General features: G+C 36.9%; 9 protein-coding genes and 2 pseudogenes across 11 annotated transcripts; 4 read left to right on the forward strand and 7 right to left on the reverse strand.

Annotated features, from left to right (window-relative positions):
- The first annotated feature begins 6006 nt into the window (after nucleotides 1–6006).
- Nucleotides 6007–10903, forward strand: LOC142504381 (uncharacterized). The gene is made up of 4 exons (XM_075617257.1): nucleotides 6007–6150; nucleotides 9059–9151; nucleotides 9200–10199; nucleotides 10737–10903. Exons 1-4 carry the CDS (start codon nucleotides 6007–6009, stop codon nucleotides 10901–10903), a joined length of 1404 nt encoding a protein of 467 aa, XP_075473372.1.
- Nucleotides 10904–21485: 10582 nt separating this feature from the next.
- LOC142556516 (uncharacterized) lies at nucleotides 21486–22582 on the forward strand. Its single transcript, XM_075667972.1, has one exon. It carries the CDS (start codon nucleotides 21629–21631, stop codon nucleotides 22526–22528), a length of 900 nt encoding a protein of 299 aa, XP_075524087.1. The 5' UTR covers nucleotides 21486–21628; the 3' UTR covers nucleotides 22529–22582.
- Nucleotides 22583–35635: 13053 nt separating this feature from the next.
- LOC142555155 (peptidyl-prolyl cis-trans isomerase CYP71-like) lies at nucleotides 35636–41613 on the reverse strand (annotated as a pseudogene).
- Nucleotides 41614–54127: 12514 nt separating this feature from the next.
- Nucleotides 54128–55474, forward strand: LOC142504383 (uncharacterized). Its single transcript, XM_075617258.1, has one exon. It carries the CDS (start codon nucleotides 54128–54130, stop codon nucleotides 55472–55474), a length of 1347 nt encoding a protein of 448 aa, XP_075473373.1.
- A 7913-nt stretch (nucleotides 55475–63387) lies between these two features.
- LOC142556518 (large ribosomal subunit protein P2-like) lies at nucleotides 63388–65647 on the reverse strand. Its single transcript, XM_075667974.1, has 4 exons — nucleotides 65517–65647; nucleotides 65326–65415; nucleotides 63654–63889; nucleotides 63388–63535 (listed from the first exon to the last, which is right to left on the reverse strand). The coding sequence occupies exons 2-4, from the start codon at nucleotides 65411–65413 to the stop codon at nucleotides 63509–63511; spliced, it is 351 nt and encodes a 116-aa protein (XP_075524089.1). The 5' UTR covers nucleotides 65414–65415; nucleotides 65517–65647; the 3' UTR covers nucleotides 63388–63508.
- Nucleotides 65648–69102: 3455 nt separating this feature from the next.
- Nucleotides 69103–75839, reverse strand: LOC142555156 (protein HIRA-like). 3 transcript variants are annotated; one of them, XM_075665863.1, is made up of 10 exons: nucleotides 75179–75839; nucleotides 74309–74584; nucleotides 73831–74082; nucleotides 73346–73743; nucleotides 72236–73211; nucleotides 71668–71878; nucleotides 71298–71523; nucleotides 70892–71014; nucleotides 70086–70203; nucleotides 69103–69882 (listed from the first exon to the last, which is right to left on the reverse strand). In XM_075665863.1, exons 1-10 carry the CDS (start codon nucleotides 75284–75286, stop codon nucleotides 69490–69492), a joined length of 3081 nt encoding a protein of 1026 aa, XP_075521978.1. In that variant the 5' UTR covers nucleotides 75287–75839; the 3' UTR covers nucleotides 69103–69489. The 3 variants fall into 3 exon arrangements, with proteins under 3 accessions (XP_075521978.1, XP_075521979.1, XP_075521980.1); XM_075665864.1 differs by having other exon boundaries at nucleotides 75161–75295; XM_075665865.1 differs by lacking the exon at nucleotides 75179–75839 and having other exon boundaries at nucleotides 73831–74085; nucleotides 74309–74524.
- A 4002-nt stretch (nucleotides 75840–79841) lies between these two features.
- Nucleotides 79842–81554, reverse strand: LOC142504384 (uncharacterized). Its single transcript, XM_075617259.1, has 3 exons — nucleotides 80936–81554; nucleotides 80775–80830; nucleotides 79842–79892 (listed from the first exon to the last, which is right to left on the reverse strand). Exons 1-3 carry the CDS (start codon nucleotides 81552–81554, stop codon nucleotides 79842–79844), a joined length of 726 nt encoding a protein of 241 aa, XP_075473374.1.
- A 2317-nt stretch (nucleotides 81555–83871) lies between these two features.
- LOC142504385 (uncharacterized) lies at nucleotides 83872–85462 on the reverse strand. Its single transcript, XM_075617260.1, has 2 exons — nucleotides 85124–85462; nucleotides 83872–85038 (listed from the first exon to the last, which is right to left on the reverse strand). The coding sequence occupies exons 1-2, from the start codon at nucleotides 85460–85462 to the stop codon at nucleotides 83872–83874; spliced, it is 1506 nt and encodes a 501-aa protein (XP_075473375.1).
- An 11018-nt stretch (nucleotides 85463–96480) lies between these two features.
- On the forward strand, nucleotides 96481–100531 carry LOC142555157 (beta-1,6-galactosyltransferase GALT29A-like). The gene is made up of 2 exons (XM_075665866.1): nucleotides 96481–98579; nucleotides 100142–100531. Exon 1 carries the CDS (start codon nucleotides 96846–96848, stop codon nucleotides 98022–98024), a length of 1179 nt encoding a protein of 392 aa, XP_075521981.1. The 5' UTR covers nucleotides 96481–96845; the 3' UTR covers nucleotides 98025–98579; nucleotides 100142–100531.
- LOC142504386 (protein ADP-ribosyltransferase PARP3-like) lies at nucleotides 98586–100901 on the reverse strand (annotated as a pseudogene).
- A 16646-nt stretch (nucleotides 100902–117547) lies between these two features.
- LOC142556520 (zinc finger protein WIP3-like) lies at nucleotides 117548–119772 on the reverse strand. The gene is made up of 2 exons (XM_075667977.1): nucleotides 119121–119772; nucleotides 117548–118274 (listed from the first exon to the last, which is right to left on the reverse strand). The coding sequence occupies exons 1-2, from the start codon at nucleotides 119568–119570 to the stop codon at nucleotides 117831–117833; spliced, it is 894 nt and encodes a 297-aa protein (XP_075524092.1). The 5' UTR covers nucleotides 119571–119772; the 3' UTR covers nucleotides 117548–117830.
- Between the last annotated feature and the right edge of the window lie 11329 nt (nucleotides 119773–131101).

A 131101-nucleotide genomic window follows, 5' to 3' on the forward strand; every position in this document is an offset into this window, starting at 1 on the left:
AAGGCCTCTTCAAAGCTTTGCCTTGCGCATTCTCTAAGTAATAGGCTCCAGAGCTCAGCCTCTCGATCACTTTGAAGGGACCCTCCCACTTTGGGTCTAGTTTTCCTCTCTGCTCTTCTTGCACCTTCCTCAGAACCAAGTCACCCCCTGAAAGTTTCTCTGCACGACTCTTCGATTATAAGACTGTGCAATGCGGTTCTTATAAGCTTCCAATTGAATGCTGGCAGCCTCCCTTTTTCCTTCCAAAAGATCAAGGTCAGTAGCGCGTCTCGCACCATTGTCCTCGTCATAAAACATCACCCTTGCCGATTCCAACCCGATCTCAGCCGGGAGCACTGCTTCATTACCGTAGACCAAACTGAAAGGAGTTTCTTTGGTTCCCTTTCTCGGAGTGGTTCGGTATGCCCATAAGACACTTGGTAGCTCATCCACCCAATTGCCTTTGGCTTTGCCCAGTCGAACTTTCAGACCCTGTACCAGCGTCCGATTAGTCACCTCCGCCTGGCCATTACTCTGCGGGTAATCTACAGAGGTAAAGAATTGTTGGATCTTCATCTCTTTACACCAAGCTTCGATTTTGGCCCCTTGGAACTCTCTCCCATTATCGGATATCAGCCTCCTAGGTACCCCGTACCTGCATACTATACTCTTCCAAAAGAATTTCAGGACGTCGTTCTCAGTGATTCTGGCCAAAGGCTCTGCTTCCATCCACTTTGAAAAATAATCAACTGCTACCAGTAGGAATTTCTTTTGAGCTGGAGCTATAGGAAACGGTCCCACAATATCCATTCCCCACTGGTCAAAAGGACATGCGGCCGTGACAGCTTTCATCATCGCGGCCGGCCGGTGATTCAGACGCGCATGACGTTGACAACTATCACAAGACATCACTAACTCTTGAGCATCATGCAGCACTGAGGGCCAAGAATAACCGGCGGGCAGCACCTTCCTCGCCAATGCATATGCCCCCAAGTGATTTCCACAACATCCCTCATGAACTTCTCGGAGCACATAATCAGCCTCTTGGTAACTCAAACACCGAAGAAGCGGCCCTGCAAAAGATGTTCTAAACAACACTTCCCCAATCATTACATAACGCGAGCATTTCATCTTCAACTTACGAGCTTCGCGAGGGTTATGAGGAAGCTTTCCCTCTTTCAAATAATCGGTTATAGCGATTCTCCAATCCCTTTCTTCTTGCTCAACTACAGGCGAACTCATGTGAGGTGTGAGTTCGACCTGAAAGACCACATCTCTAGTCTTCCAACTCCCCATTGTCTCAGCCATTTTGGCTAGAGTGTCTGCCTTCTCATTTTCTTTCCTGAGAATCTGTTCAAATGTAATCTCCGTGAATTTCTCTCTGACTCTGTCTACTTCTTGAGCATATTCAATAAGTTTCTCATCTTTCACTTCATACATTCCCTTCATCTGCTGTGCTACCAACTGTGAGTCAGAAAAAACAAGTACCCGGGTAGCTCCCACGTTTCTGGCTGCTCGTAGTCCTGCCAACACAGCCTCATATTCTGCTTCATTGTTAGATGCTCGAAAATCCAATCTAACTGCCAACTTCACCTCCTCACCAGCCGGCGAAATCAATACTACCCCCACCCCACTTCCATCCTTAGAAGATGAACCATCAACATATACTTTCCAAGGATCTTCATTTTCAAGATGCACGGTCTCAGCCAGAAAATTGGCTAAGGCTTGTGCTTTAATAGACGTTCTCGACTCATACTAGATGTCATACTCCCCTAGCTCGGTAGTCCACTTGATCAAACGGCCAGACATATCCGAATGAGTTAGGATTCTGCCCAATGGACTGTTGGTGAGCACCACAATCGGATGAGATAGGAAGTAGGGCCTCAAGCGTCTTGCTGTCATCACCAGAGCCAAAGCTAATTTTTCCAACCCGGAATATCGGATCTCTGCCCCTTTGAGTGCATGCGAAACATAGTACACCGACTGTTGAACTGATCCATCTAGCTTGAAAAGGACCGAACTCACGGCCCCTTCGGTGGCAGATAAATATACCTATAAAGGCTCACCCATTGCCGGTTTGGCCAGGACAGGAAGCTCGGCAAGGTACATTCTGCGAAAGCCTTTTCGCAATCCGGACCCCACTCAAATTTTTTCGCCTTTCGTAAGGTCCGGAAGAAGGGTAAGCTCCTGTGGGCGGACCTCGAGATAAAACGTGCCAGCGCGGCAATCCTCCCTGTTAACTGCTGAACATCTTTGGGCCCCTGGGGAGAGACCATATCTAGGATAGCTTGAACTTTCTCGGGGTTAGCCTCAATCCCCCTCTCTGTTACCATATAACCCAGAAACTTCCCACTCCTCACCCCGAAGATACACTTTTGAGGATTTAACTTCAGACCGTAGGATCTGAGGGTAGCAAAGGTTTCCAACAAATCCGGTATGAGCTGGGCTGAATCCTTAGACTTCACCATGATGTCATCCACATACACCTCGACATTCCTCCCCACCTGTTTAGAAAAGACTTTTCCATCAATCACTGATACGTGGCTCCGACGTTTTTGAGTCCGAAGGGCATGACCACATAACAGAAAGTTCCTTCAGAGGTGATGAAACTCACTTTATCTTGGTCCTCCACAGCGAAGGGGATTTGATGGTACCCCTGATAAGCGTCCAGCATGCACAAATATTGGTGTCCGGCCGTGGAGTCCACCAACTGATCTATCCGAGGCAGAGGATAACAATCTTTAGGACATGCCTTGTTGAGATCTCTGAAGTCCACACACATCCTCCATTTCCCCGAACTCTTCGGAACAAGAACGACATTCGAGAGCCAAGTAGGAAACTGTACCTCCCGAATGTGCTCAGCACTGAGCAACTCTCCCACCTCCTTGTTTATAACCATATCTTTCTCGGGCCCGAAGTGTCTTTTCTTCTGCTTCACGGGACGAGAATTTGGTAAGATATTTAATCGGTGTTCTTCTACATCTGGACTCGTCCTTGTGAGCTCTTGGGCTGACCAAGCGAACCCGCTGAGATTAGCCTGTAAACAAGTAATGAGTTTTTCCCTGACCTCTGGGTCAAGATCAGAAGCTATTCTGAGCATTTTCTTATCGGGCCCCAATGTCACGATCTCCGGTTTTTCATCCATCACCTCCTGAACCTCTCTCCTTACCACGGGCAACCCGCTTCGCCCTCTTCTAATCATATTGACCTCCACACGCGCCCTCTTCCCCTCTCCTTTCACTATTCCTTCATAACATCGTCTCGCAACTTTCTGGTCTCCGCACAAGACTCCAACCTCCTTCCCCACAGGAAACTTCAACTTCTGATGATAGGTGGACGCTACAGCTCTGAAATCCTTTAGGGCTGGTTGCCCCAGAATTCCATTGTAAGCGGATGGGGTGTCCACCACAGTAAAGGTTGTCATCTTTGTTACCCATCGAGGCTCATGTCCCAAGGATAGAGGAAGGACAATCTGACCGAGCGGAGGGATGGCATGTCCTGCGAATCCATACAGAGGAGTGGAGATTGGCTCAAACTCAAATCCTTCCACCTTCATCTTATCCAAAGTGCTCTTGAACATGATATTAACAGAGCTCCCATTATCAATAAAGATTCGTGCCACATCGTAATTGGCAAGGGTGGCCGTCACCACCAAGGCATCGTTATGAGGAGCCACAATGTCTCGGAGGTAATCTGGTCCAAAACTGATGACAGGATCCTGGGGTAAGCCTGCACTCCTGGATATTTCAAAATTCTCCAATCTCCTCCCATGCGCCTTCTGCGCCCGCCCGGAATCCCCATCAGTAGCACCCCCCGAGATCATATGAATCATTCCCCTCGTCGGGTGGTTATCTTCATTCGCTCCTCTCCTGGGTTCCACGGGCTCCCGAGGGGCATCCTGACCTCGACCTTCTCTCCTTGGCTCCTCGATCCTTTGATTTATCCACGGAGGGCCTCGACCCCGCCTAGAGGATGGGCGAGATCTCAGTTCAATCCCGGACGAGGACCCTTCTTGTCTACCCCTCGACGGAGGCCGAGCACTGCTTTCAACCCTCTGTGACTTCTCCCCCCTCTCCCCTGACTCCCTCACCTCCATCACCTTATCCCGACTCCTATTCAGAGGAACATGTGATGAAAATTGTCCTCTACTTTTAGTTCTGTCCTCCTCTCTCTCCCCCGCACCCCTCTTCCTTCCCCCTCTCTCTGGTCCCTCCGCTCTACTTCCTCCCGGCCGATTCTCCATCCTTCTGTACCGTTGGGCATCTTCCAAGTTTACATATTTCTCAGCTCGATCCAACAGATCATCATAGCTCGACGGAGGCTTTTTGACCAGCGACTTGAAAAACTCCCCTCCCCTCAGTCCTTGTGTAAAGGCACTTATCATGATGTCGGGGGTAGCCGCCGGTATCTCCAGCGCTGCACTGTTGAAGCGCTGGACAAATTCTCGCAAAGTTTCAGCCTCCTGCTGCTTCATCACAAACAGGCTTAGATAATTTTTCTGGTGCCTCTTGCTGCTGGCGAATCGGCGCAAGAAAGCTGTAGCAAAATCCTCGAAAGACTGTATGGAGTTGGGCTGCAGGGTATTAAACCATTGCTGGGCTGACCTCACCAACGTGCCCAGAAACACCCTGCACCTGACTCCATCTGAGTATTGATGCAACAACGCCGCATTTTCAAATCTCCCCAAGTGTTCCTCGGGGTCCATATGTCCGTCGTACTCTCCAACGTTTGACTGTCGGAAATTCGGAGGAAGCCCTTCCTCCAATATGGCTAGTGAAAAAGGGCTTCCTCTCTTGGGTACCCACGCCCTACTCCCTACCTGCTCCCTCAACCTCCGTATCTCCTTCCACATCTCCCCCATCTCACTAATCTCTCCACTTTGTATGGGTTGCGTCTCCTCCACCCTACTCTGGTGGACTTCAACATTTTCCTCATGCTCCTGACGAGGGGCCTGTTCCCCAGCACCCATGGACTCTTGGTTTCTCCTCATGGCCTCATCCACTGTACGGGTGATGAATTGGCCCAACTGTTCCAGGGTCAAGTTTCCCACGTTCTCATTAGGACGGGTTTGCTCAACCCTTGTCTCGTGACGGGGCTGCTCAGCTCTTGTCTCTTGACGAGGTTGTTCATGTCTCGTCTCCAGACGCGGTTGTTCCTGTCTTGTCTCAACATGAGACTGTTCGGGTCTCCTCTGAGGACGCGATGATGCTGAGGTAGCTCTTCTACTTCCTCTCCTGCCTACCATCTCTACGTCTCAACTCAAGTGTTTTCCACAGACGGCGCCAAGTGATACTCACGGGAAATTTAGGGTCCGATCCACGCAAGCGTCATTAATCCAGACACGGGCTTCAAAATTACCCTGGGCCTGAAATCACAAATAAGACCGTTAGGAGGGGGCCAGGAGGGTGTCCTAGCGTAGCCCCTCCGACGCTCAAGTCAGAGACTGAGGATATATGGGGGGAACAGCTAAGGGCGCTGCTGAAAACAATATAGTGATTAGCTTAACTGAACAATCAAACCTGGTATTTATAGGAGTATACTTGGACCCTTGATAGGCTTGTCTTCCATTTGGGCTAGGGATGAGCCAAGAGTAGTGGGCCCATCCATGTCTTCCATATGGGCTAGGCCCATCCATGGGTTATCAAATACCATATTTCCTGGAACTTAAAAAACTTTTGTAACTTAAAAAATCCATAAGTTGTACGAAACAATCACCAAATTATTTGTTAATTAGGACTTTAATATAAATTTTTTGAAGAATTCAAACTTAAATAAATGCAATTTAAAAGGAATTTAAATGCTCGATTGTTTTCAAATGATTAATTAAAGAATAAATAAATCAACTTAATAGTTACTATACGATGAAATCACTTAGTCTAGCAGTATTGATGGATCAGTAACACTCTAAGTCTAATTGATTTATGTCTCATCAATAAGGCTCGTTGAATCGGCTTTTCCTAGAAATATGTGTTATAAGACAAATTAATAAGGTCTAAAATGCTTATGAAATAAGAAAACTTAGCATCTATGAGTGGTTTGGTGAAGATGTCAGCTTCCTGTTGTTTAGTGGAGACATATTCCAATCGAATTAATGTTCTTCTTCAACAGATGATCTCAGATAAAATGATGAAGAATGTCGATATGCTTGATCCGATAGTTCAAGACTGGATTGTAAATGATTGTGATTGCACTAGTATTGTCACGGAAGATTGGTTATTTTGTTGCATTAATGTCGTAATATTTAAGTTGTTGAATCCATAACAGTTTAGCACACCAGCTTCCAACAGCTAGATACTAAACTTCGGCAGTTGAGGTGGCAATAGATGTCTTTTTTGCTGAATCAAGAAATCAACCGGTCTCCAAGGAATTGACATGTTCCACTCGCACTCGTCCTATCCAATTTGCATCCTCCATAATTTGCATATGAATAACCAACTAAATTGAAAAATGAGACCTTTGGATACCAGAGTCCTACACTCTGAGTACCCTTTAAATATTTCAAAATCCTTTTAGCAGCTAGATAATGTGATTTTTTAGGATTAGATTGAAAACGGGCACAAATACATATTTTAAACATAATATCAGGCCAGCTAGAAGTTAGGTATTAAAGTGGTACTATCAAACCTCGATAAATTGTTACTTCGACTGATATTCTTTTTTTTCTTTATCTAGCTTAACTGATGAATTCATTATGGTTTCAGCAACATAGCAAGTCTTCATTCCAAACCTTTTCAGCAACTCTTTATTATTTTTGACTTGATTAATAAAGATTCCAGATCTAGATGTTTAACTTGTAATCCTAAAAAGAATGTCAGCCCGCCCATAATTTTCATTTCAAACTTATTATGTATCATCTTGAAAAACTTCTCATATAATTTCGTGTTAGTTGATTCAAAAATGATATCATCAACGAAAATCTGGACAAACAATATATGATTATTCTTAACAGATGTAAATAGTGTCTTATCCACAGTGTAATGCATGAAGTAAATATCACAATTTGTTGATTTAGTAATGAGATATTACTAAATAATTAATGATTTTTAAAAGAATGAAATATGACATATTTTGGTCATATAAAGCCCAAATGAGTTGAAATTTGGATATAACGTAGAAAACTCAAAGATATAGAAGTTTCATGTTTTGAGTTTTGAAAAATTTGATCTTTTGACTGGTCCAAAGGGATATACTGGTGTTAAAATGTTAAATATTATATAATATAATATAATATATAATATTATAATATAATATAATATTAAAAAAACTAAAAAAAAGATAAATTTGAAAATTGTGAACGGTGAATTCATGAATCAATTGACTGTAAGTTTATGGAGAGGTGAGAGAGAAATATGAAATAAGGTTTTCAGATTTTTTTTTCGATTTTGCGACTTATTGGTTTATCCAATCGACGAACCGAATTCAGTTTTGGGATCGTTGACACAAGGTCTTTGATTTGAGGTATAAATTGTATAGTTTTAGTGATGTTTGAAATTCGTCGATTTCTGGAATAAATCTGATAAATTTTTAAATCATACTGAAATTGAAGATTGTTGAATAGTGTATGATTTTAACGAAGTAGAGAAGATTATAGTGGTGTTATTTTTAATTATTCTCAATTTATTATAATTAGAGATTTTTAATCGTTGAATTGAGATTGGAGAGTTGTTTGTCAGTTGCTATTAATTCTGATTATATATTCGGAGTCTACGAAGTATAGGTTACACGTTGATATAAAGTTTTCGTAATTTGACGGATGTTGTAAAATAGCATATTATTTGAAGTTAATTAATTATGGTGTATTTGATGTTAGTATTGTGAACTAAATACACCAGAATATTAAATTGTTGAACAATACGAATTTATAATCGAGTTTTATATTTTGTTGAATTAAATGTTGTTGGGCTATTTGATGTTGTATATTGAGACTGTTATGATTGTGTTGATACGGTGACAATGATCTGATATTGTTGTTGAATTATTTAGATACATCACAAGCCTCAGGATCAAAGAAATAGCCAGATTTTATATATACTCGATTATCAGGTACGTGTTGACGTACGAGCATATATTGTTATTGTTTAGTATTGATGAATACTATTGCGTTGAACGATGATAAATCACTGGAATTTGGTGATTTGATATTATATTTGTTGTTGTTTATTATTGTTGATGTTGTTGGCTGTCGTTGTTGGGAGACGTCACGTTGATGTTGTTCGTTCAACGATATTGTTGTCGCCGGAGTTGGGGTGCGACGTATCGTTCATGTTATTCGTTCGACGATATTGTTTCCGCCGGTGTTGGGGTGCGATGTATCATTGATGTTGTTGTTCGTTCGACGATATTGCTGTCGCCGGAGTTGGGGTACGACGTATTGTCGATGTTATTGTTGCAGTGTGATGTTGTTGAGGTTGTTGATGGCTGATTTTCCAGAAACGGCAAAGGGAGTATTTTTGTTATCATTTCAGTTATATCTTATGTTTTTGTTAATATAACTGTTATGTATTGCGATGATGATTGTTGTGTATGCTCACCCTTTGGGGGCTGTTTCTGTTGGACATGTTACAGGACTATACCGTGAGACATGATAGTGGTGAAAGACTATGTGTGTCTAGTCAAACAGTCCTGTAAATAATAGTAGATAGAGACAGTATAACTTATTGTTTTATTTGAGTTGTATGTGTGTATTTATTATACTGTTTCTGTTATACTGACGTAGATAGTGTGGTGATTGCACTATTTTGTCGTATATGCATTATATTATTACGTCGTCGAAAAGAAAATTTTTATGCATATGACGTCACATGTTGTATGATTACCTGGCGAGGTTTGGGGCGCCACATTTGGTGGTATCAGAGCATATGTTAGATGTATGGAATGGTTAGGAGTTGGGTTTGTGATGAGGGAGTTGGATGACGATATTATCTGCATGTGTCTGTGCATTTGACTTGTTATTGATGATTTCTCGATATGATTGATTGATCTTTAGTTGCGTGTGCTTTCATGCGAAAGGTGTGATGATGATTACTAGATTGTAATTGTTAAAGGTTATGATTAATAATTTGATTTGCATTGATGGCAGCTAGAGAAAAGGTACACTCACACGAGGAAAACGGAAGAGGTTGACAGTGGGTTTGGGCAGATGAATCCATTGCCACCTCCTCATATGGGACAGGCACCTGTAGATCAGCCTTTATTGCCTGGTGAGTTGACTTTGGCATAGTTTAGCAGTTATCTTCCACCGAGATTTGATAGTTCTGAGACTGGTGAGCGAGCAGAGGAGTGGATTGAGAGGATAGAGCAGATATTTGTGACCGCTCTGTGTGCTAGGTCTGCTTGGTTACGATTGGCTACATTTCAGCTTTCGAGGAATGTGCTATTGTGGTGGCAGACGAGTGAGGCCGGATTGAGAGCACAGGTCCGTACTGTTGATTGGGATGTGTTCCGATCTCGTTTTCTTGATAAGTATTTTTCTATAGCAGCCAGACAGAAGAAAGAGAGAGAATTCGAGGATTTGAGACAGGGCAGTATGTCTGTTGCTGAGTATGAGTCTCGGTATTTTGCATTATTGAAATATGTGCCGCATGTTGCTACAAATGTTCATGCTAAGATGAGGCATTTCTTGAGAGGGTTGAAGTTAGAGTTATTTGATCGTGTGCAGTCAAACAACCCGGTATCATTTGAGGATGCAGTGACGAGGGCTGAGATGGCTGAGTTAGTTATGCAGGAGTATGGGGCTCAGGGACGATTATCAGAGCCGACTAGGGAGTCATTGCGACCGCAGGGACAGTCTTTTAAATATCAGAAGGGTTCATCTTCTTCTTCAACATCATCTGGGAAGCGTCGATTTGATTCACGACGTGTTGAGAGTCGTGGGGGCAGTTCTCAGTCTGTTCAGGGGCAGAGAGGAGAGTCCAGAGCAGTGAGATGTTTTCGTTGTGGGGGACCTCATCTGATCAGACAGCGTACACAGACCGAGATCACCTGTTTTGAGTGTGGCAGTGTGGGCCATATAGCCAGACAGTGTCCTAGTCGTGAGGGACAGCGAGAGCCCAGTAGTGATAGAGGTAGATCCTCAGGGAGAGGAGGACGACAACCTCAGCAGTTTACACCGCGACCTCCTGGAGGACAGCCACGTATACAGGGAGCTGGTCCGCCTCAGACACAGGTGTATGCTTTAACACGAGAGCAGGCAGAGGAGACACGAGAGGAGATGATAGCGGGTAAGTGTTATTTGTGTTCTTATCCTGCTTATATTCTTATTGATACTGGTGTCTCACATACATTTATATCGAAGAGGTTTGTGGTTGAGCATCATATGCGCTCGTCTCCATTGTGTATGCATCTTTCTGTTTCGACACCCTCTGGAGTTGATATATCAGTTGTATCTATGATATCAGAAGGTATTATTTCTTATGAGGGCTACGAGCTGAGATCTGATGTGATTATTTTGGAGATGACTGATTTTGATTGTATAGTTGGAATTAATGTGCTAAGGAGATATTGTGCGACTGTTGATTGTTATCAGCGGGTAGTATATTTTTATACAGATGAGAAAGAGCGTTGGACATCTTATGGGAAGGGTTCTCGTCCCCGTGTTCAATTGGTATCTGCTATACGGATGTCTCGGTTATTGGAGCATGGACATGAGGGTTATCTTATTTATGATGTAGATGTGACAGAAAAAAAGAAGGAGGTGGGAATAGAGGAGATACCCGTAGTTGCTGAGTTTGCCGATGTATTTTCTGATGATATTCCAGGCTTCCCACCAGTTCGTGAGGTGGAGTTTGGGATTGAGTTGATGTCAGGTACTTCCCCTATTTCTCGTACTCCTTACAGAATGGCACCAGCAGAGTTGAGAGAGTTGAAAGCCCAGTTGCAGGACTTGCTGGACAAGGAATACATTTGTCCTAGTGTATCGCCTTGAGGTGCACCAGTCTTATTTGTGAGAAAGAAAGATGGAACGATGTGGCTTTGTATTGACTATCGACAGTTGAATAAGGTAACAATTAAGAATAAATGTCCCCTCCCTCGTATTGATGATTTTTTTGATCAATTGCAGGGAACCTCAGTATATTCGAAGATTGATTTGAGGTCAGGATATCATCAGATACGAGTTAGAGAGGAGCATATTCAGAAGACAGCATTCAGGACCAGATATAGGAATTATGAGTTTTTATTTATGCCGTTTGGGTTGACGAATGCTCCATCTGTGTTTATGAGTTTGATGAATAGAGTATTTCAGCCTTATCTCGATCAGTTTGTTATTGTGTTTATCGATGATATATTTATATATTCCAGGAGTGAGGCTGAGCATGCAGGGCACTTGTGTTCAGTATTACAGGTACTGTGAGATAGACAGTTGTATGTCAAACTCAGTAAATGCGAGTTTTGGTTGGATCGAGTGGTCTTCTTGGGTCATGTTATATCGAGAGATGGGATTTCTGTTGATCTAACGAAGGTCGAAGCCGTGTTACAGTGGTCTGCACCTATATCTGTACCAGAGATCCGTAGTTTCTTGTGTTTAGCAGGTTATTATCGTCGATTTATCGAGGGATTTTCAAAGATTGCTAGACCTTTGACACAGTTGACCCAGAAAGGTGTGCGATTTCAGTGGTCTGAAGCATGTGAGAGGAGTTTTTAGAAGTTGAAGCACCGACTGAAGACTGCACCAGTGTTATCAATTCCTACAGAAAACGAGAGGTTTGTTGTTTATATTGATGCATCATTACATGGTTTGGGATGTGTTTTGATGCAGGATCGACATGTTGTGGCCTATGCCTCGAGACAGCTGAAACCACACGAAACAAGGTACCATGTGCATGACTTGGAGTTGGCAGCCATTATCTTTGCCTTGAAGATATGGCGACACTATTTATATGGTACCTCGTTTACGATTTATACTGATCATAAGAGCTTGAGATTTCTGTTTACACAGACAGAGTTGAATATGAGACAGAGACGATGAATAGATTTGCTGAAGGATTATGATTGTGAGATTGAATATCATCCTGGTCAAGCCAAACTTACAACTGATGCATTGAGTCGTAAAGTGAGTTGTACTGCAGAGGATGTGAGTCGTTTATCAGCTATGATGATGTCTTGTTGTTTCTTGGGATATGATTTTGATATCTCGACGACTCCTATCCAGGTATCTACCTTATTAGCTGAACCTGATATATATGGTTGTATTCGTGATGCATAGATGACAGATGAGAGAGTTCAGCGATGGAAGGAATTAGTTTCTCAGAAACAAGATACTCGTTTTAGAGTGGCTGATGATGGCAGTTTGAGGATGAATGATATATGGGTAGTTCCTGATATATCTGAGATGCGCCAGGGCTTGTTGCGGCGTGCACATTGTAGTCGGTATTCTATCCACCCTGGTGGCAAGAAGATGTATAAGGATCTACCTTCTCAGTTCTGGTGGAAGGGAATGAAACGTGATGTGATTGATTTTGTACGTCAATGTCTCAATTGTCAACAAATCAAAGCTGCGAGAAGAAGGCCATGAGGTGAATTGAGGAGTTTAGAAGTACCGAATTGGAAATGGGAGCACATATCGATGGATTTTGTGACTCATTTTCCAAGAAGCACTGGAACTATTGATGCTATTTGGGTGATTGTTGATCGATTGACGAAAGTTGCACATTTTATACCTTATAGCATGAGTAGTACGTACTTGACAATGGCACAGTTGTATATACGAGAGATCGTATGGTTGCATGGGATTTCAGTGTCTATTATATCTAATAGAGATCCTCGATTTACTTCTCATTTTTGGGAAGGATTGCAGACTGCGATGGGGACAGAGTTGAGATTGAGTACAGCTTATCATCCTCAGACAGATGGTCAGACTGAGCGTACTATTCAGACGCTGGAGGATATGTTGCGTGTTTATGTTATGGATTTTAAATCTGTTTGGCAGTCATCTATTCCATCGGTGGAGTTTGCGTATAACAATAGTTATCAGAGTAGTATTCAGATGGCTCCATTTGAGGTATTGTATGGGAGACGTTGTAAATCTCCGTTACACTGGGAAGATGTTGATCGAGCTGCAGTTACCGGTCCTGATATGATTCATGAGATGGAACAGAAAGTAAAGTTGATACATCAGCGATTGAAATAAACTCAAGATAGACAGGTTGCCTATGCCAATAAAAGACGAAGACCCTTAGAGTTTCAGCAGGGCGATCGAGTATTTTTGAAAGTTTCTCCTTTTCGTGGCACAATGCGATTTGGTATGAAAGAAAAGTTGGCACCGAGATATGTTGGCCCGTATGAGATATTGCAGCGGATAGGCACTTTGGCTTATCGATTGGCTCTACCTCCATCTTTTTCTGGTATTCATGATGTGTTTCATGTATAGATGTTGCGGAAGTATGAGCCAGACCCTTCACATGTGTTGGATATTTCTGAGGTTCAGTTAGATCCTGATGTGTCTTATGTTGAGAGACCAGTTTGTATTTTGGATCGATCTGAACGGAAGCTTCGTAGTAAGCTTATACCAATGGTGAAGGTTCAGTGGGAGCATAGAGGTGTCGAAGAGGCCACTTGGGAGACAGAGTGGCATATGAGGGAGCTCTACCCCTACTTATTCTGATGGTATGACGTATCTTTATTTATGCATGTTATTACCGTGTTGACTAATTTCGGGGTCGAAATTCATTTAAGGGGGGTAGAAATGTAATGCCTGAAGTAAATATCACAATTTGTTGATTTAGTAATGAGATATTACTAAATAATTAATGATTTTTAAAAGAATGAAATATGACATATTTTTGTCATATGAAGCCCAAATGAGTTGAAATTTGGATATAACGTAGAAAACTCAAAGATATAGAAGTTTCATGTTTTGAGTTTTGAAAAATTTGATCTTTTGACTGGTTCAAAGGGATATACCGATGTTAATATGTTAAATATTATAATATTAAAAAAACAAAAAAACAAGATAAATTTTAAAATTGTGAACGGTGAATTCATGAATCAATTGACTGTAAGTTTACGGAGAGGTGAGAGAAATATGAAATAAGGTTTTTAGATTTTTTTTTCGATTTTGCGACTTATCGGTTTATCCAATCGACGAACCGACTTCAGTTCTGAGATCGTTGACACGAGGTCTTTGATTTGAGGTATAAATTGTATAGTTTTAGTGATGTTTGAAATTCGTCGATTTCTGGAATAAATCTGATAAATTGTTAAATCATACTGAAATTGAAGATTGTTGAATAGTGTATGATTTAACGAAGTAGAGAAGATTATAGTGGTGTTATTTTTAATTATTCTCAATTTATTATAATTAGAGATTTTTAATCGTTGGATTGAGATTGGAGAGTTGTTTGTCAGTTGCTATTAATTCTGATTATATATTCGGAGTCTACGAAGTATAGGTTACACGTTGATATAAAGTTTTCGTAATTTGACGGATGTTGTAAAATAGCATATTATTTGAAGTTAATTAATTAGGGTGTATTTGATGTTAGTATTGTGAACTAAATACACCAGAATATTAAATTGTTGAACAATACGAATTTATAATCGAGTTTTATATTTTGTTGAATTAATTGTTGTTGGGCTATTTGATGTTGTATATTGAGACTGTTATGATTGTGTTGATACGGTGACAATGATCTGATATTGTTGTTGAATTATTTAGATACATCACAAGCCTCGGGATCAAAGAAATAGCCAGATTTTATATATACTCGATTATCAGGTACGTGATGACGCACGAGCATATATTGTTATTGTTTAGTATTGATGAATACTATTGCGTTGAACGATGATAAATCACTGGAATTGGGTGATTTGATATTATATTTGTTGTTGTTTATTATTGTTGATGTTGTTGGCTATCGTTGTTGGGAGACGTCACGTTGATGTTGTTCGTTCAACGATATTGTTGTCGCCGGAGTTGGGGTGTGACGTACCGTTGATGTTATTCGTTCGACGATATTGCTGTCGTCGGTGTTGGGGTGCGATGTATCGTCGATGTTGTTGTTTGTTCGATGATATTGCTGTCGCCGGAGTTGGGGTGCGACGTATCGTCGATGTTATTGTTGCAGTGTGATGTTGTTGAGGTTGTTGATGGCTGATTTTCCAGAAACGGCAAAGGGAGTATTTTTGTTATCATTTCAGTTATATCTTATGTTGTTGTTAGTATAACTGTTATGTATTACGATGATGATTGTTGTGTATGCTCACCTTTTGGGGGCTGTTTCTGTTGGACATGTTACAGGACTATACCGTGAGACATGATAGTGGTGAAAGACTATGTGTGTCTAGTCAAACAGTCCTGTAAATAATAGTAGATAGAGACAGTGTAACTTATTGTTTTATTTGAGTTGTATGTGTGTATTTATTATACTGTTTCTGTTATACTGACGTAGATAGTGTGGTGATTGCACTATTTTTTCGTATATGCATTATATTATTACGTCATCGAAAAGAAAATTTTTATGCATATGACGTCACATGTTGTATGATTACGTGGCGAGGTTTGGGGCGCCACACACAGATCCAATTGTAAAATCATGATCAAATAAAAACTGTGATAGAGTGTCATATCCAGATTGTTGTACTTGTTTTAATCCATACAAAACTTTATTTATTTTAAACACATAATCTGGTCAAGTATGATTAATAAAACATGGAGGCCATTTTACATATACTTCTTCTTGTAGTAGACCATTCAGAAAATTACTCTTGACATCCATATGAAATACTCTGAAGTTTTTAAATGATAATAAGCAAGAAAAATTCTAATTTCCTCTTGTCTTGCTAGTGGTGTAAAGGTCTCATAAGTGACCTGGTTATCTTGTTCTTTATTTTTTTTCTAGCTGATTGATCTGAGATATCTGGTTCAGGTGACTGATGAATACTTTTGTTTACATTTATTACATCTTCACTGTAATTTTCCAAATCAATAACTTTCATCTGATTTCTTATATATCTAGGCTAGTTTGATCATCAATCAGTTCGATTTCATAAAAAAGAACTTGAACCGTCTTTTCAAAATTTAATGACTTCTTATTAAATAGGCGATATGCCTTGCTTAGTGCTGAGTAACCAAAAAATATACTAACATCAGATTTGACATTAAATGTAGATAAACAAGTTTTGTCATTATTATGAATGTAGCATTTACAACTAAATACATGAAAGCAAAAAAGATCAGGCTTTCTCTCATTTCATATTTCATATAGCTTTTTACCAGCTTTATTGTTGATCATGGATCAGTTATGTGTGTAGCATGCAGTGTTAATTGATTCTGCCCAAAATCTATGTGCAACACCAGAATCAACAAGCTTTGTCCTTGTAGCTTCCTTTAGACTTCTGTTTCTTCTGTAAGCAATTCCATTATGTTGAGGTGTTCTTGCTGCTGAATATTCATGTTGAATTTTTTTTTCTTACAGATAAGGATCCAAAGTTTTGTTAGTGAACTCAGTAACTCGATCACTTCTGATCCTGAATACTGAGACTGATTTTCATTTTGAATACGCTTAAGAAATTTAATCATTTGGGCACAAGTATGATATTTATCACTAGAAAATATAACCCAAGTCAATCGAGAAAAATTATCCACAATTACAAGTGTATATCTCATTCCACCTAAACTAATTACAAGTACTGGTCCAAATAAATCCATGTGCAATAGTTCTAACACCTATCATTCAGTTTGCTATCTTTATTCTTCAAGTTAGATATAATTTTTTTACCTAACTGACATGCAGAACATACATGATTTTTAACAAATTCTATATTAGGCAATACATCAACAAGGTTCAGTTAACACAAGTTATTTATTGATACTAAGCTAAGATTATTCAATATTTTATGTCATAATCATTGCTTATCCTTATTAATTGAATCAAAACAAGTCGGTGAGGCTAGACAATCACTATTCTAGTCAACTTTATAAGTATTGTAGTTTCTAACACCATTTAACAAAGTCTGATTATCAGCATCCTTAGGTAAATAGTTACTCTTATGAAACTCAACCAAGTAACCATTATCACAAAGTTGACTAATTTTGATCAAATTATAACATAAATTTTCAACGAGTAACATATCATTATTCACAATATTTTTGTAAGTAATCTTACCCTTATCCATGATCTTAACCTTCATGTTGTCACTGAAAGTGATTTTGGGTCTTTCACATTTGATTAGATCGGTCAACAATTGAGCTTGACCAGTCATGCGCCTCGAACATCCATTGTCCAAAAACCTGGCTGAACTCTTTAGCCCTTCTTGTTTATTGATATCCAATCACCAGTTAAATCAACTGGTACCCTATTTGGGTTCAAACATGATTAGTCTCTTAGAAACCCACACTTGGATCAATTGACTGGCCGACCATTTTTTTTGTTAAAAAAAGTTGGTACAAAAAAATATGTGTGCAATGATCTATGTGCATTGGAAATACTATGTTGTATTCCCTTTATGTCATCATCGTTATGCCTGTATCTTTCCTTAAAAGTCTTGCAGTTGTAGTATCGTTAGGGATTACCTCTCATTGAGTCATGCCTTGCCGAACTGAATCTATTATTAGATCAGTTAGGCTTAGCATTAGGACTCTCAAGTTTGTAACAAATACCAAACTTTCTGCATTTTTTCATCTGTTCAAATGGTTTTTCTGATGTTCCTATATCGTATTGGACTTAATAAAGTGAATGAATTTCTGTTTGCGTATTCAATTTCGATTGATTACTGTTGTCGATGAGGTTGCTATCATTACTAATGAAGCCAAGATCAGTTTTGTCTTCTGATGGATTATGTAGCTCCTGCATTTTTTAGAGATTTATTGATGATTTGTTACATATTTTGATTAGCTCAGGTAATTTAGATTCTCAGATATCAATTGATGATGTTCAATATGTACTCGCTCATTATCCATCTCGAGCTTTGCAATTTCTACCTTAAGGCATAACACTTCGCCTGACTATTCTCATTTAGGCTTTGTATCACTGTCAATTGGGCTTGTTTGTTTTGCTTTGACTTCCTCGAATGATTGATAAAGTCTCTTGTACTCATTTACCATGTCATGAAGTGCAGTAATGAGATTATCTCGTGTAAAATAAGTTGAGGTAAATCAAATACCTCTTCACTGGTGGATTCCAGCTTATCATCAGCAATGAGGCATCGCACCTTATCTCCATCATTCTCATTGGTGGAATATTCTGACTTGGATGATTCAAAATCAGAATCTGTCCACTTGGTCTTACCGTCCTCAGCCTCCAGTACCTTTTGGTCTCTTCTTTTCCTCAATGACTTCTTGTCATCCCTGGAATTCTTCTTCTTGTCATGAGATCGACATTCTTTGTCAGTTGGCCTTCTCTCATCCTTATTTGACTTAGGACAGTTGAGTATGAAATGTCCGACTTTCCCATTATTGAAACATGCATTGTCATCCTCAGTGGACTTTTTTTTTTTTAGTGATTGCGTTTGTTTGGACTTCGGAAATTATCCTGAGTCTTTTTTAGAAACTTGTCAAATTTTTTCACAAACAATGACATTGCATCACTGATTAACTGCTCGGCTGACTTCTCTTTTAGACAAATTGATTACTGGATATAACAGCCAGGGCCTTCGTCAATTTGGCTGTTGATTCACCATCAGTTCTTGTTTCAAATTCGAATCCATATGCCTTAAGGTCTGCAAACAGATCATGAAGTTCAAGCTTGTTAAGCTTTTTAGATTCACGCATAGGCGTATTTTTACATCTCATTCTCTTGAGAGTGCCCCTCATTACTTTCAATGCTATCTCACAATTGCCATTTTCTTTGCCAAGAGCAGCAAGTTCAAGAATGATGTTGCTTACTCTTTCATCAAAATATGACATGGACTCCCTGGTTTTCATCTTGATAATATCAAATTTTTAAATAGCAACAGAAAATTTGTTTTCTTTCATTTGGTAGTTGCTTCACGTAGTTGTATCAGTTTGGCAGTGGAGCACATCTTGATTTTGTTAAAACTATTCTTGTCTGATGTTAAAAGATGTCTTTGGAAACATTATCCAGATTTGACTTTTTTCTTTTCTTCACTAGTCCATTCAATTCTTGGTTTTTCAATCATATGAGAAACACCGTCAGAAATGGCAATGACAGTGTTTGCTCTCATGATCTTCATTGGTCTGTCTATGGTGACATAATACATATCATTATCTTGTGTCGTTAAATGAGCATGCATCCTTATTTTCAGTCGTCGAAATCCTCTTTGATAATATGATAATCTCACTGAACGAGGCCATTTTGAGTTTAGTGTTAAGAGATAAGATTGATATGCTCCGATACCCCTTGTTAGGATTAGACATTCCTTGCCGAAAGATTTTACTAAAATATTTTGGCAATTACAGCATTTTGAAATTACGGCATTTTGAAATTGCACACTTCAGCAGGACTTACCATACTGTCTAACTGAAAGTCTTAGTATATCACATACTTAAACAAATTAACATTAATACTTTTTACTTTCGGTTAGAAGGATCTTGCAAAGAAATTATAAGCATAAAAATGATCATCAATTATCATAATGAACAATTTAGCGTGTGCTTGCTATGATCATTTGGGCTCTTGAAATTTTTTTTTTGACTTTGAAGAACATTCCTCTTATAGACAGAAATAATCAAGTGAATAATCGAGAGTTATGTCATAATATATGTCTGATACACTAATATCAAACGACTATATTTAATTTGTTTTTATACTCCAAACATTCTCTGTACTTAAATATTTGATGACGATTGATTTCGATCCTTTAAGGATAAAATCAAATCTATGCTAAAATTCCAAAAATTTTAGGGTCTCTTGGATCTGAATTCTAGTTTCATCAAAGACGCTTATACTTTCTTATATTCTGCTGATTTGAGCTTCTATTAAATTATTTGACTACCGAGTTGTAATCTTTATTTGTATATATATACTACACATAATCAAAATTTAAAAGGTTCCAATAATGACATAAATGATATAATTGTACTTTAACATAATTAAAGACTAATTTTAAAAATTAACTCAACTATTCAGTATATGTTCCTTTATAAATCACATTTTATTAAGGATCATATAATTCGCATGATAGGTTCTTATATAATCTAAATATAACATCAACCATACTTTAAAGATATAGTTGACAAAATAAAATATATAATATTTCTTCATCTTACATATATAATTTATCATTCCAAATTTTCAAGATCCAAAGTACAAGTTTTATTTGTCTAACCATAAAATATGAAATTAATTATTTCCATGATGCGTGGCAATTGACTTATATTTTTAGTCAACCATCGATCCCAAGGTAATCAGTATCTCAGTCCTTAGATACATATAATTAAAAATAAATTTAATTATTGCCATTATTATATTGATGCATTCATTCTTCGTTCTTTCCACGCCCACTTAGTTTTCTTCCCCTAATTAAAAATTCCAATGTCTCCTACACGTTGTCGAGAAACAAAGAGAGAAAATCTTGTGAGGTTGTTTTGTCTTGAATAAAATAATGATGTAACGTTTCTGAAAAGCTAAGTGCAAGAGAAAGGGATCAATATGGTTGTAATCGAATCGAGTCGAAATGAGTTAGTCAATAATTTACCTTGATCGAGTTATGCGAGGAAAAACATTTAGGAGCAACAATTTGAGGAATATTGTAATTTTAGTAATGTAATTTGGCTTGATTTTGATTTTAGTATTGTAACTTATCAACGTTTGATTTTTATCTAATAAATTGGATTTTTTTTAATCGTTTTGGTCATTTTTTCATTCGAAAATACTAAATTAACCAAATATTGCTTACTTGACAACGATGTTCTCCTGTATGGCTCATACAGCGAAAATAAAACATATATTATATACATTGAAATCTATCTAGTAAAAAATATATTTTTTCATACATTTTTAAATATTGAGTGTCGTTTTTCCCCCCTCGTGTTTTTATATTTAGTTTAATGTGTATAATCTAGGTTTATTCTCACTATAGCAGTTACATAGAAGATCGACAGATAAGCAATATTCGATGAGTTTTATGGTTTCGAACCAAAAAAATACCAAAACCAAAACAAATTCATGTTATTGTATGAAAATCAAATATTGAGAACTTACATAATTAAAACAAAAAGCATACCAACTTACGAGACTAAAATTGTAATTTTCCCACAATTTGAGCTCAACAAACTCGAGCTTTAACAGTTTATCATCGACAAAAATAAACAGATTCAGATTTATGGACATGAATCGAGCTGGACTTTTGGCTAACATGAAAGATTATATTTTTCAATTTTCTTTAATGAATAATAAAATATTTTAATTTAAACCCAAGGAAAAAACATTGATGATGTCTCACGCTTAATAAATACTAATATAGATTAGAATTATTTAAAGATAAAAACTTGCAAAGAGTGATTCCGTATACATATTTTATTTTTATATAATTATTATATGCATAATAATTTTTTTTAATAAAAAAAATTATTTAAATTCTAATTCGATGAGAGCTTGAGAGTTGGGAAAAAGAATCATATTTAATACAGTACATGGGCTGTCAGAGAACTGGATTTTCAATACCTTTCCTCCTATCTTTCCTTCCCCAAATACAACTTTTTCACTAAATAACTGATTTTGGCTTTGTTTCTCTCCCCCAAAACAACACAAAAATGAGAGAAATGGCATCTTGTTTCAGCGAATACGCAGTACAAATCTCCGATACCTCGTGTTCTAGTTACTCAAACAACTCTTGTATCTCCCCATCTCTGAATTTAGTCCCTTCAATCCAAAACGATGTTACCTGTTTGTATAGAACAGTTCTCTCCACTAAGAAACAGGTTCTAGTCACAGTTTCATGGTGCAAAAACAGTTTGTTTCAAGGCCTCAACATAACTTTTGGCGAAGATTCATTAAACCCCTTCAAGCTCAACACGAATTCGAGGTTGTTCCGAAAGTTAAGAGGCAGCAAATCGTTCGAACTACAGGGTTTAAGAGTGGAAATTACGTGGGATCTTTCGGCTGCACAGTATCAATCAGGCCCTGAACCAGTTGAGGGATACTATGTAGTAATCATGGTGGATTCAGAAGTAGTGCTGGCTCTTGGAGACGTGGCGGAAGAAGGTGCGGCGAAAAGGCTAAAAAACGGCGCAACGAAATTCTCATTAATCTCACGTCAAGAACACTTTTCAGGCAACACCCATTACTCAACCAAGGCTCAGTTCTGCGAGACCGGCGTGTCGCACGATATCTTGATCCGTTGTAGCGGGGAAAACGAAGGTCTTAAGTATCCTGTCCTCTCAGTTTGCATCGATAAGAAAATGGTGATTCGAGTGAAGAGATTGCAGTGGAATTTTCGGGGGAATCAGACGATTTTCCTTGACGGTTTGCTGGTGGATTTGATGTGGGATGTTCACGACTGGTTCTATAATTCGGGGCCGGGATCTGCGGTGTTCATGTTCAGGACAAGAAGTGGGATGGAGAATAGGTTGTGGCTGGAAGAGAAGATGGTTCAGAAAGACAAGGATAAGGTTGAGTTTTCATTAATTATCTATGCATGTAAGAACATGTGAAATTTGGATACTTTAATTTAATTTCTAAAAAAATAATTTTGAAAATTTTATTTTTGAAAATTATGTTAATTTATTGGGTGTCTTTCAATAATTTCTTCAATTTGATTATTTGTCATTGAAATTGTGGAGAATTAATCTTTTAATGTTAATAAACTAACTAAAATTTGAAGGATGTAAACTGGTGATTTATTTTATTTTATTTCTCGTTTAAAATTGAAAATGTGGGCTAAAGATTCAAATTATATGTGTTGGATTTGTTTCTATTATCAATGAATGAAATCCCATAGAGTAATCTGTCAGAATCCCTTTGTACAGTTTCATTGCTGCAGAGTGAAATTGATTCATTTAATTCCCCATTCTTGTTTAAATTAACTAATTAAGAAATTCGTTTGGAAATTTACAACTTTTGGTCTCGAATTTTCAACACTTACTAATATGTTTTACCAAATATTTAAGAATCAGTGTGCTCAAGAGAAAATTAGGATTTTGGTCCTATAAATTGGTATGTTTTAGATTTTATTTATTTAACATGTCAAAACTTGATTTTTGTATCGGGTATTTTGGATTTTCTTTTTTGCTTTGGTTTTTTTCTGCCAGAAATCACTAAATTTGACTAATATTATTGATTTGGAATCAATGCTCTCCTACATGAGTAATGTGATGATAATACAACGTATGTTGCATATATTAAAATCTACATAAGCAAATTGAAAAGTTTTTTCCTCTCATTTTAAAATATTGAGTATCTTTTTGGTGTATTTTTCTCTCTTTATTTTTTCTTAGATTTAGTTTAATGTATGTAACATGGGCTTTATTTGCGCAATATGAGTCATGTCAGAGATAATCGATGCCAAATAAACAATATTCGTTGGATTAGTGATTTCGGGTAAAAAAAAGACCAAAACTAAAAATAATTCAAGTTACTGGATGAGAATCAACCTTGACAAGTTACATGATTAAAATTCAAAACAAACAAAATTACGATACCAAAATTCTAATTTTCTGTGTGTTTATATAATCTTTATTTATCATGTTTATCTCAATCTTATTCTAAAATTTGTTTTAACCAGCTATATGAATCTTCCTTTCGCATGTCTTATGAATTGGCCATTAAAATCTCTAACTCTGAACTGACCCAATTTGTGTTTGGATTGAATGATTTGAAATGAAAGAATTTAAAATCCAAAATTTAAATTCATTATACCTATTTGAGTACTCAAGAATTCAAACTATCATATCTTTTTGTGGAATCATAATAATTACTCTACGGTTACATTTAATTTGGATGAATAAATTTGAAATACATGAATTTTAATTATAATTTTATAGCTACAATGAAACAATAGATGAAATCCGTAAATTTTTACGTTATTTATTTACATCAATTACACAAAGTATAATATTTTTCAAATGCATCCATTATTGAGTAAACTTGAAATTCATCTTAACTAACATGAAATACTATATAAACATAGAAATGATGAATTTGAAGTTTATGATCTTACTTCTATAAAATTACAAAAATACATTTAAATAGATTTCATGAATTCAAATGCATGGATTTCAAATCCATCAATCCAAATACAATCCATGATTCCATGATTAAAACCAATCTAGATTATTATTAATCCATAATTACATGCTAAGTTAACTTAGTCAGCCCATTTAATCATTTTACTGAGAAATTTGTAATTTTAGTCGTGTAAGTTGGCTCGTTTGAGCTTTAGTCCTATAATTTGTCAATGTTTGATTTTCATCCAATAATTCGGACATTGATACTCTTCTACACGGTTCATATAAGGAGATTAAAACAGATATTATGCACATCAAAATTTATCTAGAGAAACAACGAGTTTTTTCTTCTCATTTTGAAACATTTGATGTCGTTTTCCTTTAGTTTTTACCCTTTTCTTGTGTTTATATTTATATATGTGCAATGTATGTTTATTCTTCCTGCAGGATCTATGTAGGAGAACATCATCGTCAAAAAAAAAATATTATGTTAGTAGCATTTGGCCAGAAAAAATCAAAACATAAAAAATAAAATCCAATTTACTGAAAGAAAACAAAAAAATAAAAATAAAAATTGACAAGTTATTAAATGTAACCAACAAATTGAAAAGTACTTTACTCTAGTGTTTGTACCCGTTTTGCCTCTTACTTAATTGTGCCATTAATATGTTGGAGTTCATTAAAATACCACCTTTACATAGGATCTTATATTTTATTCATTAATTAATATTCTCCCGCAGGCATCTATATAAAAATCGAATCAAAAAAGAAAAAAAAAAATTGGAAAAAGACAAATTCAATTAAGATGAATGCAAGACATGCCACATAATAATTTTCTCTTACAATTTAGCTGTCCGAATAAGCTTGGAGGTGGGCTTAATTGTTCCCATCTACATACTCTTATCTTTGGACCACATTCTTTTAATTAATTTCACATGGCCCCTCAAATTTTGAGCTGAAAGCTTCTTGTGAATCGTTTGTGAAATTGGTGAAACCGTGATATTTCTATATTGTTCCTCTCCACCGGCTGGCTGCACAACTGTAGTCATTAATTTTTCTTTGCCAAAATAAATTCGAGTCCTTTTGAATCGGATCCAATATCGTATCCTTCAAAAATCGTAAAGATATGATTTTTCGGGAAAAATCATACAGCATTTGCATATATCATAAAAATATCATATTTTCATTTTGATCATTTTAAAATATCATTTAGCGTGCATTATGATTCTTCAGGATACTGTCCGACCTTTTATACTACCCGGGACGTAAAATCACAAATTTACCCCTGAAACTTTGAACTTCCCAATTTCATGTTTTCTTACTTTTATTGACTTCCGCCTATCTCGTAGCATCATATAAGCTTAAATTTGACTTTTAATATTTTTCTTAAACGTAAACCCGAGTCTTTTGATTTATTTACTTCATAACTAAACCGTGAAGCGTTTTAAATCCGAATTAATTCAGAACTTAATATTTTTTCTTCAAATTTTAAACATAAACTTTTCATCCATAAACTACCCGCGTGAGTTATGAACCAACCCCCATGAACCACGGTTGAACCACCTTTCTTATCTTAGCCCTTTTTGAACCTCAGCCCCCAAACCAAGCCCTCAGCCCTTCTTCCACCGAGCCACCCTTGACCAGAACCTAGTCACTCTGACTCCCGACCCTTAGCCATCCTCCTAGGACTCTACTGAACCACACCTGACCAGTACTGAGTCACGCGTAGCCTCCCGCAAGCCGCGCTCGCCCGCATGCGCCTATGGCTCTCGGCCTTCACCAGCTTCGAACCATCGTTCCAGCCAACCTTGGAGCCCTTTAGGATCGCACCAAACCCTATTTAGCCAGCCCTCGACCGGCCTTAACCCTGCGCACAGCCCCTGGCCTAGCTTCCCATCGCCGAAAATAAACCCTTAAACGTTGCATATTTTGATCTAAATAATTTTAATGCTTAAAAAAGTAAATCATGCATATTATGATTTGAATGATGCAAAAGAAAGTTTAGAAGTGTGCCTTTGCATTTAGAACGCTCGAATATTCAATCGTCGGCGTGGGTTGCGAAGAAGAACGAACGGGCGACGAACAACCTTGAATTCTTGCCTGAAATTTTCGAAAATTTATGTGTGTGGTGTGTGTAAGTTTCGGTCAAAGTAAGTCCTTAGAAGCCTAGGATTTTATTTTATAATTTAGTATTTTAGTTGATAAAAGAGTCTAGAGTTTAGAGTTTTTAGGACTCTTGTTTTAAAAGTAATTGGGCTTATCAATCCTAATTAAATTTGGCCCATTAAGGCACAATTAAATATAAAATAAAAGTTTACAAAAAATTGTTTTAAAAAATAATAATTTTCGGGTCCACAAAAGTAATTTGTTTGACTAAAATCGGCTTCGCAGATAAAAGAAGGTTTGACTCATCAAATAATTGTTGTTCAAAATATATGGAAAACAGGACAGATATGCAGTAAACCTAACAAGCGTGCTATTCACAGTAGAGTATGACTACTGTATAAAACCAGCAAATCAGTATCTTGAAGAAAACAATAGTATAATGCTTGATTAAATCAAACCGAGGCCTGTAGCTTGTACAGTTTCCTTAAAAGAGATTCGCCCCCTCCGGTATGTGCTCCGAGGGTTCGGCGGACGTCTGTTTTCCAGGATACAACGGGCAAACCAGTGGAGTTGCAGCACAAATCATTATACTAGCGAACAGAATCAGTACCTGAATTTTATCAGTGAACAGAGCAGAAGGAGAACAAGCAGAAGCAGTACTGTAGCATAACAAGCAGTACTGTAGCAGAACAGAAGCACTGTAGCAGAACAGAAGCACTGTAGCAGAATTTCTATTGTAGCAGAATAAGCAGATGAACTGTAGCAGCAGGAGAAAATGGATTTTTCGGTCTCTCTTTCTAGGCTAGGCACATCCCCTATTTATACATGTCAATACCATCCATACGAAAGGTCACATGTTGCCTTAAATATACCTTAAAGATGGTAGATGGAGCACCAACAGTTGGGAAGATGAAGCACCAACAGTTATGCCATGCGAAAGGTCTCAAGGGAATGTGAAAGGTCTCAACTGAAAAAAATAACAAAAGATGGCATAGACTGCTAGGCAAATTTTGCTTTGATCGGTCCGACATTCGACGCGTCCAGGTCACGCTCGTACGCTTACACACAAGTCAAGCCTTTTTTCACTGCAAATCGGGCCCATGATTTGCACTCCCCCTGCGCCTGTGTGCGTGAGAGAGAGCCTCTTGACTAATCATAGTTACACCTCCATAAAGTGTAACACAATATAACTTATTTATACCACTTCATTTTTCCAATGTGCGACAAACCCACCTTTCCAAATTTCCATTCACTCACATGGAAAGCCCATAAGCCTAAAAGCCCACCTTTAATCCAACAATCCCCCACATGAATGAGAATTTAACGTTATACGAAAGGATTCCACTGATAAAGTTCGACAGTTGAGTCTTGCATAGGATAGGTAGGTATTACCCTTTGAACCTACCTTTGTGAAAGCATATTAATTCACTGGTTGATAGTAGACGTGATGTCTTTGAACTGTACATCCGTTTGTGTGAATGGTGATATACTTCACACAAGACTCTCCCTGATACTAGTTCTCATGATTGTGTTCTTTTTGGCCATGAACACACGTCTGGTTCTGCCAGAGGGTCTAGAATTGAGCCCTGCAATTCCTTCGAAGCGGCCCCACTTCTCTCGCACATAGGTGATTCTATATTGCTTTTTACCAGAATCATTAAAAGCCGTAAGCTTATCCTCAACATTCACTGTTTCATAATAGGAATGGACTAGGGATAACCCCCACAGTGCTTCTCCAAATTAGTGCGATTAGGTTGTCCCATTGAACCTAGTTCTTGGGATCTCCAGTCAGCGTAGGTTGGGTTTTCCTTCGCACCAATTTATTCTATAGGCTTGAGCCCCATTCCCCTTGACGATTTCGCAACTAACTCTCTGTTTAACCCCTTGGTCAGTGGATCCGCTATATTATCATTTGACTTTACATAGTCAACAGAGATAACTCCAGTTGAGAGTAGTTGTCTAATGATATTATGTCTACGACGTATATGCCTAGACTTACCATTATACATTTTATTATGTGCCCTTCCAATCGCAGATTGGCTATCACAATGTATGCATATAGCCGGCACTGGTTTTTCCCATACTGGAACATCTTCTAAGAAGTGACGTAGCCATTCAGCCTCTTCAGCACACTTGTCAAGAGCTATAAACTCAGATTTCATTGTGGATCTGGCTATTACAGTTTGTTTAGAAGATTTCCACGCAATTGCTGCACTTTCTATAGTGAATATAAATCCACTTGTAGATTTTGAGTCTTTCATATCAGATATCCAATTTGCATCACTGTATCCTTCAATAACAGCAGGATATTTGGTATAGTGCAGCCCATGATCACGAGTGTATCTTAAGTATCTTAGCAATCTGATAATTGCTTTCCAGTGTTCAACTCTTGGATTACTCGTGAATCTACTCAATTTGCTTACTGCATAGGCTATGTCTGGTCTTGTACAACTCATTAAGTACATCAGACTTTCAATGACTCGAGAGTATTCTAATTGAGACATACTCTCACCTCGATTCTTTGATAGATGTTGACTGGTATCTATCGGGGTTCTAGCCAATGCAGAGTCATCATTATTGAACTTTTCAAGTATTTTGTCAACATAATGTGACTGACTTAGGACTAGCCCTTCTGATGTTCTATGGATTTTAATTCCAAGGATTACATCGGTTAAGCCCAAATCTTTCATGTCAAATCTTGAGTTCAATAACTTCTTGGTGGATTTGATCATCTTATCATTACTACCAATGATAAGTATGTCATCTACGTAAAGACATAAAATGACATATCCATTTTCAGTGGTTTTTATGTATACACATTTGTCTCAATCACTGAATTTAAATCCACTTTCCAACATGGCCTTATCAAATTTTTCGTGCCATTGTTTTGGTGCTTGTTTTAAGGCATACAGAGACTTCACCAGTTTACAAACCTTATTTTCTTGCCCAGTCACAGAAAATCCTCAGGTTGTTCCATATAAATTTCCTCTTCTAAGTCCATTTAGAAAAGCTGTCTTTACATCCATTTGGTGTACTTCAAATTCCGCAAGGCGGCAATCGCAAGTATCACACGAATAGAGGTTATTCTCGATACAGGAGAATATGTGTCAAAGTAATCAAGCCCTTCTCGTTGATGGTAACCTTTAATTACCAATCTGCCTTTATACTTATCTATGGTTCCATCTGATTTCATTTTCCTTTTGAAAACCCATTTACAGCCTAGTGGTTTGCTTCCCGGAGGAAGATTTACTAATTCCCACGTATGGTTTTGTAAAATGGATTCCATTTCGGAATTTATAGCCTCTTTCCATAGAGGTCCCTCAGATGAACTCATTGCTTCCTTGAAGCTTTGAGGTTCACTTTCCATCATGAAAGTGATGAAATCCGGACTAAATGATTTCTCAGTCCTAGTTCTCTTGCTACGTCTAGGTTCAATGTCTTGATCAAGCTCTTGTTCTTCATCAATTGTTTCATATAATATTTTGGATGGACTTGGTTCTTCCTTAGATTTGCATGGAAACATGTGTTCAAAGAACGAAGCATTTCTTGATTCCATAATCGTATTCTTGTGAATATGAGGTATTTGATATTCATGTACAAGAAAACGATAAGCGCTACTGTTTTGAGCATATCCAATGAAAATGAAATCAACAGTTTTTGGTCATGTCTTTACTTTCTTTGGAGTGGGTACTGCTACCTTAGCAAGACACCCCACACTCGCAAGTATTGATAAGAAGAACTTCTACCTTTCCATAACTCATATGGACTTTTATCTTGCTTCTTTTGGGGCACTTTATTTAAAAGGTAATTTGCTGTTAGAACAGCTTCCCCCCACATGTTCTATGGTAAACCAGAACTTAATAACAACGCATTCATCATTTCTTTCAATGTGCGATTCTTTCTCTCTGCAATGCCATTTTGCTAAGGAGAATAAGGTGCAGTTCTTTCGTGTTTAATACCGTGTTGAGCACAAAACTCAGCAAATGGTGATTCATATTCACCTCCACGATCACTTCTTAGCACCTTAACTTTCTTGCTAAGTTGGTTTTCAACTTCACTCTTATATTGGACAAATTTGTCAATAGCTTCATCCTTACTTTTGAGGAGATACACATAACAAAATTTTGTGCTATCGTCAACAAAAGTGATGAAGTTATTTCCACCACGAGTTTGCACACTTTTTAGATCACATATATCACTGTGAATTAGATCAAGTGGTTCATTATTTCTTTCAATAATTCAAAAAGATGATCTCGTTAGTTTTGCCTCAACACAAGTTTCACATTTGTGTTGTTTATCAATATTGAATGCAGGAATGCTTTTTATGTTAATTAGTCTACGAATTGTATCGTAATTAACGTGTCCAAGTCTACCACGCCATAAACAAGAAGACTCAAGAAAGTAAGCAAAGGTATTAACTTTATTCATCACAAGCTTAATGGCCATTACATTCAGTTTGAATAAACCATTACAAACATACCCTTTCCCAACAAACATTCCACTTTTCGACAAAACCACTTTATATGACTCGAAGACAATGCGGAAACCATGCTTGTTAAGAACCGACCCGGATACCAAGTTCTTACGGATGTCTGGTACATACAGCACATTGTTCAAAGTCAGTTCTTTTCCAGATGTCATCTTTAGAACAACTTTTCCTTGACCCTTGATCTCGGAAGTGGCGGAATTTCCCATGAATAGTTTTCCCCATTCATAGATTCCTCAAGAGTAGCAAACATCTCCTTGTCGGAGCAAATATGGCGAGTGGCACCAGTGTCGATCCACCACTCCCTTGGGTTATAACCCACCAGATTAACTTCTGATATTACAGCACAGAGATTCATGTTCGAAACCTCTTGAGATATGTTCTCCACCATATTCACCTCTCGGTTTCTCTTTGGCTTCTTACATTCAGATGCCTTGTGACCCATGCTATCACAGTTATAGCATTTTCCAGAGAACTTCTTCTTTGAAACACCTCCTTTGGGTCTGAGGTTCAACTTCTTGTTGGAGGGAGAGAAGTTTCTCTTTTTCGAGTTTTGGCCATGCTCGACAACATTTGCCTTAGCGGCAACAGGAGAAAACAATCGTCTTTCCGAACTCTTGTTGTCTTCCTCGATGCGAAGTCTAACAATGAGCTCTTCAACGTTCATCTCCTTTCGCTTGTGTTTCAAGTAGTTTTTGAAATCTTTCCATGCTGGTGGTAGTTTCTCAACTATAGCAGCCACTTGGAAAGATTCGCTCAACGTCATCCCCTCGGCGTGAATCTCGTGAAGAAGCACTTGGATTTCTTGAACTTGACTGATAACCGGCTTAGAATCCACCATTTTAAAATCCAGAAAGCGGCCTACAAGAAACTTCTTGGCCCCGGCATCCTCGGTTTTGTACTTTCTGTCAAGGGATTTCCATAGCTCTTTGGCTGTCTTCTTTTCACAGTACACATTGTACAGCGAGTCTGCCAATCCATTCAGCACATAATTTCGGCATAGGAAATCAGAATGATTCCAAGCCTCCAGTGCACTGACGGATTCAACATCTCCCTCACCCTCTTTCAGATTAGGAGCATCCTCGAATAGGAATCTAGCCAGGTTCAGTGTTGTCAAGTAAAACAACATTTTCTGCTGCCACCTTTTGAAATCCACACCAGTGAACTTCTCAGGCTTTTCACCGTGGCTGGCTGGGACAGTAACCGCAGCAGCACGTGGGACAACTTGAGTAGGCACAGTAGGGACAACATGACTAGTTTCTCTTTGCACGCTGGATTCAGTAGCCATATCTGAACTGAAACCACGTAATGAGTAACTCTGTTTTAAGTTTGTTGTTCAAAATATATAGAAAACAGGACAGATATGCAGTAAACCAAACAAGCGTGTTGTTCACAGTAGAGTATGACTAATGTATAAAACCAGCAAATCAGTATCTTGAAGAAAACAATAGTATAATGCTTAATTAAATCAAACCGAGACCTATAGCTTGTACAGTTTCCTTAAAACAGATTCGCCCCCTCCGGTATGTGCTCCGAGGATTCAAAGGACGTCTGTTTCCCAGGATACAATGGACAAACCAGCAGAGTTGCAGCACAAAGCACTATGCTAGCGAACAGAATCAGTACATGAACTTTATCAGTGAACAGAGCAGAAGCAGAACAAGCAGAAGCAGTACTGTAGCAGCAGAAGCAGTACTGTAGCAGAACAGAAGCAATGAAGCAGAACAGAATCACTGTAGCAGAATAAGCAGAGGAACTGTAGCAGCAGGAGAAAGTGGATTTTTCGGTGTCTCTTTCTAGGCTAGGCACATCCCCTTTTTATACATGTCAATACCATCCATATGAAAGGTCACAGGTTGCCTTAAATATGCCTTAAAGATGGTAGATGAAGCACCAACAGTTATGCCATGCGAAAGATCTCAAGGGCATGTGAAAGGTCTCAACTGAAAAAATAACAAAAGATGGCATAGACTGCTAGGCAAATTTTGCCTTGATCGGTCCGACATTCGACGCGCCCAGGTCGCGCTCGTATGCTTGCACACAAGTCAAGCCTTTTTTTCACTGCAAATCGGGCCCATGATTTGCACCCCCCTGCGCCTGTGTGCGAGAGAGAGAGCCTCTTGACCAATCATAGTTACACCTCCATAAAGTGTAACACAGTATAACTTATCTATACCACTTTATTTTTCCAATGTGGGACAAACCCACCTTTCCAAATTTCCATTCACTCACATGGAAAGCCCATAAGCCTAAAAGCTCACCTTTAATCCAACAATAATTTGGAGTCCAGCATTTTTAGAAAATTTTCATCCTTTTAAATCACTTTATCAAGCCTTAAAAATATTTATCAAAAAATATTTCTATCTTGGTCGTCCCCGGTATCCTTCCCCAGCCTTATATCGAATATCCAGACAATATCCTTAATATCATGAAATCATACAATTTAAACATTTAATTGTATAACATGTATTATTTAAGAATTTAAAATCAATTAAATAAAACAAATAAACAATTTGCATGCATACGGTTTACGTGGACTGATTTTTGGACGTAACACTTTTCATCTTATTTTTCCAAAGTTAATAATTAGATTCATTAAGGCTAATCATGTTTCTTGTACGTACCTCTATATTTTGTGTTTGCTACCAACGAATTAATCGTTAAAGCCTGAACAACTACCCTAATATTGTTTAGAAAGCATTTTATAATATGGAATATCAGACTAAGCTATAACCACAGAGCATACCCGAACTTCTTATAGTATTTGAGAACCTCCCTCTGATACCAGTTGTTGGGATATCAAGGAAATATACGAGATAATATCACGGCAGACATCACAAGCAATATCAACAATTGAGTAAGATGGACAACAATATTTATAGCGGTTTACCCCTGTATTAGGCTACGTCCACTCCAACTCTCAAGGAGATCACTTTTTTATTAATAACAAAAAAAGACAAGACAATTAAGAATACAAAGTATGTCACTTAGAACGCTCTGAATTTGACACTCACTTTCTCTCCAATAATATTATTCCTTCCAAAGATATACACTCCTTAAGAAAATATCACGCTAAATCTCTTATTTCAGATCTACACTTATGATCATAGAGGAGAGGATTTTGTGTTTTGGTGTGATAAAAAATAAGAATGAATGAATATTTATAAGTGAGATTTGGGGGAGGAAAAAAATATCATTGCTTACATAATCAAACCAACCAGTTTTTACTAACTCAAAACATATATTAATTATTTTCAAAAATGATATGTTATGAGTTCAAAATTTGTTTGATTTCTTAGCAATCTCAACATGAAACAGAGGAACCCGAGTGGGTTGCTCTCCCTCTGTAAGCCTTTTGAATAGAAGTAATTGATTTTCTAAAGTGCAGGGACCATTTGTCTCCACTCTTTTGAGATCCAATTCATGAAAAAACTGAAATAATAAAAGATTTGGACCCAAATCCTTGATACTATTTCCTTTTGTTGGGCCCCATAATGGTGTCAACGTATTCTTTCAGAGCCATAAAATTAATCTGGCGAGTCGTCAGAAATTTCCAACCAGGCACGACTGAAAAAACCTTCGACTAAACTTGCTGGGAGACGAGCAATAATATTTGGTAAACGCATTCTAATGTTATTTGACTAAGTTTATAATTTTTTTTAAAACAGTTTAATGTTGATTGAGAATTTATAACATTAAAAAAAATTATAGAGAGAAACTTGTAAAATAACGAAATGAGTTGATTTTCATCCTACAGGCTATTTTAAAGAGAAAATTGCAATTTTAATATTGTTAGTTAACTAGTTTTTTGATTTAGTCATGTAACTTGTTAAAGTTTTATTTTCATCTAATAACTTGTATTTTTTTTTTTTGTCTTTTATTTGTCTCAAATCATTACATCCACATGGTATTACTTATTTGACATTGTTGTTCTCTTAGGTGGTTCATGTGAGAGGAATAAAATTTATATTACAAATATTAAAATATACATAAACAAAAATAACAGGAAACAACAAACTATTTTCTTCTCATTTTGAAGTATTAGGGGTCGATTTTCTTTATTTTTCCCTTTTTTTTGACAGAATGAATTTTAATATGAGTGATATGAGTTTAATATCGCCACATGAGAATGTCTCATGTACGAGACAATCGGTGTCAAATAAACTATATTTGATGGATTTAATAGTCTAGGGAAAAAAAATATCAAAACAAAAAAAATTCTAAATTAATATATGAAAACCGAACTTTGAAAAATTACATGACATTAATAAAAAACATGTCAAATTAAAGATCCATTTTTATTATATATCATATATACTTTATCATAATTCAAGAATTATTGATCCAGTTTTCTTTCCTCTTATTCTCTTGCACTTTCTTGTTATATTTTTCTTCGTTACATAGATACACATATTTTTAATTATTTATTACTAGTATCGTGTCGCAAGCATTACACGTTTGTACAGTCTATTTTTTAATGAAAAAAGATTTTAAAAAATATGGCTAGAAAATGGTACAATAACCAAAAAAAAAAAGGAAAAGAAAAACCACACCAACTTGCAAAAAAAGAGGTGTAACGCATACGTTTGTTTGTATACTCCATTTTGTATAGCCAATAATATATATGGTTAAAAATAATGGTAAAATGAAAAAAAAAATTATCAATCGAACTGACCAAAAAAACGGTCTCCATTTTTTAATATAGTATAGAGATTACAATTGTTACTCATTACAATGTTTCACAAGTAAAAGTAAGAAAAATTAGGATTTTAGTCTTGTGAGTTAGTCTATTTTGATTAAGTTTATTTGACATTTATTCTCACTCACGTGACTCACATAGTGTAAATAAAATCATATTACAAATATTAAAATCCATCTAAACAAAAACAAAGAAAAAAAAAGAACTAAAACGACACCCAATATTTCAAAATGAAATAAAAACATTTTTCATTTCTCTTAAATAAATGTTAATATCTGTAATATATATTTTATTATCGTCAAATAATTTAACCTAGGCGACCTTTAGGCATTTCTCCAACTTTCAAACACGCTCTTGTCCCCTTCGTTTGTTCCCTTCTTTGCTTCCCAAAAACCACATCTGCCAAAAATTTCTCCACATTCGTTGTTCCCCAGCGACACCACACTACTTTGTTCTTTCAAATTGATCTACAACTTTGGAATAGTCACATTCAAGATTTTCACATCTTGGTGTGGCTTGTCTGACTTGTCTGTCTTCACTTGCTCTATAACCTGTTTAAGAATTGTAATTGTATTATGATCAAACTGAATATGCAATTCATACAAAAAAAATTCTAAAGATGGTGAGGATTTCGGGTTCGAAAAGACCAACATATGAAAGAAACAGGTCCTTTCAATTTTATTAATATTCTTTCAGGTTGGACCGTCGAATCCAAATCCATTCAGGGCACACGACACCACACAAATATACAAAATTGGTAAAGTAGCGAAGGCATACCTGTACAACGTCCATTCCTTTGACAACCCTGCCAAAAACAGTGTGCTTATTGTCCAGCCATGGAGTGGCAACATTTGTAAGAAGAATTGTGACCCGTTGGTCCCAGGACCGGCATTAGCCATCGATAGAGTGAACGGCCTATCATGCCGTAAACTGCAGAAAGTGAAGAATCAAGCTGATAAAAGTGAATTCTGAACAGCCAAGATAAAATGAGGTAGCAAAATCCAACCATCAGACCCAAAAAAAAAAAATAAAAATGTAACGTGTAACCAATAGATGCCACTTTATTTCTATGCAAAAAGTACTCCAATTGGCTTTCATTTATAAAGGGTTTATTTGATCTACCAACCGAATCTGATATACAACTGTTCTCAAGCTTTAATAGGTAAACCATAGAGATTGCTTAGAGGTTGCATTGGTAAACGGGGAAAATGCTGTACAGAGAAGAGTTAATTAATCGTACTAGAAACACGTCAACACTCTTTAGGGCAAGTTAAATATTAGGCACGTCCCATAAAAGCTTTAGGCAACTGCGAATGTCTAGGAGCTGGAGTACTATCAGTTCATTCAACCAGTCACAAAGCTAAAGTACAAAGCAAGGTCAGCCATATGTTATGTTCTGTGGAGCAAAACATAAATCTTCACACTGCAGCCAGTCGCAACAATTTGAAGGTGATCAAAGCCTCAGATCGGTCATCTATGTATCCCACAAGAAAAGAAAGAACGAGATTTAATCATATTAACTTAGGAAAGAAGCATAAATCATTCTTACCTCTTATGAAACTCGTCTTCAAATTCCCTTCCCCAAATAGACTGTCCACCAGTGCCATCTCCCAATGGGTCTCCTGTCTGTATCATAAATCCTTTAATGACCCGGTGAAAGATCAGATTGTCGTAATAGCCATTCCGGCAGTGTGTCGTAAAATTCTCCACTGTTTTTGGGCATTCTTCAGGTTATAGCCTCAAATGAATATCACCCATGGTCGTGTGCAAGATCTGAAACAGAGAATATTTCCATGGCCCCATTTACATTATTATTTCTACAAGAGAAAAAGATAACCAAAATCCTAGCCAATGAATTGAGGCCTTTCATTGATCATGGCACTTCACTGATAATTTACATTAACAGGACTATAATTAGGCAACAAGAACTAAAAAGAATGTTGACACTTACCACATTATCTGGGAGAGACGTCGTCACAGATTTTCCGATATCTGATACAGCCAAGAGTTCATCAGCGGGTGGTTTTTCATTAAACACGTCTCTGCCCTTCGACGCGTCTTCAGGTTCCTCAGGTTCTCTCCGACTAAAAAACAGCGGGATAAGCATTTGCTCCAGGGATCCGAACTAAAAAAAATGTGTAATTCATACACAGGTAAGATAAAAGTCAAATTTTGTATACTTTTTGCAGTGTGTTTCCTTCTAAGGTTCCTAAAAGACAGTTTCCTCTTTACAACGCTATCTACTATTTCATGCATAACAAGAATTTATTTACCTGAATAAGTAAATTCTATGCTTTTTAAAAGCACAGCACAATAGAGTAGGATCTACCAGAGGTTCTTTGCTTTCATTGGCATTTGCCGCAGCAGCAGGAATTTTTCGTACTTTTTTATTACTTCGATTACCTTGATACAAGGCAATTCTTAAGAATCTATCATTGTTCTCCACTTTTCCAAGGATCCGAGCAACTTTGTTGGTATGCAGATTTACAACCTAAATATCCAACATCGAGAGAGGTATGAGATGTGAAACTCAATGACCTTACATACTATTTCGGATTGATCGAATATAAAGGGGACTTCATCCATGCGATGATCATTAAACAAGCATGAAACGCATTCACTAGATCAGTAATCGGACATTAGGACCATCTTACTTTTATCCCAAGAAGGGTGGCATATATGAGGAAGTTGGAGCTATCATCAAACACAGCATTAGGTTGGGGAACATTTTCAGTTTTCTCAATTTCTTTTTCTACAGCCATTCTTCGTCCAAAATCAATAGCTTCAAGCCTATATAGAGGAACATCACTCCTCTGTAGATCTTGGGCAACCTATACGAGAAGAATTGTTATATTAGCAATACCAAAAGGAAAAGGATTTTTTAAAAAAGTCAAAACATATAACTGCTACCTCAAGAGATTCATCATAAACACGCATCAATTTGCCTGTTCTAAACGAAAATACGCGTATTCTACGATCGGGTGATGTGATTGAAAATTGTTTACCGTCTGGACTGACCTGTGAGATAGTCACAACGGATTGCTATTCTCATACGTCAAAAGTTGATGAAAAAGATTAGAGAGAACATAAAGTGAAGGAACTGATTTTTTCTTCCATTACCTCAATGGCAGAAACACTGGTCTTGCATTTAACGATTTCAAAAAGGCTTGTATCACTTTTAAGTTTAAAGGTCACTCTGCAGGCACAACAGGTCAAGAAATGCAATTGTATCAAAGAGAAAAAACAATTACACAATAGAAAAAAGAATACAAGAACCTATCTAACTGACAAATTATTGAAAGATATCCCTCTCAAACAAGAGACCAGTTTCAAAACACTTCAAGACCAGATGTGACTTAAGAACATTAGGTCAACAGGAGACTCAACCGAATAACTATCAGGTAATGCAAGACACGAGAACACAGCTGGGTCCAACAACGGTCGTATATGACGAATTAATTAGAAGACCTCTTCAGATGCACAAACGTCCATGTTCTTCATCTTATCCACACATCTTGAAGCATAAAATCTACTCAAACAGCAAAGAACTAATATACGATTTCAACTAAAAACTAACCCATTTTCTGGAAACTGAAGTGAAGCAGGACTCCAATACTCAATGATTCCTTTGTCATCTGCTGATATCACGGTATCATACTCATGGTTGTACTTCATAACTTTGATCGGGCCCAAGTGTATCTGGTTAAAAAGTTGAAGAAATAATAAAGAATTGCAGTCAAAATAAGGGGAAATGCAAATATGCATGTTCAGCAATCAGCATCATATCATATCAAAACCTAATGGTACCTCTTTAGATAATATAGGTTCATTTGAACCTGATCGAGCATCATAGATGTAGGTAAAGGAAGAGTTGCGATCAGTAATAGCTAGTTTGGCTTTGAAGTCCCCTTGCTTGTAAACCCATTCAACACAACCAGGTACAAATGGGAGACATATCATAGCCATCATATCGTAGTTAAATACATCATATATTTTCACTGACTGATCATTTGAAATGGTGCAGCAAAGCGCGCCATCTATACTCACCTGAAAGACTATAAAAGGTCAAGAGGGAAACGACTTCATTATCGGCATTCAAATTACACACAAGGCTTAATATAGAACTATGACTTAAAAAATCGTCATATCTAATGAACAAACTAAGTGGTCAAATCTCAAAAAGTTACACATACAGAACAATCCTTAATTTAGGTTTTTCGTTAGCTAGTTCCGATTTCTGTTTCAGTTCAAGCCATTTGTACTTGAAATAATTTTATATGATCCAATTCATTATCCAATATTCATCTTCTTCACGTTTCTGAATACATTAGATAATATTCAAACGGTATGTTGCACAATATCTGACATAACTACCATAAACGTTTCTATAGATAATTCAAATTTCAACCCAAGGATGTATCATCTTCGGTTCATCAATGCAAACTACAACATGATATAGTAAACTTAGAAGTTAGATCAGAGGCTTTATTTTACAATGGTCACTCAAACTTCTATATTTGAAAAGGTCGAAAACACTACAATCATAAGGACAACTGCCTGAATTGAATAAAATTCTTAACAAAAAAGTGTACCCATGGTTATGCTGAAACATGACCAACTGCATTTAGAGAAAAGCCCATTTGACAAGATTCCAACGCAAGCAGAGGGAATTTTAGTCGGCACCACTTGTCCACAAATTAAACGTAAAAGTTCACATTTTAAGTAGTAATTTATAATTCTATCTAAAAATAAAAAATCCACCTTACTTTCACATTCGCTTATGCAATTGTTGTTTAATATTCAATTATTCAGTAATCATAAAATAATTCTATTATAACATTATATTTTGATTAAATACATTGTATTTTAAAATAAGCATATAATATTTAAAGAACTAAAAAATCACCATTTTCTGACATAACATGGCATTGACAGAAAAAAAAATATCTCCTTCAAAAAATGCAATTCACATTCCCAACTTCATTTGCCAGAAATATGTTTCCCGAAAATATTTTCTGAAAATCCTGGAACAGAACTAGACATACACTAAGAAATTCTAGATCCATGCATGGTCGTAAAATTTGCTAGAGGCCGCCTAGGCGGAGACTAAGCGTCGCTAGGCGGATTTTATGGTATCAAGAGACTTGTAATAATTCTTAAACTAAATTTCAGCCCAAACTTTGTTAAAATCCAATTGACACCTGGTTCATTCCTCCTGCTTAAGGTGGATCAGAATAATAGGCAATGCAAAAGAAATCAAAATAAAGAAAAAAATTACCTTTAGGGTCTGGTTTGATTTTCTTATGTGTGCAGAAGTAAATAGACAAAGAAGATGAGAGTTACGTGTTAGGGCAAGCCAACAAATCGTGGTTTTAATTGAGCTTCCAATCCCAAAAAATTAAAAGCACGAGCCTATAATTCTTGACGTGTTAGGGCAAGCGCAAGCCAACAAATCGTGGTTTTAATTGAGCTTTCAATCCCAAAAATTAAAAGCACGAGCCTATAATTCTTTCTTATATCATGTTCTAGTTTAATTCGGCTTTCAAAAATTAAAAGCACAAAAAAAATTTCCCAAATAAACTTTAAATACCTAGGCCTGCCTTGAACCGCCTAGACCCGCCTAAGAGCTCCTAGGCTGACCGCCTAGAACCTTTTCGGTGCGGTCAAGCGGCGAGAGTTGAAATTATTTCTTCCAAACATGAACAATTCTGCCATCCATCATCAAAATCCCTGAGTATCTTTTACTTATCTGCTAACCAGTCAAGATCCATATATTGCAAGTTTTTCTCGCCATTTCACGGCTAAAACTCAACCAGAATTCTCTGTTCTGCAACAAGTTTACTTTCAGAAAGCTTTTGTTTTCAATGCACTACTGCGAATTTAATCACAGAAGTCAAAAGAATACCTAACAGTGAGTGAATATCTAATTATGTAGATCTTTACTTCGAATAGGTATTGTATCATCTATACAGGTAAAATGATGCTAAATGACACTACACCAATTTCAAATAGCTAAATTATTCGGTAAATTCAATCCATAAACTCCAATCCATACATACCATCCGCACTCCCAGATATGAAAAAATCGGCCGCTGACACCGCTACATGCGTCACCACATCGCGATGCATGTAACTTTTCTCATACCTGCAATGAATCAGCAAATCACAATTAATTCACGGTACCACAAATTCCACATTGAATGTACAAGCATGATGTGAAAATGAAGTTCCTCGGAGAGCTAAAACCCAAAGCCCTGAATCAGGCAAACCAAAAAATGAGTAGAAAATCACATGCATGTTGGCGGAGGGAAGAGAGTCGAGATAGGCTTGCTCAAACTGGAGAGGGCGTTTAGGCCGGGCTCGAGGGGCTGGACCGGGCCCAACTATGGGCTCCTCCACGTTCTCCGCCACCGGCGTGGAAGGTACGACGGTCGAATCCCCGTTCTCTTTCTGATGCAACCCGGGCGAAATGGACGAGTCGGGTCGGGTACTCTGCCGGGTTTACTATCAAAATGTTAGAAATATGAGTTGGACGTTTGAATTGAATCTCGTGACTCCTCGATCCGATTGGAGAGATCTGCAAACAGGAAAGTAACCGCGTGAATGGGCATCGGAGGGGTGTCCGGCGTGACCACTCCGATGCTTAAGTCAGCACAGTACTCAAACAATAAAACCAATGTAGCCAAGGGATGGCTGTGTGATTGGTGTGGAGAGTAAATGAGAGTATTAAATATGTGAGTTAATATCTGAATAGAGAGTAAATTCAAATAAAGAACCTGGTATTTATAGTAGAGGATGCAATGATGACCTCGTTTCTTGTGTTTGAGCATTAATGATAGTAGAGTGGCTGATTATACCCTATTATTCTGACATGTCAAATCTTACACTAGTCACGTCCAGCCCACTTGATTTTATCAACAATTAATGTCATTGTCAGAGATAGGTCGGCTGTGCATGCTCTACCAAGTTGGCGCCATTAAATGCTTCACTCATATCGAGGTGGCCGAGCAAAATGCCTCTCGGGTAATTACAGAAGAGCTCGGGTATTCCATGTCTCGGGGAAATCATGTCCCGGGTGGTCCAATGGCTCAGGGCATTAACCCATTTTTTCATGCTACCGGCCTGAGAGCATCCCATCCTGGCCCGGACACCAACCATGGATATGCTCCATGGCCCGGGAAGTCCCAGGGCCTATCCCTGACCCGGGACATCCCGGGGCATCATCACTCCCTCCTTAATTAGTCGGGCTAGAATCCACTCGTTGTCCCGATTGGTCTCGTGTGCCCGGTCAGGAAAATCGCCTCCTTACTTGGTATTTTTTGGGCTGGCTGTAGTGTATTGATACGTGGATATTGCTGACGTGAGCCCTAAACTTCAACCTTATCCAAAACGTTTTGTATTCCCGAGGATGATAATTATGATACTCCGATATCTGTGCACGTCTTTTCAGCTACTTGGTACAACTTCCAATACTCATCCTGACCGTTCATGCATTCAAAGATCAACAGTCGTGATCAACCCCTTCCTCCTATATATAGCAACCCACCTATTTTTTAACCGTATCAGCAAATTATCATCCGAGAAATCTAATGGCAGGTTCAAGTAGCTCGAAGACTCCTGAGATGGCGGAGGAATTCATGAAAACAGCTCTGGAAAGACGAAAGATGGAGCTGGAGGATGAAGTCTTCCACAAAGTACTTCGATTCTGGGAGGAGCTGCAAGGACTGCAGTTTCTCTACGAGTGCGAAGAAGCTACCACTCCCCGACTGGTGGCGAAGCTGGAGAAATATCAGGAACGCCTGCACGTTGCCGAGACAGTGGATCTCTTTGGAGATGACTATGTCTACCAGCTGATGTTTCATAAGGAGAGGAAGATTCTGACGAACATCACCGACTCCGCTAACTTCCTCAAGACGTCCACTGGAGAAGTAAAAAAGTGGATGACCATGTGGATGTTCTTTGTAGAGGAAGAGTATTTCGATGTAATCCGCAGGAATGCTCTTAAATAAATAAAATGCTTATCTAGTTTCTCTATTCTTTACTTTGCTCAGTCGAAGATAAATAACGGATAATCGACAAACCGAAATGCCGGGACCTCACATATCCCGGTCTTAGAATAAGGTGTTGGGGCCTCATATTCCCGGTCTTAGAATAAGGTGCCGGGGCCTCATATTCCCGGGCTTAAAATAGAATGCTGGGCTCTCTCACAACCCGGGCTGAGAATATGGTGCCGGGACCTTATATCTCCTGGGCTCAGAATAAGATGTCGGGGCTTTATATCTCCCGGGCATAGAATAAGATGCCGGGATTTTATATCTCCCATGCTCAGAATGGGATGTCGGGGCTTCGTATCACCCAGGCTTAGATTTTTCGTCGGTTAGGGTTCTCGGGTAGTCCACGGGATATCATTATGGCGCATGCTTTTAGCATTTATATTACCGAAAGTCGTTTCATATTCCGAGAACTCGATAAGTCTGGCACCTTGATATTCGTGTGCGTCCTTTCATCTGTTCGGCTCAACTTCCAAAATTAATCATGAACGTTCACGTGTTCATAGATCAACGGCTGTGATTAGCTCCCCCCTGAGTAAATGAGAAGCGTTCTGATTGGTTCGAGACCTTCCGCCTTCCTCAATATTAAATGTCACTTGCCTATAAATAAGATGGTAGAGACGAAAGGTGATCATCAATTCAGTATGTCGAGTTCAAGTGATTCCAGTGCTTGCAGTAGCACGCATGTTCTAGTAACAAACGAAATGCGTCTTCATCTGGAGGATCTGAAGAGGACCATTGAAGAGTAAATCTGGGCGAAGTTCATGTCTATCTAGTACAAGATTCAAGATCTCAACAACGCGCACCAAAATGGTTTGGTTCTTAATCGTGCCCAAAGAGCAAGGGCGAGGAAATATAAGCGAGAGTTTGAAGTAGATCGAGTTGCAGATATTGCTACTGATCAAGTTCTGCTGCATGCGATGCTGTGGAAGGAATGGCATCAGCTGGACAAGATCTTGACTGCCGAGTCCTTTATCAATCTTCGGATTCATGAATTGATCGATTGGATAACTAGGTGGCAAGACTCTGTATCTTCTATAATGGATGTCATGACATGGCATCGAATATTTTCCTAATAAAATTTCAATTATCGTACTTTGTTTTTTTAATCTTCTGCAAATGAATCAATGCAAATTGGATAATATATAATCGATAAGTAAAATTGACATGTCAAGACTTAATGCTTCCTGAGCTTAAAATAAAGTGTCGGGGCCTCGTATCTCTCGGGCTTATAGATAAGATGCCAGGGTCTCACGCCACCCGGGATTGTAGATAAAATACCGGGCTCTCCCGCCACCCGGGCTTGTTGATAAAATACCGGGCTCTCCCACCACCCGAGCTGGTAGTATTTCGTCGTTTGGTTTTCTTGGGCAATTAATGCGATGTCAGAATGAAACATCCCCTTCTAACAAGTTGTCAGTATCTGTTCGTATTCCGAGCAGATAAATGATCATGACGCCTCGATTTATGCTCATGTCTTTTCAAATATCCCGCCTAATCATGCCGCTCAATTTCCGAGGCTGATCTGCTCCGTTCGATTTGTTTTTAGATCAACGGTGTAGATCACCTTTCTCCCCTATATATAGTAGATAACCGATTTTCTAAAAATTATTTTCAAATTCAAACGTGTAGCGAAGATCTGCCAAATTCCTCTCTCGAGCTTTTCCGTTGCGTAGATCTTTTTCCGGCGACCCTTCCGTTCATCGGCTACCGGTCATCATCTTCGTTTCTTCCTAGTAAGTCTCTTCTCCCTTCTTTACTTCCTTAACCATGTCAAACTCTACCTCCTCTACTTCGGTCAGAAGATCATTCCCCGACTCCTTCTGAGCAATCTGCTCATATCCCCATAGGTATTCCTATTTCTCGTTCCCGACCTCTCAGAAAATCCAAAGCTTCTTCTTCTCGACCCTCCAACACCCAGGGTAAGGGAAAAGACCAAGTAGCAGGGCCCTTTCGGTTCTCTACTGTGACTTCTACCCTTCGCCCGGGTAGTATAGATGAGCTAAGATCTTCAGGCATTATACCTTCCAACTACAAAATCAAAATTCCCCGGCCGAACGATCACCCAGACACCCCTCCTCCCGGCTACCACGCTTTCTTTCTAGAACAACTTAAGAGTGGTCTTCGCTTCCCGGTACATCACTTCTTTGAAGGGGTGGCCCGATTCTTTAACCTTCCCCTTAACCATCTCCATCCTAATGCTTTTCGCATTATGGCTGCCACTATTGTTCTGTTTCGCATGAAACTTATTCCTATCAACTCTCCTATCTTTCACTATTTTTATTCTTGCCGGTTGAATGACGGGGTATTTTCTTTCATGGCCCGAATGCATTACCGGTTTTTAACTTACATTCCTTCCTCTTTGAAGGGGTGTAAAACAAAATTTTTCTTTCTTCAGTTCCCGATTCCACCAACCTGTGCTTTGGGCTTCCTGTCTTCTATGCCCACACAGCCTGAACTTCCCCGGGACTTCAAACTTCTCCCCCCCTTCATCCACGCCTGGGATACTTTGGGGAAACAATCTTACATGTCCTCGGTGCTGATCGGGGGGAGGGGAGAGGGGGGAGGGCAATCTGGTTCATTATGGGATCGGGTCCCGGCCCCAGGATCCTGTGGATAGGATTATTGATGAATTTGATCAACCCGGGTCACAGGCTGGTAAATTACTTTCCTTGGTCTACTCATCTCTTGTATGCTTTAATTCTAATATGTCGATTTACGATGCAGCTGAAGAAGGTATGATCAGGGCAAGTCTTTAGGAGGCTGCTGCCAAAAGAAAAGCCGAGCAGAAAAAGATCCGGGCTGAGAAGAGGGCCCGGGAAATTCAAGAGGAGGAAGAACGCCGAGCCCGGGCGGCGGCTAAGGCCCGGGAAATTGAAGAATGCCAAGTCGAGGCGGAGGCTAAGGCCCAGGAGGAAACCACCCCTCCCCGGGCCTCCCCGGGAAGAATTTACCTTCCCGACTGCCGAGGAGGGCCCGGCTCCTTTACTTCAGCGAAAAAGAAAGGCCACCCAGGAGCCGATCGCGGAAGCGGTGGTGGTGGTATAGGATGAGGTCGAGAAGATCACCTGATCTCTTCCTATGACTGGTTCTTCTGCCGGTCCCTTCGGGGGAAGGCCTTGGATCCTCCCCAACATCTTTGGGGATGATATCAGCTCGGATCTTGTCAAGATGATCCGGGGCCTTCTGCGCCCTGATGAGGTGGCACACCTTCAGGGAGTTCATCCAAATATGCTGCTCTGCGAAGGAGTGTCCCGGACCTTCTCTGTAAGTCCATAAAATGGCACTCTTTTACATTACCTTCTCTGACCTTTTTATGTTTTCAGGGCTTGCAGATGCTCATACATTCCTACGAGCGAGTGGCTCAAGTAGCAAAGGGGGCCAATGCTCAGGCTACCTCGGCCCGGTAGATGCATGCTAAACTCCAAGAGGAGGTGGGTCGTTTGAATGAGCTTCATGAGCATGTGTTGGCTCGGGAGAGGGCTGTTTGGGAGCAGCAAATGAATCTGGTCCGGGCGGAACTTGCCGAGGCCCGAGCAGAGACACAGGCGGCAAAGGAAGAAGCAGAGTCCTCCCGAGTCCGAGCCGAGGACCTCCAGGCTGCTGTAACCCTCCTTAAGACTGCTCAGGAGGAGCAAATGGCCAACTTTTTGAAGTCTCCTGAATTTAAAAAGGTGGTGGCTGAGAAAGCCTTTCCATATTTTGAACAGGGCTTCAACAAGTGCTTGGAGCAATTTGAGGAGGCAGGCTTAGTTCCAGCCGACCAGGAGGACTTTCCAGACCTGGAGAAAGCAGCCGCATCCCTCCCGGATGATGAAGAAATAATCAAGGAGCCGGACGGGCAAAATCCTTAGCTGATTAGGATCTCTATCTGCTTTTCTCTTCTTCTTTTTTTGTATTATTCCCGGGTTTCCGGGCACCTTGTAAATATCTTCCCTTCAAATGAAATCTCCTTTTCTCGCATTTGATAATTGCTTCCCAATATTTCCAGAATTGTAAATTAACTTGAATTCTGTATTAACTCTGAATTTTATCAATCATTAACCAATTTATTTTCTCAAATCAAAGACCTGAGGGCCCAATATGAAATTTATCTTGATAAGCAGTCAGGGTGTAAGTTACTGGACTGGTTTCCTGGGATTGATAGGCGACCAGGGTACGGATCCCTGGGCCAAGGTACAGTTCCTTGGGCTATATAGATAACCAGGGTGCGGGTCCTTGGGCCAAGGTACAGGTCCCTAGACTTGGGATATAACCGGGGTACGGGTCCTCCGGGCCAGGGTACAGGTCCCTGGGCCAAGGTACAGTTCCTTGGGCTTTGTAGATAACCAGGGTGCGGGTCCCTGGACCAGGGTACGGGTCCCTGGACTTGGGATATAACCGGGGTACGGGTCCTCCGGGCCAGGGTGCAGGTCCCTGGGCTTAGTAGATAACCAGGGTGCGGGTCCCTGGGCCAGGGTACGAGTCCTTGGACTTGGGATATGACCGGGGTACGGGTTCTCCGAGCTAGGGTACGGGTCCCTGGACTTGGGATATAACCGGGGTACGGGTCCCTGGGTTTAGTAGATAACCAGGGTGCGGGTCCCTGGGCCAGGGTACGGGTATCTGGGTTTAGTAGATAACCAGGGTGCGGGTCCCTGGGCCAGGGTACGGGTCCCTAGACTTTGTAGACATTTCCCTGAACCATTTATTTATTTGATGAAGAAACAATAGATACACATGCTTTTAAACATAATATTTCTTTAAATGAAAAGCATTCCATGGCCTCTTGAGAGTGGGTCCCTGAGAATCTTCGAGATAGTAAGCTGCACCTGAGCTAACTCTTCGAATTATTTTGAAGGGTCCTTCCCAACGGGCTTCTAATTTTCCCACATCACCTATGGGCTCGATCTTCTTCATAACTGAGTCCCCAACCTGAAAATTTCGTGGCCAAACATGCTTGTTGTAAGACTTCATCACCCAGCTGCGATAAGCTTCCATTCGAATGGCTGTCCGATCTCTTCTTTCTTCCACTAAATCAAGTTCAATGGCCCGGGATTGTTCATTGTTGCTTGGATAAGATTCTATCCGAATAGAAGATTGCCCAATCTCCACCGGCAGGACTGCTTCTGAACCATAGACAAGGCTATAGGGTGTTTCTCGAGTAGATGATCGAGGCGTAGTTCGGTATGCCCATAAGACACTCGGTAATTCTTCCACCCAATCTTTTCCTTTCCCATGGAGTCGGGCTTTCAATGCTTGCACAATGATCTTGTTTGTCACTTCAGTCTAGCCATTAGCCTGAGGGTAAGCTACTGAGGTGAAGGATTGAATAATCTTCATTTCTTGACACCAGGTGGTGATCTTCTTTCCATGGAATTGCCTTCCATTATCTGAAATTAATTTCCTCGGGATGCCATATCTGCAAACAATGTTCTTCCAAAGAAATTTCATGACTTCATCCTCGGTAATCTTGGCTAATGGCTCGGCCTCTACCCACTTGGAGAAATAATCCACAGCCAGAAGAAGGAATTTTTTCTGTGCTCGGGCTATGGGGAAAGGGCCCACAATATCCAAACCCCATTGGTCAAAAGGGCATTATGCGGAGATCGGTTGCATACTTGCAGCTGGGCGATGGTGAAAATTAGAATGGTGTTGACAACCTTGACATTTTTGAAAAAGTAGGGCAGCATCTTGATTCATCCGAGGCCACCAGAACCCGGCCAATATAGTTTTCCGAGACAGAGCTGTTCCACCGAGGTGTTCACCACAGCATCCCTCGTGTATTTCCCGGAGAACGTATTCTATCTCGTCTTCTGATAAACATTTGAGTAATGGGCTTGTTTTTTGATTTTTACAGCCTGGGCTCGATCTTGTGGGAGCTTTTCATGTACTATGTATTCAACGATAGGAGTCATCCATGAGCTTTTCTGGATCAGGGGTACTTCTTCATCAATAGAGAGCACCAGCCGGTAAAGCAGAGAACCTCTCATGTATTTATATCTGTCATGGAAGCAGCCAATTTGGCTAAGGTATCGGCCTCTGCATTTTTCTCCCGGGAAATTTGTTCGATACTCCAGTCTGTCAGAGACGATGCCCGGGAAGTAATGAGCCCTAAATATTTGAGCATCTTTTCGTTCTTGGCCTCATACGTCCCTTTGATCTGCTGTGTAACCAACTGGGAGTCAGAATAAATAATGACTCGGGAAGCACCAACTTCCCGGGCAGCCTGTAACCCTGCCAAAACAGCTTCGTACTCTGCTTCGTTATTTGTGACCCTAGAATCAATCCTCAAAGCTAACTTGATTTTCTCTTCTGATGGGGCGATTAGGACCACCCCCACTCCACATCCTGATAAGTTTGACGCGCCATCAACAAACACCCTCCATACCTCTTCTTCGACTGGTTGGATCATTTTTGTTAAGAAGTCCGTTAATGCCTTGGCTTTTATAGCAGCTCGGGGTTTGTATTCAATGTCATACTCCCCGAGCTCCACAGTCCATTTGATCATTCTCCCGGAGACTTCGGCGTGATTCATGATCCTTCCAAGGGGAGAATTGGTGAGGACCACAATGGGATGTGAGAGAAAATATGGCCTCAACTTTCGAGCGGTCATTACCAGGGCTAATGCTACCTTCTCCAATTCACTGTATTTTAATTCTGCCCCTCGAAGGGCATGACTGACATAATATATTGGTTTCTGATCGGCTCCTTCTTCCTTGATAAGCACAGAACTAACAGCAAATTCAGTGGCGGAGAGATAGACCCATAATTTTTCCCCGGGCTCGGGCTTGGCCAAAATAGGCAAATCGGCCAGGTGCTTCTTCAAGTCCTGAAAAGCTTGTTCACATTTGTCGTCCCAGCCAAATTTCTGCGCTTTCCTTAGAACTTGGAAGAATGGATAACTCCGATGGGCAGATCGGGAAATAAAGCGCGACAGGGCAGCAATCCTCCCGGTTAATTTCTGCACATCTTGGACAGATTGAGGAGAAGGCATGTCCATTATTGCTCTGATCTTCTCAGGGTTAACTTCGATTCCCCTGTCAGTTACCAAGAAACCCAAAAATTTACCGCTCCTGACCCCGAACACACACTTGCCCGGGTTGAGCTTTATTCCATATTGTTTTAAAGTGGTGAAAGTTTCAGCTAAATCATCAATGAAGTAGGAGACTTCCCGGGTTTTGATTAGAATGTCGTCCACATACACCTCAATATTCCGACCTATTTGCTTTTGGAAGACAAGATTCATCAAGCGTTGGTACGTAGCCCCCGCATTCTTCAATCCAAAAGGCATAACGACATAGCAAAAGGTGCCCCCGGAGGTAATAAAACTGGCTTTATCCTGATCTTCCTGAGCTAAGGGGATTTGGTGATACCCCTGATATGCATCCAGAAAGCTTAATAACTCGCATCCAGAAGTGGAATCTACCAACTGGTCAATCCGGGGGAGTGGATAACAATCTTTTGGGCATGCTTTATTCAAGTCCCTGAAATCAACACACATTCTCCATTTCCCAATGGATTTTGGGACGAGAACCACATATGATAGCCAGGTAGGGAATTGGACTTCCCTGATATGCCCGGCCCTTAGCAACTCTCCCACTTGCTCTTCAATTTCTTTATCTTTTTCTGGGCAAAAATGCCTCTTCTTTTGCTTCACGGACCGGGATCCCGGGAGGATATTCAATTTATGTTTGGCCACTTGGGGCGAGATCCCGGCCAACTCCTGTTGAGACCAGGCAAAAACACTAATATTAGTTTTTAAACATTGTAAGAGATTTACCCGGGTGGACGAGCTGATGTCTCGGGCCACCCGGACGTGCTTTCCTGACTCAATTTCCACCCCTTCTTGTTCTTCCTCAGCGACAAAGTGCACTTCTCTCTCCTTGGCCCCCTCTTGACACTCTTTCTCCTTCCCTTCCCTCCTTGCCTTCTTTTGATCTACCCAGACTGTCTCTCCATTACACCTCCGAGAAGAGGGCTGATCTCCCTTAACTTCCCCAACCTATCCTCGCACTGGGAATTTGATTTTCTGGTGATAAGTGGAGGCCACGGCTCTCATCACATTCATGGCCGGCCTTCCCAATATGACATTGTACGAGGATGGGGCATCCACCACTGTAAAAACGGTCATCACAGTCTTCCTCAGGTCTCCAGTGCCCAGGGTCAGGGGTAGAGTGATTTCCCCTTCAGGGTACACAGCATGTCCAGCAAAACCAAACAAGGCAGTTTCAACCGCCTCTAACTGATACTCGTGTAAATCCATTTGGACCAAGACTTCCTTAAATATGACATTGACAGAGCTGCCATTGTCAACAAATACCCTCAACACATCGTAGTTAGCCACTCGGGCCTGAATGACAAGAGCGTCATTGTGGGGTAGACTAACTCCTCTGAGGTCCTCTAGTCCAAAGCTTATGACTGGCTCGTCTCTCCTCCTCCCATTGACCTCTAAGCATTCTCTCCTGCTTCTGGCTTTCCGGGCCCGGTTGGAATCGCCATCGGTGGACCCCCCCAAAATCATTTTGATTACTCCTCGGCTTGGGGAAGGGTCCTTCCTCTCTACTGGTCTGCCCCTTTCTTCCCGAGAACTTGCTTCTCCTGTAATATCCCAACCTTTTATCTTTCTATTGTCAATGATGTTATTCTATGGTTTGGTGTTATGGATATATGGTTAAGTTATTATTGATCATGGTTATTGATATGGTTTATGAGTATAGTTGATGGAAGGGTTGGTATTGCATGTTATAGCATCAATATGGTTATTGCATTGTATTCATGGTTATTTATTGTATGGTTTTGTTATGGTTAAGTAGATGGTTGTGTATTTGAGGAGTTTTTGTTGTCATGAAGGTATAATGTTGGGAGTTAGATTGATGGTTTGGAAGGTTTGAGCCAAATATGTTTTTGGGATGCAGAAACGATATGAAAATTTTGGTATCTGTTACGGTTTTAGCATAATGAATGGGATATTGATCCAAATGGCATAAGGCCAATTGCATTAGAAAGCTAAGATCTAAGGCTGCAACTTTCTTATCTTGAGTTTTGTTCAAAGAGTTGAGGAAGATGAGTCAAAAGTGGCCCGAAGTGTGTCGTGTGTTTCGTTGTTCCTGCACTGACACATTTTGGTAGAATGGGCATAACTCTTTACTCAAACCTTCAAATGATATGAAATTTGGGGAGATTCAAGAAAATGCATAGGGCTACAACTTTCATGTTTACCACTTTGGCTAATTCGCAAGAAAAATTGCAGTTTTGGCCCCTGGCAGTGGGTACACGGACCCCTACACGGGGTCCGGGTCTTGCCATGAAAAATGAGTGATTTCCCGAGTGTACACGGACCTTTACACGGAGGAGGGCACGGGGTCTGTGTATTTAGCGTAGAAAACATATTTTTAAGAGTTTCCAAGCCATTAAGTTATTCATTTGCTTACTTCTCTTGCATCTATCGACTTGGGGAGTTAGGGTTCTTCATTTCTTCTCTTAATTCCTTTCTTTCCAAGGTTTGAATCTTCAAGTTGGAGGTGTAATCTTCATATTTGGTTGAAGTGAAGGGAATGGTGGGTTAGGCTTGAATGGTGATTTATAGGTTGAAGATGTGAAGTTAATGGTATATTCTTGATCTTGTGTTGTAGGATCAACCACCAAGAAGCTATCACAACAAGTTTCATTGGTTGTAAGTGGGATTTTTCCTTGAATGCATGTCATGGCCTATATGTATGATGAATGATGTTTTTATTGTTCCTAGCTCCTTTAATCCATTGATTATATACTTGTTATGTAATGGTTCATTGATTGAAAGAAAAAGAAAGGAATTTTGATGTCAATTGCTAAGAAAGGAGCTAGTTCTAATTACATGCACACCACATGTTTGATACAATGATTCAATGGTTCTTTTTATGGCTTGATAGTTATATGGTAGTGGTGGTGCTTCTAGCACTTCTAAACCCACATAACGGAAGTTGATCAACATTTAACATGTACAGTGACTGATTTTGACTGAAATGTACATGTATACCATCGACGGATGACTTATCAATGTCATACAAGGAAAATGAAAGAAATGGCTGATAGAATGCCATCTTATAATTGTTATCTATATATTCCATTGAACGATGGCATTTTCTATAGTTCTATTGTAATGATTCCTTTCTTTACACTATTGTATATGTAATTGTTATTGAAAGTTGCACTTACTGAGTTTTGTAAACTCATTCCAGTTATGTCATGTGATGCAGGTAAAAAGGAATAGCGATAGAAGTGTCGAGGCATGGAAGGTGCATGTGCCAAAGCTTGGAGAATTATATTTTGTTAAAATGGTTTTGAGTATTGCACCTTGGTTCATGTTTCGAACAAGAAAATTATGTCACATCTTTTGTCAAACACTTGGTATTTATGGAGATGGGATTTATGTGTATTTTGGAAAGATTGATTGTGGTAATATTTATTTTGTTTGCTTGGGAATATTTGGTAAGTTTTTATTTATGAGTAAACTTTGCCAAAATTTTATTATTTATTATTTTTCTCCAAATCTTTATAAGGCTTCTGCATTATAGCATTTATAATTTAATGTCATGGGTTAAGGGTGTTACATTTAGTGGTATCAGAGCAACGTTTTTCGGATCAATGATTTGGCACATGTCTTCCTATGCTTGTGACACTTCGGTATGTATCTTTCTGCATCTTATTGATGTATTGGTATGATGATAAGTTTTACAAGTAATATGGTTTGAAAATGATTTTAAATTGAGGTGCAATATAGGAAAATGCCACCCAAGAGAAAAGCTCCTGAAGTACCTCCTAGAAGGAGAGCCGGAGAAGACCGAGACAGTACTTCCTCTAATGTAGTTGATGATTTTGGCAGGCTACTTCATGAGCAAGCTAAAGTGCATGGGGAACAAATTCAGCAACTTCTCCGATTACAAACACCGGTTCAAGGTAGAGGCCAAGGTCGTGATCAACGAGTTGTTGAGGGAGCTTATGATAAATTCAAGAAGATGAATCCACCCGAATTTGTAGGGAGTCCGGACCCTTTAATTGCAATGGAGTGGGTGAAGGCGGTCGAGGCGATCTTTGATTACCTTAACTTTGATGATAAAGATCGAGTGAGTTGTGCTGTGTTTCTCTTAACCAAGACCGCAAGAATTTGGTGGGAAGCAACCAAGGTAGCGATTAATGTTCAAACATTGAAATGGAATGAATTTAAAGATTTGTTCTATGACAAGTACTTTCCTAGCGATGTTAAAGCCCGCAAGGTGAAAGAATTCTTGGAGCTAAAGCAAGGGACAATGAGCATGAATGATTACATCTTGAAGTTTGAAGAAGGTTGTCTTTTTGTTCCTTTCATTGCTAGCAACGACAAAGATAGAGCCGAGCATTTTATGCGGGGGTTGAGGGCGGAGATTCGAAGAGATGTTCGAATGTCGAAGGCTAATTCTTACAAGGAGATTGTTGAGAAAGCATTGATGGCCGAATATGATGAGAAAGAGATTGATAAAGAAAGACAATTCAGGAGGCAACAATTTGTCCAAAAGGGTCAAGCTTCAGTTCAAGGAGGAAAAGGAGGACACAAGGGGAAAGGAAAGGAAGAATATCGCGGTAAAGCTCCTGCTATGCCATCTGAATCAGATAAGCCTTTATGCCCTAAATGCCATAAACCACATAAAGGAGAGTGCCTAGTTGGAAGCAACAAATGTTATAGATGTGGAGGAGTTGGGCACATTGCCATCAATTGCACTCAATCATCGGGCAAGGGTCGAGTTCAGGGGCGTATTTTCTCTTTGACCAAGGAAGGAGGTAATCCCGATTTGTCAATCATTTCAGGTACCATTCTTATTTCAGGCAAGGTAGCTACTACTCTTATTGATACTGGCGCCACACATTCTTTTATATCTGAGCAATTTATGCATTCTCTGGGTCTTGTTCCTATTGGTGAAATTGTCCACTTTTCTATTGTGCTTCCTTCGGGAGATTATATTCATTCTTCAAATGTGATCCGAGCGTGCCCTGTTCAAGTAGATGATGAATTGTTGAATGTCGATTTGATTGTCATTCCCATGATTGAGTTTGATGTAATTTGGGAATGGATTGGTTATCTACTTATCGAGCTGTGATAGATTGTGTAGCCAAGACAGTACGTTTTCCTTCAAAGCATGGTGATAGCAGGGTTTTCACGGGGTCAGGTACTTCGCTTGGCCTTTCTTTTATTTCTTGCTTGCAAATGCAACGGATGTTGGTTAAGGGTTGTCATGGGTTTCTAGCATCGGTGGTGGATATAACTAGAGAAGGGAGTGGGAATGTGAGTGACATTGATATTGTGAGGGATTATCTTGTTGTCTTTGCGGATGATGTGTCGGGATTGCCACCGGATAGAGAGGTGTAATTTGTTATTGATATTGTACCAGGTACCGCACCGATTTCTAAAGCCCCTTATCGAATGGCCCCATCTGAAATGAAAGAGTTGAAGAGTCAATTGCAAGAGTTATTAGATAAGGGCTTTATAAGACCAAGTTCATCTCCATGGGGGGCACCGGTATTATTTGTGAAGAAGAAAAATGGGTCCTTGAGACTATGTATTGACTATAGAGAGATCAACAAAGTAACGATCAAGAACAAATATCCTCTGCCCAAAATTGATGATCTTTTTGATAAGTTGCAAGGTGCTATTGTATTTTCTAAGATTGATTTGCGGTCAGGGTATCATCAATTGAAAGTAAAGGAGTGTGACATACCTAAGACGGCTTTTCGAACCAGGTCTGATCACTACGAGTTTTTGGTTATGTCGTTTGGATTAACTAATGCTCCTTCTGTATTTATGGATCTTATGAATCGGGTTTTCAAGCCATATTTGGACAGTTTAGTTATTGTCTTCATTGATGATATTTTAATCTATTCAAAGACTCGAGATCTACATAGGGAGCATTTAAGGATCGTGTTACAGCAGTTGAGGGACAACCAGTTATATGCTAAATTCAAGAAGTGTGAATTTTGGCTGGAGCAAGTTGCATTTTTAGGTCATATCGTTTCCAAGGAAGGAATTGCTGTGGATCCGGCTAAGATTGAAGCAGTTAAGAAGTGGCCTATTCCTTTGACAGTTTCTGAGGTACGAAGTTTCCTTGGGTTGGCAGGGTACTATCGTCGTTTTATTGCTGATTTCTCTAAAATAGCCTTGCCACTTACTACTCTGACGAGAAAGACAGTTAAGTTTGAATGGACTAATGAATGTCAGCAAGCATTTCAAGTATTGAAGGACAAATTGACTTCAGCTCCAGTGTTAGCACTTCCTCAGGGAGTTGAAGACTTTGTGGTGTATACAGATGCTTCGAAGAAAGGTCTCGGTGCTGTGTTGATGCAGCGAGGCAAAGTTATTGCTTATGCTTCTCGTCAATTGAAGAATTATGAAAAGAACTATCCGACTCATGATCTTGAGTTGGCAGCCGTTGTTTTTGCTTTGAAGATCTGGCGACATTATTTATATGGCGTGAAATGTGAAATTTTCTCAGATCATAAAAGTCTTAAGTATCTCTTTACTCAGAAAGAACTTAACATGCGTCAGAGAAGGTGGTTAGAACTTGTGAAGGATTATGATTGCACTATTAGTTACCAATTAGGAAAAGCGAATGTGGTTGCTGATGCATTGAGCCGAAAGTCAGGTCTTCAATTGGGTTCTATGATTCAAAAGCCTTTGTTGTTGGATTTGCAGAGAAGTGAGATCGCATTGGTTGAGGAAGGTACGATCGCTCGACTTTCAGCCTTAGTTATTCGACCGAATTTGATTGACAGAATTAAGCATGAGCAACAGTTGGATACTCTTTTGTTGGACTTGAGAGCAAAGGCAGAGAAGAAGGGGAATTCTGAGTTTGGATTGAACAACGATGGTCTGATTACATTTCAAGGCCGTATTTGTGTTCCTGTTGGTGATGCGATTCGTCGTGATGTTTTGACGGAAGCTCATACTGCACCTTATTCAGTACATCCAGGGGGCACCAAGATGTATCAAGATCTTCGTCGATTGTATTGGTGGCCAGGTATGAAGGAAGATATAGCAGTATTTATTTCTGAATGCTTGACTTGTCAGCAGGTAAAGATTGAGCACCAACGACCGGCAGACTTATTGCAATCCTTACCTATACCGCAATGGAAGTGGGAACACATCACTATGGATTTTGTTGTTGGGTTGCCAAGAACTCAAAAGGGCTATAATTCTATTTGGGTGATCGTGGATCGATTGACCAAGTCATCACATTTTCTCCCTGTCAAGACGACATATTCTATGACTCAATATGCAGAGACGTATGTCCAAGAGATTGTAAGACTTCATGGGATACCCGTGTCGATTGTTTCAGATCGTGATGCAAGGTTTACATCTGAGTTTTGGAAAAGTCTCTATAGAGCTTTGGGCACAAAGTTGGCCTTTAGCATAGCCTATCATCCTCAGAGCGATGGACAATCAGAGAGAGTTATACAGATTTTGGAGGATATGTTGAGGACCTGTACTATTGACTTTCCTGTTAGTTGGGATTCGAAGTTACCTCTTGTCGAGTTCACATATAATAACAGCTACCAGTCCTCGATTGGCATGGCACCATATGAAGCATTATATGGTAGGAAGTGTAGATCACCTTTATATTGGGACGAAGTAGGAGAAAGAAAGATGTTGGGACCCGAGTTGGTTCAACAAATGGTTGATGTGGTCGCACTGATCAGACAGAGAATGAAGACAGCTCAATCTCGACAGACAAGTTATGCAAATGTTCGAAGAAGACCTTTGGAATTCAATGTAGGTGACCATGTATTCGTTAAGATAGCTCCCCTCAAGGGAGTTATGAGGTTTGGAAAGAAAGGTAAGTTGAGTCCTCGCTATATTGGACCTTTCGAAGTTCTGGATAGGATTGCTGAAAGAGCGTATCGATTGGCTTTGCCACCGGATTTGGATCTAGTTCACAATGTCTTCCATGTTTCAATGTTACGGAAGTATTTGTCCAATTCATCCCATGTTCTTCGACACGAAGCATTGGATCTTTTGCCTAATCTGAGCTATGAAGAAGTGCCGGTTCAAATTATTGACCGCAAAGTTAAGGTGCTAAGGAACAAAGAAATTGGCTTTGTTAAACTTCTTTGGAGGAATCATGTGATTGAAGAGGCTACATGGGAACCAGAGGAAGAGATGAGACAACGTTATCCAGATTTATTTTGAAGTAAGCAAATTTCGGGGACGAAATTTTTATAAGGGGGGAAGATTGTAATATCCCAACATTTTATCTTTCTATTGTCAATGATGTTATTCTATGGTTTGGTGTTATGGATATATGGTTAAGTTATTATTGATCATGGTTATTGATATGGTTTATGAGTATAGTTGATGGAAGGGTTGGTATTGCATGTTATAGCATCAATATGGTTATTACATTGTATTCATGGTTATTTATTGTATGGTTTTGGTATGGTTAAGTAGATGGTTGTGTATTTGAGGAGTTGTTGTCATGAAGGTATAATGTTGAGAGTTAGATTGATGGTTTGGATGGTTTGAGCCAAATATGTTTTTGGGGTGCAGAAACGATATGAAAATTTTGGTATCTGTTACGGTTTTTGGCATAATGAATGGGATATTGATCCAAATGGCATGAGGCCAATTGCATTAGAAAGATAAGATCCAAGGCTACAACTTTCTTATTTTGAGTTTTGTTCAAAGAGTTGAGGAAGATGAGTCAAAAGTGGCCCGAAGTGTGTCGTGTGTTTCGTTGTTCCTGCACTGACACATTTTGGTAGAATGGGCATAACTTTCTACTCAGACCTCCAAATAATCTGAAATTTGGGGAAATTCAAGAAAAGGCATAGGGCTACAACTTTCATGTTTACCACTTTGGCTAATTCGCAAGAACAATTGCAGTTTTGGCCCCTGACAGTGGGTACACGGACCCCTACACGGGGTCTGGGTCTTGCCATGAAAAATGAGTGATTTCCCGAGTGTACACGGACCTTTACACGGAGGAGGGCACGGGGTCCGTGTATTTAGCGTAGAAAACATATTTTTAAGAGTTTCCAAGCCATTAAGTTATTCATTTGCTTACTTCTCTTGCATCTATCGACTTGGGGAGTTAGGGTTCTTCATTTCTTCTCTTAATTCCTTTCTTTCCAAGGTTTGAATCTTCAAGTTGGAGGTGTGATCTTCATATCCTCAAGAGCAAGTAACCAATGTAAGGAAATTTATCTTTTGGGTATTTGGTTGAAGTGAAGGGAATGGTGGGTTAGGCTTGAATGGTGATTTATAGGTTGAAGATGTGAAGTTAATGGTATAATCTTGATCTTGTGTTGTAGGATCAACCACCAAGAAGCTATCACAACAAGTTTCATTGGTTGTAAGTAGGATTTTTCCTTGAATGCATGTCATGGCCTATATGTATGATGAATGATGTTGTTATTGTTCCTAGCTCCTTTAATCCATTGATTATATACTTGTTATGTAATGGTTCATTGATTGAAAGAAAAAAAAGGAATTTTGATGTCAATTGCTAAGAAATGAGCTAGTTCTAATTACATGCACACCACATGTTTGATACAATGATTCAATGGTTCTTTTTATGGCTTGATAGTTATATGGTAGTGGTGGTGCTTCTAGCATTTCTAAACCCACATAACGGAAGTTGATCAACATTTAACATGTACAGTGACTGATTTTGACTGAAATGTACATGTATACCATCGACGGATGACTTATCAATGCCATACAAGGAAAATGAAAGAAATGGCTGATAGAATGCCATCTTATAATTGTTATCTATATATTCCATTGAACGATGGCATTTTCTATGGTTCTATTGTAATGATTCCTTTCTTTACACTATTGTATATGTAATTGTTATTGAAAGTTGCACTTACTGAGTTTTGTAAACTCATTCCAGTTATGTCATGTGATGCAGGTAAAAAGGAATAGCGATAGAAGTGTCGAGGCATGGAAGGTGCATGTGCCAAAGCTTGGAGAATTATATTTTGTTAAAATGGTTTTGAGTATTGCACCTTGGTTCATGTTTCGAACAAGAAAATTATGTCACATCTTTTGTCAAACACTTGGTATTTATGGAGACGGGATTTATGTGTATTTTGGAAAGATTGATTGTGGTAATATTTATTTTGTTTGCTTGGGAATATTTGGTAAGTTTATATTTATGAGTAAACTTTGCCAAAATTTTATTATTTATTATTTTTCTCCAAATCTTTATAAGGCTTACGCATTATAGCATTTATAATTTAATGTCATGGGTTAAGTGGACCGCCCATACGGCCCACTGCCCCGATCGACCCAAGGCTATCCCGATCTTGGGCTCCCTCAAAGGGGCCTTTTCCCTCACGGGCTTTCCATAGGCGTCGTACGGGTTACTCATAGGACTCTCCACACCAGTTTGGTGGAGTGTTACCTCCCCAAGTCTCGAACCCATGACCTCCTGGCATAAGTACATAGTTCAAAGAGACTTGGTACCAGTTGAGCCCCAATTGGTACGAAATGGACGAGTCGGTTCGGGTACTCTGCCGGGTTTACTATCAAAATGTTAGAAATATGAGTTGGACGCTTGAATTGAATCTCGTGACTCCTCGATCCGATTGGAGAGATCTTCGAACAGGAAAGTAACCACGTGAATGGGCGCCGGAGGGGTGTCCGACGTGACCACTCCGATGCTTAAGTCAGCATAGTACTCAAGCAATAAAACCAATGTAGCCAAGGGATGGCTGTGTGATTGGTGTGGAGAGTAAATGAGAGTATTAAATATGTGAGTTAATATCTGAATAGAGAGTAAATTCAAATAAAGAACCTGGTATTTATAGTAGGGGATGCAATGATGACCTCGTTTCTTGTGTTTGAGCATTAATGGTAGTAGGGTAGCTGATTATACCCTATTATTCTGACATGTCAAATCTTACACTAGTCACGTCCAGCCCACTTGATTTTATCAACAATTAATGTCATTGTCAGAGATAGGTCGGCTGTGCATGCTCTACCAAGTTGGCGCCATTAAATGCTTCACTCATATCGAGGTGGCCGAGCAAAATGCCTCTCGGGTAATTACAGAAGAGCTCGGGTATTCCACGTCTCGGGGAAATCATGTCCCGGGTGGTCCAATGGCTCAGGGCATTAACCCATTTTGTCATGCTACCGGCTTGAGAGCATCCCATCCTGGCCCGGGCACCAACCATGGATATGCTCCATGGCCCGGGAAGTCCCAGGGCCTATCCCTGACCCGAAACATCCCGGGGCATCACTTTCTGAGCTGCTTCCATTCTCCACTCTCTCGCCAAGCTGAAATGCGGTTTGATTCGTTGGCTTGTTTTAAGAGCAACACAATTTATGCTGTTCAAATTGCTAAATTCGCAACAAAACATATGGAAATATATATTTGTTCAAAAAATATTTTATTATTCACGAATACCTAAAAACCGTTTTAACATTAAGCGTGTCAAAATCAATCAAAAATCGATTAACATACCAAAAACCAGTCGAACGGATTCATCCATTTTAAAAAATTAGGAGTTTTTTTTTTAAGATTTAATTTCTTCTTATATTTAAAATGTTAAATTTTATTTTGGTTATTTATATATGATTATTTGAATTTTGACTTTGTTAAAATATTATTTAATAGTATTAGAACTTATTTTATTTTTAATTTTTTGTTTAGAATGTATATGTAATTATATTTTATATATTAATTATATATATATATTTATTGTTGTTTAGATTTTATTTTAAATTTTGGTAAATATTTTTTATTATTTATATATATTTAAGAATTTTAGAATTTAAAATATATTATTATTATTATATAATATAATAGTATTTCGGTAAGACGGTCCGATCAAATATTATTTTAAAATATACCGGTTGGATCTAGTTATAAACTCATTGATATATATATTAATTAATTAAAGTTAAATAGACAAGTTTATATGTTGGTAAAATTTTATTATTATTTCAAAAATAATCTTTGATCGCCTAATTACATATTTTATATATATATTTTTTTAAAATTTTATTTTTCTCTAACCATTTTTAATTTCAAATATTTAAAATTAAGAGAAAAGCAATTTACTGTCGACTTAGTCGCCCACGTGGGCTTTGATCAGATGACGTATCTTTTCTACTTGATATGGTTTAGTGCTATATACAGAGACAGAGAGTAACCATATCAAATACAAGCACAAAAATATAGAGATCTCATCTCTTCGCATTCAATAAAAAGTGTTGTGTTGTGAAATTATCATTGGTGTTCTCGTAATACTCACATGCTGTGAGTGTACTTCATTTGTGATCAGGACACCATAGAAGTATCAATCAAAAGTCGTGAATATACATTAAATGCTTCCGTCATGCTCAATTTTTTTACGGACCGAGCGTATTGCATGTCTCACGTGCATTGCGTATACCACGATTTTACTCAATAAAATCATCACAACGTGTCAGCTTCGTCACGCCAGCCCAACCCGTCGTTAAAAATACAGCTTGGGTTAAGCTTATAGTAGTTTGTTTAGAGACGGACCGAAACGGACGAGCTCGTTTGAGTCGCGGGTTGAGGCATGACAAGATGGGCCACCCTGTCAGTTTTTTGGAAATTTAAAACTAGTATTTGAAATGTTTTTAACATCTTATATTATATTTTTATTTATTGATTATAATTAAGGTTCTATTTGTTATTAATATTACTTGGATATATGGTTTTTTATTCAAAATATATTTGTTGGTATCAATCACAACACCTCATATAAAATTGTTTCACAAAACACTAATCTATATCGCAACGATTTGACAAAAAACAAGAGAAATGAAGGTTATCAAATTTATGGTCGACCAGACTAAGCACTTAATACGTAAAAAATTGTGATTTTTTAAGTTTCATCTTTAATATAAAATTAAATATTTTTATTGAAATAATATCTTAAAAGTTTTTGACCATTTTCTTTACGACTTTTGCGTAATTTTTTTCGTTTGATATGGCAACAATCAACATTCATAATGTAAAAAATATTACGCATCAAAATCTTGATCAAAATCGCCTGAGAATCTTTCAATGAGCGGAATAGATTGAAAATGTCTACTACTACAAAAAAACAAAGGAGCAAGAAAATAAGCATCTTTGATGCATAACTGAGTCTGCAGTTCTTCAGTCGAAGAGACTGAAGCCCATATCCTGCAACAAAACCAGAGAACAAATTAGGCAGCAGACTTAGAAGATCATCCTAGGAAGATCATAAATTCGAGAAAACATAGTTATTTACTTCGCATAATAATGCAATATGATAACTTACATCATCAGACTCTTCTTTCTCTTCTACCTTCTCTTCTTTATTTGCTGCAGCTGCAGCTGCAGCAGGCACAGCGGCACCACCCGCATCACTGGTTGGTGCAGCAACAGCAACTCCACCACCTCCAGCTGGTACAGAAGCAAGCTTTTCCCTTCCACCAGCAATCAACTCGGTTATATCTTTGCCCTTGACTTGAGACAGAAAGAAATCAATTCTGTCATCACCAGCTTCAGCACCAACTGATCGAAATAGAGGTTTGATTATTAGAAACGAGATGCTAAAAAACTCAGATGCGACTCATGCTCCATCAATCAAACAGCATAGCGTTACACATTGAACATTGAAAAACATTAAATTATAAGAAACCAATTGTACAACCCTAATTCACCAAGAAGATAGAAACATATCATTAAATTAAAACATAATAGCCCACAAGGTATGCGCATAGGCTAAAGATCTAGTCAAGCTCAATTTCTGTGGTTGGTGACAATCCAAATGCCTTCACGCCTGGTCACATGTCAAGTTGCAGTCTCCTGATAAGGCGAACGCTTGGGCCTTAATCACACGACTTGATGCTCCTCAAAGACCCAACTTGCGTTTCAGGTGTGGTTCAAATTAAAGTTTTTGCATTTTAAGTGAATTGCATACCGTATATCATTCATTTTAAGTCAAAGTTAAACTAAATATCGGAAGAAAATATTACAACTAGAGCTTGCATTACAATCTATTTTTTCATTATGCACAAATTTAATTTTTTTTCAGTGGATTATGTTACCATTGCTGACAAACTGTAATATAAAAGTAGATTTAGAAGGGTTACATGTAACTTTCCACCACTCGTCTTCTAACTTCGGCAAGCATGTAGTCATATATACCTGATAAACTTTGATTGTTCACAATTTCTGAAATTTTATGCCGAACAATTCAATTTAACAGCAAGTAAACTGAGTTTCAATTTGCATTTCTTTTGGTCCTACGTATTTATTGCCACTTTGAATTTTTTCAAAGTTGTGGCTAAAAATTCTTTAATTAAAAGCTAAACAAATTATTATGTTATACATCCCCTACATTTAATTTAAAATTCAGATATGATTCCAAAGCTGCTCAGACTTTCCTGACCATGAATTTGAAAATCCATATGCTAAAGGTTCTTGTGAGTTCTTGAACTCCAATAAAAAATTTTAGATCATTCAAGAATTTTTAAAAGCTACCATGGACAAGTATAAGGTGATCAATTGGATATTATAGAATTCGGATTCAAATTCATCAATCAAAAGGCAAAAAATATTTTATCAAGAAAAACATCTTTAAGAATTGTTAAATAAGTTTCAATAAGCAATTGAAGTCAATTTCAATCTCAGGATTCATCGAAAATCCAAGCAAGCTACACAATGCAACAGCAAAAACATTTTACTTCACCTTTAAATATAAAGAATGATCGACATCAAACAAATTACATGAAAAGGAAATAAACTTCATGGATATACTGATAGTGATTCCAATGGGTCACACGAAGATCACAAAAGTACATCCGTGTATGTATTTGGGTTCAAAAACTACAACACTAATCCAAATTTAAATCGAAAATAGATAAAATATCAGAGCGAAGAATATAAAAACGTCGAAACGTAGATATCACACAGCATCAATCATACACACGGACGGGAAGAATAACCTGAGCAGAGAATATCTTTCAAATCATCGGCGGAGGGATAGGTGTTGCCACCCAGCACCGCCAACAAGTAAGCTGCAAGAATCTTCATCTCTACTCGAATCAATGACAAAACTCGAAATTACTTTACGAAACTAAGAAAAAAAATTTCAGAATCTGGATAATTATAGTGCGAAAAAGGAGATGAGAATCACCTGCAATTCCTGGATTTGCAGCTACTGCTAGGGTTTAACTGAGAAATGGGGGAAGAAGTCTCGGCTTAGAGAATTGGACTTGGTATTTATAGCTAGGGCTTAGGTCATTTTGCCGTAAGCTTTTTGCCGTACCACCCTTGGATTTGTTATTTGGGTTTATTTGATTCAAAACGTGGTTTCTTAAGTTGAATTTTTCAAAATATTTTTTTAAAATAAAAATTATCATTTATTTATGTTTGGATATTACATAAAAAAAATATTTTTAAATTTATAAAACTTAATGGAATAAATGATTTTTTAAGCATTTGGTTACAAAAATATTTTTTAAGTGTTGTTTTTAATTGAAATGCTCTTTAAAAGCTCCAAATTTGGGCTTTTGGAAAAAAAAATTTATTTTAACCTAATTAAGTATTTTTTAAAACATTAAAAACTTCTTCCAAACACATATAAAAATTATAAAAAAAATTTAAAAATAAAAAGGTTTTCTTAGTCTAGATTTTAAATCCAAACAGGCTCATAATTCAAATATTAGTGATCTGGTGTATTCGTTGAATGCTTGTATTTATCTTATTTTTCAAAACTTTATTTTGTAATTCAAAATAAAAATTGTTCAGGTGAATTTTGGTAATTTTTGAAATTCCATAAAAAAAGGAAAAAAATTGTAAAATTAAAAAAAAAAGTATAAGGAAAAACAAAATGAGGCCATACCATTTTTTAGGTCTTACCTCCTCCCTCTTTATACATAATATTAGTATTTGGACACGCGCGTTGTATGCTTGTACAACTCATTTTTTAAACGAAAAAATAAAATGAAATTGTAAAATGAGAAAAATATATTTAAAACTTTAATGTATAAATAAAAGATAGAGAACAATTTTTAAAGTAACGTTTTCGTCAATAAATAATCATTAATAAACAATAGATTAAATCAATTTTACAAAAAATGTAATTTTCATAAATAAATAGCCATCAAAGAGGAAAACTGAGAGGTTTGGTCATACCAATGTACCAAAAACCACTCAAGCTTAATATAATTAGTGTTCTAGCGCATTCGTTGATTCTTTGTATAGTATATGAGTTTTTGAAATTTTACATTGTAGTTTAAATTAAAAAAAAAAAATTGTCTTGGGTATTTTGGTAATTTTGAAATTTTCATAAAAAAGAAATTGTAAAATGAAAAAGATGGATATCGAGATAGAGATAGAGATAGATAACATGGATTATCACAAAAAAAATAAGAAATTTTGGATTTCAATATTATTCGAATAGTAATTAAAATTAAACTTATATTTATATATATTTTAGAGCTGCCCTTGAATCTTAACTATTTTTTTTCCATAAGCTTGTAAGATTTATTAATTTTGTTTATAGAAATATTTAAAATTCAACAAATTAACGAAGTCAACAAGAAAATTGACCATTTAGAAAATAATAGTTTGAATCATACAAAATCAAACCAAGTAATATCGAGAACAACTCAAGTGTTTTCTTTTATTTATATGGTGCGGTAAGTCGCAAGCGCTACTTTTAGTGCACACCGAGTAAATTCATGGATTAACACAATAGCATACAAATCACGTTAGACATATAACTGCACTGGGGAAGCTGTATTCGACAAGCTCGACCGAAACAAAATTGGAAGGGACAATCGAACTCATAACCTTTAATCAAGAGCTCATCTACACCAATTCAAACATAATCTTGGAGGCGCAGTGACTATTCATTATTCGAGTTTCAAGTGCACTGGTAAAATTCAAGTTCAAAAATAAATATAGAAATATAGCTTCGTAGTTGGTTTAATTCCATTTGTTTATATCATAAGATATCGTTCGTGCGGTCTCGATTTTTCATGCTACATATTTCTCATCTTGTAATATGGTGAAATTTTAATCATTAGATCTTCGATGCATAATGTCAACTTCTATTAAAATGCAAAAGATCTATATGATCTAATATAATATTGAAATATATGAAAAATTACTCCTGGTGGACGGATTAATAGTTTCTCTCATCATTTTTTTAAAATCGGACCGAATCAGCCGATTCGACGGAGAACCGATCACGGGTCTGGTTCAGACCAAGTCTAGTAACTGTTTTTATGATCAGAACCGTTCAAAACCGATCAAGAACCGGTTGTACCGGTCATGACGATGATCGTTTGTTAAAAATATCATTTTAATATTGTTAGAGCTTAATTTGATTTATTTTTTTGCCTAAAAATATAGATATAATTTTATTTTGAAAAAAATCGCGGACGTACCAAGAACGAAATTGTGCCAACTTAAAATTTGACTTCTAAAATCAAACGATGTAGATCTCAAATCGATCGTTAGTTATAATTCTCTTGATAAGCTACAAAAAATAGAAAACTAAATCAGGAAATTTAAGGAAAACCGATTAACAATAGCAAAATTAATTGTGTTATTATGAATTGAGATATCATCTTTTAGAACTAGAATTGAAAATAAAAATTGAACGAATGTGTTTGAAATTAAAGGAATTAAGATATTAAAACTGGAAATAAGTAAACTAGAATTACCTAGAATTGATGAAATTTGCTGAGTAATTTGTGTTGAATGATGAGTTGTGTAGTCCTCATTTCTAATGATTCTCCGTGATTCTGTTCATTCCTCCAAGCGGTTTAGTCCATCTTCCATGATCATTGGTCATGTCTCAACTTCCTCAACGTCTGCAGACATAGGTCCAACTTCTTCAACCGACCTAGTTTTCATCTAATGGACCTTTAACACGACAAACTTTAGTTTTTCGAGTTTGCCAAAATTTGAGTCCAACAATTGCCCTCTTTATGCCAATTTGGTCAGCATGCCAAATTAGTCATTTATAAAATTCCAAGTATATAACTTCAACACAATCTAAAATCTGGGCCAAAATTCAGTTCAGTAGGACTTTAGGGGGGGAGGATGTTAGAATATTTATATTACCCTAAGTTTTTTTTATTAACAAAATAACAACGTCGAGTTATTTCAGGATCCAGCTGCTTATCTTTTGTATTTTCAAGTTTTCTGACCGCTTGATCAAGTCAGACCGTTCAAAGAATCGCTATCAACTCAAGCTACATATAATTTGTCTTCGAACCGGACCATGTATTATTAAATGAAATGCACAAATAACCATTATAGTCCAACCGAACTACAACCAGTAAGATATAAGAAATTTGAGGAGGATAAGTTGAACTCAATCCGGTTCTGTTAGCGTATTATGGCATAATATCCCACCAATTCTGAATGACATATTTTTTTCTCAAAATATCCAAATTCAATTAACTTTTCAGAAGCTACAAAGGCTAAAGTCGGAAAAATTTAAGAGATATTAAATGTAATTTATTATAGAGTACTATGTTAATAGTGACAAGGTCATTTTTCACTAACAAGTATATATGATCATTGAAAAACATTATCCAACTATTGAAACCTTTCAACTATAAATATGTATACTCGTGATTGAAGAACTACTTTGTGAGGCCCGGAGTCGAAGAAGGCGGGGGTGATTGCCGATGCCATGAGGTTGCATGGACAATAATTGAACAAAGAGAACACATTTTTTGGTAATACAATGACATTAATAGAATAATTTTACAATGAGAACAATTAAACTTTACATTTCACCATGAAAAAATAGTACAAGAAACAAGTCAACTATTTGGTAAACTTGTGAACAGAAAGGGCCAAAAAAAAACAAAAAGCGTTCTAACCTTAGAATTAATTCAAATTTGTCAGACAACCTTTCTACAAAATACCCAAAAACTGCTCCTGCTCGACCTTTAACATAGTCGTCTTGCACAGAATTCAAGATCCCACACCATTCCACCTATTAGACCTAGGGACTATGTGTTCAATGGTAAGAAGCTATCTGCTATCATATGATAATCGAAAGAAAACTATGCACGATTGTTAAAGTACGTCGTAGAATCACCTAACAAATTTTCAAGTCAAGAATCCTTCTCTTGGCCTGATTAGGTGTCAGACTCCAATGGATCCGTGGGATGAGGACCCAGATTCATTTTATCTGGTGTGGGTTGTCCTCCTGTTCGTTCTTGATTCAAGTCTTCGATAATGGAATCTTTATGAGTGGTTATCGGACGTGTATCATCTAATAGCTCAGTTGTTTCTGAAGTTGGCTCGACTGGATGACTAACAGGTTCAATGGGATTCGTTTTATCTACAGCTGTTGAATTTGAATTTGTTGCGCAAATTGCAGATTTGAGATTCTTTTCTTCTAAGGTTGTCTCAGCAGATTCATATTCAGACAGGCGATCCATGAACTCATTAAGCAAACGTTGAACTTTTCGGTTGGATGCCATTGATGGAAGAATGTCATCTCGCAGGAGCTTATGTTTGTCCATTCCCTGAAATGGAGCATGTAAATCTATACGATTACAGAAGGTAAAAAGATGAAGAGACAAGCCCCAGACTTGGCCAACTTGTTTGATTTTCATGAAGGGAGGAGATATGAGTGAGATCAACTAAAAAAATGCAAATTGCAAAGAAAGTAATATCCAATTAAATTCAGCGAATGCCTCCAATAACTAAGAGTGGGAAAAGGTCTTACAAGAACAGAAGGATCCCATTCTCGTGTCTTGAGATTTGAAGATCCAGCTTCAGCCATTCCGACCGGAGGTCCAAGAAAATTTTCACAAATTTCTCTTAGACGGGACTCGTCTGAGTCTCTACATTGAAAATATTTAAAAGTTTTTAGATCATCATGAAAGCTATTCAATATGTTAGAAAACATAACTGACAGATCAAAACTTTTTAAAAAAAATATGTTTGCTGCTATACCCAAACCTATATTTGTCCGTAATGATTTTAACTCGAGATTTGATATTATATCATACCTCAAGCACAACGATTACAATAGCCAACCACACAATGTAGCAGAGGTAATTGTAGCTACGTACAGCTCCCCAACAATTTTTATTTTTTAAATAACAAATACAAATACAATTTTCATAGGAATATAAAACAAAAACAAATTTTCAGAGAAAATTTACAAGAAACAACCCAAAAATAAAACCAAACATTACTAAAATATATTTTTTGATTCGATATTTCACACAAGTTTTATTAACTTCCCCAACTCATCCTTTGCAATCTCCCGTAAAACAATTTTTGGTTTCCCAAAAAAAATGACACTGCAAGTCCACACCATAATACTCTTCCAATTCTATAAAGCTAGCTTTAATTGATTATCTAACAACAAAAAAAGAAAAAGGAAAAAAATGAATACCATTGGAAGATTATTCTAAGAGCTCACCGAATAAAAATCAGATTATCCGTTATTAACAGGTCATCATAGGAACATGATATCAGCAATCAGATTGAGTGATAGGACAATATACCAGTAAAAACACACACCTTGCTAAAAAGCGAACATAAGAGATAATGCATTGGCGATATTCCATTGGAGACTTCAAAGCCAGGGCAGATGCCAGTTGAGCTTCCAAATGAGCACGTGTCTGCACTCCATCATCGGTCGCTCTGCAGTAAGACAACAATTTGAGATAAAGCTCATGCAAAAAGCATAAAAAACCGCCCACCCGCTAAATAAAGCAGTACAAACACAAATAACCATGGCCAAAAGGAATCAGGTGCATTAACACAGGTAAATAACACGAGACTCGACCAGAATGCTTCATAAGAAGTTTCAGAGGTTAAATTCATGTACTCTTTGAAGGTTGTATTACCAATTATATTTTGCCAAAATTACGGCTATCTTTCAAAGCTCAATTTGAAGATTCGAGATCAAGAATCATATACAAACCTGCTCCACCCGGGTTTCCGGGCAAGAAATTTCCTGACATCAACCTGCAATCCGGCCAGCTCGCCACCATGAGCTGAGCCCAGGTTCCAAGATGTGGGAAAAAAATCGTCCGCCACTCTCAACCAACACATTAGACTAGTATCATAGAGGTATGCATGACGTGTAGCCAAAACAACAAGGGGACTACCAGATTTGGATAGTTTTGCTGATATAACCTTGATTGTAACTACAGTTCATTAAAAAAAGGAAAAATATTTAGAGCCATCAATCTACAACGCAAAATGAATTCAAATCGACAATAGTTAAAATTTCAACATTGTTTACAGAGCCATAGAACTTCAATAGAATCAACTACAAGAAACCAGATTACCAGTGTTTTTAGGATTGGACTTCGAATCTACAGTTATCAGAGAAACCAAAGAGTCATGGAGGAGACATTTCCTGTTGAAGAGATCCCAAACATACAAGGACCCCATCCTCGTGACAACCAGCAATTTCCAAAATTCATCACAATCAATAAATACAGCAGAAGATCCCATCATAATGGTTGGCATGGCACGTCTGCCGAACTTAGTATAAACCTTTCCAAAAAAATAAATATTAATATTTCACAAGTGTTATTTGTTAAACCATATAATTTGGGAAGGGGTAAGATTTTGTGGTAAAGTAAATGAAACCAACCCACATATAAGACAATCAGAAATAATGAAACCAGTCAAAAACTGACGCAGTAAAAAAATTCTGACAGATTCTAAAAGGAAAACAATTGGCATTTTCAGAAGTTTAGATGTTAAAGTTCAAAACCCAAATGAAATTTTGGTAATAAATAGTGACACAAGCTACCGATCGGAATTTGGAGCTCTGCAGCACGCAAAATCCATCAAATGATTCAACTTAATATAATGATACTGGGAAGTGAGAACTGCTATTGTGCTAACCTGCAGGCATCCATCTTCACAACCAACAGCCCAAAAGTTCACATTTCCAGCAAGAACTGTGACCTTTCCAGAAATCCTATCGGACCAAAGATTTTGAGTTCCACGTGTACAAGATAGTTCCGTTTCTTTCATAAAAAATGTACTTCCTGCTCCTATAATGTCATTTACAGAATGCTCTATCAGACTAGCTTCCAAGCACATAGGCAACGAGCCTTCCCCTTCTTTCTTATCAAACACTCTAATTGAAAGAATACTACCAGACACTACATGACCAGCCTGTTCAACAATAGTTCTTCCTTCATCAATCCCAGTGGCAGGAACCTTCTCAATGACCAAACTTTCACTTATACTTGCCCTAGCCATTATATCGAATCTCTCTCTCAAATCAGCATTTTTGCTCGCAGATTTTCTGATGGGTGCTCCTATAGGTCCACCATCGTCATCCTTCATGTGATGTAAAGATTTTGTAGAAAATTCAAGAGATTCAGACTGGTCATCAACAGGCATTCTTTCCTGTTGTACAGGAACTCCGACAGCTTCAGGTATTATCCTCCTTCGACCGTCAGGGCGTCTATATTCTTTTTGCTTTACAGGAATTGACATACGAGCACAAGTTCCTTTATTTGACCCATCAATGACAGCATCTTTGATTTTCTTTCCATTGTCGGCATGGGTCTTGTTGTTTTTTGTAGCCAAAACTAAATCGGTTGAAAGTTTTAAAGATGGCTGCTTCTCTGGGACAACTAAATTCACTTTTTTACTGGCAGATTGCTTCATAGATGCTGCTTCCAGCACTAATTGTGCTGGAGTTTCAGCCAAGTTTCCATGCCGGCCTTTGACATCACCATAGCGATTTCTCTTCAAATCATTTAATTCAGCATCAGTTAATGCGTGTCCAAGTTCATTTGCATCAAAATGAAACGTTGCGACTGTCCCATCCAAAGAACAAGCAATCAGTGAATATCCATCAGGGCTCCTGCACACAGACAATCTTCAATATAGTAAGCATGAACTGAGGAACCGGAATTATGCAATTCAGGAATGCAACTCCAAGCATAACTGGGACACATTCCAAAAAATGAACTTATAGACAGTGAAGAGTAAAATTACCAAGATAGATCGACAACACTTTGAGTAAAGAAATGCTTAGCCACAAAGAGAGGACGAGGGCTTGCAGTGGTCCACACAGTTATATTGCGGTCCTGACTTCCTATAGCAATAATATTGTATGGCTGAAAATCTTTTCCCTCGGTCTTAGAAGTACCATTATTCCACCCAAATGATGCAGCTTTTAAGTCCCGAAAACTGGAGGAACTCCTTCTAAACATTACACGGTTGAACTTGACAACGATAATTGGGGCGTTGTGCCCCAAGAAGTCAAAAGTGGCAGACCATTCGCCTCTTTCAAGAACAGGTGCAGAATGCCTAGGCTTTTGATAACCATGAGTTGTAGTAATGAAATGGCCACAAGGTGACCAGTCGAGCCGCCTGAAGAAAGTGGATCCAAGCTGCAAAATGACATCGTACAGCAGGTAAGGGAACATGGAAACGCTAGAAAACAAACAAGGGTTCATCTCAATACAGGGTTAACATACAGATTTTGACCAATGACCATCAGTTCGGTGGGCGAGACTCCAATCAGTAGTTCGCCAAATTATTACAGTCTTGTCATCTGATTGGCTCGCTATGAATGAACCAATTGGATCCCAAACAACTCCTTTGACCAGGCTTGAGTGACCAAGAAGAACAGCAGTACAGATGCCATTATTCATGTCCCAAATATGAATTGTATTATCAAGACTTCCACTAGCAAGTGCTGAGTCATCAGGAGACCAGTTAAGATCCACCTACTTTAGGCATGGAAAAGAATCAACCCCTTGGTTAAAAATCAAACAGACTAATGGCAAACTATAGATGTGACAAAATTGACAATCTATTTGATGTTATCATATCAAGTGATTTTTAGTTGTAAGTTGTAACAAAAACTTCCTCTTCTGCAACCTCAAGTAGATAACTCGAAGACAAGTGAAAAAATGTGAGATTCGAGATATACAATTAAGAGACTCTTATTACCACATCCGCTGTGTGTCCTCTCAAAGTAATTGAAACTTTCCAATTTTCAATATCCGGTGGCTCTCCACTGCCAAACTCCGTTGTTCCTGAACCAGGCTTCCTCTCATGGATAAGAACAACTTGATCGTCCGATCCAGATGCAACATAGCGACCATGTTTAGCCCATCTAACACAGTTAACCGAACCAAAATGATCACGCAAAGTTGCCAGAAGTTTAGGTGCTGAATCGTCTGATGCCAATTCCTTGCCAACATGTTTCATGTTCCAAATGCGAACCTGAACATACAGCAAAGATTACTTTATTTCACACGAGAAAACATAAAACCTAATGAACACAGCATGTTGCCTATTAGGCCATCACGCGTACACGACTAGTTCACACACACTTCAAATAGAAGCTACTTCCTTTTCAAAGCTATTCATTTCCCAGTTAACTGATGTCAAAACCCATAGATAGCTGCAATAAACTAGCGCAGGTTTAATCATGATTCTTATCACATCTAGAAATGGTAAATAATAAGCATCCCACTTTCTGCATCATATCACAAAAATAATTAAGAGATTCAAAGGTCCTGGGGAGAAGATTCACTACATATTCTTTAGCGACTAATCAATGGTTCAGTAGAACGTTCAGTCTAGTTTGGAAAACTAATACATTAAAAAAATGTCCACGGGGACAAACAGTAACTGTAAGCATAAAAAATTTACAAAAGAAAATTGAAATTGACTTGGAAGACACATGATGGAAAACGTTATATAGTCCTAGACTTCAAATATTTAATCTTTCTGGAAAATTTCTTACCAGCAAGAAAAGAAATTAAGATAGAAAAAAATAGGGGCACCAACGTATACCAGTTAAGGAAAATAAACCTTATGATCACCTCCACCTGTGGCAAACCTGAGGCCACCGGGCTGAATATCAATGGAGAATATCTGGGTGCCCCCATGCTTTATCCAACTAGGTTTCTCCGCTATCATATTTCGCTACTGGAAAACTTTATTAAATTCACAAAAACCCAGAATTTTTTGCCTCCAAAAAGAGAGAAAATCGATTTTTCGCTTAAAACTCACTCGATGACCGAAGACTCGCCTGTTTCATATCATCGTCACCCAAAAGTTCAATTAAAGAAGAAGAAGAAGCTATAACAACAACACAAATAACCTCACAAGCGAAAACTATAAGGCCCGGAAGTTGGAGCCAAATTTCATTTAAGAAAGGAGTGTAAGTACAGTGAAAAAATTAACTCGGGCATAATGGAGTAATGGACGAAACAAAGACTAGGAAGAACCAATTTCAGTTTTAGCAACCGATTCATGGTATAGGTCTGCCAAAAATTCAAGAAAAATAGAAAATTAGAAGCAAATAAATACTATTCAGTTAATTGGAAAAATAACCCAAAGAGAATTAGACAGTAAATCGGGAAATTTTTGAAAATAGCAAACGCCAAAAACCCTAGTTGTGCGTGCGAATATGGGGTATGGTTGAAATCTAATGGTAGACTGAGAACAGAGCAAAGACAGTGAGATGAAAGACAACCCAAAAGGAATTAAGGGGATAGACTTCTATATAATATACAAAAGTCTTAACGTGAATATCTCTATATTTTTATAAATTTTAAAAAAATTAAATGGTATTCCACATTGAATTTAAAAACTCTATAAAAGTCCAGAAGAATTCAAATTTTTAATAAACTTCTAATAACTTCATGAAATTTATTAACATACAAAAATTAAAGTTTGAAGTACAACTATAAATTGTCAAAAATTGTATTAAGTTCAACCCAAAAATTTGGATATATTTTTAAAACTTCTAACTCATACACAAGCTATTTATTTCTCTCTTTCTCGCTTCACATCATCTCTCTTCTTATATTCTCTCATCTCATCTATCTCTGTCACTCTCTCAAATTTTCGAAACGTGTCTCGATATATATTTTCATCTTTTCTTTCAAATTTTTCATTTTTTGGCTGATTGTTCATTTAATAATTTTTTATTTTAATATCATAGGAAATTTTGAATTCTAGAATTGATTTTATGATTTTTAATTTATGATTTATATAAATTAACGTAATATTCAATAATAATAAAAGATTATCCAAAAAAAATTCATTTAATTCTTAATAATTAAATAGACTCGCAACAACCATAATTTTTTAAATTATTTTTAGTATTTTCAATTAATATATAAGTTATGATATTTTTATACAAAATTGTATCCACACAATGATAAATAATATTCTTTTCACGTGTATATTATCAATTTAAAAACAAGGTTACAGATTAATCAATTGATGTATTTTTAAAAATTTACAAACATGAATACAAACCCACATATATACATATGTAAAGATTAAATGATTTAACTTTTAAATAAGTAATTTTATTTATTAATATAAATATTGAAAAACTATTTCAAACTGAATATGTTATATATGTAAATTAATTATTGGTTCAAAGAAATTAAAAAAATAATATGTTATAATTAAGTACAAATTTATAAAATTCTTTAAAAAAAATTCACAAAATTCTATAAAAATCTTGCAAAAAAGCCTACATGAGTTCATATAAACCTGTTTATAAATATGTGAGATTCCATAAAAGTCAATAAAAATCTATCAAATCCATAAAATTCTATCATTTGAAAAAGTCAGTAAAATCATCAAACTTTGAATTGAATACACCCCCACTAAATTTGATAAAAACTTGTGTGAGATGGTCTCACGGGTCGTATTTTAGGATACGAATATCTTATTTGGGTCATCCATGAAAAAATACTTTTTATGCTAAGAGTATTACTTTTTATTGTGAATATCGGTAGAGATATTACTTTTTATGCTAAGAATATTACTTTTTATTGTGAATATCGGTAGGATTGACCCGTCTCACAGATAAAGATTCATGAGGCCGTCTCACAAGAGACCTACTTATTAAATTTTTAGTCACATGAAAAGAGAGTATATAATTATTTGAAAATTTTCAATATTAATTTCATCGTCTAGATTTATCGATTTTCTATTTTCATCATCTAACTTATGAAATGTAAATATTAGTCTTACAATTTTTCCTATTATTAGTTTTAAGTTATATTTTATTACAATGATGACTTTAAGGGACTAAAACTTGTTGTAAAATGAAATTAAAATTAAAGTTTGAATGGAAAATTGTTTAACGTGTGAGTGTTTTTTGCTCCCTATATTTTTGAGTTAACGTGAACTTTTAACTTTCCACATTCTTGAATATTTTTTGACGTGACTATTTTGAACTTATAAATAAGTGTGTACATTTTCTCTTATATTTCATATTGATGGTTTTTCATTTGGTCTTTATTGAGTTTTGGTGATAAATTAAAAATACATATAATTTGAGTTCGTCAGAATAATGAATTGGTGCTTAATTTGCTACTCATTTATGTTTCACTTTGAATAAAATTCTTACTAGTGATTTAAAAAAACTTTTTGATTTTGTCTGAGGAATCTTATGTTCTTGTGCAAAAAAGAATTCAACCACGTCAATTTTGTGATCATTACAATGACACAGCTTATGTTCATTAACTAAAAAACATTTTTCAAATTTTCAACCACTAACGGGATCGATTTTAATCACAATTTTTTTAAAAAAAAATTTATACCCGAACTGTACATGATTATTCGAAATAATTTTACTGAAAAAATTTAAAACTATAAATACTTGTTTTTAAAATATTTAGTTTAATTAAGTTATTTTACAAAATCATTGAGACATGATTGTAATTGATAAAGATATGCAAGAAAGATAAAAGATATGAGAAATAAATTTTAAATAAATAAAGTTTCTTACATGTATCTAACTAATTTTTTTCAATATTTAAAATTGATTTGAGGAGAAATATTGAGTAATATTAAATTGGTAAAAAAAAATGTGGAGATGTTTTAAGATATTTTTTAGGTTATGAAAAAAGGTTCACCAACACATCAAACTAGTTATTTTATGGAATTCAACTTTAACATATGATACTCGTTTGTATCGGATTCAAAATCGTTATCAAATATCAACCAATGTTTAACACCTGAATTAGAATATGTTAATGCCTCATATATATATATCTTCTTAAGTTCTAGCTGTGAAATAAAAACAACATGCAAAAATTCATCAAGCATTTCTCTACAATTCTAAAAAGTGTTGGTTCCACGTGCAAAATTTGAGATAATAAAACCCGAAAATAAAGAATAAACTGAACACCGAGATTTACGTGGAAAACCCATAAAAATTATTAGGATAAAAACCATAGGCAAGATGAAAAGAATTCCACTATAATATTTTGTGGTGTACAACTCACTCACTGTGTTTTCAAAGAGAACACACCCTCTCTTAATACAGGAGAACAAACACTTCACAAATATTATAGAACTAAGCACTCAAATGCTATAGGATGAGAGAAAACTCGAAGAAGGGACGATTTCAGAATGAAGGGGGGAGCTCTATTTATAGAGCCCTTTGTCCGTGTGAAAACGCGTATAAACTCCTCTGAATTTTCATGCGGATTGTCAACCCACGTTTTTTATGCTGCAACTTGTTGTCCCTACTTTCTTTGAATATTCCTCTGCCGATATTTCTCCCACTTGGAGATTTGATTGAGAATCAAACACATCTCTACACATCTTTTCAATCTTGTCATTCCCTACTACTTACGTTTCTATTTGGCCACTTGAGGATCTATGAAACAACCCACTCCCATGTCATTTAAATTAAAAGAGATAACATATGCGAAAGCCTTTCACTGTAAAGGGAAAAAACTAAGTGTTATTTACATCAAAAGTTTTTCAAACTTTTCACATGACAATTCATAAAACATCATTACCATAATGTAATACATTTTCTACAAAATACCAAGTACTCAAGACTATTAATGTTTAACAACACAACAAAAGTGATATAAGTAAAAAATTTCCCCTTCCATAAGCCATATGACTTCTTCTCCCTTGGACGATCCGCTTCAATCCTTTTTATCACCCGCATCACATGACATTAACTGGAATGAGATAAAACTCAGTAACCAGAAAGCTGTACATAACAAGTTCATATATATGGGCTTGGCTTGAAACATGGCTAAACAATGGCAATGAACAATGAATCATACCATCTTCAATGAACAATAGATAACAAAGCTATATAGATGGTATTTCATGGCATGAATTAAAGGAAAGTAAATGATAGTTCTATGACATGTGACCTGTGACATGTGGATAGTATCTCTTTGATATATAAATATATCAAAACTGTGAGAGATACTCATAATCATGTGATTGGTCAATGACATGCATGAATTACTATCATTCATTGGCTTTAATCGTAGGAAATTTCATTGAGGCATTTTAACAAACACTTGGTAGGAACAATGAATTAATAGCTCCTTTGTCAATGAATTCAATGATAATCCTTGAACAATGAATATATAACAATATACATATCAATTATATGCCAATGGAAGGAACTAATTAATAATAACATGGCTTGATACATATAAAAATCATGTGAGCACTTGAAAAGAAGCTTCTACTTACAACCACAAGCACAATGGTTGCTAATGTAACCTTGATTGAATTCCTACATCAATAAACACAATAATAACCAACAATCATCAACATTAATCCAAGAAATCAACAATTCAACTTAACCCTTTTATTACTTCAAACCCTTCCAACTCCAAGAATATAAAAGTTCTTACCTTGTAGCTTGAAGTCTAAGGTAGGAGACACTAAAAATTCCACTAGAACCCTTGAAAAATGAAGTAGAGAAGTGGGGAGAAAATTGGAGAGAAAAAGGGCATGAATCGATTTAAGAAAAAGAGAGAATGATAGAATGAAGTAGAAGCCTCTAGAATCATGTTATAAGCCTTCAAAACTACCAAAAACGTGTTTTCTATGCCATAGACACGGACCCCGTGCCCCCCCTCCATGTATAGGTCCGTGTACACACTGGAAATCACACATTTTGCTTGGCAAGACCCGGACCCCGTGTAGGGGTCCGTGTATGGGTCCGTGTACCCACTGCCAAGGGCCAAAACTGCATTTTTTCTTCCGAATTAGCCAAAGTGGTAAATATGAAAGTTGTAGCCCTATGTCTTTTCTTGCATCTCCAATTGGCCTCATGTCATTTGAAGGTCTGAGTAAAAATTATGCTCATTCTCCCAACATGTGTCAGTGCAAGAACAACGAAACACACGACACATTTCGGGCCACTTTTGGCTCGTCTTCCCTAATGATTTGAACAAAACTCAAAACATGAAAGTTATAGCCTTATATCTCATATTTCTAATAGAAGTGGCCTCATATCAATTGGATCAATATACAAAACATTATACTAAAAACCACAACTACTCCCACATTTTTCATACCGTTTCTGCACTTTCATTTCCTATTTGGCTCAAGATCAACTTTCTATTCTACCCATTCATTCCATAATCATCACCAACTATGAACATAATACCAAAACAATAACCATAAACAATGACCATATAATAACCATTCCAATAAACATATTTCCTAAAAACCCAACCAAAAATAATATTATAAACAATAAAATGCTAAAAGGTTGGGATATTACAATCTCCCCTCCTTATAAAAATTTCGACCCCGAAATTTTCTTACCATCGAATAAACTAGGATAACGATGTTTCATCTCCTCTTCCGGTTCCCATTTGGCCTCTTCAATCACATGATTCCTCCATAGGACTTTCACAAGTCCAATTTCCTTGTTTCTCAACACTTTAACTTTGCGATCAAGAATTTGAACCGGTATTTCCTCGTAGCTTAGGTTAGGTAAAAGATCCAATGACTCGTACTGAAGAACATGAGATGGATTAGAAAGGTACTTACGTAGCATAGAAACATGGAAGACATTATGAACTCGATCCAAGTCCGGTGGCAATGCAAGACGATATGCTAGGTCTCCAACCTTATCTAGAATCTCAAATGGCCCAATGTATCGAGGACTTAACTTATCTTTCTTGCCAAATCGCATAACTCCCTTGAGAGGAGCTATCTTAATAAATACATGATCACCAACCTCGAATGCTAAATGTCGTCGTCGAACATCGGCATAACTCTTCTGTCGAGACTGGGCGGTCCTCATTCTTTCTTGGATCAACGCCACAACATATAATGTTTGTTGAACCAACTCAAGGCCCAACATCTTCCTTTCACCTACCTCTTCCCAATACAAAGGAGATCGGCAATTTCTTCCATATAAAGCTTCATAAGGTGCCATGCCGATAGAAGACTGCTAGCTGTTATTATACGTGAACTCCACCAAAGGCAACTTGGAATCCTAACTTCCCGGGAAATCAATCGTACAAGCCCTTAGCATATCTTCAAGAATTTGGATAACCTTTTCTGATTGACCGTTGCTTTGAGGATGGTAGGTGGTACTAAAAGCCAATTTCGTTCCCAAGGCTCGATGTAAACTCTTCCAGAGCTCAGATGTAAACCTTGGATCACGATCTGAAACTATCGATACCGGTGTTCCATGAAGTCTCACAATTTCCTGAATATAAGCCTCGGCATATTGATTCATAGAATATGTCGTCTTGACATGAAGAAAATGAGATGACTTGGTCAATCGATCCACAATCACCCAAATAGAATTGAAGCCTTTCTGAGTTCTTGGCAACCCGACAACAAAATCCATAGTTATGTGCTCCCACATCCATTGTGGTATAGGCAAGGATTGTAACAAACATGCCGGTCTCTGGTGCTCAATCTTAACCTGCTGACAGGTTAGACATTCAGAAAAAAATAACATGATATCTTTCTTCATACCTGGCCACCAGTAAAGACATCGAAGATCTTGGTACATCTTGGTACTACCGGGATGTAAAGAATATAGCGTTGTATGAGCTTCAAGAAGTACAACTTTTCGAATGTCATTACCCATAGGAACACATATCTTACCTCGAAAGGTCAATAAACCATCACGATTCAACCCAAACTCCGAAACTCCTGTCAGATCACTTTTCCTCTTCAATTCTAATAATTGATTGTCAGACTGTTGTCCCTTCAAAATTCGATCAAACAAAGTTGAGTGAAGAACTAATGCAGATAATCGAGCCACTGTACCTGAAGATACCAAGTTGATCTCATTTCTTTGCAAATCCAGCAACAAAGGTTTAGAAATCATAGAACCCAATAAAGAACTTGACTTGCGACTCTAAGCATCAGGAACCACATTAGCTTTGTCAGGATGATAGCTTCTCATTTCTTTGCAAATCCAGCAACAAAGGTTTAGAAATCATAGAACCCAATAAAGAACTTGACTTGCGACTCAAAGCATCAGGAACCACATTAGCTTTGTCAGGATGATAGCTAATGGTGCAATCATAGTCCACAAGTTCCAACCACCTCCGCTGCCGCACATTCAATTCCTTCTGCGAAAACAAATAACTCAAACTTTTATGCTCCGTAAATATTTGGCATTTCTCACCATATAGATAATACAGCCAAATCTTTAAAGCAAAAACCACAGCCACCAACTCCAAATCATGAGTGAGATAATTTTTCTCGTATTCCTTTAACTGACGAGAAGCATATGATATCACTTTCCCACGCTGCATTAATACGGCACCTAACCCCTGCTTTGAAGCATCTGTAAACACAACAAAATCTTCAGTACCACAAGGAAGTACTAAAACAGGGGCAGAAGTCAACTTATCTTTCAATGTTTGAAATGCTTGTTGGCATTCTATGGTCCATTCAAACTTGGTAGCTTTTCGTGTCAAACACATCTTCGAAAAATCCGCTATGAATCTTCTGTAATAGCCTGCTAAACCAAGAAAACTTCTTACCTCTGACACTGTCTTTGGAATGGACCATTGCTTAATAGCTTCAATCTTAGAAGGATCCACCGATATTCCTTCTTTCGAAATAATATGGCCCAAAAATACCAACTGCTCCAACCAGAACTCACATTTCTTTAACTTGGCATACAATTGATTATCTCTCACCACTTGCAACACAATCCTCAAATGCTCGCGATGAAGATCTCGTGTCTTTGAGTAAATCAAGATGTCATCAATAAAAACAATGACAAAACTATCCAAATATGGCTTAAAGACACGATTCATTAAATCCATGAAAACTGAAGGAGCATTGGTTAGTCCAAATGACATCACAAAAAATTCATAATGGCCATACCTCGTTCTAAAAGCAGTCTTTGGTATGTCCTCCGTTTTTACCTTCAATTGATGATATCCAGATCGAAGATCGATTTTCGAAAACATGGTGGCTCATTGAAATTGATCAAAAAGAGAATTAATACGTGGCAAAGGATATTTGTTCTTCACAGTTACCTTGTTGAGTTCCCGGTAATCAATGCATAACCTCAACGACCCATCTTTCTTTTTCACGAATAAAACCGGAGCTCCCCATGGTGATGAAGTAGGCCGGATAAAACCTTTATCTAATAGCTCATGTAATCGATTCTTCAATTCTTTCATCTCAGTCGGAGCCATTCTGTACGGAGCCTTAGAGATTGGAGCTGTACCTGGAATCAAATCAATAACAAACTCCGTCTCTCGATCAGGTGGTAATCAAGACACATCATCTGCAAATACATCAGGATAATCCTGAACCACATCAATATCCTGTATTTGCACATTACTTTCCTTTCGCACGTCCAACACTGAAGCAAGAAAACCAATACACCCTTTTTGCAACAATTTAGTAGCTTGTAGACAAGAAATAATAGGAATACTCATCGAAGAGCCTAGACCAACAAATACATCATTCTCATGGTCATCGGCTAAAAACTTCACTGTCTTGCCCACATAGTTAATCACCGCATGATATGCAGATAACCAATCCATACCCAATATAACATCAAATGCAACCGTCGGAATAACAATAAGATCAGCAAATAATAATCTAGTACCCACTTGCACAGAACATGCCTTAAGAATACTAGTGGGACAAATTTCATCACTAGAGGGCAACACAATATTGAAGTGTAATGGCATAACAGTAGGTTCAACATACAAATAATACATGAACACTTCAGACATAAAAGAGTGTGTCGCACCAGTATCAATTAATGTAAGTGCTTCCTTGTCGAAGATTAAAATATTACCTGATATCACTGACGAATCAGGATTAGCACTTTCTTTGGTCATTGCAAAAATCCTTCCTTGAACTCTTCCTTGATTCGAAGAAAGAGGACACTTCTGTGCTGTGTGCCCCATTTCCTTGCATCTAAAACATCGACCACTACCAACCAAACATTCACATTTGTGTGGCTTGCCACACTTAGGGCACAATGATTGCTCTGTATCTGAAGAAGACAAAGAAGACTTATTGCGATGCTCCATCTTGCCTTTTTCTTTGTGGCCACCTCGCACATTAATACTTGTTTCTTGCCCTCTAGCTTGAAAAACTTGCCTCCTTAACTGCCGTTCCTTCTCAATTTCTTGTTCATCATGCTCGGCAAGTAAGGCTCTCTCAACAATGTCTTGGTAGGTGATCACCTTGGACATATGAACATCTCTTCGAATCTCTGAATTCAAACCACGAAGGAAGTGTTCTCCCTTATCTTTGTCGTTTTCAGTTATAAAAGGAACAAAAACACATCCTTCTTCGAACTTCAAAATATACTCAGCAACAGACATAGCATCCTGCTTCAATTCAAGAAATTTCTTCACCTTCTTGGCCTTGACCTCTCTTGAAAAATATTTGGTGAAGAATAATTCCTTGAACTCATCCCACTTTAATTCTCGAACATTAACTGTAACCTTGGTGGCTTCCCACCAGATACGAGCCGCTTTCCCTCATAAACACAGTACAACTCACTCTATCTCGATCAGTGAACTTCAGGTGGTCAAATATAGCCTCCAATGATTTGACCCATTCTAGAGCTACAAGTGGATTGGCACCACCGATAAATTCAGGAGGGTTCATCCGCCTGAATACTTCATACGAACCACCTTCGGTGTTTTCCACTCTACCCTGTCCTCTTTCTTGACCACGACCTTGATTTGGATGGTGGATACTCAGTAGCTGTTGAATTTGTTCATCATGTACCTTCGATTGTTCTTTCAGTAGCTTACTAAATTCATCTACGACTTTTACAGTCTTATCAATGGGAGGGGACCTTTCGTCCCCTTCAGTAGTCTTTCGTTTAGGAGGCATTTCCTACACATAAGCTCACTTTAACATAGACAGGAAGAAGTAATAAATCAATAGCAATGAAATCAAATCATTTTCCAATGTTAAATCAATAGATGCAGGATTGAAAACAAACCGGATTGTCCTAGGTAGAAGAAGTCATATATGGCCCAAGAAAATTGTGCTCTGATACCAATTGAAACAACCCACTCCCATGTCATTTAAATTTAAAGAGATAACATATGCGGAAGCCTTTCATTGTAAAGGGAAAAAACTAAGTGTTATTTACATCAAAAGTTTTTCAAACTTTTCACATGACAATTCATAAAACATCATTACCATAATATAATACATTTTCTACAAAATACCAAGTACTCAAAACTATTAATGTTTAACAATACAACAAAAGTGATATAAGTCAAAAGTTTCCCCTTCCATAAGCCATATGACTTCTTCTCCCTTGGACGATCCGCTTCAATCCTTTTTATCACCTGCATCACATGACATTAACTGGAATGAGATAAAACTCAGTAAGCAGAAAGCTGTACATAACAAGTACATAACACATAACCAGTATTAGATTTCTTCTTATCAGGATCACCTGCATAATCTGAATCGACATAGCCCCTGAGTGTAAAATCTGATCCTCCATAACATAATGTAGCATTTGAGGTACCCTTAATGTATCTAAGGATCCTCTTAACAGTACTCCAACGCTCTCGTCCAAGATTTGCCATATACCGACTAACTGCTCCCACTGCTTGAGCATTGTCCGATCTTGTACAGATCATGACGAACATCAAACTTCTCACTGCTGATGTATATGGTACTCGAGACATCTCCATTCTCTCTGCTTCACTGCTAGGACACATCTCGGAGGATAACTTGAAGTTAACAGGAAGAGGGGTCGATATTCGCTTACTATCTTGCATGTTGAAGCGTTGCAAGACTTTCTTCAAATAATTTTTTCTGCGAAAGCCAAATCTTTCTGTTACTTCTGTTTCGGTGAACTTGCATCCCTAGAATCTTGTTTGCTGGTCCCAAGTCTTTCATATCAAATTCCCTAGCCAACTGTGCGTTCAATCCTTGGACATGATCTTTGTTGGGGCTTGCTACCAATATGTCATCCACATACAACTGCAAAATGATATAATCATCACCAGACCTCTTGAAATACGTACAAGGGTCTGCACTCAATTTGATGTATCCAAGGCTCATGATATAGGAATAAAATCTCTTGTACCAACACCCGGCGCCTGTTTGAGACCGTACAGAGATTTCTTCAACATGCAAACCAAGTTCTCTTTGCCTATTTTCGCAAAACCTTCTGGCTGAAGCATATAGATTTCTTCTTCAAGATCTCCATGAAGAAATGCCGTTTTCACATCTAGCTGTTCTAGATGTTGGTCAAACACCACACATAATGCCAGCACCACTCTGACTGTTGTAAGCCGAACCACAGGAGAAAATATCTCATTGAAGTCAATGTCTTCTTTCTGAGCATACCCTTTTACCACCAATCTAGCACGATACCTCTCCACTTGGTTATTGCTATCACGCTTGATCTTATAGACTCATCTGTTTCCAATGGCTTTCCTTCCTCGTGGTAGTGTAACAAGATCCCAAGTTTTATTCTTGTCTAATGCCTCCAATTCTTCTTGCATTGATATCATCCACAAGGATACATCCGAGCTTTGAGTAGCCTCGTGAAAACTCGATGGCTCACCATCCTCTGATAATAAATAATATGCAATATTGCTTTCAGTGACATAATCTGAAAGCCAACCTGGTGGTCTTCTGTCTCGAGTTGACTGCTTCACATTGGAAACTTCATACTCAACATGTTCTAGTTCTTCATGCTCTGGTAATGCTTCACAAGAAACTTGATCTTTGTCTGTATTATTTTCCACCTAAAAAATAGTAGTTTCTGAATTCGGTGTGCCTTTGTCTCCCTTTATTTTATCTTCCTCAAAGATAACATCCCTGCTGATGACAAGGTTGTGGACAGTAAGATCCCACAAGCGAAACCCCTTTACTCCATCAGCATAACCCAAGAAGATACATGTTCTAGATTTCGAATCCAACTTCGATCTTTCTTTCTCATTGGACTTCTAAATGTATGCAAATGAGAATAATCTGTCGGCTTTCCAGTCAACATCTCCATCGGAGTCTTCAGATCAATCGCCACTGAAAGAGAACGATTGATAATATAACAAGCGGTTTTGACTGCTTCTGCCCAAAATGACTTTTCGAGACCTGCAGTTCTCAACATAGCTCTCGTTCTGTCCAACAAGGTTCTGTTCATCTGCTCCGCCACTCCATTCTGTTGAGGTGTGTAAGACGTCTTAAATTGTCTTTTGATACCGTCATGTTGACAATATGCATCAAATTCGTCACTAGTATATTCTCCTCCATTGTCAGTTCTCACACACTTGATTTTCTTTTCAGAATCAAGTTCAACCCGTGCTTTGAATTCTTTGAAGATCTGGAAAAAATCTGATTTCTTCTTGATTGGATACACCCAACATCTCATTGTAAATCATCAATGAACGAGACAAAGTATCTCGCTCCTCCTAGGGATACAACCGGTGCTTGCCAAACATCCGAATGAATCAGCTCCAATATACTTTTGCTTCTGGCAGTAGAAGTACCAAACTTTAATCTGTGTTGTTTACTGGTAACACAGTGCTCACAAAAGGGTAGTGACACTTTTGTAAGTCCCGGCAGCAGCTTCCGTTCTGAGAGAATTTTCAACCCTCGTTCTGACATATGCCCGAGATTTCTATGCCATAACATTGTTAATTCTTCTCTTGAACCAATTGATGCAACATCTAGTTCTGCCTCTTTGTGTGTTTCTCCCAAAAGTACATACAGATTTGCAGAAACTTTTTCCGCCTTCATAACCACAAGCGCACCCTTCACAATTTTCATGATCCCGTTCTCGATACGAGTTTTGCACCCGATGTCATCCAATTGCCCTAAGGACAAAAGATTCTTCGTCAGTCCCTTCACATGTCGTACCTCCCTGTATGGTGTGAATGATGCTATCAAACATCTTTATTTTGATAGTAGCGACCCCAGCGATTTCCAAGGCATAATCATTTCCCATGAATACAGATCCTCCTGAGACTGGTTCATTATGATCAAACCATTCTCTTCGAGACGTCATGTGCCACGTCGCTCCCGAATCCATAATCTATGTATCACAAAATTTTCGTCTGCCTTCTGCAACTGTTATTGCTTCGCTGAATAATATTTCACCACTGTCTGAAGTACTGGCCACATTTCCTTGAGAACTTTTATCGATACTTGTACACTCTTTTTTGAAGTGCCCTTTACCACCACATTTAAAGTAGTAAATATTTTTCTTCTTACTTATCGACTTTGATCTACCTCGTCTTTGACTCCCACTGGAGTCACGGTCCATAAATCTTCCTCTTATCGGTAAAGCCTCTTCTTGCTTCGATATTACCAATCTATCTTCCTTATTCTTGCGCCGACTTTCTTCTCCGAGAACCGCAATTAAGACATCGTCGAATCTTAGAAAGCCCATAAGAATATTGTTGGTTATGTTAGTGATAAGTTGATCATATGAATCTGGTAGGCTTTGAAGTAGAAGCTCCGCACTTTCATTTTCCCTTATTTTATGCCCCATGGAAGTGAGTTCGGCAAATAGAGTATTTAGTGTATTGATATGGTCGGTCATCGATGAGGATTCCACCATCCGAAGAGTATAAAGTCTTCTCTTTAGGAAAATCATGTAGTGTAGCGACTTGAACTCGTACATCTTTGTCAGAGTATCCCAGATAACTTTGGCTGTTTTTATCTCAGAGATACTTGACAAAATTTCGTCTGCTATAGTCAAGTGTAAATTGGCAACATCATTATCATTCATCTCGTTCCACTTTCCATCATCTGTAATTTCCATCTGTCTATCTCCAATAGCTGCCAAGCAATTCTCCTTTCTTAAAACTGAATGTATCTTTATTTCCCCCAGCATAAAATTGCTTCCATTGAACTTTGATATCTCGTACATTCCCGCCATTATGTCTACAAAAATTTTAATAGACTGGACAAAATAATCCCGCCTTAAATAAAAAATCTCAAAAAATCTTTTCTGATGTGGAAGATCAGTCTAGGCTGCAACCACGGAGCATACTCAGAATTTTAAGAAATTTTAAACCAAGGCTCTGATACCACTTGTTGGTCCAACGTGCGGAATTTGAGATAATAAAACTCAAAAATAAAGAATAAACTGGACACCGAGATTTACGTGGAAAACCCATAAAAATTATTATAGTAAAAACTATGGGCAAGATGAAAAGAATTCCACTATAATATTTTGTGGTGTACAACTCACTCACTGTGTTTTCCAAAGAGAACACACACTCTCTTAATACAGGAGAACAAACACATCATAAATATTATAGAAATAAGCACTCAAATGCTATAGGATGTGAGAAAACTCGAAGAATGGATGATTTCAGAATGAAGGAGGAATCTCTATTTATAGGGCCCCTTGTCCGTGTGAAAATGCGTATAAAAACGCGTTTTCTCCTCTGAATTTTCCTGCGGATTGCCAACCCACGTTTTTTATGCTGCAACTTGTTGTCCCTACTTTTTTTTTACTATTCCTCTACCGACAAAAAGTGCGGCTGAATTACCAATGACTAACTTGGTGGATGATTTCTATTCCACTGGCAGATAGGTCCAAAGAAATCTGGATTTTATCATTGAATATGTTGATGATCAATGACATCAGCAAGATTCTCCTCTCGAGGCTTTTCTATCTAGTACTCCTACCAACTCATCTTCTTATGATTAGGATTGACTAGATGTTCTTGTGCAGTTGGATTGATATCAGGAACTACTCTTATAGATTTACTTATTCTCTTCTACTTAAGAAGGAATTTACTAAAAAAAATTTATTTTACAGCAGTTTGTAGCAACTCACTTCAGCTATGACTTATATATTGTTTACACTGAAACTCTTATATTCAAAATAATAATTACAAACACTGCTGTTGTGAATCCTTATATTCAACCAATATCACAACACTCAAAATCAGATAGCTTGTCAAGTATATATTTAATTGCTATGTAGCATAGAATTATCTTTGGTTATCAAAACATTTCTTGAAAAGTGTGCATAAGTGAACAACTTGAATATGTTCATATAAAGTGCTCGAGATATTGTGTTTCAAATTATTGTTCAATATTTCAGCAGTCTCTGATGAAGAAAAAATTCTTCTTTATATATTTGAACTCTTCCAGCGCTCAAATCACTTTCAGCGTTTAATTTTTATTTAGTCGATACAAAAGTAATTTGTCTTTTTGTTTCTTTTCTTTTCATAATACGTCATAATTAATGTTCGTAATCTATCTAACTACGATGATTAAATGCTTTTGATAAAGTTTATTCATGAGATATAATGATTGACACATATCTTTGTCTTATTTAGAAGACATTCTTGAATGAATCACTGGAAGACTTTTGATATTGTGCATAATTGTTCAAATGATCTTCTGACAAGTCTGGCTAGTAGATAAAAGAGATAACTTTATTATGCAAGCGAACCAACTTGAGACCATATGCAGCTTGAGCATTCTAAAATGAATCCTAGAAGCAACTCGAACCTTATAAAGGTTGTATAGATCGACTTTGGAATTTCTAGCTGGTACGACAAATAGTCCACCCAGAATCTTGAAATTGAAGCAATTCAGCTTGAGTTCGAGACATCCAACTCGAAACATATAAATACAATAAAATAGGAGCCGATATCTGAAACAACTCGATGTTGTTTGTTGTCGTCAAAACTAAGAATTTTACTCTAACCGGCTCAATCTGCAATGTCACGCTCAATATCCAACCTCGAGTCAGATTTTTCTCAAAATATATGTCTCTTGTACAATTTATTGAGATTTCTAAAACATCAAGAATCACTCTATTCATGTTTAAATTTGAGGACTAATGCTCAATCTAGCACAACTATTTGGCCAATGTATGTCAAGATAAAAATCTTTCAAAAAATGCTCGCCCACGATTCCAATGACAACGGATTCTTCGAATTAGAGCACCCGCATTGGTGAGTGTTATAACACCCACCATCTCATCAAAAATCGTAGGGTCCACATGCCACATACATATTACATTAACACATCTATTCTCTCACGTTCATTTTAACATTCATACTTATTATTTGTAGGTCCCGCTGTCCACTCATTCATCTCATTCTTACTTTAAATTAAATATATTCAATTTCAAATTTTTTAAGAAATTTGAATTATTATTGTTTTATATTAATAATAATATGTTTTTATATATTTAGTACGTAAAATAATTTAATTTTATGAGTGTCATTTATTTAAAATTAAACATTTATTATAAACCTAAAATTAAACGGTACAACATATAATAATAAATAACACTTGCATAAAAATAAAAGAAAATAACACTTAATTTCCGAATTTTTTTTTAAAAAATACAAATTTGAAATTTAAACCAATACATTAAATAACATTAAATAAGGAAACTTCATCACGTGTGTGGGGCCCGCGTTCAGGGACGGTTTGTGAAAATCCGTCGCAAATAGCGATGAAAAACCGTCGCTAATTATCCAATTTTTTTTAAAAAAAAAACTGACACAGGAGCGTTCAATTGTTTGAACGCCCCACACCCTCTAACGCCCACTCACATTGGAGAGTGGGTGCCCTTAAGGAACCACCTGACATTATTAATTCCGCCATCAACAATATATAATTTTTTAAAAATAAAATTGGTTTTCCAGATTATGTTGTTGCGGCTGCGGGTTCCATCGACTATTTTAAATAGTATTTGCAAATGATTAAAAAATGATTATTGACTTTTACTTTACAAATTTACAAAACATTGTAAAAGAAAAACGAATAATCATTTTTTTAAATATTTGTAAATACTACTTTAGACACGCTCTGCTCTACACATCTCCGATTATATACATCGTATAAAAGTCACCCGAGAATAAACCACCATAAAAAATTTATTTTAAAAAAACAAAAATATAAGAAAATCGTAACCAATTGAATTGAAACTACCCACACATTTTTTTGTATTAATTTTTTTCTCTCTTTCTAAAGGAGTCGGATTACATTTTTCATTTTTTTAAAAACATATTACATTTTTGCATTTTATGATTAGATGTATGATTTTTCCCGCGCTGCCTGTGTTTCACACCTAAAATCGGTCACCCAAATCCGAAAAATTCGTAATTTTTTTTTTTTGAAAACTTCGTAAATTTGTAATTTGAAAGTAAAACCTAATTCACAAATTTTTGGAATTCATTTTAATAATTTTTTAGGGTGGAATTAATTTTAAGATTTTGACATTTGTGCTTATGCTATCGATTTCAATTCATGGGAATTATTTAAAATCTCTCTTTAAGTTGCGTTTGGATTTGGAGATTTAGATTAGACAATATTTAAAAGAATAATTTGAAATAGATCCATACTAGGATGTATTTGAAAATAATTATAATGACTCAAAATAAATAAATAATTATATTTGAAATTCATTATCAATTGAATTTTCTCAAAAAAACTAACAAATTTATTATATGGATTTGAAATATTTAACTTCAAATTCATCAATTCAAATATAACTTTAATATCTTGTGCACTGGCGGAGCCAAGTGTTGCTCCGCCTGGTCTGACAAACAGTCCACCCATAATCTTGAAATAGAAGCAATTCAGCTTGAGTTCAATGCATCTAACTCGAAACATATAAATACAATAAAATAAGAGCCGATATCTGAAACAACTCGATGTTGTTTGTTATTGTCAAAACTAAGAATTTTACTCTAACCGGCTCAATATACAATGTCACGCTCAATATCCAACCTGAAGTTAGATTTTTCTAAAAAAATATATGTATCGTATACAATTTATTGAGATTTCAAAAACATCAAGAATCATTCTATTCATGTTTAAATTTGAGGACTAATGCTCAATCTAGCACAACTATTTGGCCAATGTATGTCAAGATAAAAATCTTTCAAAAAATGCTCGTCCACGATTCCAATGACAACGGATTCTTCGAATTAAGGAACCACCTGACATTATTAATTCTGCCATCAACAATATATAATTTTTAAAAATAAAATTGGTTTTCCAGATTATGTTGTCGTGGCTGCGGCTTCCATCGACTATTTTAAATAGTATTTGCAAATGATTATTGACTTTTACTTTACAAATTTACAAAACATTGTAAAAGAAAAACAAATAATCATTTTTTTAAATATTTGTAAATACTACTTTAGACACGCTCTGCTCTACATATCTCCGATTATATACATCGTGTAAAAGGCACCCGAGAATAAACCACCATAAAAAATTTATTTTAAAAAAACAAAAATATAAGAAAATCGTAACCAATTGAATTGAAACTACCCACACATTTTTTTGTATTAATTTTTGTTCTATCTTTCTAAAGGAGTCGGATTACATTTTTCATTTTTTAAAAACATATTACATTTTTGCATTTTATGATTAGATGTATGATTTTTCCTGCGCTGCCTGTGTCTCACACCTAAAATCGATCACGCAAATCCTAAAAATTCGTAATTTTTTTTTTAAACCTTCGTAAATTTGTAATTTGAAAGTTAAACCTAATTCACAAAATTTTGGAATTCATTTTAATAATTTTTTAGGGTGGAATTAATTTTAAGATTTTGACATTTGTGCTTATGCTATCGATTTCAATTCATGGGAATTATTTAAAATCTTTCTTTTAAGTTGTGTTTGGATTTGGAGATTTAGATTTGAGAGAGTGTTTAAAAGAATAATTTGAAACAGATCCATACTAGGATGTATTTGAAATTAATTATAATGACTCAAAAATAAATAATTAATATTTGAAATTCATTATCAAGTGAATTTTCTCAAACAAACTAACAAATTTATTATTATGGACTTGAAATATTTAACTTCATTCATTCAAATTTAACTTTACTTTGAATAGATCTTTTGTGAGACGGTCTCACGAATATTTATCTGTGAAACGGGTCAACTCTACCGATATTCACAATAAAAAGTAATACTCTTAGCATAAAAAATAATACTTTTTCATGGATGACCAAACAAATAAGAGATCCGTCTCACAAAATATGATCCGTGTGACCGTCTCACACAAGTTTTTGCCTTAGACTTTTGATTCCGATTATATCAAATAAGTTTAGAATATGGTTTTGTATGTGTGAGAACTTTGTGTTGACAATATTATATTTTGTTATCGTTTCATGTTCATGAGTTTCTGATATTGTAAGATTGCTATCAAATGACACATAATAGTCATATATAATACTGCATATGCAACGTTGTGTGTCTCAGTCATTAGTATATTATAAAAATGTTGTATGATATTCTCCGAGGAGATGGTTGGAGTATTTGTATACATACAATGAATATTCGTTTTATGTATAAATTATGTGGATGAATATTAAACTAGAAAATCACATTTTTCAGTATTTTATATCGAGCATATATTGATATATATATAATTTTTTTTTACTCGTTTTGGATAATGACATTATATCATTTAATGACATGATAAATAACCGAATTAGAACATGTACCCTCACGACATGTAATAAAATTAAAATATAAATAAACTTTATATCATTTAAAATGTAAAATATAGTTGATAGTTCACATTAAATGCTAGTCCTGTACATTGAAATAGCATGAAACACCTAACGGAGAATGTTATTTAATAATCATGAAATTTTTGTAAGACTATTTTACAAGTAAATTTTGAGAGATATATATTTTATTTCGTCATTTATGAAAAAAAACATTACTTATTATTATAAATATAAATATAAATGACCGTAATGTGACCATATCACAAAAAACATATTATATTTATATTTCTGTGTATGTTATATATATATATATATATATATATATATATATATATATAAACTGCTAAAATAGTTTGTATCATGAAAAACACATTGACTCAACAGTTATATCACATGTTGGATATTTATTTAATGTTTTTCAAATATGCTTTTTTTAAAGGCAATATATGTCGAATCTACTACATGAATTAATAATTTTTTGTTAAAGTGATGTATTCAGTCCGACGATAATGTATCTTAATTTGTTTTTTTAAAAAAATTAAATTTTTTATATTATTTGATTATTAGCGATGAAAATTTTAAAATGTCAGTAACAACGAGTTTTCTTGTAGTGTCTATTAAATATTATTGATAAAAAATATCAATAATCAGATCGATGATTGAATCTTTTTATATTAAAAAATAGTTCAGCAGATCGGACCGAAAAACCGTTATATTATATAAACAATAATATATTATATTTAATGATATATTTTAAATTTTAAAGATTTAAAATATGTATATAAATAAAATATATATTTATCTAAATTTAAAATCTAGACAGAAAATATAATAAAATATATTTATGTTTATATTTTTTTAGAAAAATAAATAAATCAAAATAATGTCTAATATTAATAAATAATATTTTTAATAAAGTTAAAAATTTAAATAATCATATATAGATATATAAACAAAAAATAAAATTTTAAACATGATAAATAATTTTTTTGAAAGAAAATAAGAAAAATAAGAATATGAAAAAAAATTAAAAAAAGTTGAACCAATCGAACCGACGTTGAACCGGTTCACCAGCTCAAGTCTTGTCCGACAGTTTCCTGACAAGTTCTGACCCGTCTGACCGTAAAAACGATTTATAGAATTTTTTCGATTAGGACTCACGATCGATTCTCAGTCGACTCGATCTATCCGATTTTGAAAACACTGTGTGGATGACACAGCCTCCACCAAACTAAAGTCTAAGAAAAAATCATTAAAAAATTCTTACAGTAAGCGGAAAAAAATACAAAAAATAGCACATGAAAAGTTTTTTTGTTTTTAAAGGTTAAACCAATTTTTAAACATCAAGATCGTTTTGTTTAATATATAATAATACTTTAACAGAATCAAAAACTCGTGAGATAATAATATATTACAAGAGTCTTGTATGAAGCAGTGATCTATTTTTAACACCAGTGTTTCTTTATCCTTATGTCTAGGTCATTTCTCGACTCCAATCTTGAATCTTTACCAGCAATTTCCACTCAGATCTTTCTCCTACACCAAACCCATCTCCCTCTGTGTTCACACATGTGATTGAAGCAGATCCCACAAAATGTGAAGCTCAAAGATCTCATCTTTTGCAGGAAATTTGATATGGGTGTTTGTGTTTCACCATCATTTTGTGTTTGAACATGAATCAGAACAGAACCCTTCTTATTTCCTCAAAGTTCTTGCACATAATTTGACACAAAGATTAGCATATAGTGTAAGAAACTTGGGATCTGCCTGTGTTTTTGTAGGATCCATTGATGTATTCTTCAGTGAAGCGCACCCTCCGCCCTCTGCACAGCATTTTACTGCTGATGGTGGTGGCCGCCACTCTCACTATTAGGGTGATGCTTCAGCAAGATGGATCTTTTCAATTGAAAAATGGAAGTACGCTTGTTAATAACTCCCAAAAACCAATCTTCAATGCTACCCTTTTGAAATATGCTTCTCTTGACATTGGTGAACCCAAGATGAGACAGGAGATTGGGGAGTTGTTGGAGGGAAATTTTCGAAATCGGGGCCGGCAGATATCTTTTTTGTCTTCTGGTAAGTATCGTACTGATGCGAGGGTAAGATCAGCTAGAGGGGTTCCTTTGCAGCTTCGTTCGCCGGAGTTTCGTCAATTGTGGTTGAGCTTTAGGCGGCATTTGGGTGATTGGTCGAGAAACCGGAGGTTTCACTCCGATGCAATGTTAGATTTGGTTAATGAGATCAAGGGTGTGATTGATAAATACCACGGCATAAATCACGTGTTGGGCAAGAAATATAAAAGTTGTGCTGTGGTGGGAAATAGTGGGATCCTCGTAAAGACTGATTATGGCAAGGTGATCGATAGTCACGAGGCCGTTATTCGGCTGAACAATGCTAGGACCGCAAGTTTTGAGCAGTTTGTAGGATCAAGAACCAGCATTTCTTTTGTCAATAGTAACATATTGCACTTATGTGCGCGTAGGGAAGGTTGCTTTTGCCATCCTTATGGACAAAATGTGCCTTTGGTTATGTATATGTGTCAGCCTGCACATTTCTTGGATTATCTGGTATGCAATTCTTCCCACAAAGCACCATTGATTATAACTGATCCAAGGTTTGATGTGTTGTGTGCTAGGATTGTGAAGTATTACTCATTGAAACGATTCATGGAGACGACCGCAAAAGACGTTGGCGAATGGGCACCAGCGCATGAAGGATCGAACTTCCACTATTCCTCAGGAATGCAAGCCATCATGCTTGCTTTGGGGATGTGTGAAAAAGTTGGTATTTTCGGATTTGGGAAATCCAGTTTGGCAAGGCACCACTATCATACTAATCAGAAAGCTGAGCTTTCTCTACATGATTATGAAGCTGAGTATGATTTTTACCAGGATTTGATGGAAAAACCAGATGCTATCCCCTTTGTCTCAGATAAGTTCAAGTTCCCTCCTACCGTAATGTATCATTGAACATTTTTTCCGAGACGCTGCTCGTGTGCTTGTATGGTGTATAGGTCAATTACACGGTTAGATATTCCTATTGTGTCGTGCTCCACAGTGAGAACTGGGGGTATTGTTCTGTGACCTGTAGTGTCCAAGATGGTGCAGGTGTAGAGTTGAAATAAAATAAATACATCACCCCTTTTTGTCTGTTAAACTCTCTGCTCTTAAGTTTAGTTCTTTTACTCGAAAGAAAGTGCACCTTCAGAACTCTCACTGGATTGGAATTCTGAAGGTGCGAACCGCAGTTTGTAAGAAGCAAGGGGAGAGCAGATTTTTGGCTGCCTATTTCATTTTCTTGATGCATCTAGATATAAGTTATAACCATAAACATGTTGTGTAGATAGAAGTTTTGGTATTGCGTCCATGTGTATAAAATCGAAAAATTCGGATCCATTCAAGCCGCCCTTGAGATATCTTGGCTTGACAAGGGCGAACGTCATGCCTGTACTAGCCATAATTGCAGTAAATTATAGAAGAAACACCCAAAGGTCTAGTCGGTGGCCTCCCTTCTCCCCATATCAAGTGAGACATTAAATTTACAATCTTTGTGTCTTATTCATGTGATTTTAATAATGATAAACTAAAATAAATTCTAATAATTATTAATAATATTATACAAAGTAAAAGACACATGTAGCAGATGAATACCTACTATGCCGGATTCACTCCATATGATTTATCTTTCGTGAATATAGAGGGAATTAAGAAATATGCACAGCACATTAAGTGGCCATATTTTGTCTGCAATAACTTCACAGTTGAAACTTGAAACACTTGTTCCATATACCCCAAATGAATCCTTAATCCTAAACCTTCCAGTGAGCAAAACACACTGACAAAAGTTAGATTCACAGACCTTCCCTGTTTTTGAGGTAAAAAATAACCTCACCACTCGAGGTCGTTTTTTCGGCTCCCACATCATGCCCCACATCTTACTCTTCAAACTTCACGGCCACCAAGAACTGCATACTGACCTGGAAAAGAGTAGATGAAACATTAAAGGATATGATCGAATTTTCTTTCTCGTGGGAACATCTTAGATTATGCTTGGTTATAGGTAATGTTTAGCCTTCCAACCTGTTGTGGATCATAGACTGCATATTCATTATAATCGAGGGGGATATCCTTGTGCTCCGATGGAATTAGTCATCCACAAGGCACCTTAATATCATCTTTCCAAAGGAAGTGTTCTGATTCATCTGTTCTCTTTAGGCCACACCCAAAACTCCCAATTTCTTCCCCTCGATGATGTTGAGTCCTACAACACAAAACAGGGTGTAATTTGAATCAACAGTTGCAACCATTACCAAAAGCACGATTTGGTATCCACTTATATGTACCTCTGGTGGCCCAGTCAGTTTGGTTATATGCTCACCCAGTGATGCAACTTCCAAGACATTTCATGTAGCCCATCCACTGCTGTGAAACAATACCTGACTTCTTCTGCTGAAGCATCTCTACAAACTATAGCTTGCCAAACTGCAAAACAAAAGATAAAGAATACCAATGCAAGCGAATCAGTTATAAATATCCAGCCATCTAATTGAGTATGACATTAACCCGCATCCGAAGTTATCTGTCATTTTCAAGTTATTATACCATTTACCTACTAGTAGAAGACACCGCGCAGGCACGAATCCTCCATGCAGATGACACGAAAAATTTGAACTTCGTGTACCTGATAATTGAAAAAGATATCATACAGAACTAGGATATTTCATTAACTTACGATCACCCAAAAGGAACAATAAGCCAAGATATCAATTCCTACCACACCATAGCAGAACTTTGTTTGGTAATTTCTTGATGTCCTCGACAGAGGGGTATGCGGTAAATACCACAGAAAAAAACTTTCTCAATGGCCACTCCAAAACACTACTAGAGACATCATCAGAAAACACAGTTACTTTTGTCACAAATACGATGTATAGCAAATGCAAAAGTGGGAAAGTGAATAACGGCAGTCCTACAATTTCTCCAACTTTGACAGGTTCATAAGTTCTCTCCAGAAATTTTGATATCATCTTGTGATCTTCCTTCTCTTTTTCTATGGGAGATATTGAGCACACCAATTTCTTGTACAGGTCAAATAGAGGATCATCAGGAGTGGAGCTCGACATATCTCCTATGAGCCGTGAAGATGCTTGGATATCTTTGATTGTCTCAAATGCAGATACAACCTGCATGGCTACAATTAGCTTCTGAAAAAGACTTGGACAGACATGGCCAGATCCAGTAGGGGCAAACCAAGCTCCCCAGAAAAAAAGGAAAAACTTTGGAAATTTTATTTATAATTCATAAAAGCGCCATCACATGATCAACAATATCACCAGGCTCTTGAAAATTATAAGGTTTTGTTGAAGGCATAAGTGTAAACATTCTTTGGCTGAAATCTGCCCACAAACTCTTTCCTGTCCTGTTTCTTTGCGGGACTGAGCTTATCTACAAATTCCAGGAGCTCACTTTCACCTGAATTACCAACGTGCATGAGAAACTACAACCCAAACATCGAAAATTGAAAGCTAGAGCAGAAGAACAACTTACATGCATTTAAGTGGATATCAGTAACCATGCCCAACGGAAGTTCAGTATTATCTCTCCCAATTTCATTCAAAGCATACCTGCAGACGAATCAATATCTTTTACATCATAAACAAACAAGAGAAAACAACCGAAAATTGAATCTACTATGGATACTAACCTGTATATGTCCTGGCTGCATAGAACTTTCAGAAGATTTGCCACCTTTGGCTCAAGCTTAATAAAAGCTGCAACCTTGGGTTGTCCGAGGCCCAAACCACCATGTATAACTTCAACCGAAAAGGTGTCTTCACTTTTTGACAGTCATTCTGGAAACCTTCCACTTTAAGCTCTGCTGCGTCATTTATTATTTTACTTTGATCATAAAATTGTTTGAACCTTTGTCCAAAGCTGGATTCCACTTAAAAAGCTTGCTGCGATCTGCGAACTAGTCTGCTCCAAACTGATGCTCTGAACTGGTCTTTGACTGGTCTTGAACTGGTTATCTGAACTTGTCAGCAGCTGATCTGGTGTAATCAGTTAGCTCGCCAGCTGAATTGATTTTACTGATTCAGTTGACTGGTCTTTGATATATCAGTTGAACTTGTCCAGTTTGGCCAATCAGTTGACACATTCAGTTTGAATCTTGATAGCTTCAGTTTTAGCTTGGTAACTGATTAGCTCGAAGCCTGATCAATTTCATCTTTCTGCGCACTTAGGTAAACTTGTTAGAAACAAAATAACAGGTTTTGTTAACATCAAAATCAAGATTGCGAACATCAAAAGTTGAATTCAAGGAAAAGAACCACATCAATTGGTTCTTGGGCTAGAGTTTATTAAGGAGCACAAACCTTGGAAACGACTGGAGAATGAAATGAAATTTATGGCAGATGATAGAATGTGAAAAATCTAATGACCACAAACTCATTCTCGATATACATCCCAATAGAGATGTTATATGAACAATATAAGGCATAATATTTTGATGTTTATATTGATTCGGAGGTTGAAGCCTGTACAACAAAAAGAGGAGTTATCCAAAAGAATTGGAAGAAGAATTACCTCATATTGATGGACGAGATTTCTCTAAACAAATCTTAATCTTATGTAAAGATATTAATATGACAAAAATAATAATCAGGGATGCTAGACAAAGTTCTTGGTACCAGGTAAAAACACCATCGATTTATTTTTATGATACAAAATCTGACATTCTGTTAGGAAACAATTTCTTACAAATGTTTAATCATATACAGAATAAAATGAGACTACAAGATTAATGTTCACAACATCATGTGATAAAAAATTCGTAGTCCAATTTAGCAAGTCAGTGGACCTTCAAGGATTGGTGTAGTATGGACTTCTAGATTGCAATTTAATTGGATCATATTCAATCAAGGTTCAAAAGTTGGCTCAGATTACAAATAGACACCATAACTATAAATTAAACCCCAATAATCATTCTTTTGCACAAACTACATTCTCATATTTTCAAGTATTTGTAAATAGAGTTGCAAGCATGAAAATGTTAGCGATAATAATTTGTAGCATTCCATAAGTGTGTGCAGAGAAACGTGTGGTTGATATTCTACCAAAACGATTGTTGTTATTCCCAAATTTCGTCCAAAATTTATGGTACTATCTCCTACTAACTTATGATAAGTCCCCATATGAGGCTCGCTGACTTCCAAGAAGCATGCATGTTGATGTGTGTCGTTTTTGTGTGTTTTTATTGCGTCATTTTGAGGCACACTCATGCATGTTTCATGAGATTTCATTTATATTTAGTTGTTTTTTATTATATGTGATTTATAATAATTGATTTTCATATATTTGGGTTGAATCGTAGAAAATGTGGCCAAGAAAGATGGATTCAGAGACTAAAGTCGAGAAATGTGCGATAGGACGGATTAAAATATCCGCCACAACACGCACATAAAGAAAAATGGACCAGAAAGTCGAGACAGACATGATGGGGCAGAGGTTTTTATCCGCCCTAGTGCTTCCGAGAAAAAATAAGAGACAAACGCACTAGGGTGGAGGTTTTTGCTCGCCATAGCACGCCCGAGAAGAAAAAAGAGAATGTTGCGATCCATGCTCTCGGGCTGGTATTTTGTCAGCCTTAGCACGAGCGAGGAAAAGATTCAAGCCAATTTGCGAGCCAAAAGCATTGGAGCGAATATTTCTAGCCGCCCCAGCGCGATTAGAAAGAAAAAATATTGGTTGATTTCTTTCCATTCTTTCTGGATGTTGCCTATATAGAAAATCCTAGCACACATTTTTTTTGGAGGATATCAGTTTTATCAGCAAAGGAGAGCTGCCACACGCGAGGAGAAAAAAATCGAAGTTGAGGAAACTTGAAGAATTTGATATTTTCAAGCAGCATGTCTTACGTTCTTCAATTATTCCGTATTTTTAGTTTAAGAATTTTCATTTAATAATGTGTCGCATATTTTAGTATGAATTTTATTAGATAAAATCATATTTTGTCGGGGTCAATGGGATCTTATCCCGAACAGTTGTTTGAACTAATTCACTTATCGACTTGTTTTTTATTCTTGATTATATTATTGGTTTTGTCACGCCCCGGGACGGGGGTTGGTTGACATCGGCGTTGCTCTCAAATTTACATTCGAAAACGACAAGCCTCAGAAGTACAAAATTCAGAAACCAGTCTTTTATTCATAGTACTGAATATTCAATGTCTGATACAACTCAATTAATAATGTTTTACAGCGGAAATATAAAACCAGAATTACAATATCTAAACAGATGTAGCGGATTTAAAATATAAATCAGAACTGAGAACAACAATCTTCATCACCAGCCCCAAAATAGAATATGCTCTTCTTCTTCTAACTTTTCTTCCTCGTTCTTATCTGAGATGAGTTTGGTGGGTGAGTGATATGATTGTCACTCAGTAAGCAGGGGTGGGAATAACTCCCAGTTTTCGAAATCATTTTCAACAGAAACAGTAATACTATAATATACAGAAACTCATCTTTTCAGAACAGAAACTAGAATTCAGAAATCACAGGTTTCAGAACAGAAATCAGAATTGGTAAGCACTGAGCACGTTAGTGAATTTCATGGCTAAACTGATATTAGTCCCCTATATGTTCTCTCCTCTAAGGGGTGAGGCCAGAATCAGAATCAGAATCAGAATTCAGAAATGTTCAGAATATATATTCCTACCATTAGTTCACTAGGGAGTTTCAGTGCTTCAAAATCATATATCAGAAATACACATACAGAAATTGTACTTTAAAACAGAATTATCAAACTGATTTCAAGATATTTATATATAAGCCCACTTACTGTGATTTGCTATAAAGTTTCGGTTGAAGTCTACTGGAATTTGGCTGCTCTCGCTACTGGATTTTATTGCTTGGCAAAGGCACTCTCTCTTAACTCGAAATTTAAGTGATAATCTCAAAGCTTGTGTAACCCATTTCAAAGACTTGAGGGTGTTATTTATAGGCCAAAATCTGACTGTTAGCCTCCTTATTAATTACCATAATCTGACATTAACAGCCTTTATTCCATGTTAATGCTTTAGTTACAAGTCTAAGCTGAATCAGTAACTGTCTGCTGGAATTCGCTCTTCTGCTGCTGGATTCTGTCTGCTGGATTCTAATCTGCTGGAAAGATACCAGCTTCTGCTGGAAATCCGTCTGCTGGAAAATATCATCTTCTGAATTATTGACTGTTGCTGGAATTGTTAGCTGCTGGGAATTCGGTTCTCACATCCCTCCCTCCTTATGAGAAGTTTCGTCCTCGAAACTTGGATATACATGATCTTCAAAGAGATAAGGGTATTGTTCTCGCATCTTTTCTTCCAACTTCCAAGTAGCTTCTCTTTCGGTGTGGTTGGACCATTGTACTTTGACATATGGAATAGTTCGTCGCCTCAGTACTTGGTCTTTGAAATCCACAATTCGAATCGGAATTTCTTCATACTTCAGCTCTTCATTCAGATTGCTCTCAACCAGAAGTGGTCCAGCTTTCAGAATGTGACTCGGATCAGAAATATATCTCCTCAGCTGCGAGACGTGGAATACATTATGAATTCTTGACATGTCGGGTGGGAGTGCTAATCTATAAGCAAGTGTTCCCACTTTCTCAAGAATTTTAAATGGTCCGACGTATCTGGGATTCAGTTTCCCAGCCTTATTGAATCGGATTACACCCTTCATGGGTGACACTTTCACATATGCCTTCTCTCCAATTTCGAATTCCACGGGTCTTCTTTTCAAGTCAGCCCAACTTTTCTGTCGATCTTGTGCAGCTTTTAATCTTTCTTTGATCAAAGCAACTTTATCCACTGTTTCTTGGATCAGTTCGGGTCCCACGATGGCTTTTTCCCCGACTTCATCCCAATATAGTGGTGATCGACATTTTCGTCCATACAAAGCTTCGTATGGTGCCATTCCAATGCTGCTGTGGTAACTATTATTGTATGCGAACTCGATTAAGGGCAGATGTTCGCTCCAATTACCACTGAAGTCCAAGGCACATGCTCTCAGCATATCTTCTAGAGTTTGTATTGTCCTCTCAGTTTGGCCATCAGTCTGCGGATGGTAAGCCGTACTAAGCGTAACTTTAGTCCCCATAGCTTGTTGAAGGCTCTTCCAAAAACGGGACGTAAATCTAGGATCTCTGTCGGATAGTATGCTGGCTGGAACTCCATGCAATCGTACAATCTCCTTCATGTAGAATATGGCTAGCTTGTCCAAATTATAGTTCATGCGGACAGGTAAGAAATGTGCAGATTTTGTGAGTCTATCTACGATTACCCATATTCCGTCATGACCTTGTCTCGTCTTTGGTAAACCCACAACGAAATCCATAGAAATGTGTTCCCATTTCCATTCTGGAATTTCTAGAGGTTGCAGAAGTCTTCAGGTCTTTGGTGCTCTGCCTTGACTTGCTGGCACACGTGACACTTGGAAACAAATATTGCCACGTCTTTCTTCATTCCACTCCACCAAAAATTTTTCTTCAAATCTCTGTACATCTTGGTACTACCAGGATGGACTGAAAATTTCGACTTATGTGCCTCAGACATTACTTCTTGTCGAAGGTTATCGATGTCTGGTACGCACAATCGTCCTTTCATCCACAAGATTCCTTTGTTATCCGTCTCGAAATCTGGTGATTTTCCTTCTTTAACTTGTTCTTTTAGTTTCACCAAAGCGGAATCTCTATCTTGACTTATCTTGATTGTCTCTCGAAGACATGGTTGTGCTGAAAGTGATGTCAGGATCACCTTACTCATATTTTTTCGACTTAAAGCATCTGCTACTTTGTTGGCTTTGCCTGGATGTTAGCTTATTGTCAAGTCGTAATCCTTCATGAGTTCGATCCATCGTCTTTGTCTCATATTTAGTTCTTTTTGTGTGAACAAATATTTGAGACTTTGGTGATCGGTGAAAATCTCACACTTGGCTCCATAAAGATAATGTCTCCAAATCTTTAGTGCGAATACCACTGCAGCTAGTTCGAGATCATGCGTTGGGTAATTTTGTTCATACGGCTTCAACTGCCTTGATGCATATGCAATCACCCTTCCCTCTTGCATGAGTACACATCCTAAACCTTCTTTAGATGCATCACTGTAGATTGTGAAGTCTTTGTCTTCCATCGGTAATACCAACACTGGCGTGGAGGTAAGTTTCTTTTTCAAAGTCTCGAAGCTTTGCTCACATTTTTCATTCCATTGAAACTTAGAGTTCTTCTGTGTGAGCTTTGTGAGGGGTATGGCTATTGAAGAGAATCCTTCAACAAATTTTCGATAATAGCATGCTAATCCCAAGAAACTTCTAATTTCTGTCACAGTCTTTGGTCTAGGCCAATCTGAGATTGCTTCGACTTTCTTAGGGTCTACAGATACTCCTGCTGCTGATATTATGTGTCCCAAGAATGTGACGCTTTCTACCCAAAATTCGCATTTCTTGAACTTGGCGTATAGTTCCTTTTCACTCAGCTTCTGGAGGGTGAGACGAAGATGTTCTTTGTGGTCTTTCTCGCTTGACGAATATACCAGAATATCGTCGATGAATATCACAATAAACTTGTCAAGAAATGGCTTGAACACCATGTTCATGAGATCCATGAATACTGCTGGAGTGTTGGTTAATCCGAATGACATTACCATGAACTCATAGTGTCCATATCTTGTTCTGAAGGCTGTCTTCGGAATATCATCTGTCTTGACCTTCAATTGGTGGTAGCCTGACCTTAAGTCGAGCTTGGAAAAGACTGAAGCTCCTTTGAGTTGGTCAAACAGGTCATCTATCCTTGGAAGCGGATACTTGTTTTTGACTGTGATCTTATTCAGCTCTCTATAATCAATACACATTCTCATGCTTCCGTCCTTCTTCTTTACAAATAGGACAGGAGCTCCCCATGGAGATGCGCTTGGTCGTATCTGCTTCTTATCCAACAACTCTTGAAGTTGCTCTTTGAGTTCTTTCAATTCTGCTGGAGCCATTCGATACGGTGCTTTTGAGATTGGTGTAGCATTGGGCACTAAGTTAATCTCAAATTCCACTTCGCGATCGGGAAGTTCGCCAGGGAGTTCTTCAGGAAAGACATCCGGAAACTCTTGTACCACTGTAATCTCTTCTAGTGTCAGTGTGGTTCCTTCTTTCTTTACCTTACTTAACATAGCCAGGTAAACTTCTTCTCCATTTTTCATGGCTTTCCAAGTTTGAGAAGCAGAAAGAAGAGTTTTTCGTTCTTTTGTCTTGCCATGAAATAAAAGTTTCTCTTGGTGTGGAGCTTGGATGGTTACCGTCTTTCTATGACAGTCCACTAAAGCATGATTCTTGGCTAACCAATCCATCCCAAGAATTACGTCGAATTCCACCATGTTTAGTTGGATTAGGTTTGCCTTGAAATTCTGATCTTCTATGAGAACACTAATATTCCGATATAAAGTGCGAGTTTCTAAGATTCGATTAGCAGGAGTTGCTACTCTATATGGTTCTTCTAAGTTATCAGGCTTAGCTCCTAACTTCTTGGCAAATCTCTTAGACATGAATGAATGCGTAGCACCACAATCAAATAACACATAAGCAATTATATTATTAATTAGAATGGTACCAGCTACGACATCATTTGAGTTGTCGGCCTCCTCTTGAGTGATAGCATAAACTCGAGCATTTGGCTTGTTCTCCTTAGGCTTGTTTGGAGTTGTTCCTCCTGCTGGTCCGTTCCTTGGGTCTGGAAGAGGACATTGAGCAATGCGATGGTCCATCTTTCCACAACGAAAACAAGCTCCAGAATTCCTACGACATTCACCAGTGTGTGTGAATCCGCAAGTTTGGCACTTGACTCCTTCTTTGTTTGATTGAGAAGAAGTGGTTCCTTTGGATGGAGCACTGGTAAATTGGTTGCTTGAAAACCTAGGCCTCTTGAATTGCTGGCCCGATTGGTACTGGCTTGGCTGAGGACGTTTTAGTTTGTTCTCGCCTTCACGCCTCTTGATATCATTCTCAGCCCTGATGGCTAACAGCAAGGTCAGATTGAATACGGCTGTTCAATCCCTTCTTGAAGCGATGCATCTTCAAGGCTTCGTCTCCCATGATGGTTGGGGAGTAAGTTCCCAATGAGTGGAACTTGGATGAATACTCGTCCACTGTCATGTTTGGTTCTTGAACCAAGCTTTCAAATTCTGACAGCTTCTGCACTCGAACTGCTGTTGGAAAGTACTGCCTCAGAAATGCCTCTCGGAACCTTTGCCAAGTGATAGGTCCCACCTCTAACATAGCAGGTGAGACTCCTTCCCACCATTTGGCAGCTTTATCCACAAGAAAAGGTGTAATCACATCTACTCTGATCCCTTGTGGAACCTCAAGTAATCGAAGATGATTTTCCACCTCTTTCATCCAATTCTGTCCGACCTCTGGATCGGAGCTTCCATCGAAGTTAGGGACTCTTGCTCTTCGGAGAGCCTCATAGTGCTGCTTTGTCCCATTCTGAGCAGGAGGTGGTGGCGGTGGCTGGTTAGCATTAGGATTCACTAACCCTTGTAGCGTGGTTGCCACAATCGTGGCTATAGCCATCAAGTCCACCTGACTGAAGCCAACTCCTGGTGGTGGTTGTGGTGGTTGTTGCTGTGTATCCTCATCATTTCGGTTATTGTTGCGGTTGCCGTAGCGAGGATTGCGATTATTTCTAACTGGTCGTCCGTCCATTTCCTACTATTAAGAAAGTTCTAAGGTTGATGGCAGAATAGAGACTAAACAAATGAAGCACGATGATAGAGTAATTGCTCAAAGTTTAAATATGAAACCAATGGATTGAAATAAATTTTATTGATTCCTCAAGAAAGTGCAATTACAACCAAACATCGAAAATGAGAACATAAATGCAAATGGAACACGTGGTATTACAAAGAAAACCACTACTGATGTTCTAATCTATCACTTCTCCTAATCCCAAATCTATAGGATCCTCTTCGATTTCTTCTTCTTCTTCGGGATCCTCCTCGGGTTCATCTAGGTTGGCTATTACTGCTTGTAGGTGTTCAATATGACCATGCAGAACTGCATTCTGGTCACTAAGAACTTCAACAATACTCTGCAACTCATGAATATGTGCATCAGTCTGTTCACTATACTGATTATGCTGGTGCACGAGTTGGTGATTCTGATCCTTGAGTATTTGGATCTTCTCAACTAGTGTATCACGTAACTCGATGAATTCTGCCACAGTCTCTTGGGAGGTTTCAAACTTTTCTTGAGCCTTCCTACTCCTCTCTTCTGCCTCATGCAGATAGTGAGCATAACGTTGAACATCACACCTCAAATGTTCTGTTCGACGCTCTAACTCATCTTTGTCCAACTCTAGGCAGTAGTTATTCTCTTTGAGTTTTTCTAGCTTCCTCTCTAAGCTCTTAATGTAACTACTCTGGTCAGCCATATCCTACATCCAAATCATGAAAGTGAAGGTTCAGAAACGATATCAAGAATACAAGTTGAACTATAGACAATTACTGGAATGAACAGAATCAGTATGCCTATAACATTTAGTAGAAGAAAATGGCTCAAAAATTTTCGGTCTCAGAATAGCGTGAAAATTTTTATAAAAATCCTTCACATCAAGAACATGAATGGTACCAAGTTTGGTGCAAAAATATTAAGCCATTTGAAAATAAAAATTCCTCAAACTTTCAAAATTTTGGAAAATTTTACGGAAATGATGATATCCCTATCTTAACGAAGGATTTTGGGGTTCGTCGGTGGTGCTAGAACGATCAAATCATTCTAGAACGATCAAATCGTTCTAGGTTAGGTTCTCCTCGTCGAGAGCTTTCCAACGCCTACTCTTAATAGTAAAAATTTCTCCTGGATCAAAAGTTATGGCCGTTTGAAGTTTATGCGAAAAACACCTCAACTTCCATGCCATTTGCAAGGTCTACTGCATGCGCCTACTGGAATTCGCGGTCTAATGCAATTATGATGCTACTGCAATCAGTCTACTGCTTTTCCAGCACTGTTAGAACCAGTCTGCTGCATTCCGAGTCTACTGACCCAGTCTTCTGCATTCAGATCTGCTGGTTTCCGTCTACTGGTTCTGATTTTGGGCTACTGGTTTTGGGTCTACTGGTTTCCATCTACTGGTTCTGGTTTCGGGCTACTGGTTTTGGGTGTACTGGTTTCCATCTACTGGTTCTGGTTTCGGGCTACTGGTTCTGGTTTCGGGCTACTGGTTTCCTTTACTGATTTTTCCCAATTGTACGTAGTTAGTCTATATTTTCAGTAGTCTATTACAGCAGTAAATTTTCAGAAGTTTATTATAGTAGCTTATTTCAGTAACTTTCAGAACTTATTTTCAGAAGTCTATAAAAACTTATTATTTCTAGTTCCTCCTCCCCAGATTATGAAACCCGGTTTCGCTATGATACCACTTCAATGTCACGCCCCGGGACGGGGGTTGGTTGACACCGGCGTTGCTCTCAAATTTACATTCGAAAACAACAAGCCTCAGAAGTACAAAATTCAGAAACCAGTCTTTTATTCATAATACTGAATATTCAATGTCTGATACAACTCAATTAATAATGTTTTACAGCGAAAATGTAAAACCAGAATTACAATATCTAAACAGATGCAGCAGAATTTAAAATATAAATCAGAACTGAGAACAACAATCTTCATCACCAGCCCCAAAATTGAATATGCTCTTCTTCTTCTAACTTTTCTTCCTCGTTCTTATCTGAGATGGGTTTGGTGGGTGAGTGATATGATTGTCACTCAGTAAGCAGGGGTGGGAATAACTCCCAGTTTTCGAAATCATTTTCAACAGAAACAGTAATACTATAATATACAGAAACTCATCTTTTCAGAACAGAAACTAGAATTCAGAAATCACAGGTTTCAGAACAGAAATCAGAATTAGTAAGCACTGAGCACGTTAGTGAATTTCATGGCTAAACTGATATTAGTCCCCTATATGTTCTCTCCTCTAAGGGGTGAGGCCAGAATCAGAATCAGAATCAGAATTCAGAAATGTTCAGAATATATATTCCTACCATTAGTTCACTAGGGAGTTTCAGTGCTTCAAAATCATATATCAGAAATACACATATAGAAATTGTACTTTAAAACAGAATTATCAAACTGATTTCAAGATATTTATATATAAGCCCACTTACTGTGATTTGCTATAAAGTTTCGATTGAAGTCTACTGGAATTTGGCTGCTCTCGCTACTGGATTTTACTGCTTGACAAATGCACTCTCTCTTAACTCGAAATTTAAGTGATAATCTCAAAGCTTGTGTAACCCATTTCAAAGACTTGAGGGTGTTATTTATAGGCCAAAATCTGACTGTTAGCCTCCTTATTAATGACCATAATCTGCCATTAACAGCCTTTATTCCATGTTAATGCTTCAGTTACAAGTCTAAGCTGAATCAGTAACTGTCTGCTGGAATTCGCTCTTCTGCTGCTGGATTCTGTCTGCTGGATTCTAATCTGCTAGAAAGATACCAGCTTCTGAAATAATAGCTTCTGCTGGAAATCCGTCTGCTGGAAAATATCATCTTCTGAATTATTGACTGTTGCTGGAATTGTTAGCTGCTGGGAATTTGGTTCTCACGGGTTTTCCTTGAATTATTTAAGTCTAATTGACTTTGATAATATTTATACTGCGAGTGAGTCCGAGAGAATAAATTTCAATATAAACAAGTAATATAATCCGTGGATTTAAAATTTGCATAGACATATGAAAATTGAATAAACATTATAATCATAGTCAAATAGATCGAAAGTTAGGAGATTTCATAGATCGTACATGCAATCCACCGTTGATAAATAATTAAAGATATTTAATTGTTTTATCGGGTCGAATTCGTTTAATACAGCTTGAGAAAATTTGTTAATTAATTAGGGAATCTTTTCAAGTGTAAGGAATATTAGTCAATATTAATTATTGAAAATAACGAGAATTTGGTGAACCGAGATTTCCAATAAATTTACTTCCTATTTGATTTTAGATATTCATTTTACTTTACTTATTTAACATTTGAACCATTTAGATATATATGTTCGCTAAAGAATATACAAGTAAAACTAATATTTATGTAATACAGTCTCGATGGAACTATATCCGTATTTTTATAGACTATATCAAAACTCGCATCGTGTACTTACGATCATATTGAACTTGAACTTTTACATTATTTTTATTGGAGATTTTTAGTACAAAAAAGCTTGAGGACCTGTGTTACGAACAATGTATTCAATAATTTTAGACTATTTTAAAATTAATGAATTATTTTGTACATAGTTAATACTTATATCCGGATTCCTCGTTATTTTATATTATCTAAATTTTCAAATTCCAGTTTCAATTATGATTATATTATGAGTTGATTTATGACTCATAATTTACATAATTAATGTTAATTAGATCATAGGACCTCACATAATTGATTAATAAAAAGTTATAATATATTAAAATCATAAAGTGATGATGGATACGAAATAGTTGTTACCGTATTCAATTGTGCAGTCGCGTATGCGCGAGACTGATCCTAGGATATCATCGACTGGTATAAAAAACAGTCACCAGTTTCTAAGAGATAAGTTATGCGAGGCAAAATGTTACGTGTGGAAGCCGCATCTTGAACCTGTAGGATCCTGATACCCAGGTAATATCTCGGGGTACCTCGAGTCTTGCCCAAGGCTTAGGTTGACAAAGGCAAGGTCCAACTGGCCAAACCAATGAACGAATACCCGAAGTCCTGAGGAAGGTGAGATGAGGCGACTAAATTGGTTGGGGGTTGTGTCGAAGACCCGAGGTACCGAGGAGGTGGCAAGTATATGGTTTATTATTGGGGATTTTGGTTCTCACGTTGATGTCTCGGCAGTGTTGAAAATGTCTGAAGACAAATTCAGACTGCTGATAATCATGATGAGCCCCTGCAGGTTCAGAACGAGGAAGTTAGAGAGAAATGTGTAACGTAAATTAATAAAGAACGTACAAAGGCGGTGTGGTCGCATTCCTCAAACAATCGCGACCTAAGCTTTATGGACGCCATGTGTACCCTCTCCAATGGCAAACCAAGAGAATGAAGGCTTTGGAAGCTCGTGGATGAAGATCAAACCATGAAGAGTTTGGTTTCTTCATTGTACTCGAGAGTGAAGCGAGAAGGATAAACTGGACTATGGGGATGAGGAAGCACTAGACAGTGGAGTCTTGAACACCCCAAACTGGCACTAGGAAATGGTTACAACCTCAGGGACTGAGGTTACAAGACATTTCTATTTTCGATCTAGAGGGAAGATTGTAAGGGTTCCCCAAGACACTAACAGAGCAACCTTATCACTTTGGTCTTTTCAACATGAGCAAAAGTTATATGTAAATAAAATACTAAGGGAAGAAAGGGAAAATAGAAGTTTATTGGGGTAGACCTTAAGACAGTGTGGTGTTCTGAATGCATGGACTCTTCCTCGTAAACCTCAGCTTCAGGAATTGCGCTAGCACCGTAGGAGCTCAATCTATAATTGAATAGAAGGTCCCAATTCATGAGCACAAAACAAGCTCCCACCTATACCCCCATGGATTGAAGGTAGATGGCATAATTTTTTTGATTAGGTACTAGGTTAGGCTAGGTCAAGAGGCTGAGCAACCAAGTAGTGGGACATCTAGGGATGGCATGAAGACGGAGAAGAAAAAGGACTTGTTCCGGTCCTTGTGAGAGAACTTCTTCCAATCCTTGTGGGAGATGAACATTTTATCTACAAATTTACAGTGGATATCAAAGCCTATGACGATGAATTCATCCTTATATTTTTATAGTAATAGAAGAAATTGAAAATGAGGGAATATATGATAAACTCCAAGGAATGAAATAAGACATAGGTACTGACCATATGGTTGAAAGAATTTTCTGTTTTGGTAAAAATAAGGAAGGGGGAAGCGGAACTCATTTTGGAGCTGGGCTCGGAAGAAGGGGAGTTAACCAGGAGATGGATGGTGGGCTCGATTAGAAGAACACTGGATGAGGATGTCGTAGTTATTCGGGTTAGCCCTGTGGTGGCGAATGAGGGCTTCATCCTCGGGATTGACCTTGGAGACCTGGGTATGGTACCACTATCCCAAATGGGTGATCATTGGCGCAACATAATAAAATAGAGGGTCAAGGGAGAAACCATGTAGAGGATTATAGACCGATAAGGGCCATGGAGGTGAGGTCGGGGATGGCTGGAAGAGGAGTTCAAGACGCATCCCTAGTAGCAACCAATATTTGAACTTGGGGGCACTCAATTTGCCTGCCTAGGACGATCGGAGCTCTGCATTACAGAATCTTCATGTGCGTACCCTTAGGTGTTGGCACCCAAGATAGACGAGGCAAAGGAAGAGTTAGTGTGAGACAAAATGAAGAGAAGAGGGCTTAATGCCGAAGGGGGAAGATAACGACGAGAAAGCTTGCATTGGGAGACTAGAGGAACAAGAGCATTGAGGATTCAGATTGAAGGAAATAAAAGTGTGAAATGAAGATGAGAGAAGGGTTTATATAAGAAGTGGTAGGCGATCAAGGTCATTGGTATAGGCTAGGATGAATGATAGAGATGATCTCGAGAATTGAACTGTGTACCATGGAAGTTGAACAGTCGGCCCACTAGTCCCTGAAATGTCTCGTCAGGTGTTGCAAAATCATGACCTCAATCTAAGGTCATCAGTGTCAGAGTTTTCTACCCGTATTCAAAACATAAATTCAAAGCACCCAGGTCAAGACTGATCTGCTCGATTCAAGACAACAAACATATATAGCCCGACTAGAGTAGAGGGGACTAGCAATATCTAGATAATCTCTCGAGGTCCCATGAGTCCTGACCAAGGCTTAGGTGGACGTAGGCTGTGTTAGACTGGACAAACGATAGACCAAAGACCCAAGGTTCCAAGGTAAGAGCGAGGTGGCAACTAACTAGGCAGGGGGTAGGGCCAAAAACCTGAGGTGGTGAGGAGATATCTTACCCCACTGGAAAATAGATACCCATCATCGGGGGACTGAGTCCTCTAACCAAGAGAGAGAGCTTGATCAACACTGTAGGCCCGAATGGTGAGGGGGCGTGGGAAAGGTCCAGGCCTAGGTAGTTGAAGGTAAGATACAGAGAGGGAGTGATCGGGGGAGCTCAGTATGTGGCATAATGATCATGGTGTATGAGCTTTTGAGTGGATGGCTCAGGGTCCTGAGGCTGAGGACCGAGCTCAAGTAGATTGAGGAAACGGGAGAAGGAGATTGATATCCAATCAAATATACCAAATATTCACCAAGATATCTGCAATCTTTGGATAAGAAAATAATCTTAGATAAAGATAGACACAAATTCAAACTAAAAGCAAATCTTCTCATGATTCGAGGTCATATGCTAAGGTTTTCCTTTAAATACAAAGGTTTGCACCACATTTTATTCATTCACATCTACTGAATTCTACACCATACTTCGATTTTTCTATCTTTTATGAGCTCATAGTGACTTGAGAATTGGAGTGATCATACCAGAAAAGTCTTTTTTGCGCCCATTCACATGTTTATTCAGTGTGTGCAGGAGATTGGATTGGGTCCTCGGTCACGTCGAACATGAGATTCAGCTTGGAAAATGTCGGCAAATTATTTTGTGGAAATGACGGGTCTTATTTTGCAGGTTGCTGAAGAAACGAAATTGCATACGAAATTAATAAATGCACGCGGTTTCACACTCAAAATTTTGATTATAAATTGAGACACAGTTCGATCATTTCATTTATCCATTCTTCGAGTTTTCTCTCATCTTATAAGCTTTTGAGTGCTTTGTTCTATAATATTTGTGAAGTGTTTTGTTCTCCTATATTGAGAGAGTGTGTGTTCTCTTTGGAAACACAGTGAGTGAGTTGTACACCATAAAATATTATAGTGGAATTCTTTTCATCTTTCCCGTGGTTTTTACCCTAATAATTTTTTGGGGTTTTTCACTTAAATCTCGGTGTCCAGTTTATTCTTTATTTTCGAGTTTTATCATCTCAAATTCCGCACATTGGACCAACAAAATTTTTGTCACGTCTATCCCAAATTTTTCAGGCAATATCAGAGCCACATGTAGATTTCTGACGCTGGTGAATTGATGGGTCAGGTCGTGACGAGGATGCAACATTTTGAAAGAGCGGTGATTGTGATACCTCATCCCATATCAAATTGTAAGGAGTGTTTGAATTGGTTGATAAAGAGTTGCAATGTGCTCATATAAAAATTTGGGTTAACCACGTTCGTAAAGAGTGAACTGATACGAAATGGTTACCACAAGAGTCCATTATATAGTCACGTTTACGCAGGCTTGAGAATGAACTTTTCAACCCGTTATGACACCTAATACTTCCACGATGAATTTGAAAGTTTGTGATATGAAAACATCTATTGGGGATTGGGACTGAAATAATATTCGAGAAGTGTTATGACCAATCGATCATGCTAAACTTTCACGTATATCGCTTGTGCATCAAGAAAGAAATTATACAACTTATGTGGCATTTCGACTCAAAAAGAGAATACACTGTAAAATTAGGTTATCGCTTTCTGCGGATCACGAGGAAACGAGTAGCAATGAAACTAACTTAGGGTACTTAATGCGAGGATTGCGAAATTTATGGAATTACACATTCTGAACAAATTAATATCCATTTGTGGCATGCTATATATGACGATTTTGCGGTCTGGGTTCATCTAACCTTATGTGGAGTGCGAGTGAAAAATGCGTAATATTATTGGATATTTATGTCATTTGGCCACTTCTGTCTCGCTTCAAGAGAGGATCTTTTGTGGACCTATTTTGTTGGGTATCTAATTTTGGGCATGCTGATGATCTTGGGGTTTTTGTCACGGTTTGGTGGAATGTGTGGATGGAGAGAAACCGGGTCGTGTTGGGGCCCAACGTACAAACGTAGCATGTGTCATTGCAAGGGCTAGTCACACATGTGGATCTATTTTGGAAGCAAGCAACACCAAGGTTAAAATACCTCGCTCTCTTCCCGTTGGCGTCCACCTCCTCCTGGTGTGTTAGATCATACGCTTATCACTAACCAAAAGTCATAGCGGTTAGCAAGACATAACTTTATTTTTTTATATTTGTGGCAGCTTAGAGTGAACCTTTAGGCCCATCTATCTAAGGAGGTGTGTGTCTATTAGTTGGTACATTGTCATATCCCTCATAGATCAATCTTACCATTTTCCATCGTCGGTCTTGTCCTCTGCATAAATAGTATTACCCATTAAGATTTAAGCTCGTTCCTTCACGTTTAAGCTAGCGGAACATTAACAACTTGACGCACAAGAACTTCTCGGAAGGTCACACATCCCAGTACTACACTCATTCATATATGTTTAACCCAACATGATATAATAAACGTTGAAGCTGCAGTTTAGTGACTCAATTCCTATTTTGACGAAAGACCTTAATATATATAGCATACTCAAAATTCTAAAAAAAAATAATATTCATCAAGTTCATAATGTCTTCATGCTCTATATTTATTCCAAATACAACATAAAAATACTCGAAATCTTTATGAATATCATCCGCCACCATTTATATATCCAGTGCTCCATAACAAACCGTCGCCTACTCAAACTAGAGAACTTTTCGTCACCGAGCACAAGAGGGGCGTTGGTACAAACACCACATATATAATACGAACATCTAATAGAGCATGCATGAACTGGACGCAGAAACGACACGACACGATACGAAACGAAACCATCCTCATTAATCCACCACCAACTCCTCCTCGGATCCCGTGGAAACACATTCTTTATCATCTTGCTCGAAACCCTGAGGGTGGTAAGGAGAATGGCCATCCCCAAAAGACCTGATGTGATCTTTAAGCGACCTCTTGTGCTTGAAATCGGATCCGCAAGTGCAGTACCAGAGCTTGCCACAGTTCTTCTCGTGTGTCCTCCAATCACCCTTTACTGCGAAGGATTTGCCGCAGGATTTTCTGCAGATAAAGGGTTTGGATCCATGCTTTCTCTTGTAGTGAGTTTGAAGGGTTCTAAAGTCCTTGAGGGGCTTCGATTGTGGGTGGTTTATGTTGTTCTTGCAGCCTATGGCGCAGCAGTAGCAGGGCAATCTTAGCATCGCTGCTGGTTGCGTGCCTCGCAGGGATTCAGGGCCTTTCCTGAATTCGGATCCGTGCCCCCACATATGCATCTGCATGATCAAGATTAAGCACCGACAAATTTATTTTTATATTAGGATCTCTTTTTTTAGCTGGCTTATTTTGCGAGTACTATATGTATTTTAGTCCAACTTAATTTCTACCATAGAAGGTGCTTAATAAAAGAAAAAAATAACTTCTTTTATCCAATAACTTGTTCATTTTTTGGTTTAAGTCAACCAACTTTTCATTTTTTGGTTATGATACAATAATTTTTGAATTTTGGCTATTTCGATCCATCTACCATCATAATGTTTATTTTTTTGTCAGAAAACGCTGAACAGATGGTGCTAAAGCTAAAGTTGACAAAATTTATGAATTTCTTGATTGTAAGTAATATAAAATTAAAAAATTCGAACAAATTAAACAAGCTTTACAAGTTCTATGAATTCCACCAGAACTATTCAATTATTGTGACACTAAAATGTGTTTTAACCATAATTTAATAAGAATTTTTTCGTGAATTTTAATAGGACCAATTTTATAGAACTAAATTTGCTTTTATATCCCTTAGATCTGTGATGCTATTTTTACTCCCAATACACCTTATATATGAAAGTTTGTGTATGATCATGTAACGTGTTATCAATTTGCAAGAAAGTCATGAAATTTATCTACAAAGTTCTATGTGAAATTTTTCCTCAAAAAAATTTCAAGTTTTTTAAGCAATTTGTTTACCATGTTCAGATATATGTGACGAATTTTTCGTCGATATTGTCATATATACTATTTATGGATTAGTAATCATCAAAGGCTTCGAAATAAAATTATATACATATATATGTATGTATGTCCATATATATAAGGCTTCATATTATATGTAGAATTAAATTACTTACCTGCATGTTGTTGTATCTGTTGAAGCTCTTGTTGCAAATATTGCAAGAAAACTGCATAGGTCCAACAAGAATCTGCGATGCAGTTGGGATCCAAAATCTCCTCTCGCTTTTGAAGTTGCATCCATTAGAATTAGAGCTCTTCTTCTTGTTCTTCGTCACAAATCGATCTTGATCCTGATCCTTTACATACTTGTAAGGTTTTTCCTCAGCAGTCTCCATCAAATCTCCTAGATCAGGTAGCCCTATGTTCAAAGCCACTGTTACATTTTCTAGGTTATGATCTTTTTCTTCTTCCATCGATCTCCCATTTTCGTCTTCTTTAAATGGTCTTCTCTGATCTGTTAATCTGTTGAGTAGGGGTAAGAATTGGATCGTTTCGTAGAAACGCGAGTCCTTTTCGCTTTCGGGTTGTTGTTGGCTGTAATAGGATGGCCATTTCAAGAAACTCATGGGTTTTTTTTAGCTTGAATTCTTGAGAATCTTGAGCGATAGTTGATGAAGCCTTGTGTCATTCAAGAAATTTAAAGCAGCACACGAGAGATTTAGTGTGTGTGTATATATATATATATATATATGTATGTATAGACGTAAACATGTTCGTTTTGTACGTTAAATTAAATAGTAGACAAGAAATATTGTTTTTGACGCATTCAAGGTTACGTGCGATTAAATTCGATAGAAATTTGAATTTCCAAGTTATTTTGGTTGATCCTACTCGTCTTTGTTGAGTCCATGTTACCATTCTTTTTCCTAAGCAGGAAATGATTATAGTTGGACTTTGTGTGGGAAAGCTTGAATTAAAGCTTGATCTCGTGAATATATATTGGGGTTTGGTTTGCCTTTTTTGAAAACTTTTTTGTGCTTATTTTTTCTTTTCTTCCTCGCTTAAGCATTTACCTTGAGAAAGGGAGATTAGTGGTGGGGTACATTTTAGGAAAATGACCAAATATTGATGAGATTCCGACAATTATAATAATCTAATTAAATATATACCAACTTGATTTACTTTGCATTTACGACGTTCATGATTCATGAAATATTGGAAAAAACCATAAAACTCTCTATATAAAATTGAAAACTATATGTTATTTGGTGTTATATGTTTTTAAATATCATTAATTAATTTTATATGAGGTGTCATATAATTTTCGGGTTCTCACGAGAGTATTATATGCTCTTTGCCAATAATTAATCGATTTAAAATAATGACATTTGTGTAGAAACTTGAAAACCAAATGTTGTTACATTTTCTTACCATGGAACAAAAACATAATATTTAGTATTTAATGTTGAGTATCTCGAACATTTATTTTTATTTGGGAAAATAATTTTTTTGTCCTAACTTGTCCAATTTTAGATTTTGATTGACTAAATATTCAAATTTTGATCTTGGTTTTGTAATTATTTTTTGGTTGTAAGTCATATCACACTGGTATCTTGACATGACACTGATATACTGATGTGACGTTAGAAAATGCTGATGTCACACCAAGAATTATTGATATGGTATGAAATTTTTTTATCGGTTTAGGGTCACGTTACAAGTGGATCAAAATAATTAAACATTAAAAATTAATGTACCAAGATCAAAGTTTGATAAGATAGTGCATAACTCAAAAATGTGAATAGTTAGTGGGAAAGAATATTTTTCATTTTCATTTTCATTTTCATTTTATGTAATGAGTATTTTTTTAAATGGATGGGCTAAGATTGAAACAGAATCGTCCGAATCTACTGGTGTATATAACCATCACCTTTTTAAGCTATTATTGAGGCTAATTAGTAATTGTAAGGATAACTAGTACTTTGATAATTGATGTGATGGATGTGGATTAGTGATAGATAAATAATAACATTATATTTAATTTTAGTGATTAAGATTGAGATTAAATTATGATCAAATTGTGAATTGTGTAAATTTATATAATTATTATCTGTTATTATTGATGATGTGTTTAGAGGGTGTGAATAAACACTTGAAAGTTTTCTGTAACACACTGGCAAATAATGTGACCGATCTTGATAGGGTTAGCTATACAAGACGTGATTTCCTCAACACTTAAGAAATGATCGAACAATAAATAGTGCGAAAAACGGTCCGATGATTCTTATGAGGATTATATACTAAAATATGATAGATAAAAAAAAGTAAGTATAGTAAATGAAATAACACGATGATTTATGAATGATCGGAAACTCAAGTTCCTACGTCACCTCTTCTTCTACTTAAGAAGGATTTTACTAGAAGATTTTGGTTTTACAATAATTTGTAACAAATTGCTTCAACCTTAGGACTTATTCACCGCCTAAGTCGAAACTCCTAGTTCAATTCTTACAACCGGTTGAGACACACAATCAAACAACCAATACAACACTGATGTAACAATATAATGAATCCTCAAATTCAAACGTTCTAGACAGAAACAATTGAGTAGTTTAGACAAGAGCCATTGATGATCTTTGATGATCTGATAATGTTCTTTGAAGTGATGGATGTTGACCAGTAGTTGATGAGAGGGAAAGGTGCTCATAAATCTCTTAGAAAATGTAAGCTTGGATGTTTGTTGTCTATGTGTAAAATCTCGTTGTTCGAGCACTTCATTTTTTCTTTGCATTATCTATTTATAGTACTTTTACATTTACCCATTCAACGTTATATTTTAACCGTCCTTTCCTAATTTATCGTGTACTTTAATTAATAAGAAATTTGTGGCTCTACCATGGCAGCTTCTTTGTGCTAACGAGAAAAACGTCTCTTTTTTATGGCCCTACCATGTCCGCTTCTTTGTGCATTAATAGCATGAATAATTATGCAAGAAAAACCATGATTTTTCATGTATAATTCATAAAAACTAAAATAAATGAAAGGGTATCATATTTTTTATGCAGTCATGTACAAACACATATTATATGATATGAACGATGAGTAAAGAAAGATTAAGGTGTTCATGCACGAAAAATAATCCTTGACGCGAAGAACGTTGGTGGAGAGACGGGGATCCTTGCTGTGTTTTTCCCTCAAGAATTCATGTGAAAGTGCTTCTAACGTGGTGTGTGTGGAATGTGGTTGCTAAGGAAAAGAACCATAGGTCTCTAGAGCTTGTAGGCGTGAATTGTGTGAAGGAATTAGGGTTTTAGAAGCCTTGATTTGATATAAATAATTGGGTAGAAAGCTAGGCCCAATAACCTTGGTATAATAGACCCATTATAAAGTAGGTAAAATATTTTATTTAGGAAAGTTTTCGAAAATATTAACCGAGCCTCCAAAAAGTCTCGGTCTTCTTCCAAAATCGATTACCGGTTTAAAATACGAATCGACTCGTAAAAACAACTCAAAAGATATCATTTTCAAAAATAACATATAAAATATACCATATATTAAATAATTAAAAATAATCATTTAATAAAATATTTTTACTTTACGGTCCTCGATCCCCGTTCCTCGATCGCGTCTCGAATAACTCTTAAAAACACAGTTTTATGCATTCTAATAGAAAACTATATTTTAAATATGTAAACATGCCTACCACATTTAATTAATGCAATTATAATAATTTAATTTTGAATTTTCTATTTTTCTTAGATTCGCATGTCTTTGGATTACATTATCGCATTTTTGGACCTTACAATTCATCTCTCCCTTAAATGAAATTTTGTCCTCGAAACACTGCAAGCTCGAATGGCTGAATCTCTGCCTGAAATGGTATCTGAATTGACAATTGAGTAATAACTGCAGTTTTTCTACTCAAAGCATCCGCAACTACATTAGCTTTTTCCGGATGATAGCTAATATCGCAGTCGTAGTACTTTACCAGTTCTAACTATCTTCGCTGCCTCATATTCAACTCTTTCTGTGTGAAGAAATACTTCAACCTTTTATGATCGGTGAAAATCTTGCACTTCTCCCCATATAAGTAATGTCTTCAAATCTTTAATAAAAATACCTGAACTGAACTAGTAACTGAACTGAAAAAACACAATTGATCTTAGAACTGAAGGAGAGTTATCAGACTGAAACAGACCAATAATTGAAGTAATTATACTTAAGTTCTCATAAGTATTAATAAGTCTCAAACTAATGAATCAGAGATTGACAAACGGATCGGATATCAGAACTGATAATATTATTTGCAGCACTGATATAGCTAATCTAAAACAACCAAAACTGAACTAATAGCAGAACGTTCAAACTGAAAAAACATCAGTTAGAATTGATATAGACCAGATTGAACCGATCAGTCGATCTATTTGACTCCTGATCAGTTAGCCACGTCATCAGTTGCAATTTGAATCTCGGCAAACAAATTGAGACTCCGTACCAAAGCAAAACAGACGAAGAATAGCATTCTGATACATCGTACCTCTGTCAGAAAAAGGTTGTATACATGGACTAAAAGACAACTCAATGGATATCGTTAATTAATGCATTCAATGTGACCGCTGGGATCGAAGACTATAAAAAACTGATAAGTTCGTTCATGAAGTAGTTAGTGAAGTAGGTGAAAAACAAAAGTCTGTAACGAAGTACTACAAGATCAATAAGTTTTTCTGTCAGTTGAGATTTACTTATAAGTTTCTATTCAATTTGCAAATCGCAATCTTTAGCTCACAACTCATTGATACATTTGTAGCATTCAGGCTACTCGTTCGAGCTATTCAGTTATCAACTGATAAGTTTTGTAAGAAAAATTAAGAGTTTCAGTTTGACAGTGTTTAAGTCCAAACTTAAGTGGATTATTATAGACTCATTGTAATTTATCAAAGTATTTTAAAGAATTCCTATCCATGAGATAGAAGAGGTGATGTAGGAGCATTTAAAGTCTCTGAACATGTATAAAAATCCCCGTGAGCACTATTTTTATTCATTCATTTATCACGATACCCTAGTCAAAATATTTAATCAATCCCTCAGTTTATTTCCGCATTATTACTAGTTAACTGATCGGTATAAACATACAAAATTTCAAGATCAGTTTCTCAAAGAACTTATTCATATTCGAAAAAGAGTTCAAAAAGCTGAAGTATTTATTCAACTCCCCTTATAAACACTTCACTCATATTAACTGATATTAACAGTTTGGTTAGACTCTTTCAAGCACTATCTTTCCAGCTGTCTACTGAACTTTGAAAGTTGATATTCGAGTTCAGCTGTTAACACCAGTTATGATCACTGCAACTCAAATTTAAGAAGAAAAATGCAGATGTTTATTCACCCCTCTAAACAACTCAACTGATCCTAACAAAAATAATATAATCGACTCTAATACTAATTGTAGGATTAAACGTAAACCGTTTAGTAAAAATTATAGATGGGGTTAACGATGCAACTCAAATTTTTTTGAAATGTTCAACAACACAAATGCTACGATCGATTACTCTCTTAGCTGTGGAAATCCCTAACATGTAATGCTAGTTTGAAACCCAAAAAACTTGTGCATGGTTGGGCATTAAGCATGCTTAATATATTTTGTGTTCCACAGAAGTAATTTGCATTCTTAAAGTAAGAAATTATTATCTTTCAAGTTTTATCCAACGAAGTAATTAAAGAGGTTTATGTGTGTATCTCTACATCTATGTATAAAGAATGTGACAGTGTATATATATATATATACACACTTATTGAATTTTAAAAATTTGGAATTAGTGCTTATTAATCATTGATCAAATATATTGCTAAAATGCTAAAACGAACCTGAATATATATAATGCAAAGTTACCGGATTTTAAGGAAATTAATACCTTTTAATTATTAAATTTGAAGTGAAAAGCCCTAACTATTTCATGTTGAGTACTGATCGATATTTGCTTCCTAATTTTCTTGAGGGCTGATTTCCAACCTCGGACTTCTAAAACTAATTAAATAATCTTTGATGGTGACAATTTTAGTAGTTATTACGTATCATTAATTTGTGTAATTCGGGTCCATAAAATTTCATTCCAACTTATTTTCTTCACCTGTTACGTTTATCTCTGATTTTGATCTTTTATATTGTCAAAATTGAATCTTAGTCAATTTATCGTTTTGTTTAAAATTTCGGTCCTTTTTTTTTTTTGTAACTTTAATTATTTTTCATGAAAGTGCTAGAAACATCAGGGTCACATATAAAAAAAATTAACATTGTCAAATCATAAAATATAGTAGATTAAAACCGAAATTTGACAATATAAGACAAAAATAACAACAATACAAACATAAAATATCAAAAATTATAATTTTTACATATCTAAAATCGCTTTTTAAATGATTTTCTACCATTTTTAGGAAACATTTTTGAAGTGGTCCTATAAATTAGCTATCATTCCTTTTGATCATGGCAATCAAAATTTATTCTTAGCATAATAAATTGATTTCTTCTGCACTTCTAGAACGTTGGTATGACACGATATTACAAATAATGATGATATGGTGACAGATGAATTTTTATAAACCCTAACCCTGAGGGATTAACAAAATAGGTCACGTCGTTTTTTTTCCATGTGTGGTTAAGAATGAACCTCATGTGTTTGGAACGATATGGTTCATTGCAGTGGACAGTGGCGGAGCCAGAAATATGACTCTACTCGAACTTGAATTTTAAACTCTACAATCTTTTGATATTTTAAATTGATCTACCCGAGCTGATATCATATTATTCCAAAATTATACAAAATTTACATATAAATTTTTAAAAAACAAATTGGGCCAAGTCCGGGAATATTAGAGTGTAGCTCCGCCCTTGGCAGTGGGGGTAATAATATTCTGCATCAAACGAATCATGGCGGATATTGTCGACATATTCAATGTCATCTCAGCACTTCAATCAAAGTAAAAAAAATGCAACAAAATCCTAATTATTAATGCACCAAAACAAAACTTTTACAACTTATGCCCAAAAGTCAAAACGAAGAAAATTACAGAATATTCAATCTTACAATCCCATATTTTAACTATTTTTTGTATGTCCTTCTCGCCATGCTATACTATGATCTTCAACTCAGGCATCTGAGAGTCCTAGGAGCGCAAAAATATTATAAAAAAATTATTTCCATAAAAATAAAATTAATACATTTTAGGCAAAAATGTTATAATTTCAAAGCTGGCTAGATCCATTGACCTCCTATTATAACGTGCCTCCACCAATGAATCGAAGTCAAAAAGCCATCTCGCAAGTTCAAACGTTGAAATATATATAATGATGATGAAAAAAGAAAGACCCGAAGGATATTATTTTACTGAGGTGACTAAAAAAAATTTCCAAGATGAGAAACGAGGGCCAATTTCGTGTTTATTTAATGTTTTTGGTATTGATAATAATTGGGTCTTGGTTTCATATTAATACTTGCAAAATTCAAATATTTCGGCCACCTTCTACGCATGCAGCAGTAAAAGGTAGAACGTTATCTAGGGTTAATTTCACGTCGTAATCTATGTGATTCATTTGTTTTAGGGTTCACATTTGAGTTTCTATGGTTCTAGGTGAGTATGGGAAGCATATATCCACGTACAGAATTTGTTGGCAATATGCAAAAAACTGTCGCTAATAGTGACGGAGCAGCTGAAATCATCGCAAAATGTAGCGACGATTCTTTGAGAGAATTATGGAAACAGTAATGGTTCAGGTATTATTTTTGTCGCTAATCAGCGACAGAATTTAATTGTTTTTCTCGTCGCTAATTCAAATTTTGAATTTTAGATGGAATTTTTCGGCGCACTTATAAATAGCGACGGTTTTAATAAATCTATCATAGATAATGATGATTTTATTCAAAAACCGTTGCAGATCTTCTATAAAAATCTCATCTCCCTCATTTTTTTTCAGCGGTTTTCGTCTATTTCCTCTGGTTTGGACGAGTTTTTAATTAGTATTTTTTTCAAATTTCATGCATTTAAATTATATTCTAATATTTGTTTTTTCTTGTTTTTGTAGATCTGATTGACGGCTATAATTTTATTGAACGCTTCAACATTGTTCAATTTTACATATATGTAAGTGTGTGTCTATATATATATCATTTTCTCGCATCCGAAAAACAACGAAAGTTTAAAATTTTTAAACAATTTTCAATTTTGACAATCAAAACTTAACGTGGGTATTGTATTATTCTAAATCCATCCATATAGTGTATAATGAAAGTTTACCGCGTTTAATGCTTGGCTCCAACTATTCGGATTTTAAATGGAGATAGTTCTTGTTCTAAATCTTTAAGAACAATCATTTTGAATTTGTAGTACTTCAATATCCATCAATTGGGTCCACGATTGAAAGCTTTGCTCCTTGTCTAGATCGCACTAGAAATTTAGACAAAATTACGAAGTTCCGGCACACTATAAGAATAAATGCTTATGATGACATTTATGAATGTCATCATATTCAATATTTAGTGACATTTAAGTTTTAGTGACACCTCCAACAAATGTCCTCTATTCCAATGTCGTCTTAAACTTCCTGACATTTTTTAATGTCATTATAAGATGTTAATGACAACTTCATACGTGTTACTAATTATTCATATAATGACAATTTTAAATGTCAGGAAAACTCATGTTTTAAATACATTTATACATGCCTTGTTATTATAGTAATAATGACAAATTTATATGTAAATTAAAATAATTTATAATGACAATTAAAAGTGTCGTGTATGTTATTTATAGTAACAATAACAAATGTGGAATTATTTTGGTTGGATAAATATTGGATGAGGGAAAAATAGATAAAATAAATGTGGGAATAAAAAAAACATATTAGATTAGTTATCCTGACATTTTTAATTGATTTATATGGAGGGAAACAATTATTTTCCCTCCTCCAATATTTATCCAACCCAAATATTCTCACATTTATTTATAGTGACAATTTTTAGTTTTTTAATGATTTTTTACGATGTGGGAAAAATAATTGGTTCACTCCATATAAAAAATGACATCAAGTAAAAATGTCAGGATAACTAATCTAATATGTTTTTTTATTTTACACATTATTAATTTTTTACAAGTGTCATTATTAAATATTTGTAACAACATTTAATTAAAAATGTCTACAAAAAAGTGTCACAATAGCCATTTATTGTTGTAGTGGCAGTGGCACGATGAGTCAACGGTGGTGCGCGATTGTGGAGTGGAGGTCACAGCCGAGTGGTTTTTCTTCAAGGGTGATGGCCGGAAACTCGAGTGAGGAGAAAAAGATATTGGTCTAGATTTTGTCAAATCTTGATGTTGATGTGTTTTGTCTTATCAACTATTGACAACATAAATTTATTTGTCTCTCAATAATTGAATCTGGATCCTACTAGAACGCTATAGGATTAGGTGTTTCACCCTTGTCAAATATGACATATTTATCTCATCAACTTTTGAATAGATATGTAGATAAGTATTTATCCATCCAATAGTCTCTAGAATTTTCTTCCCTAATAGACTACAAAATTGATAAGACACAACTTGGATGTCATGCATGTTGAGAAAAATGTTTTCGACAATTTGTTAAACACGGTAATGAATATTACCAGACGTACTAAGGATAATGGCAAATCTCGAGCGGATCTTGTTGAAATGTGCATGAGACCAAAGTTACATCTTGATGGGATTACAAGAAGATATCCTAAAGCGAGTTACATCATTGGCAATCATGCAAGACAATTTTTATGTAGATGGATAAATTATGTTAGTTTCTCCGATGGTTATGCTTTGAAAATGTCTCATTGTGTGGGCATGAAAAAGTTGCGCACATTTGGTTTGAAGATTCATGATTGTCATGATGTATTCATGCAACATTTGATCCTTGATGCATTTAGGGATTTGTTATAAAGGGATGTGTGGGAGGTTTTGATTGAGTTAAGTTCTTTTTTTTCGCAAACTGAACTACAATATTAAACAAAATGATATGATGTGCCTAAATGAACAGATCTAGATCATTTTGTGTCAGTAGGAAAATATATTTCCGCCAAGTTTCTTCAAATCCATGGAACTTCTAGGTATACATCTTCCTTATGAAGCTTGCATTGAGGGGTCCGTGCAATTCAGATGGATGTATTATTTTGAAAGAATTCTATGTAATTTGAAGAAAACAGTGCTTAATAAGGCATGAGTCGAGAGATCCATATGCAATGCTTACTTGGTTAGCGAGACATAGATCTTTTGTCACCATTTCTTCAATGATTCAATAACGATGATGGAACGAAAAACTAGGGAAGTACAAGTTCACAACGTCAACGAGGACTACTCAGATACATTGACCATATTCAGAGTTTACGGTCAATATCTAGATGGCTTATGAATGAGTAATTTCATGTTGTTGCTAGTTATGTTTTAATTTATTGTGTTGAAATAAAGTCATTTGTCATGTACAAATATTCAATTTATTATGTGCTTGCAATAAATTTTTGTCAATGGAGTTAATTTCCTTAGTTTATGATTGCACATGCCAACATTTATATATATTTGTCATTTTATTTTATTACAGTATATACGAGAATACTATGTGTGCAGAAAATATAGATATGAATATCCTGTTGTTGAGCGTTGTTGTAAACAAATTTTGCAGGATGTTTAAATTCTATGTAATAATATATAATTTACATCAAATAACATTATTATTTTTGTAACTATATATACAATTATTTATCATCAAATTTAAAGAGTTGAATTTTATAACTAAGAATTTTGTGGCTTATAAAGATGTTTATAAGTAGATTCTATATTTAGAAGTTGTGAGAGTTAGCATGAGTGCTAAATTTGTGAGGAGAATGTAACTGCTTAAAATTTAGGAAGGAGTTCCAAAATAGACAGCTGTCGAAAATGAATCAATGAAAGAGTTAATTTTCAAATTTTTATTTTCCATCACAACAATAAGTTTTGTATCCTTGCAACATCGATGATGTCTGATCATCGATCGGGATTATGATGAAACCATAATAATAGATTGTTTGATTGATAAACTTGGAATTTCTTTATCAAGGAAAAAACTCATAGTTCTAGAAAGATCCAGGTACACGTGAAAGACATTAAATATATATAATCAAATGTTGATTGCATACAATATATCAAGATCAATATATTACAAAATTCTAGAGTCTCCCTATCTCTCATCACAATCGGCCACCACCTTTTGAAGAAAGCCAACCGTGTACCGCCGTCGTGCCATCATCGGAATCTTACCGCTTTCCGGCGATTTATTTTCAATGCAAATTTTGTCTAGATTTCTAGTGCAATCTATACAATGAGCAAAGCTTTAAATCGTGGACCCAATTATTAGAGATTGAAGAAAGACAACTTCTAGTTGATTATTCGTAGGGAAATACAAGAAGAACTATTTTTCTTAAAATTTGGAATAGTTGGAGTTAAACATTAAATACTAAAGATTAACTTTCAATAAATATTATATGGATGGATTTAGAATCATAAAACACCCGAGAGTGATTTGATTGTCAAATTATAAAAAATTTTAAACTTTCATTACGGCTTGAGTGCGAGAAAACGATACATGATTGTCTTTCTTATTTCAGCTATTGTTGGTGATTTGACGGTTTAGAGCATTTTCCAATATTCTCGTTGCTTGAGGCTTCAATTGCAAATCAATAGTTGCTTACACTTCTAGCCATTATTAGCTGCCCAAACATAAACAGTAGCGACATATGTTGATCAATCAAATATCGGTTCAGTGGAACGGGTTGCCATTGGAATAACACTCTCAACAAAATACGTTGGCAGGAAAGTGGAATTGGACTGTCCTATCTGCACACTTTTGGGATTCATGAATGGCAGTTGATTTTCCGAAAACTTCCCATGGGTCAACTGAAAACAAACCCGTTTACTCATTTCTGGTTTATCACTGTGGGAATTGGTGGCTTATGGAGAAGGAAAAATGGGGATGTCGAACTTATAGGCACCAAGAATTACTTAAATGCAGAGCAAAGAGGGGAGGTTCCAAAGGTGCCCAGCCTTATAGGTTTAGGACAACAATTACGACAGAAAGGGTGGAAAAGAGCGCTGAACAAAATCA

Source organism: Primulina tabacum, chromosome 9 (assembly GCF_025594145.1).
Source record: "Primulina tabacum isolate GXHZ01 chromosome 9, ASM2559414v2, whole genome shotgun sequence".
Classification (NCBI taxonomy): Eukaryota; Viridiplantae; Streptophyta; class Magnoliopsida; order Lamiales; family Gesneriaceae; genus Primulina; species Primulina tabacum.

Coding starts and splice junctions, on each gene's coding strand:
- LOC142504381 (XM_075617257.1), top strand. CDS start 6,007: ATGAGTGGTTTGGTGAAGATGTCAGCTTCCTGTTGTTTAGTGGAGACA. Junction 6,151..9,058: donor CGATAGTTCAAGACTGGATT/GTAAATGATTGT, acceptor CATTGATGGCAG/CTAGAGAAAAGGTACACTCA. Junction 10,200..10,736: donor ACGAGAGGAGATGATAGCGG/GTAAGTGTTATT, acceptor ATGATATTCCAG/GCTTCCCACCAGTTCGTGAG.
- LOC142556516 (XM_075667972.1), top strand. CDS start 21,629: ATGAGAGAAATGGCATCTTGTTTCAGCGAATACGCAGTACAAATCTCC.
- LOC142504383 (XM_075617258.1), top strand. CDS start 54,128: ATGCCACCCAAGAGAAAAGCTCCTGAAGTACCTCCTAGAAGGAGAGCC.
- LOC142556518 (XM_075667974.1), bottom strand. CDS start 65,413: ATGAAGATTCTTGCAGCTTACTTGTTGGCGGTGCTGGGTGGCAACACC. Junction 63,890..65,325: donor GAAAGATATTCTCTGCTCAG/GTTATTCTTCCC, acceptor TATTTCGATCAG/TTGGTGCTGAAGCTGGTGAT. Junction 63,536..63,653: donor AGAAAGAAGAGTCTGATGAT/GTAAGTTATCAT, acceptor GTTTTGTTGCAG/GATATGGGCTTCAGTCTCTT.
- LOC142555156 (XM_075665863.1), bottom strand. CDS start 75,286: ATGATAGCGGAGAAACCTAGTTGGATAAAGCATGGGGGCACCCAGATA. Junction 71,879..72,235: donor GTGAAGATGGATGCCTGCAG/GTTAGCACAATA, acceptor TTTTTTGGAAAG/GTTTATACTAAGTTCGGCAG. Junction 70,204..70,891: donor TATGTTCGCTTTTTAGCAAG/GTGTGTGTTTTT, acceptor TTTTCAATGTAG/AGACTCAGACGAGTCCCGTC.
- LOC142504384 (XM_075617259.1), bottom strand. CDS start 81,554: ATGGCACCTTATGAAGCTTTATATGGAAGAAATTGCCGATCTCCTTTG. Junction 80,831..80,935: donor TTATCCTAGTTTATTCGATG/GTAAGAAAATTT, acceptor TTGGGTTTTTAG/GAAATATGTTTATTGGAATG. Junction 79,893..80,774: donor TGTTTATGGTTATTGTTTTG/GTATTATGTTCA, acceptor TTATTGATGTAG/GAATTCAATCAAGGTTACAT.
- LOC142504385 (XM_075617260.1), bottom strand. CDS start 85,462: ATGCCTCCTAAACGAAAGACTACTGAAGGGGACGAAAGGTCCCCTCCC. Junction 85,039..85,123: donor AGTTCACTGATCGAGATAGA/GTGAGTTGTACT, acceptor CGAGAATTAAAG/TGGGATGAGTTCAAGGAATT.
- LOC142555157 (XM_075665866.1), top strand. CDS start 96,846: ATGTATTCTTCAGTGAAGCGCACCCTCCGCCCTCTGCACAGCATTTTA.
- LOC142556520 (XM_075667977.1), bottom strand. CDS start 119,570: ATGAGTTTCTTGAAATGGCCATCCTATTACAGCCAACAACAACCCGAA. Junction 118,275..119,120: donor ACAGATACAACAACATGCAG/GTAAGTAATTTA, acceptor TTGATCATGCAG/ATGCATATGTGGGGGCACGG.